The sequence below is a fragment of the Hypomesus nipponensis genome, chromosome 14 (genome assembly GCF_054491055.1).
Source record: "Hypomesus nipponensis isolate SF chromosome 14, ASM5449105v1, whole genome shotgun sequence".
Classification (NCBI taxonomy): Eukaryota; Metazoa; Chordata; class Actinopteri; order Osmeriformes; family Osmeridae; genus Hypomesus; species Hypomesus nipponensis.
The window spans coordinates 5,287,953-5,427,977 of NC_140374.1; the positions used below are offsets into that span (position 1 = coordinate 5,287,953).

Sequence of the window (140,025 nt, forward strand, 5' to 3'; positions counted from 1 at the left end):
AAGGTTCCACTTTGTGGAACAACAAAGATCATCTTGGTTCTGGATTCTTGAATCTAATACTGTATAATAGGAGAGATGGTTGTTAGACTGAATCTGGTCTTCATGTTCGGCTGCTCATCTGCAGTTGGGAGTTAGGGTTAGGGTTAACCCTCTAATCCCGGCTCGAACCCGGCTTGACCCAGTATGTTCGAGATGCTGCAGTAATCCTAGTCGCTTTTTAAGAGTGTTAAAGAAGATCTTAAAGACTGAATTAAACAACCGCAGTAAAAGCTAGGGACCGTCCAGACATCCTAACATCCTAAGAGTGCGCGGCGGAGAAGAGGATATTTTGAGAGCACGATGTAAAGGTAGTGCACGATCTGTTTGTGTGGGTGTTTATTGGCGCGTGTGTTTGTTGTGTGTGAGAGTGTGATCTCGAAACTTCCAGATGGAAAAACATTTCATGTTTACTGATGAGCCGTGCGGTCTCCCTGGAGACACACGCTAACACACCCACCTGCCCCGCGAGACGATTGGCTGCGGTTTACGGTGCATGTGTGGCCGCAGTCGTGGGGGTCTCTCATAATCTTCCTCGTCTGACAAGCTCGCCAAACGCCGATTGTCATGGTGGAATCGGCGTTGACGCGAGGCTCTGGAGCGTGGTCTTGCGGCAGAAACGTAAGACCCAGCTTCTAAATCGATTTTCTCCCAGATCAAGCTTCTTTGTTGTGGCTAAACGACTTTCTTCCTTTCAAAGCCGCAGTAATGATGCGAGGAGTCCTTTCGTAACCCCTCCCGGCCCGGCGTATAATCAACCCTGCCACTGGCCGCTCGCTCTCGGAACGCCCTGGAAATCATCTGACGTTGGGATAACGTCGAGGCAGGCTCAAGGGGTGAGGCAGCAGGGCCGAGGGGAGGGAGGAGGAGGAGGCGGGGGAGGAGGCGGGGGAGGGGAGGGAGGTCTAAGTAAAGGTCAGTCCACTTCTACCCTCGCTGAAATAGACTCTCCATCAAGGAAATATTTTTCTCTCTCTGTTTCCGCCTCCTCCTCCTCCTCCTTGCACTCTTCCTCCTCCTCCTTGCACTCTTCCTCCTCCTCCTCCTCCTCCGCCTCCTCCTCCTCCTTGCACTCTTCCTCTTCCTCCTCCTCCTCCTACTCCCCTCCTCCTCCTCCTCCTCCTCCTCGCACTCCTCCTCCTTCTACTCCCCCCTCCTCCTCCTCCTCCTCCTCCTCCTCCTCTTCCTTGCACTCTTCCTCCTCCTCCTCCTCATCCTCCTTCTACTCCCTCCCTCCTCCTCCCCCTCCTCCTCCTTGCACTCTTCTTCCTCCTCCTCCTCCTACTCCCCCCCTCCTCTTCTTCCTCCTCCTCCTCCTACTTGCACTCCTCCTCCTCCTCCCACCCTCCTCTTCCTCCTCCTCCTCCTCCTTGCACTCCTCCTCCTCCTTGCACTCTTCCTCCTCCTTGCACTCTTCCTCCTCCTCCTCCTCCCCCCCCTCCTCCTCCTCCTCCCCCTCCCACTCCCACTCCCTCTCTCTGTCGGTTCCCGGCGAAGAAGTTTCTCTTTGCCCTCCTTGTCCTTTCTCTTTCCCTCTTCTCTCTTTCCCCGTCTTCATCTCAGGGTTTAAGGTCGGGGGTCAGGGGTCAGAAGGGCAGAGGACTAGGGCTGCCTACTGGAGTGCTCTCACATCAGGGAGGAGAGATGGAGATTAGGGCCAAACGGCAGACAGAATGCAGAGAGAAAGAGAGAGGGAGGAAGAGGGACACAGAGAGATAAAGAGATCCTCTGTCTAACTTTCCCTCTGTAATTGCAGGGCCAAAACATAATAAGACTGCCATGACATGTCTATCACCATTAAATCCATGACGTCCTCATCCATTATCGTAAGTGCTGCAATCTGAACCCCAGAACTGCATTCCTTCCCCAGGACAGTCCTAGAGCACCTAGACCAGACTGAGACAAGCGCTTACCCTTAAAACCATCACCGGATGCTCTTAACTGTTATAGGCTTTTATAAATCGTTATAATCTTGTCATAATCCTCCAATCTCCTGATCGTTCCCACATGGCTGATGCATGTTAATCTATTATTCATGGGCAAGGCGCTCTGGGAGATGTAGTTAGTGGGAGCAGCATCTGTAACCTTCACGCCAGAAGCTGATCAAAACGTGCCTATACACACAGGGCTAGCATGCAGCAAGACCACGGCTAGACTAAGGCCAGTGCACAGCTAGAACATAGCTAGAACACATCTTAGACATGGCAAGAACACAGCTTGAGCTATGTGGCTAGAACGCGGCTAGACTAAGGCTAGTGCAAGGATAGAACATGACAAGAACACAGCTGGAACACAGCTGGAACATACATTACAGGCTTTTCAGCAGAGATTACAGTCTGGTGTGATTACTGACGAGCATGACGATTTTGGCGTCTGGGTTGGTCTTCGTGTGTGTCTGTGTGTGTGTGTGTGCGGGTGTGTGTGTGTGTGCCCTCCTGTTGAGGGTCATCAGAGGGGTTTAGAGCCGGGCAGATTAGGACCGTACCAAGATCAGTGTGAGGGCTTCCTGATAAACAGCACACAGCTGAGAGCACTGGGATGCTGTTCTCCCCTCACTCCTCCCTCCCTCCCTCCTCCCCCCCCTCCCTCCCTCCCTCCCTCCCTCCCTCCCTCCCTCCCTCCCTCCCTCCCTCCCTCACTCACTCCCCCCCTCCACCCCCCCCATCTCTCATTTACATCCTTCCACATTCTTCTCTGTCATTCCCTGATCCCCCTCCATCTCATTCTCCTCCACACTCGTCCTCCTTCCCCATCCCCCCTTCCTCCTTCCTCTCCCTGTCCTACACCACCCCCCCTCCCTCCCTCCCTGCCTCGCTCTCCGGTTGACCCTGTCACCAGCAATCCCTCGTCATCCTGCCAACCGCTTTGCAATTCAGATGATGATCAATCCAGCCGAATCGACTGGCCAACCGGCAGCTAGTGTCCACGCAGGTCCAACCCCCCCCCCCCCCTCTCCGGCGAGGCGGAGGCAGTAAGTCTCCTGCCGCCGAGATCGATGGGCGGCCATTAACGCTGCGACATCGCAGATCAGACGGCTGATTTAGAAGGGCTCGGCTGGGACAGTCTGACACAGGGGGAGAGCCCAGACCCATGCCTTCGCACACACACACACAAGCACACACACGAGACGTATCCAGACACGCACCCTCACACACACCTACACAGTACACACTCACACTGGGGGATATGGCCAGACGCACACCTTTACACACCCCTTCACGACGCCCACATATCAATTTCAAAATGGGTTCCACTACATCACCACAGGAAAGTTTGGACCAGGGTATTCAACCACGCGTTTCCCTGTTAGCTGACTCGAGCGGCTACTGTAGCACAGGGACGCCAGGAGAACCAAGGGCCATGAAGACAGCCTGCATACCTGGGATCTATCAGAGTAGTATTAATGATCCGGAGGATGGATTTCAGCCACTCCATCGCTGTAGCACACAGCAGCTAGATCATGTATGTTGGGTCGGGTGTGAATATCTACAGTGTATACATACAATATGTACGTGTATGTATCTATAGCGTACATGTGTTTATGTGAAACCCTGCAGAAAGACGAGCTGTCTCGCGAGGTGGCGGATAGAAAAAGTTGTGAAGGAAAGGAGAGGGCTGAAGAAGGGACAGGGGAGAAGGAGGTGTCAGAATGAAAGAGTTGGCAAGTAAGACAGGATGGGAGCGAGAAGGAAAAACAAGAGATGAGGGAGGGAGGTAGGGAGGGAGGGAGGGAGGGAGGGAGGGAGGGAGGGAGGGAGGGAGGGAGGGAGGGAGGGAGGGAGGGAGGGAGGGAGGGAGGGAGGGAGGGAGGGAGGGAGGGAGGGAGGGAGGGAGGGAGGGAGGGAGGGAGGGAGGGAGGGAGGGAGGGAGGGAGGGAGGGAGCAGTCACCAGAGACAGCCAAGAGAAGAAATAAGAACAACACAATCTTGGCTGCTGCTGTTCAGTCGCACACACACACACACACACACACACACACACGCATGCTGTACGCAGGCACACACACGCACACACACGGGCAGGCACGCACTGGCATTCACACAGAAACAGAGAGGCACAAACACACGCGCACCCAAGCACTCACTCGCGAGGCACGCGCACGCACTTGATACGAGGAGAACATTAGAGTACAGTACAGTGACATCGAGATTGATGGAAGAACAGCAAAAGGAATGCAGGGTTATCCTGTCCTAGCTCCATGACTCCCAATTATCATAGCTCACATAGCACTGACCCTCCCACACACACACACACAGCACATCAACATGCTTCTTCTTCGAGAACACACGTCGGCACTCCATCCAACACTCCATCTTCCTTCAGGACAAACTCCTCTCTTTATCTCCTTCTCTCTCGTCTCTCAGATACACACACACACACACACATGAACACACATACATACATACACACACACAAACACAAATGTCTTCACACATACACATAAATCTACATAGTCTCTAGGCAGAAGCGGCAGAATGAAAGAGCAGATTCTTGTGGGACCATTACAGTAGGAATGTTCTGGCATGCAGAGACAGCTCTCCTACTCTGTTTTCTGGGAGAGCGAGGACGAAGAGCGGTGCACATGAACACACACACACACACACACACACACACACACAGTTTAAATGCCCAAAATCCATAGAACCACATGATTGACAAAAAGCAATCAATACGTTGGAATAGCTGAAGATGGGAGGAGGAGGGTGCGACAGACTCAAACATCATATCAACAGCCTGTCTTTGGTAGGGATAGCTGTCAGTCTGTGTCGCTCACTGACTGACTGACTGATTTGTTGTCTGACTGGGACCTGATGGTATGTTTAGTCTACTGTATAAGGAATGAGACACCCTAAGGTATAAATATTAATGCCTACATTGATATTCATATTTCTACCTGCTGCTGTTTGTAGTGCAAATATTATCACTTTTGCTGAGCTGTCTGCTGCAAACAAATGGAGCTGTCATCCAACTGCTGGATTAAGATGCTGCCGTGTGTGTGTACGTGTGTGTGTTTGTGTGTGTGTGTATACAAGGTGTTACGCGTTAACTGTATGTGTGTACGAGGCGTGTGTGTGTGTTTGTGTCTGTGTGTGTGTGTGGCAGGTAGGTGCATTCCCTCAAAACACTGATAAAGAAAGCCTGAAATCTGCTGATAGCAGTCACAAGGGAGTATCGCGTGTGTGTGTGTGTGTATGCGTGCGTGTGTGTGTGTGTGTGTGTAAGGCCATTTGTGTGGCTGTGAGTGACTTGTGTGCCTGGTCAACAGACTGGAACACCGGCCTGATGGACAGGTGGATGGCCTCCTGTTGCCCAGGCAACCCTCCGGTGCAGCAGTGGTGTGAGAGTGGGATTCTGGGATGCAGGAGGGAGTGAGGGAGGGAGAAGGGAGAAGGGAGAAGGAGAGGAGTAAGGAGGGAGAGAGAGAGCGAGGTAGAAGGGAGGGAGGGAGGGAGGGAGGGAGGGAGGGAGGGAGGGAGGGAGGGAGGGAGGGAGGGAGGGAGGGAGGGAGGGAGGGAGGGAGGGAGGGAGGGAGGGAGGGAGGGAGGGAGGGAGGGAGGGAGGGAGGGAGGGAGGGAGGGAGGGAGGGAGGGAGGGAGGGAGGGAGGGATCACCGGTCTGCATGCATGTATGTATAAGGCTCATGTGCACTCATGGAATATTAGACGCTTGAGTTGCCGAATGTACATGGAAATTGTAGGCGTGCATGCGGGTAACTGCACGCCCTTGTGAACCACACATAACGACGCATGTATATTTAAATACATGCATGATCACAATTTAAATGCATGCATTATTTAAGAGCTCACCCTAGGCTGTGCACGTTCTAGTTTGTTCTTTTCAACTGTGTTTACTGTGCTCCCCAGCTGTGTGTTCTGGATTGAGAATGTAGCTGACCTTGAGTCCACCAGGGTGACTTCCACAGATCAAACTTGACGGATAAGCTGCATATCAGCAGGAACACCGCAAACTGTTGAACTGTGGGATTTGTGAACATTCCTCCTTTTTAAATTTGAATCCAATAACCACAACATTAACACCGTAGATGGACAACATGGCCTTAGAAAGGCTTTGGCCTTTGGTGTCCAATGCACTAAGGCCAGAGCAGAGTCCTAAATACACACACTCAACGTGACAGGAGAAAGAGATGGATCTGCATTGATCTGCGTACTACAGTACATCTCAGGACAATGTTAGATGGAGGACTGAGATTGACAGTTAGATGGGGGTAGGACCCTCCAGAGTAGATCAGGATGGGGTAGGACCCTCCAGAGTAGATCAGGATGGGGTAGGACCCATCAGAGTAGATCAGGATGAGGTAGGACCCTCCAGAGTAGATCAGGATGGGGTAGGACCCTCCAGAGTAGATCAGGATGGGGTAGGACCCTCCAGAGTAGATCAGGATGGGGTAGGACCCTCCAGAGTAGATCAGGATGGGGTAGGACCCTCCAGAGTAGATCAGGATGGGGTAGGACCCTCCAGAGTAGATCAGGATGGGGTAGGACCCTCCAGAGTAGATCAGGATGGGGTAGGACCCTCCAGAGTAGATCAGGATGAGGTAGGACCCTCCAGAGTAGATCAGGATGGGGTAGGACCCTCCAGAGTAGATCAGGATGAGGTAGGACCCATCAGAGTAGATCAGGATGGGGTAGGACCCTCCAGAGTAGATCAGGATGGGGTAGGACCCTCCAGAGTAGATCAGGATGGGGTAGGACCCTCCAGAGTAGATCAGGATGGGGTAGGACCCTCCAGAGTAGATCAGGATGGGGTAGGACCCTCCAGAGTAGATCAGGATGAGGTAGGACCCTCCAGAGTAGATCAGGATGGGGTAGGACCCTCCAGAGTAGATCAGGATGGGGTAGGACCCATCAGAGTAGATCAGGATGGGGTAGGACCCTCCAGAGTAGATCAGGATGGGGTAGGACCCATCAGAGTAGATCAGGATGGGGTAGGACCCATCAGAGTAGATCAGGATGGGGTAGGACCCATCAGAGTAGATCAGGATGGGGTAGGACCCTCCAGAGTAGATCAGGATGGGGTAGGACCCTCCAGAGTAGATCAGGATGGGGTAGGACCCTCCAGAGTAGATCAGGATGGGGTAGGACCCTCCAGAGTATTTCAGGAGGACAACAGCAGGTTTTTCATCCCAGGTCTGCTGCTCTCGCTGCTGTCAGAGGTCTACTGTGTCCACCAAACCTGTCCTCCTGAGAGACAGCTGCTGTCAGAGGTCTACTGTGTCCACCAAACCTGTCGTCCTGGGAGACAGCTGCTGTCAGAGGTCTACTGTGTCCACCAACCCTGTCCTCCTGAGAGACAGCTGCTGTCAGAGGTCTACTGTGTCCACCAACCCTGTCCTCCTGAGAGACAGCTGCTGTCAGAGGTCTACTGTGTCCACTAACCCTGTCCTCCTGGGAGACAGCTATTTGTGTCCACTGTAGTGGACCGGTCGGATTGGGGCTGGTAACTGTGCAACCATACCTCCCTTTGTATTAATCGATGTGTAATAAAAACAAATTAGAAATATACGTTGTGTTTGTTGCAACATCTATTTTCCATCTTGTGTTCTAGACAAATATCCAAACACGTCAGTCATGTGAAACATTAACATGTTTTCCTGGGTGTCAGGTGGCTAAACTGGTCCTGGTCTTGTTTGCAGGACGTTTCTTTGGAGACGACCCCCCCCCCTCCTTCCACTGGACGAACCACTTCCTGGACGTCTCAGTCTGACGTCCATCTGACGCCAGTGGCAACCAGGTGAGAGGTATCAGAGAGCGTCGCCATGGCGACAAGGGCCGGTGCGTGCCGACCGAAGCTGATGATGATGATGCTCGTCATCCAGAGGACAGCTGTCGCCATGGAGCATCATGGGAATGCCAGTCTGCCAGCAGTTTCTCTCTCTTTCTCCCTCTTTCTCTTTCTCCCTCTCTATCTCTCTCTCCGTCTCTATCTCCCTCTCTCCCTCACTATCTCTCTCTCTCCCTTTATCCCTCTCTTTTTGGTAAACTGCTCAGCTGGATATCTGGCGCTAGGAACAAACTGTACACACACCCACACACACACAAAGACACACACGCTATCTACACATTCAAACAGCCCAAGACAAACATAAAGGTGAAGCCACAGCCGACAGGCTGTGAGGGACTGATTAAACATTCACACCTGTTCATGGGGACAGGCAGTACAGCTGGCCAGCCACAACATACACACAGCACTACATCTCTACACACACACACACACACACACACATACATACAGCCCTAGAACTAGACTCACATCCAGCTATACTCACAGTCACAGCAGTAGACACACACCTCACTACAACTCGAGATAGCCACAACACACAGACAGAAACAGACAGACAAGCAGACAGGCAGGCAGACAGACAGACAGACAGACAGACAGACAGACAGACAGACAGACAGACAGACAGGCAGACAGACAGACAGACAGGCAGACCTGTAATTGACTATTGAATAATTGACTGACTGAAAGATGTTTTGTTCATATTGTAAAGGGAACAATTCTGCAATCTTAATTTCCATCTCTCTGCGTCTCTCCAGCTCCTTCACACACACACACACACACCATACATGTTCCAGCCTGTTTCTCCAGATAGCTTTGAGCAGGAGTCAGGATGGTGGAACATGCCAGCATTAACAAAACACAGCCTGTCCAAAGTCTCAGTCTGCTGGATCCTGCATCTCCACACACACACAACACACACTCCAACACACACAACCCACACACACTCCAACACATATAACCCTATACACACAACCCACACACACTCCAATACACACAATCCAACACATAAACCAAACACACAATCCGACGCGCACTGCTCAACACACTGCAACTAACACAAGCAGTGTATCACACAACACCCAGTACCAGAGCACTACAGAATTAGAGCAGGCTACTCAACTACAGCCCCATTAGCGTCACACGGCTCATCTGACACACCCTAACATTTTGATTGTTAACTATGTATGATATAAGTAACATTACAGACCATTTAAAGCTGTCTCTGTAATAAGCAGTACGCAGTTGTAACAACGTTGTGATACATCACTCAGCAGTATCTTAATTTAGTCATGGTTTTATAATTGTAGGGCCAAAAGAGGACTTTTCATTCAAATTATACTGTAGCCAACTATGCCTTTGGCTATGATTACTGGGTGTTCTATTTTGTGTGACTATTTCACAGACAAACAAAGTTGTTTTTCAACGCAAGTCTGTTTTTCACAAATCAAATAAACAAAGTTACATTCGGGACATAATAAGTTCAGCGTCCTGGTACAGCTGGCGGCTTCAGTGCTGCATGTCACAGTCTCGAGAGCCCTGCATGTGCGCGTCAGAGCGCGTTCACGGAGCGGGAACGATTTTTCTTTTTTTTAAGCACCATCGATTTAAATGTAGAATGTTAAATTGAGATCAATCGGAGTGTCACTGAAGCTAACGTTCCGAATCAGGGTTCACCGCCTTATATTTCCAATTTCACGGACACCGAAAGACAACGGTTGGGTGGCCGAGAGAATGGGTTATGCTGCATCCTCGACCACACACTGTTGTTCAATGACTCCAAAGTTTATATCTGAAAATCCCGCACACCTGGCGATATGGCTGCATTAACCTACAGTATGGAAGTAACGTAATCTTTAAATCACACTTACCGGGACTGACATCTTGTTCTATGACTGAGCAAGCGAGCTGTCCTATAGGCTACCCTTCCTGGTAATTTAGCTCCGAGTTACTGTAGCCGTTCTCTGGATCACAGGGCTACTTCTGTCACCAGGAAAAAAACAACGTTTCTCTTCTTTTTTTCTTCTGTGTCTTTACTCCATGCTGAAGCTTTCCCGATAGAATTCCTCTCCGTCCTTGTCCGTTGTCCGATCAGGGGGCGGTGGGCTGGTACTGCTGAATGTTGCGAATATGGTGGGGTTTTCCAAGCTAGGAGTAGCCCACCAAAAGCGACGCAGTCCACCTCATATGAGCGGCCACCGCTCCGAGTCTTCTATATTGCTGTCAACCTACCCTCCTCTCCTCTCTTTCTCTCCTCCACAGCAAATATAACAACACTCCCAGTAGCTTACTCTAACGTATGGGAAACCAGTTCGATGTGTATTTAATAATCTATCAACGACTCGGAAAGAGAATGTTTCGCATTGAGCGCCAGTAAGAATAAAAAATCTTTCCTCTCTAGTCTTGCGGCTGCGCGTGCGGTTGCTGCTAGACCTCTGGTCGCTCTGCCGTTCTAACGGAATCATCAAGTTTGGCTTAAAGGGATGGTCTCCGTTCCTTCGTCCTGAGATGACGAGTGTGTAACATACAGATGTTTTCTTTGACAATCAGTTTGTTTTTGGATCAAACTTGTCGACGGATGCGTTCCACTCACTTCAAAGGGATGAAGTGGTTTTGAAATCGTGATTTCATGACGGTTCCTAAAGATTGCAGTTTAAAGGGGATGTCAGGAATTGGTGTCGGATCGCCTTTATGACTGCCCTCTGCACATACTCCCACAGTCAACAGAATTGACGGAATAGAAAACGGTCAAGTTACTCAGAGCCGGGACTGTGTGGAGTTTGACAGGATGTGTGGGTCGTGATATTGTCCCTCAGGTGCGCAGTGGTAGAGGAGGTGAGAGGGGATTATGGAGGGAGTAGGGAAGTAGAGATTAAATGAGAAGGCGTTATATATATATATGCACCAGGCAGGGGAGAGGTATGAACGGTATTTGTTGCTTCTGAGGGGCTGTGTCAGATTGTTTATAATTATCCTGCCAACCGTTGGGGCTATATCCTACGCACACACACACACACACCCCATACACACGCATACACACACAGGCTCCAGCTTAGTGTGAAGGCTTCAGGACAGATGACAGACAGGTCCAAATGTCTAGGAGTGACACACCTCTGAAGGCAGGCAGGCAGACAGACAGACACACACACAGACAGACAAGCAGACAGTTCCATCAGGTCACTTACACAGAAGATGAAATACTAATATTAACGAGTGTCTGAATATGAAGCAGATCCTCTACAGGGCTCAAGTGTGTGTGTGTGAGGTTTTATGCTATATATAGAGACACAGAGGGGGAGAGAGAGGGAGAGAGAGAGGGAGAGAGACAGAGGGCAGGAGTGCAGAAGCAGTTGAATAAAGATGAGGATGACTAGTCCTCCGAGTCCTTCTGAGCACCCTGAGTGTGTGAATGAGTGAGACCAAGTGTCTGAGAGAGGCTGTGTGTGTCAGCGTGTGTGTGTGTGCGTGTATGTGTGTGTGTGAGATAAGAATAGCAGGTCAGCATCGACTGCTCCATAAATCAACAACAGCTTGTCTCCATTCTTGCACAGATGTGTGCAACAACACACCAAAAAACACAGTAAAGTACAAAAGAGTGAGTTTATTCTGCGTATTCCAGAATCTCCTGTCACTGAAACAGTCAGGGGCCAGCTTGACATCAACAAAATAACAGAAACTCTTTGCTGCAACGTTATAATAACTCACACAAGCAAGGAGGCCTTTCATTAGGAAACCACCACTAAAAATACAGCTCCACAAATCGCCTGCCCAGTCATGAATGAGTGTGTGTGTGTGTGTGTATGTGTGTGAAAGATTGAGTGTGTGAGTATGTGAAAGATTGAGTGAGAGTATAAGTGTGTGAGTGATGCTCCCATCTGTCGACTGGTCATCGTTTCATGTTGCCAAGTCGTACTTTCTTCTCCTGCTCAAACTGGCGTTGGTCCACTCTCTCCAGGAAATTCTTCCTCTCCACGTAGCTGAAGACACACACAGGAATCAGTATCAGTAACATCACACACACACTGAACATAAACACACAGTTACACAAACGGTTCCGCATTCGTTTCCTGTACTGTGGCTGGGTGAGAATATCCACGGCTGGTCCTAGTCTCTTTCTGGCGGGAAAAAAGTGTCTGTTTGTGGACCTGTTTAGTGTGTGTGTGTGTGGGGGGGGGGGGCGTTTGCTAGTTTACTGGCTATGTTTCAGTGACCCCCCCCCACCACCAGGTGTTACAGGCTGCAGCCATACTAGACAGCTATTTACCACCATGTTGCACAACCTTCTGCTTCAGTGTCCCAGTCAAGGTGCAGGTCTCCAGTTCAGGTTAAACACCACATCACCTCTCCCTCCTCCGACGCCACCATCAGTCCTCCCTCCCTCCCCCCTCCCCCCCCCCCTCCCTCCCTCCCTCCCTCCCTCCCTCCCTCCCTCCCTCCCTCCCTCCCTCCCTCCCTCCCTCCCTCCCTCCCTCCCTCCCTCCCTCCCTCCCTCCCTCCCTCCACCCCTCCCTCCCTCCCTCCCTCCCTCCCCCCTCCCCATCTCTCGCTCTACATCCTCCTCCCTCCCTTCCCATCTCCCTCTCTCCCCATTTCTCTGCCGCCTCCTCCCTTCTCCATCTCCCTCCCTCCCTCCTTACCCTTCCACCCTCCCTCAGCCCAGGCCCTCCTCCCCTGTGGGAGCCTACATCCTGGGTAGAGCCTCCGGGCGTGGTCCCTCTCTGGTCTGAGGGCTCTGCGGCTCCATGTGTGGCCCAGCCGACCTCAGCCAACCCCAGCCCGGCTCTCCTCCTCCTCCGACCCAGCCCAGCCCAGCCCAGCCCAGGCCTGGCTGCCTCCTCCAATCTTCCTCACAGTGAAGATGTAGTAGACTCTCCCAGGCCCCAGGGCTACTGCACCAACACTCTCCCATCCCATCCCTCCCTCCTTCCCTCCCACCCACCAATTAGTTAGCCGCATTTCTCCTCGTCTTGGGAAGATAGATACAGGCAGAGGGAGATAGTTAAAAAGAAAGAGGGAGAGAGAAAGAGAAAGAGTGAGTGAGAGAGGATAGAGAGAGGTTAGAGAGACAGAGAGAGAGCGATGTGATGGTAGCTGGGAGGTTCAGTGAGACAGTCCCCCAGATTTCCAGCAGATCCTTGATCTCCAGTCTGTAATCTGGTAGCTATATTCTACTGGGCCCTCACCACACATCCTTTATGTCGAAAAAACATGACCATGGTACACTGGTTCCTGTGTGTGTGTACGTGCGGGTGATATCGCTTTCTGTCAGGAGGCCCTCAGCACTCAGCAATGACGGGGTTAATTAATCAGTCGAACATTACCGGGGTTGCCCCTAGCGACGAGAGATGATGTCACACTAGATTAGAATCTTCTGGGGAGTGTGACCCCCCCCCCCCTTTTCCTCTCCCCCTTATCCTCCTCCTCCCTAAACCTACCAGTTTTTCCATTCCAATTTCTTCTCCATATAAATGGTGCTCCTCCATAGTCTTCCCTCTCCTTCCTCAGAAGCCTGGGTTTATGATCCACTTAAGAGCAATCCCCCATCCTTCATCTCCCCCCTCTCCTCCCTCCTCTACCCCTCTCCTCCTTTTACTCACCCCCACTCCCTCCTTCTCACCCCCCCAACAAATCGGAGTCACACACACACACAGATGAACACACACACACAGATGAACACACAGACACCCGGCCACCCATCCTCACCCCTCCTTTCCCCGGTTGTGTATGGCCAGCTCGTCTCCGATGCCTTCCTCGGTCTTGAACGAGTCCCAGTCCATCTTGGACTTCTCCAGGGTGGACATCTTCTGCTTCTTGGCCCCCAGGCGGTTCAGGATGCTGCCCATGCCCACGGGGCGCTTCGTACTGTGGGGGACAAATAGAGCTGTTACCCTTGGAGACAGATAGAGCTGTTACCCTGGGAGACAGATAGAACGGTTACTCTGGGAGACAGATAGAGCTGTTACCCTGGGAGACAGATAGAGCTGTTACCCTGGGAGACAGATAGAACGGTTACCCTGGGAGACAGATAGAGCTGTTACCCTGGGAGACAGATAGAGCTGTTACCCTGGGAGACAGATAGAGCTGTTACCCTGGGAGACAGATAGAGCTGTTGCCTAGAGGACAGATAGAGCTGTTACCTTGGGAGACAGATAGAGCTGTTACCCTTGGAGACAGATAGAGCTGTTACCCTTGGAGACAGATAGAGCTGTTACCCTTGGAGACAGATAGAGCTGTTACCCTTGGAGACAGATAGAGCTGTTACCCTGGGAGACAGATAGAGCTGTTACCCTTGGAGACAGATAGAGCTGTTACCCTGGGAGACAGATAGAGCTCTTACCCTGGGGGACAGATAGAACCGTTACCCTGGGAAACCGACAAAACCGTTACCCTGGGAAACAGATTGAGCTGTTGCCTAGAGGACAGACAGAGCTGTTGCCATGGAGGACACACAGAGCTGTTCCCTGAGGGACATCAACATAGCCAGGTTAGGTAGGAGTGGAGCGTCAAGCTGGGTAGAGGGTGCGTGTGTGTGTGTGAGTGTGTGTGTGGGTGGGGCCGTCCTGGGGTGGCGGGGTGTGTCGGGGGTCCAAGGACAGCACTTTCACGCTCAGGTGAGTCATGGTGCTGCTCCCCTCAAGAGGAACACTGCAAATGTGTTTCACAATCACCTCCCACTCTTCAGAATGTGTGTTTGGACATGCACACTTTTTTTCCAATTGGGGGAGGGATTGTGTGTGTGTGAAACAGAGGAAGGGTGTGTTTAACGAGGGCGTCTCCTATAACAAGGTTTCTGTGGATCTCCAGGAAAAGGAAGTGACACAGAAACCAAGGTCAGGAAAAGAAGACAAGGAACACACCCTTCTACAGACACACACACACACACATCCTTCTACACCCACACACACACACACATCCTTCTACACACATTTCTACACACGCATGCATGCACAGACACCCGCAAAGACACATGCAGACTTACACCCTTCTACACACACACACACACACACGGCATCTCCTGGAGCAGTCTCATAACGAGCCTGTTTATATTGAGTTCTAGACCATTGAGAATGTGTTACAACAAGCTGCTGCTAATCTAATGTTCCGTAACAAACTGACTATAAAACACACACACACACCAATCCTGCTGTAGCTACCAGACATGACTGACTACTGGGCTGTTTGGAAAGTGTGTGTTTAGATGCCCCTCGGAATAATTTCTGACAATTTTACAATTTTCTCTCTACACAAACACACCCGTTTGTCTCCTGTCCCATTAGCCACAGGCACATACAGTCACACACAGCACTGATAACTATTACACACTCACTCTTGTTCGCACACACACACACACACACATATATATATATATATATATATATAAATAGTGCCAGTACCAATTAAGAGGGCTGTTAAAGCACCAGACTGATGTGTAAAGCCTACCAGCGGGTCTTGGCAGGCAGGCTGCGAGGCGAACAACCTCTGCCCAGGTTAGAGCTCAGCCCTCTGGTCAGGAGATCACCCGCTGCCCAGGCTGCACGGCCTACCCTGGGAACTCCCAGGACTCTCTTCCTCACAGACGCCACCTGGTCCGTATGGACTGTGTGTGTATTGTTAATGCTGGATTGGTTTATTTGCTGGTTCACGTCTCCCATGACGACAGCCATGTATGGCTACACGCAAGCAGGCCGGCTGCTGACACACCATGGAACGGTACACACATACACCAGGGTTTCCCGCAGCACTTTTCAGTTAGGGCGGCCGCCGAAGCAACACACGCCTGCCGCCTTAACTACGTCTCCCCAAAAAATGTATAAAAAAATAGCAGAGAAAAAAAAATAGCTGAAAGACAAAAATAGCGATATCCGCTGTTGTCCTGTTTTCTCCCTTCCATTCCAAACCGTGACCAACGCCAGTCTCCCTTCTCTGCAGAACGCATTAGTCTATTGCACAAACTCCCCCCCCCCCCCCCCGTCTGACAGCAAACCCCACCCTACCGCCTTAAACACATTTTCTGCAGGAAACCCTGCACACACACACACAAAACAATCCAGTAGAGATTCTGTGTGTGGAAGTCGAGATGTAGTTCTACAGCACAGACACAAGCAGATTATGAAGACTCCCTCCTGTCCCATCTTTACTCCACCTCTCCTTTTCTCTCTCTGCATTCAACCCCGTCTCCCCCACCTTCTCTCCATCCAGTCCTGCCCCCCCCCCCCCCCGCCCTCTCCCTTCCTCCTGGCCGGCCGGCCGGCCTGCCTCCCCTCCTCCTCCTCCCTCTCTCTAGTCCAGAAGCAGGACAGTCTCAGGTGACTGAAGTGTTGCCAAGACGACCTCTGCCAAGCCTCCCTGGCTTGTAGGCCAGGATGTCTCTATCCATCAACACTCCTCCCTTTCTCTGCCCTGCATCTCCGTCCATCTCTCCATCTGTCCTCCCTCTGCCCTCATCTTCAAAGCCTGGCCCGGCCCAGCCAACCCAGCCAGGAATGTTCGGCCAGGGGGCGGGTACCCCAGCACCACGGCCACGCCCCCAACCGCCTGATTGACAGCAGGGTGGGAGGAGTATAGTGACGGCACCTGGAGAGAAGCTGAGCCAAACTGATAGGGGGCCTGGGTTTGAATCCCGCTCAGGCCATTTCTCAATTGCCCCCCTCCCCACTATTTGTTATCATGTCGCTATGGATAAAAGCATCTGTTAAATGGATTCAATGTATAGATGTAGGTAACTGGACTGGAGCAAGCCATGGGTCCCAGTGTGCAGCTGCACCAGGGGACCTGGTCTGGTTGTACCAGGCCAAACAACAACCCTTTAATCTGTCCATCTCTCCTCTCTTCCATCTCTCCTCTCTTCCATCTCTCCTCTCTTCCATCTCTCCTCTCTTCCATCTCTCCTCTCTTCCATCTCTCCTCTCTTCCATCTCTCCTCTCTTCCATCTCTCCTCTCTTCCATCTCTCCTTTCCTCCAATCCATCTCTTTTCATGGTCTGTGAAACCACACACAGTTACCACGGAGACGTCCAAACACACCAACTTAACATGAAGAGTAAAACAGTCTGCAAATCCCAGGTGTGTGTGCGTGTGTACTGTACATGTGTGTGTGTTAGAGAGACTATAACCCATCTAAGATGGCTGACCCAGCAAAGCAGCTGGTTGAGTGTTCCTGTGTTTGAGTGTGTAATGAATAGCAATGTGTAAATGAACCATTCTGCTCCATCCTGTATGTGTGAGAGTGTGTGTGTGTGTGTGTGTGTGTGTGTACATACTATGTCACACGTGTGTGTGAGCAGTGGGAAAGTTCTCAGTGTCCCTGGGGAGAGTGAAGGGGCTCCAGATGTCTATCGCTGGCAGGACGCACACGCACGCACGCACACACACACTCATACACAGCTGTTCCCATACAGTCATTGAGTATACGCTCTGTGCTAATGACCAATAGAAAACCATACTGCTCCTAACAGCTATGCCAACACATACACTCTGACACACACACACACACACTAACTTGACTGGATGCCCCAGATATTGAGAAAGACTGTAGGGAAATGTTCTGAATAGGGTGCAAAATGTTCCGGTCGAACTGTACCCCTCCATCTATCTATCTCTCTCTCTCACACACACACACACACACACACACACACACACACACACACACACACACACACACACACACACACACACACACACACACACACACACACACACACACACACACACACACACACACACACTGAATGAAATGAGATACGAGATGCACCTCCTCCATTCAAGATGCCCACAGAGGTTAACATGCATTGCCTACCAAAACCCTTTCACACCCTCTCATGCTCAGGCTTGCATCTGAGCGTAGGAATACACGCAGACCTGGAAGTTTGACCCGTGTGGGTGGGAATGTGTACGTGTGTGTACTTCTGTGTAATAACGCAGCACGGTTATTTTTAGGCTCAAGAGGAGGGCTGTATAATTAGAGCGGCAGAAACAGGCCTCCGGGTTACACACATATGGAAACTATTAGCCTCCACGGACACACTGCCCGAGCCCTCTCCACCTCTCACTCTCTCTCTTCATTCCGTCCTTCCGTCCCTTCCTCTCGTCCTCCTTCGCTGCTCTCTCCATCGGCCTCTCGGTCTGGCTCTTCTTCTCTAAACATCCTCCTCCCTCTCGCCCCCTCCGTCTCTCTCTTTACCTCCCAATCTCTTTGTCGCTCTCTCCCGCCCTCTCTCCCTCCCCCCCTCCCCCTTTGTCTCTCTCTCTCTCCCTTCCTCTCACCCCCCCCCCTCTTCCTTCCTCTTTTTGCTGGCCTCAGCCTCCGTCTCGGCTTCTCTCCATCCCTCCGATGCTGTGCCCTGTTCTCCTCCTCCTCAGAAAGGCGTACTGAGGTCCCATAAATAAAGGAGGAGACAAGCGGGAGAGTGCTGCCCCACATTTCCCCGCTACCCCCCCCCCCCGGGCCCCCCCCCCCCCCCCCCCCCCCCCGGTCCTCCTCAAACTGACACAGAGGAACATGTAAACACGCTCATCCTGCCTGCAGCACGCCACGGCAGAGAGCTGCTCTTTGTCTGGCGTCTACACGCTACACACTGCACACACTGCAAGTTCAAAGGGTTTATGAAGTCTTGGCGAGGAGGCTTACTCACAGGGGCCCTCTAGAGGCGACTGTCGGGTGGTGCACACTCAAAATGAAAAGACAAATATTTGATTGATTAAATGAGTGTCTTATCTCACCCTGTCGGTCTGTGTAAATGTGTGTGTGTGTGTGTACTCTTACTTAACATGTTGTGTTTTGTAGATATATGATATGTTGTGCGTGTTCTCTACGGGGCAGCGCGGTAACACCACGGAGACAGAGAGGAATCAATCCACCAATCAGCAGCAGCTGTGGCCCTCCCTGGTCTATTGATCAATAACACTTAGCCTGGACCAGTCCCCCCGCCACACACGAACCCACACAAGGTTGCTCCAAGTGTGGGTGACTGTCATTTACACCAGAGAGAGAGTGAAAGGGTGTGAAAGGAAAAGAGAGAAAGATAGACAGACAGGGTGAAGGAAAGTAGACAGACAGGTGAATAGAGATAGATAAATAAACAGACCCGTGAGGAGAGAAAGACAGACAGGGTGAAAGAGAGAGATAGACAGACCGGTGAGGAGAGATAGGACAGACAGGGTAAGGGAGGGAGGGGGATTGGAATGAGAGTCTAGCCTTTTCAGTCGGCAGTAATAACAGTCAGCAGGTCCACATTAGGCTACAGAACAAGGGACTCTACTTTAGCCTAGAAGAGCACAACGGATAGGTAGGTGTGTGTGTGTGTTTAAGAGTGGCTTCTGTTCTGTTACTGCCAAGTCAGCTACACTCAGCTGCACAGCAACCTTTGGAGGGGGGTGGGGGGGTAGAGGATGGAGGGGGACTAGACAAAAACAAAAAAGTAGGGACACCAACAAAACCATCGAATGAGAGAGATGGGGAGTGAATGAGGGAGGGGAAATAAAGGGGGGGGGGGGGGGATTTGCAGAAAGAGAACGGTGAACAGGCCAGATTGAGGCAGCGAGGGAGAGAGATGGAAAGAGAGAACAGTGAACAGGCCAGACTGAGGCAGCGAGGGAGAGAGATGGAAAAAGAGAACAGTGAACAGGCCACACTGAGGCAGCGAGGGAGAGAGATGGAAAGAGAGAACAGTGAACAGGCCAGACTGAGGCAGCGAGGGAGAGAGATGGAAAGAGAGAACAGTGAACAGGCCAGACTGAGGCAGCGAGGGAGAGAGATGGAAAGAGAGAACAGTGAACAGGCCACACTGAGGCAGCGAGGGAGAGAGATGGAAAGAGAGAACAGTGAACAGGCCAGACTGAGGCAGCGAGGGAGAGAGATGGAAAGAGAGAACAGTGAACAGGCCAGACTGAGGCAGCGAGGGAGAGAGATGGAAAGAGAGAACAGTGAACAGGCCAGACTGAGGCAGCGAGGGAGAGAGATGGAAAGAGAGAACAGTGAACAGGCCACACTGAGGCAGCGAGGGAGAGAGATGGAAAGAGAGAACAGTGAACAGGCCAGACTGAGGCAGCGAGGGAGAGAGATGGAAAGAGAGAACAGTGAACAGGCCAGACTGAGGCAGCGAGGGAGAGAGATGGAAAGAGAGAACAGTGAACAGGCCAGACTGAGGCAGCGAGGGAGAGAGATGGAAAGAGAGAACAGTGAACAGGCCAGACTGAGGCAGCGAGGGAGAGAGATGGAAAGAGAGAACAGTGAACAGGCCAGACTGAGGCAGCGAGGGAGAGAGATGGAAAGAGAGAACAGTGAACAGGCCAGACTGAGGCAGCGAGGGAGAGAGATGGAAAGAGAGAACAGTGAACAGGCCAGACTGAGGCAGCGAGGGAGAGAGATGGAAAGAGAGAACAGTGAGAGCACGACGGAGGGCCACTAGAGCGGTCTCTGTTTTTAGGCGGGAAATTCCCGACTGAAGATCTCCCCATAACTACCGTGGGCCTCTCTCAGCCTATCAGCACTCACACACACAAATAAACAACAGTATCAGTAGGCAGAGTCCCTCAAATCTGATGGAGGCAAGAAAGTTAATGACCATAATGACTCAGTGTGTATGTGTGTGTGTATGTGTGTGTGTGTGTGTGTGTGTGTGTGTGTAGGAAGATGAGGGAGCACTGCTGATGGCTCCTTCCTGTTGTTGTGGGATATCCCCTCCCCCCATTCTCTGTCTGCCCCTGAGGAAATGTCTCGGGATGCACAGTGCTTCCTGTGAGGGAAAGATGACTTCCTGTCCGGGAACAAGCTTCAGAGAAGGATGCGCTCGTCCTGTCGCCATTTAACACCACGGCAACAGAAGACAAGACAGAAAAGCACACAGAGCTGTCACACACGCACGCCAACACGGGCACACTCACGCCCGACAGCTACAGCACAACCAGGACTACTGAACACAGACACACGCCCGACAGCTACAGCACAACCAGGACTACTGAACACAGACACACGCCCGACAGCTACAGCACAACCAGGACTACTGAACACAGACACACGCCCAACAGCTACAGTACAACCAGGACACTACTGAACACAGACACACACGCCCAACAACTACAGTACAACCAGGACTACTGAACACAGACACACGCCCGACAGCTACAGCACAACCAGGACACTACTGAACACGGCTGAACAACACATGGAACCCTCACGCTGGCAAGCATGGCCCGCACATGACACCAGACCTGGATTCACACACACAAGCATCCCGTTGCGAGTGTGTGTGTGCGTGTTTGTGTGTAGAGGAGAGAGTGGAAAGACAGGATCAAAGTGTCTGTGATGTACGAGTCGTCAGAGAATCAATGAAGACAGACACCACAGGATTACCCTCGTGTCCTACACACAGCCTCTCTCTCTTTCCACACACACACTCTCTATACCCACATACACGCTCTCTACCCACATACACAGTCTATACCCACACACACACATTCTCTGAACACTCGTGTGTGTGTATGCAGGCATACACTACGCATATGAGTGAGTGAGTAAGTGTTTGTGTTTTTTTGAGAGTGTGTGTGTGTGCAGGCACCTAGGTCCAGGAGCTGGGGCTCCAGGCAGTAGTCTGCTGGGGGGGGTGTCTTCCTCTGGGGAGGTCTCACTCTCCTGGGCCTTCAGAAAGCTTCTGGCCTCCTTGGAGTCTGCTGACACCTCTTTAGTCACCCTGGGGAGGGGGGGGGGGAGAGAGAGAGAGAGAGAGAGAGAGAGAGAGAGAGAGAGAGAGAGAGACAGAGACAGAGAGAAAGAGGAGAGGCAGAGAGGAGAGGCAGAGAGGAGAGGCAGAGAGGAGAGGCAGAGAGGAGAGGCAGAGAGGAGAGGCAGAGAGGAGAGGCAGAGAGGAGAGGCAGAGAGGAGTAAGAGGGAACACTGTCAGCTAACGACCGTGTTAGGCCCACTTTTGTCGTTTCCAGTCTGATGCAGTGGAGACCAACACAATGTCAGTGGAGCACTGCTGCCCTCTGATGGCTAGAGACGGTATGTCTGGATGGAGCCGCTGTGTGTGTGTGTGTGTGTGTGTGTGTGTGTGTGTGTGTGTGCCTACCTGACTTCCTCTCCAGCAAAATCAAACACCTTGGTGATGGTGACCTTTGAAGCGACCTCTGGGGCTTTTAGCTCGGGTCGTTTCAGCCCTTCCGAGGTGGCAGGGGGCTGCTTCTCTTCGGAGGGAGAAGCCTTAGGAAAACATGGTGTCCTTTTAACATTACCATTATGAATCTGTACTACAGTATTCCCTGGGAAACCTGAGGTATTGTATTGCTTATCAACACACTTTTCAACATGGTTGGTAGTTTTGAACAACTACTGGCAGCTAGACAGAAGGGCAGGGGATTTCACCTGCTACCTTTAGTGTGTTGGAACTCTGGATTTCTGCAACTGGCGGTTTGGGTTTGGAACCCACGTCACTCAGGAAACTAGCCCAAAGGTCGTCAGCTTTCTTCTGCTGCTTATCCTCATCTGGTTCCTGATTGGCCCAGGCGGCTGGATGTCCCACCCCCTCCTCCTGTGATTTTCCCTCTTCCTCAGCTGGGCCATCCTCCTCTCCCTCCTCTAACTTGAGACCTCCTTTCTTCCTCTTCCTAGCAGGGAGAGGGGAAGAGGAGAAAGGTTGAGGGGAGGAGAGATCCTCATTGGTCACACACATCCGGTCCTTTGCATAAATGACAGATACTAAAGTTGGCTGGATTGTGGGGTTATCTGATGACCAAGCCTGGTCACATCGTCATCAACCATCACATACCTGTGTTGACGGAACAGGAAGTGGGTCTGTCCAGCTCTGGACTGTACTGCAGCACCACCTACCTCACACCCTCATATGTAAGAGCTACCACAGCTAAGGTACTAGGCTAGCCGGCTACTAGCTAGGACAGGGGGAATGCTAGAACAGCCACACGTCACTACCCACCTCACTCCCAGCTCCTTTCCCTTCTTCTTCTTCCCCTTCCTCTTCGTGATGTCATCCGACGCTTCGCCCCCCTCGAGCCCTTCCTCTTTAACGCACTCGTTCATGTCATCCTCGCTCAGGTTATCGTCTGTCAATTAAACATAATACACGCCAAGATGAGGTGGGGGGAGTCTGGGCAGCCAACTATTGACATCCCTGGACCCCCGTTTAATTAAATACCCCAAATAAATATACTGGTAAGGATGTTAGTGTGTTTGTACATAACTTAACAACAAAAAATGCATTGTTCAAGTACACTCTGTGAGGGTTACACAAAATAAAAGACAAATGTTCATACATCATTCAGTAAACCTGATCTGATGATGGGATATGGATAAGGAGGCATATCAGTTCCTGGCTCCACGTGAGTTCATGTACTGCATTAAATTCCCTCCCATCAGTGGGATCCTCTTTGAGAGCTGACTGTGTTGTCCAGGTGCATACTCTTACCTGACGGAACATAGTCCGCGTCTTCATTGGAAGAATAACCGTCAGAATCATAATCTGAATAGCTCATCTTGTTTCTCGAACAATGTAGCTAGCTGCACCTACTTACAAACTGAGAATGTATTTAAGTAGCTAGCTAGCTACCTAACTAGCATCACACAACACGCCGGGTGTTGTTGACGGTACAAGGTTTGTCTTGCTAGCAGTCGCGTGGCAATTATTTCTCAGCAAAGTAGGCACGTCATTTCTACTAAATGAAAATTATTACAATGATATTCTATTGATATGTCCAATGTTGTTAATTTAAGGATACACACACTCGATGTTAATGAAAATGCGTGTGGAATAGTCAGGCAACGAGATGTTTCGTTTGCCTGGTTTGTGACAAAGGGTAGTCCCAGTGGACGGGTTTCACTATTAAATCAATTGAATGGTGGCAGTGGACAAATCATCTCCGCGCATGTCAACGGATCTCTTAATATAAATCGAGCGTACCTAATCTAACCTATTGTATGCGTTCGCTTCCTCCTCCACTATTGGCTACGGCAAGCCCGCAAGTACATACTACAAAACTAGTATGTTAGTTGGTACGAAGAAAACGCATACAATGAAAATGTTATTTAACCCTATACAACAGTATATTTACAGTCATATAATAAAATATGATATGTTGACTTATCTACTAGTATGGTTAATATAAAGGTTTATTTTCACAAATTATTATGGCCCTCTTTGAAATCCTCCGTACGTCGTGACGTCAAACCAAGTTGTGTTGACAGTTAGCTTCAGGCTAGCTAGTTATTCTTGTAGCTAGCATTAGCCCCCCAACAGGCTTGAAAGATCTCACATCCGTGTTCTGATGCGTTCATACGAATATTCGCGGTCTCTCCGTCATGCTCTTGTTATTCCATGAACAAGACATGCAGAACGGATATAGCGAGATAGGTTTTGTTCAGCAAATTCTCAGTTTGAATTTGGTCCCGAGGAAAAATGGCACTAATCGTGGCAACGATACATCTCTCAGCGACTTCTCAGGTGAGCCAGCCAGCTAGCAACGTTAGCTAGCTATGCTTTAGCTAGCCTGTACATATTTGGACTAAGGCTGATGTCTCTAGTATAGTTGATAGCAGGAAACATAGTCCGTGAACTTGGAGCTAACTAACTTCTTCAATTGTCAATATAATAGTTAATGCTTTTCTAATGTGGTGTGTTATATACCTTAAGTTAGCCTGATAGCTAGTCAAGCTAACTGCTAATGCCGGCCAGGTAACGATACATAGGTACCTACTTAACCTTTTAGTAAGCTAACGTGATATAGGGTTAGGTTTGATACCGAAATACATTTTCGGTCTCTATTTAGACCTCGTAAGGTTCACTCTTATTCTTAGACCAACCCTTACTAGTACCAAGTGGTCTTTTAGAGCTAGTACTGGTGACGTGTCTTGTGCAAAAGATTATTTCCCAGATTAGTGTGGGTGTTTGTGTGAGGGAGCTTTGTTTATATAAAAATGTGCTAATCACTCGCAGGCCCGTTGGATTATAGTTGCGGGTTTATCTTTTACATAACACAGAGAAAGTAGTTCGAAACTCTAAGTCTCAGTACAGTGTTGACTGTTCTTCTTCCCCCAGAGATGTGGTATGGGGTGTTTCTGTGGGCGGCCGTGTCCTCCCTGATGTTTCACCTCCCTGCTGCCCTCCTTGCCCTGGCCACTCTCAGGCAGCACAAGATGGCGCGCTTCATACCCATCGCCATCCTCCTCATGGGCATAGTAGGGCCATTGTGTGGTGGCGTTCTTACCAGTGAGTTGACACACTCACACAGACACATGACAGGGTCGCTTTCTCTGCACCGTCCACGCTAACCCGTTTCCCTGCGTGTCTACCCTTTCTCTGTGTGTAGGTGCAGCCATCGCTGGGGTGTATAAGGTGGCAGGGAAGAGGATGATCTCGCTGGAGGCCCTGGTGTTTGGGGTGGGACAGTCCTTCTTGGTTCTCATCATCTCCTTCCTTAGGATACTGGCCACCCTCTAGCACTGGGCCCCCCTGGGATCGAGTCCCAGTCCCTGACCACACTCCAGCACAGGGGCGACATGTCTGTCCTGGCTACAGGCTACACTCCAAGCACTCGGACCCCAGGCCTTCCCTGGGCCAGTCCCTCTCTCCGGGGGGGACCAAGACACCCAGCTCTGGACCAGGACACCTCCACCCTATGAGGGATGACGACGGCACGGGTGGCGTTTGGTCTCACAACCAGAACCACCATCCAAGTCCTCTGTCCTCAGGTCCCCCCTACTGTAGGACATCGGGATTGGGGGTTGCCTGCTCTGTGTTCCCTGCTCCCTGGAGGATTAGGACTGAATATGCAAGATTCTTCCCTTCAAACAGAGGCCTTGTTTTCTACAGCTGGACCAGACCCCACTCGGCCCCCTCACTCTGTCCCCTCACACGGTTCCTCTCTGAAGGGGTGTATTTCAGGACAGGCCAGGGCTCTTCGTTCTAGCTGTCCTCTACCACAACCTCTCTGTTTCTCTTTGGCTCTGTGTTTACGCAGAGTAAACTGTTTTTTTTTGTTTTTTTTTTGCACCCTGGACTGGCCTTGTTTGTGTGCGTGCGAGAGATTGTCTTATATATGTAATCTGTGTGTATATATATATATATATATATATGTGTGTGTGTGTGTGTTTGTGAACATTCCAACCTATAGGTGAGCAGTAAGCTTGGTTCATAGCCTTCATGTGCGGTTAGAAAAAGTCCACTTTTAACAGCCAGCTAGTCTGAACATGCAAGCGTTCCCTGCATTCTGCAGCACCCTGGTCCAAGCGACGGGGTTTTGACTGTAGAGTGATCCAATCCCCCTGAGACACCCTGAAGTCACGCTCACACCGCACTCGACGATATCTACATGTATGATCATCCCTGCCAGGTTCTCCCACCCTGAAGCTTGTCTATGTCACATTCCTCCCCTGGGTGGGCGAAGGGAGAGAGGCTGTGCAGACATGAGCCCATTCCTGCTTCTCCGACGCGGGGGGGAGGAGAAACAGCCCTCTCGGTCTCCCTGCATACTACTGAACAAGCCCTCGACGACAGAGATCAGTCCTCAGACGGGATTGGATTAGTCAATTTCCCCGCTACATATTTTTCAGTCGTGTTATTTATGCTCTGAATGGTGGCGAACACTGTGAACGAGCGAGGTCTTTAGCTGTGGCGGTGTGTTGGCTCCACTCGGCCACGCCGTCTAACTGGTCTACAGACGTGGAGGGGCCGGTGATTTAGTATGACAGTGGGTTTTGTAGATCAGTCAGGCACAGCAGCTCACGCCTCCTGTGTTGTGGTGACTTGCAAACAAGGCCTTCGTCTCTGGGAGGGAACTCCAAACCATAAACGTTCCAGTCTGCTACTGGCTTGCTGGTAATCTGACAGAACCTTAACAGGATTCCTTAATGTTGATTTCAAGTCTCTTATGTTTTGTTGTTATTTAGTTTTTAATTCCTAAGATGTTTTCTTTTGCCTTTGTGGTGTCCTGGGTGTATAATAGGCATTGTAAAGGGGAATAGTGAATCATAGTATATATATATATATATAGAGAGAGAGAGAGAGAAAGATATACTGTTGTATTGATGACTCGACTGCAGCAGAGACAGGCAACCATGAATGTGATTTAGACTTTCTCTTGATCTTCTGAGGAATGTCTCTCCTGAACCAAAGAGAACCCCGCTAACATAATCCCTGTGGCCCAGCCCCCCTAGCTTATCCCCTAGTTCAGACACCTAGCCCAGGCCAACTCTCCGGTCCTAAACCCCAGTGCACCAGTCAGGCTGGCTGGGACATTGGGAGGGTGTTACAGCAGCAAGTGTAAGATCCAACCCCAATGCCTCACTTAGCTAAACAAACCATAGCAGAGATCAAGCTGAAAAAACCTTATTCCACTTAGATGTAGATCATCGCCACTGTACCTGCGTCTAGCCAGGACTACAGACATCACATATCTACCAGAAGATCTCGATTTATATTCCAGCATTGCTGTACACTGTCTTCAAGTGGGTGTCACTGGTATTGCTCACTCCGTCTCCATCCATTGTACACACAGGCAGATGGTAACCGACACTGTTGATGTAGTTGAACTCAATATTTATTGTCCGTTCTGTAGAAAGCCTTGCTCTTCACATTGGCCCTGTGTTCACTGGGCCCGCTGTATCCTGAACTAACCTGGGCCTTGGACCTGCTATATTCAGAGAATGTTTTATTTTTCTAAGCTTCCGTAACTCTTCTTATCGTAAGCATGACTGACTGCACACTACTGTTCTGTTTGTTAGGTGATTGTTCCTGGGTCTGATTGTTTGTGATGTTTCTTTACCATGGGACGTGATTGGATCCATAGAATCTGCTTTGGGTTTTACTACAGTCAATTTAAGTGCCAATTGTTAATATTTTAATGTAATAAAAACTGTTTTACAAGATGGGAACTCCCGAGTTGTGTTGATGGATCTTTTGTACACCTGTTGCGCCGTCTGTCCTTCTGTCCTCTCATTCTCAGAGAAAACCCAGGATCTGTTTCTAATATCTTTTCATTCTCATGGTCACTCACTCATTCGGGCACAAACACACACACCTGGCTTTCCCCTCTGACACACAGATGGTCCTCATGTGGCCATCCTGTCCTCCTCCTGCCAGCTCAGCTTCCTGGAGGCTTGGAGGGAGTCGTTACCACGGAGAGACGTTACCATGGAGACAGGACATGTCCAGTCCTGTGCAGAAGTTGTGTGTGTGTGTGTGTGTGTGTGTGTCAGACCCGTCACCATATTCCGTTTTATTATCTATGACGTCAAACAGAAACACGAGTTGTTGACTCTTCTCAATCAACGTTTTAATCATTATTAACAAGTATAGGTATGGATTTACACTCTTTTTTTAAAACATTGTGTTCATAATTGTTTGCTTTTGTTTTTGTACATCATGTGGCGTGCAAGGCAAAGGTAGACATGGTAGAAAATAGACTCTGGGCAGGTCAGTCCATGTGTGTGTCAGAAAGGTGGGGCTCAGTTCTTTGGTCTGATGGTTCTGACTTCACCGTGTGCTGTTGTGAGACCGTCGCCCCCTTTTCCTCTGTGCTCTTTCCAGGGTCCTCCTGGACCCCTGTTGCGCCTAGACCTGGGCCTGAGCCTAGGCCTGTGGCTGGAGATGGGCCAGTTTTGGGCCCTGGATCCAGGCCAGGGCCTGGGTCAACTTCTGGAACTGGCTTACAGTCCGTTGTCATTCCTCCTCCAGTTCTCTTCTCTGCCTTCCTCTCCTCCACCTTTTCTTCCTTTGCATCTTTCCTCTCTCCTGCTGTTTCAATGAGTGAAGCAGAAAGTGTGTTAGAATTTAAAGGGAGCAAGAGTAAGTAACATGTTATAAACTCTTTCATGTTACTCCCTGCTCTCTCCCTTAAACCCCGTCCCCGAACCCCCTCCTTCCCTCCCTCTGACTCACCCCCTCCTTCCCTCCCCTAACCCCCTCCTACTCACCCCCCGCCCCCACGGGGGCGTCTTCACTGCAGGGGGGCAACTCCCCCAGGGTGACATGCTTGCGCACAGGGGACCTCTGTAGGCGAGGCAGGACCGCCTTCAGTTCTGAGGAGAGAGAGAGAGCGAGCGAGTGAGAGAGGGAGTGAGAGGGAGTGAGAGGGAGTGAGAGGGAGTGAGAGGGAGTGAGAGGGAGTGAGAGGGGGAGGGAGGGAGGGAGGGAGGGAGGGAGGGAGGGAGGGAGGGAGGGAGGGAGGGAGGGAGGGAGGGAGGGAGGGAGGGAGGGAGGGAGGGAGGGAGGGAGGGAGGGAGGGAGGGAGGGAGGGAGGGATGTTCCATTACGGATGACGTCAAGACTCCACACCAGACTTCACTTCCCCCGAGATACAGCTAGGCTCCCAATCGCCGCGGTGATTCGATGGTTGTAAACAAAACAAACGTCACTGATATTGCCTCAGAGGTGGAGCCTCAGAGTGGCTCAGGAGATAAGAGGGCGAACGACATCAGACCAGAGGGGCACGAGGTAGAGGAGAGGGGGGAGAGCGGACGAGGCCAGGACCTCACCTTCAGCGAGCAGGGGGGCGTGGTCACGGAGGGCGTCCTCGTGCACGGACACAGCTCGCCGCTGGGGGAGGGGCTTCATGCGGGGGCGGGGCTTAGGAAGGCTCTCTGGGAGGATCAGACACACAGACACACACACAGACAGTCTTAGTGGTGTGAGAGAAAAACACAAAACACAACAAAGTGGAGGAGAGTTTAGACTCTAGACCCTTCTGCCTCAGTGTGTACGCTCATTAGAGTACAATCATTTGTATGTGTGCATGTCTATAAGCTGGGGCACATGTTTGTTATCAAATGTGGATGGGACGTGTAGATGTTTTTGCCTAACTCTTAAAGAACCAATATAAGGTTTGCAATAAAAAGTGTGGGGGGGGACGGTCAGATTAGCAGTTTTCAAAATGTGTCATGCATAAGGAAACCTACGCGCCTGTGTGTATGCGTGCCTGTGTGTGTTAGTGTACCATCCGTGACTGATTGTGCTCTCTCGGAGCGCTCCCTGCCCTCCAGGGTGCTGAGGCGGCGAGGTGAGGGAGCCGGGGGGGGCTCCCTCCTGGGGGAGGGGCAGGGGGAGTGGTCCGCGGACGTGGCCTGGTGGGGCGCGGGGGCCGGCCGGCTGTCCAAGACCGGGCTGGGCTGGCGGGGGCCGGCCGGTGGGGGGGTGCAGGGGGGTGCGGCGGAAGCTGGGAGGGGGCTCGTGGAGGGGCGCGGGGCAGGGAGCGGGGGCTTGGCTGCGATGGCGGGTTTGGGTGGGAGTGGGCCGGCCGGGCGGCCAGAGAGGGGCGGTCTGTCGGGTCGGAGGGGGTCCAGCGTGGCGACGGGCCTGCGGGAGTCTGGTGAGAGAGGGAGGATCCAGTCAGTCAAGCGGGCAGAGAAGCAGTCATCCAGCCGGGTGTGGAGGATCTGGAGGTACCTGATGATGTGGACATGGTCCGAGGCTTCAGAAAAGTGGGAGGCGGCTCGGGTTTTCGGTCCAGGATAGCACCTGGGGGACAGGGGCAGGTTAGGACTCACACACACACACACACACACACACACACATATACACACACACACACACACCAGGCACATTGATGTAAGTGATGCAGGCTGATGTGTAGGATTGAACCCAATACAGACATCTGCTGAGACAGTCACACACACACACATCATAAAATGACCTGGAGTGTGACCTCTGCTTGAGAGGAGTCCCATGATGCTCTCTGTTCTGCCCTCATCAGGGTCAACACCACAATGCTGAGTAGGCCAAATGGAACAAACACACAAACTAATACACACAAACACAGTAACATACACAGGAACACACACACACACAAAGTAACACACAATAACACACACACACACACACCAGTCTTACCCTCTGAGTTGGCTTTCCTAAGCTCCTCCTCTTTGTTCTAGAAAAAGACCAGATAGATGTTAACATTCATCTCTCTCTCTCTTGCGCACGTACACTCACACACGCTCATACCTGGACTGATAAGTAAGGCTTCTATGGTCTTGACAAGTTAAATCCCCTCTATTCTATTCTCAGGCACCGTAGATAGTGAACAGTAATATTCATTTAAACTGCAGGGGGGGGGGGGAGCTAATCCTGCATGAAACCTTCCAACTCTCAGAGCTCAGAACATGAGAGAGAGCAGGACAACACACACGCACAAACTCACACACTCACGCACACACACTCACTCCCAGCCCTACCTGGCAGGTCTTGGGGTCTGCAGGGGGGGTTTTGGCCACGCCCATGCGGTGCAGCATGACATGGAGCCTCTGTTCAAAACTAGAGGAGGTCTCTGAGGCGTGCTTCTGAAAAACAGCAGCAGCACCCACACTTTAGTGTCAGCGAGTGTGTGTGTGTGTGTGTGTGTGTGTGTGAGCTTGAGTGTGTGTGTGTAAGTGACTGTGTGTGTGTGTGTCTCACCCTCCCGTGGGTGCTGGCTGGGTCCTCCAGGCCGGTCAGCAGGATGAGGGACTGCGACTTCCCCTCCCTCAGCGACCTCCGTGCGACCTTCACCCTCCGACCCTCATCAGGCGTGCGGCTCTTCTCCCAACCTGAAGGCGGGGCCACGTCGGGGGCGGGGCCGGCGGGGGCGGAGCCCGGCTCGGCGGGGGCGGGAGCGGGAGAGACGGGGGTCGGCGGGGTGGTGGGGGGGGCAGAGGGGGCGGGGCCGTCAGGGGGAGGGGCGGCGGGGGCCATCTTGTCCTCGGAAGCTCCTCCTTCTGTGACGGTGGCATCAGAATGGTTAACACCGGCCTCCTCCGCCTTCCCTCTCTCCCTCTCTTTCTCCTTCTCCCTCTCTTTCTCGGCCCGGGCCGCATCCCTGAGGGGCCGAATCAGGTCGGCGATGGAGGTCTTCTTGGCTTTGACCTCCGACCCTCCATCGCCCTTTGCCCCCTCCCCGCCCGAACCTTCTTAAAGGCAAAGAAGTCGCCGAACTTCTTCTTGATGTTTTTGGAGGGGGCGGTGCTGAGAGGGGTGGAGCCTGGGAAGGCAGGAGGGGGGGTGGGGGTGGAGGAGACGAGGGAGGAGGGCGGGGCGGGCGTGGAAGGGAGGGCCGGTGTAGAGGTGGGAGGGGCTTCACATGTGGTAGAGGTGGGAGGGTCTGTAGAGGTGATGGGCAGGGCTGGGGAGGCGGAGCGTGGCTCTGTGGGCGGAGCTTGGTCGGGGAGCTCCTCCCCCTTGGCCTTTCTGCAGCAGAAACAGCAGAAACACTGCTCAGTGTCCGACCAATCAGATACTCTCATCTGTCGCTGGCAGGGAGTGTATCTGGAGCTGAGAGGAAGTGAGCAGGGTGTGTTTGTGGCCCATATCGGAATGCGTTCCTCCATCTCTGACCTAGCATGGTTGGTGTTGTGGAGGTGTTCCTGCACACTGACACCCTTCAACCATGCTAGGCGAGTGATCACTCTGAAGCCCCTTTTATACAGATACATCATTTCGCAAGGGTTCCTTAAAGAACACCCATCATTAGGAAGGTTTGTTCACACCAAACCAAACCATGGTGTCAAAGCGCTGCCCTGTGTGTGATTTTAGGTAGCATGCCGGCGTTCCAGAATCCGAGGCGCGACGTTAGCGTCGTAGCTAGTGCGTGCAATCCCACCCCGACGCCTCTCCTTATTACACAGACGGGATTCGACTCTGGGACTACCTCCACTGCCGGCTTAATGCCGCTACAACAATGACCCACTATTCCGTGTTCATCCCTTTTATACAGGAATGCGCGGGCGGCATAAAGGGCCCATATTCCTGCCCGGAGCAGGCTGTCTAAATGGGGCTGGAGAGAGGGAGGAAGGAGGGTGAGAATCCGTACAGGGCTGTGTGACTTCAATGGGAGCGTGTGAGCATGCGTGTGGGTAGGGTGTGGGTAGGCCGTGTGTGAGATTGTGTTGACGCACAGGGGGGGTGTTAAGGAGCGAGTGGGATGTGAGGGTGGCAGGTGCGTGGGTGAGGACAGATTTCCATGGCTCCATCCCTTGGGGGCTCTCGGTGTCTATGCGAGGTGTTCGCCCGTGTTTACTCACAGGGGGTCATCGGGAAGGATCTTCTTGGTGAAGAACTCTTCTACTCCCTCGTCCACCCTGCCCATCGTCTCGCTGGCCTCATTCTCGGTGTCTGCCCCCTCCTGCACACACACACACACACACACAGGATGGGCATGAGTCAGGAGGTCCTGTAACAGTTCACCCACAGTGATTAAACCTCACTGGTTCACCCTTCACCAGGACTGCCCTCTTTCTCTCCCTCTCTCTCCCTCTCTCTCCCTCTCCTCCAACCTGACAGATTTGTGACCTGTGACATTCAATCCATTTCTTCCAGCTTTGAACTGAGACTACAGTCAAGGACTTGGCATCTTTCATTTTTAATCTCTGACACACACACACAAATACATACACACCAACACACACACACACGCACGCGGGGCTCCAGGCAGTGTATTTTCAGTGTGTAGGAGAGCCGCTGCAGAGATACAGCTACCGTAGCAACCATATGCAAATGACCCACCATGCTGCATGGGAAATTGATTATAAATCATTTAGCACCTTCCACCCAATCACAGAGCTCCAACACATATCACTCCATTCCATCTTCAGGAAGCAACATAAAAACACACTTACTACTCTATGAGATGCTCTCTTCCTGGAATAGTGTGGTCTGTCGGGCTTGTCTCCATTTGCCATTGGACACGAGACACTGAAAGGCTGAGGTTAGGGCTGGGGTTAGGCCATGGGTTGGGGATTGGGCTGGGGCTATGGCTGGTGATGGGGGTAGAACTAGGGCTACAGCTGGTGATGGGGTTAGAACTAGGGCTATGTCTGGTGATGGGGGTAGAACTAGGGCTATGGTTGGTGATGGGGGTAGAACTAGGGCTACAGCTGGTGATGGGGTTAGAACTAGGGCTATGTCTGGTGATGGGGTTAGAACTAGGGCTATGTCTGGTGATGGGGGTAGAACTAGGGCTATGGTTGGTGATGGGGGTAGAACTAGGGCTACAGCTGGTGATGGGGTTAGAACTAGGGCTATGTCTGGTGATGGGGTTAGAACTAGGGCTATGTCTGGTGATGGGGGTAGAACTATGGCTATGTCTGGTGATGGGGGTAGAACTAGGGCTATGGTTGGTGATGGGGGTAGAACTAGGGCTATGTCTGGTGATGGGGTTAGAACTAGGGCTATGGCTGGTGATGGGGTTAGAACTATGGCTATGGTTGGTGATGGGGTTAGAACTAGGGCTATGGTTGGTGATGGGGGTAGAACTAGGGCTATGGCTGGTGATGGGGGTAGAACTAGGGCTATGTCTGGTGATGGGGGTAGAACTAGGGCTATGTCTGGTGATGGGGGTAGAACTAGGGCTATGGTTGGTGATGGGGGTAGAACTAGGGCTATGGCTGGTGATGGGGTTAGAACTATGGCTATGGTTGGTGATGGGGTTAGAACTAGGGCTATGGTTGGTGATGGGGGTAGAACTAGGGCTGTGGTTGGTGATGGGGTTGGGGCTGGTACTGATGCTAAGCTTGGTCTGAACACCTTCTGTCACACTACACAAATAAGGTCCAATAGGTCCAAATTGGAAACTACAACCAAAAAACAGGCAACTGAATCACCATCAGCTCGAGGGTTGCCGTGTGCAACGGTCCTTCTGTTGCCACGGTGGCAGCAGCACCACCAGCCACCACCTGTTCTCTTGGTCCGCCAGCCAAGACGTCATCTTACACACATGACAAACACACACACACATCCATACTCCCAATATGGCACATGGTCAACATGAAGGGCACAACATATTTGACATTCGTTAACACAGTGTGTGTGTGTGTGTTTGTGTGTATGTTGGCCCCTTATGTGCTAAAGCCTAATGCTAGCCAAATAAGCAGCTGAGCGTAGGATCCTAAAGAGAGACGCCTAGGTGTACAAGCAGATATTGCAGACACTGGAGACTGTCTGAGACAGAGACTGTCTGAGCAAAGACTGTCTGAGACAGAGACTGTCTGAGCAGAGACTGTCTGAGACAGAGACTGTCTGAGCAGAGACTGTCTGAGCAGAGACTGTCTGAGACAGAGACTGTCTGAGCAGAGACTGTCTGAGACAGAGACTGTCTGAGCAGAGACTGTCTGAGACAGAGACTGTCTGAGCAGAGACTGTCTGAGACAGAGACTGTCTGAGCAGAGACTGTCTGAGACAGAGACTGTCTGAGCAGAGACTGTCTGAGCAGAGACTGTCTGAGACAGAAACTGTCTGAGCAGAGACTGTCTGAGACAGAGACTGTCTGAGACAGAGACTGTATGAGCAGAGACTGTCTGAGACAGAGACTGTCTGAGACAGAGACTGTCTGAGCCGCAGACATCACGTGTCCTCTGTGTGTTCCGGGGGGGGGGGGGGGGGGGGGACAGTTGACGGTCTGTTCCTGGAGAGGCCGTCAGGTGTGCCCGTCCACCGGGATCCATGGTTACCACGTCCCTACCGCTCCAAACGTCACAGATCTGAGAAGAGTCCTGTCAGAAAGGCACACTGACCTCCCCACCACCACCACCCCCCCTCCCCCTTCACCACACACACACACACACGTTCTTGCGTTACGACATGTTCCAAATGACCACCTACACACAAGCCCAAACGTCTCCATGTAGCTGGCGAGTGTTTCAGAGCTGTGGGTTCTCTGTTTGAGCAGGGCTCGCCGTGCTACTGCAACCCAGAGAGAGATATCCCATCACGGAACACACCGGAACGTGCCCAGAAACCAGGAGACACAGCCCCCGAGCGTCCCTGCGCCACACAGCACACATTCATCTCACACACACCTACTGCAGAGCTGATGGAGATGTCACGCAGAGCTTCCATTCAGACAATCCATGTTAAAGAGGGATCCTCCTATCCCCAAGAGTTTGGATGAGAGGAAGAGAGAGAGATACAGAGAGAGAGACACACAGAGAGAGAGAGGGAGATACAGAGAGAGAGAGAGAGAGAGAGAGAGAGAGAGAGAGAGAGAGAGAGAGAGAGAGAGAGAGAGAGAGAGAGAGAGAGAGAGAGAGAGATACACAGAGAGAGAGAGGGAGATACAGAGAGAGAGAGAGAGAGAGAGAGAGAGAGAGAGAGAGAGAGAGAGGAGAGAGAGAGAGAGAGAGAGAGAGGGAGAGAGAGAGAGAGATACACAGAGAGAGAGGGAGATACAGAGAGAGAGGGAGAGCCCCTTCTTTATGTGAAAGATGAATTATTAAGGGGTTGAACCATCTAAATCTCGGTGGGCAGAGTAGAGCTATTTCACCACGGAGATGACAGAGAGATAGACCGAAGCTGGACCGACACACACACGCATGCATGCACACACACACGCATGCACGCACACACACACACACACTATCTAGCACACCCAAAGAATACACATCAACACAAGAGAAACCAGTTTGGGAAAAATAGACTCGAGGATAGAAGCTCGACCCTGCCCTGAGGACAGCTGCACACACACACACACACACACGCACACGCACACAACCAGCAGAACAGATGAGCTGCTATACTGCGACAGGAGAATAACACACACACAGCTGAAAGAACATCCTCCATCACAACAACAGTCATTCTGACATGATAAAAACAGAGATGAACAGGGAGCGACAGAACGAGGGTGCCAGAAAAAGGGAGTGGGGGGGGGGTGGAGGGAGACGAGAGAGGGAGAGGGGGGAGGGAGAAAGGAGGAGGGAGGGAAGAAGGAAGAGAGGAGAGAGCTGTTTGCTACAGACACCGTTCTCTCCACTACTGCAATAACCTGAGCAATAGACCGTCATCAGAGAACAGCTCCCTCCCCCATCCTTCCATCTCTCCATCTCTCCATCTCTCCGCCTCTCCCTCTCCGCGGTTCCCTCTGCTGTGATCAGCCGTTCCCCTGCTTCATTTTTCTCCATCCCTCTCCCCCATCCCTCGCTCGCACGGAACACATTTCTCTTCCAATAATTAGCTTCCCGCTGCACCCCCCTCCTCGCTCTCTCTCGCTCTCTCTCTCTCCCTCTCTCTCTCTCCGTGTCTTCCTTTCTTCCCTCCCCCCCATCCCTCCGTACTGCTGTCTTACCTGGGGCTGCGAGGCAGGCTTGCTGGGGGGCTGTGTGTGTGATCGCTGGGGGGGTCTCGGTCTGGACCGGGTGTAGTGCCTGAGCGTCTGGCCGGCCGTGGGCAGGTCCATAGGGGTTGCCGTGGCGGCAGACGACGGTTGCCGGGGCTTGGTGTTGCTAGGAGCCGCGGAGCGAGCAGGAGCCTGGGCTGCAGCACCCGCCTCCCTGCCTGGGTGGGCGGGGCCAGCAGCCCGACGCTGGCCTGACGCGCTGACTGACAGCAGCGTCGCCGACGACGACCGGGCCCGCCCACTCCCTCCCTCAGCCCCTGAGAGATCCCCTCCCCCTCCTTCCCCCCACCCCCATCCCCCGGCTCCTCCATGCTGATGGTGCATGCTCCACTCTCTCTCTTTCTCTCTCGCCGGCTGCTCCCAGTCCACATCCAACAGACCTGCAGACGGAGAGAGGGGGAGGCAGGGAGAGAGAGGGGAGCGGCAAGAGGAAGGGGGGGCAGAGAGAGAGAAGTGGGATAGGGAGAGAGAGGGAGGTGGGGGGGGGGGTGTTGGTACAACCCACACGGTTGAAAGATGTATGGTAGAATGTACAGTATGTGAAATACAGGAGAATACTATTATGACAACAGAGAGAGAGCGAGGAACTGAGAGAGAGAGAGAGAGAGAGAGTGTGAGAGAGAGAGAGAGAGAGAGAGAGAGAGAGAGAGAGAGAGAGAGAGAGAGAGAGAGAGAGAGAGAGAGAGAGAGAGAGAGAGAGAGAGAGAGAGAGAGAGAGAGAGAGAGAGAAAGAGGGGGAGGAGCTCAAAACTGAGCAGGGAAGAGAGAAAGAGAGGAGGAGAAGACCAGAGGACAAATACATTAGCAGAGAGAGAGAGGATATCTCTGGGCGAAGGGCCTACAGCAAGTCTTGCCGCTAGATATGTATCTCAATGTCACAACCTAAGGGACAGTAGGATTGTTCAAACCTTTCGGTATAACATGCATTTATCTGTTACTTTTCTACTGTCTCCGACTCACTATGCTACTGCCATTTTGTCATATTATCATTGTCAGACTCCTTGTTATATGTTAGGATATTTATGTTAAAATGTCCCTTCAATGTGGACTGCTTTGGCAATACTGCTCAACCCGCACATGCCAATAAAGCATTCTGAACAGAAAGAGAGAGAGAGACAGAGTGTGATAGAGAGAGAGGGGCTTTAGGCAGACAATAATTCAGATGAGATGGAAGATGGATGGATGGCATGATCAGAGGGGAAGGACAGATGGATGGTTGGATGCTGTAATTACAGACTCAGCTGCATACTGAATAATCTCTACCTGGAACCTAAACTATCCAGGGAGAGATAGAGAGAAGTGAGAGATAGAGAGAAGTGAGAGAGAGAGATAGAGAGAGGACGGTGAGATAGAGAGATAGAGAGAGGAGGGAGAGCTAGAGGGAGGGAGAGGGGGATGAGGGAGGGGGTAGGGAGCAGCTGTGAAATGGTTGTCTGTCTGTGACCCCAAAACTCAGCCCCTCCCACCACTGCCCCCCCTCAGCTCCATCCTCTACCTATCCCTCCTCACCCCCCCCCCTCCACCTCTTCCCCCTCATCCCCCTCTCCTCATCCCCCTCTCCTCCTCACCCCCACCCCCCCACCTCTCCCTCCTCATTCCCCCCTCCCTGGTTCAGTGGTCTGAAAGTAAGCGGGCCATGCTCCAGTTAGCCACAGCACTGTCTCCAGTCAGCAGGACACACACGCACGCACACAGCACTGTCTTCTATCAGCAGGGCACACGGGCATGCCCACACACGCGCACACACACACACACAGCACTGCCTCCTGTCAGCACACGCGCACACACACACACCCTGTGTCCTGACATCAGACCAGCAGCTCTGGTCAGTAGAGCAGTACCCCAGTGTAACCTCCTCCCCTCCCTGTTCACAACGACAGAGGCCCACCGGAGCTGCTGTGTTTAGCAGACAAAGGGTTAACCATACCAAGTCACTCTGACACATATTCACGTAAACACACATCGGCGCACACACACACACACGCACCCACACACGAACACACGCACGCCCGCATATATAGATCAGCAGAACAGTGGAACATTGACACACATCATCCTGGTTCTAAATGTGGTCTGTGCTGTACTTAAGCCTCTTCTCTCTTCCAGTGGGACTTCTAGGGACAGTTCAATATCATAGCGTGCTCTGGGTGATCTGTGTGTGTGTGTTTCATGAGGAGGAGGAGAAGTAAAAAGAAAGGAGGGGGAGGAGTCGTAGGATGAGGGGGAGGAGGAAGAGGAGGAACAGGAGGTGTTTGTTACTCTTCACTGAGGGGGCGGGCCGGATGCTCTTGGAGAGGAAGCTGTTCCTCCACGTCACTGGAACATACTGAGTTGGAGGAGGTGGAGTAGGTGGTGGAGGAGGAGGAGGAAGAGGTGGAGGAAGAGGTGGAGGAGGTGGAGGAGGAGGAGGAAAGACAGTTAGTTTGAATGTGAGCTGCAGTCCTGTAAAGGTGATTGGTCTGTGAGTATTCTAAGGCCTCTGACCTCATCAGTAGGGAACTGTTCCACCAATCGCAGCTGGGGAACATTGTTGGTTCGAGGGGTGGAGCCTGTATGCTCGCGCATATGCTGGTCCTGAGATCAGAGAAGGCGGGTCACTTTTACTACTACTACACACACACACACATACACACGCACACCACTAAACCACGCAGCACACACACAACACACACACACACACTCTCACCAGTGAGTTCTGGGACAGAGCTAGGTTCTTCAGAATGTGTTCTATGATGCTCTCCACCAGAGAGAGGATGACTGCCTGTTTCACCTCGCTGAAGGAGAGACAGAGGAAAGAGAGAGAAAGGGAGAGCAAGAGAAAGCAGACAAACACTCGTCATAGTTCAGTCGCTTGGTTATGATCCGTGAGTCTGTTTTGTCTTGTCAGAGCACTAATGGAGGTGGAGAGTCGGGGCCCATGATGATTAGCTTTTTAAAAATGTATATTAGGACAATGATTCATTTAGCTGCTCTCACTGAAATATGACTCTAGGTAATTGTCTTATTTTAAGTGTAACATATTTCGTCTAGATATGGGTCTCCTTGATGTGAGCAGGACTGAGCGGCGCACCTCAGCTTGCTGCTGATGGTGCATGTCGCGTGCTGCAGCAGCGCTTCCTGGATGAACATCTCAGTCTGCCTGCTCTTCCTCCTCACGCACGCCTCCAAAGCTTCCACGACCTCTGACCTCAGGGCCACGCCAGGACACTCCGTCTGGGCTGCAGAGAGCAGGGCCTCGGACAGCTCCTACACACACACACACACACACACACACACAAAATGACACACATACACAGGCAATTTCACCAAAGCAGAGCCCCAACAAACGTAGAAACGGCCACACACACAACGACAGCAATTGAACAAAACCAGAATCATAACACACACACACACACGCTGAGATCAACACACACAGGTCCAAGCTGTGTGTTTAGCACTGTTTACCTGGATCTCCTTGCTAGCCTCATGACTCAGAGCAGTGGTGGCATGGCTGAGGATGTGCTGCTGGGCCTCACCACCAGAGGGCGCCCTGCCCAGCTCCCACAGACAGGGCAGCAACTGCACACAACACAACACTCAGGGCCTCGTTTACTAACAGGATTGCGCCCATTTCAGGCGTAAAATAGCGATTTCTCCCGTCTTTTAACGGCGCGCTATTAAACACTAAAGGGCGGGGTAAGGCGCTGATTGCCCGACGAGGATCTGGTTTGATAAACACCACGCAAAATGCAGACACCGTGCACTATTTGCGGTTGGGCAAAGGCGCAGATTAAGCTGCGGTCGCAATGTTAGTAAATGAGGCCCTCAGTCTCTCACCATCATGGAAACACACACGTTAATCGTTTTTTATCAACCTTTTACTCTGGAAAAAAACAAAGCTTGTGACCAGATTCAGAGTATTTGATGCCAGTTCTGTCCGTCACGTGACCGCAGGGTGTGTGTCTCCTACCCTGATGGAGCTGCGGGCATCGCAGAGCACTTCCTGTGCAGACAGGATGTCTTCCTCCACTTCCTGTATGCTGCAAGGGGTCAGAGGTCTCAGGCTGTCCTGGAGGCGTTGACAGAGGCCGTAGACCATCTGAGGGAAGGATGCAGACAGAAACACACACCTGTCCTCACAATCATCTTCGAAAGAAGCCGCACTTGCTGCACTTTGTGATTGTCCCATGGAGGCTGACCTGTTCAGACTGGACGGTCTTCAGGCCCTGATAGAGAATCTGGTCTGGACATTCAGACCTGTTCTGGTTGTTCCTCAACAGACACGCCTGGATCTGTACACACACACACACACACACACAGACATACACACACAGAGACAGATGTAGCAGAACAGCTCTTCATACAAGGCAGATTTGACATAGTAGTGAGGCTCCTGGGAGATAGTGTTTTTCAGTCAGGCGTCTGGCTGGGCGGCCGGGCGGGCGGGGAGGGGGTCCTACCTGCTGCAAGGCCTGCTCCGTCCTGACGGGGGTGCTGCGGCAGCTCTGAGTCACGTCTGACAGCGGCAGGGACATGTGCTGGAGGGTGAAGTTCCTACACACATAACATGAAAATACACACATGCATGAAAATACACGCGTGTGTGCGCACGCATGTGTGTATGTATGTGTCTCTGTATGTGTGTGTGTGTGCGCGCGCGTCTAACCTCTCCATGGCATTGGCCACATCCTGGAAGCCCCTTGCTGTAATGTTATTTCTATCCCACACCAGAGACCTGAGGACAGACATACACACACACACACACACACACTGATGAGCAGGGCAGTGGAACAGGGTTGTGTCTGGGGTCGTGTCTGAGGTCGTGTCTGGGGTCGTGTCTGGGGTCGTGTCTGAGGTCGTGTCTGAGGTCGTGTCTTGGGTCGTGTCTGGGGTCGTGTCTGGGGTCGTGTCTGGGGTCGTGTCTGGGGTCGTGTCTGAGGTCTTGTCTGGGGTCGTGTCTGGGGTCGTGTCTGGGGTCGTGTCTGGGGTCGTGTCTGGGGTCGTGTCTGGAGTCGTGTCTGGGGTCGTGTCTGAGGTCGTGTCTGGGGTCGTGTCTGGGGTCGTGTCTGGGGTCGTGTCTGGGGTCGTGTCTGGGGTCGTGTCTGGGGTCGTGTCTGGGGTCGTGTCTGAGGTCGTGTCTGAGGTCGTGTCTGGGGTCGTTTCTGGGGTCGTGTCTGGGGTTGTGTCTGGGGTCGTGTCTGAGGTCGTGTCTGACGTCGTGTCTGGGGTCGTGTCTGGGGTCGTGTCTGGGGTCGTGTCTGGGGTCGTGTCTGGGGTCGTGTCTGGGGTCGTGTCTGGGGTCGTGTCTGAACCTCAGAGTGGTGTTGATGAGCAGGGCCTTGGCCACCATCTTGGCGCCGGTGTCCCCGATGGCGTTGCCGGTCAGATCGACACGGCGCAGGCACACATTGCTCGCCAGGGCGTTGATCAGGATGGTGGTGGCGGTCTTCAGTTTGGAGTCACACACTGACAGAGATTCCAGGGGCTGCACACACACACACACACACACACACATGCACTCACACACACACACACACACAAACAAACAAACAAATACACATACAAACACACACGTGCACATACAGACACACACACACACAGCTGTGTTCAGACTGTTTTAATCATCTCAGCTGCTCTGTGGGTAATTACAGAGGCAGGGCATGTCTCCCAGGAGAGGATTCTGGGTAATTGAGCCCTTGTGGATGTCCCTGTGGACTCGTCCCCGTCTCCAGCCTCCCTCTAAAGAGAGCCACGCCCCGGCCGGCCTCCTGCTCTTATCTGAGCTGTGGAGAGGTCAGCCAGAGGGCAGGGCTCTGGGCCTCCACACACACACACACACACAACAGCTCACACACATGTACACCAGCTCACACACACACCAGCTCACTCACACACACTCACTAACGACAATTCATTGCCTTTTCACACACACCCCCCACTCATGACAGTGCATGTGACACTGTGTGGTCTCCACTCACACAGTCTTCCTCCTGGATGAGCTGAACGATGCGCTGCAGGACGTCTGTCAGAGCTCTGGAGGACAGAGACAAGGCACGGGGACTGTGAGGCAGGACATAGCATGTGTGTGTGTGTGTGTGTGTAGGTGTGTAGGTGTGAGTGTGTGTGAGTGTCCAACCTGGACTTCATAGCGAAGTTACGTCCCAGAGCTAGGTGTCTGATGGAGGGACTACGACCCAGAGACAACACCAGTGTCACCATGTCACTCTCCAGACCTGAGAGAGAGAGAGAGAGAGAGAGAGAGAGAGAGAGAGAGAGAGAGAGAGAGAGAGAGAGAGAGAGAGAGAGAGAGAGAGAGAGAGAGAGAGAGAGAGAGAGGGAGAGGGAGAGGGGGAGAGGGGGAGGGGGAGGGGGAGGGGGAGGGGGAGGGGGAGGGGGAGGGGGAGGGGGAGGGGGAGGGGGAGGGGGAGGAGGAGGGGGAGGGGGAGGGGGAGGGGGAGGGGGAGGGAGAGGTTTTGATGTATCAGAGGATTATTTGAAGGACTTGTGTCCTTGTCTGTGTGAAGGAGGGATCCAGGAGGGAGGTGTAGGAGAAGGAGAGGTTTCTCTGTACCGTTGTCTGAAAGGTCCAGACTACTGATGGCCTTGGGTTCAAAGATGTGCTCCTGGATCACCTGGGCCCCACAGGACCTCAGCTGCACACACACACACACACACACACACACACATATACACACACACATACATACACACACACATATACACACACACATATATACACACACACCACAGTACTCAAAATACAGGATCGGTCTCTAATAGGTAGCAGATGTATATGTGTGTGTGTGTGTGTGTTTATGTGGCTGTACCTCACAGCTGCTAATGTCCAGCTCCAGCCCACTTAGGTCAGGGTTTGTAGCCAGACCCTGCAGCAACAACCTGACAGCAACAACAACCACAAACAGCTCACAACAGCACACCCTATCACAACACACCGACTATATATGACATCATGCTACAGTGTATCACATGATTGGAGTCTGGGTGCCCTTGGTATATCTCCCCTGTAGAGGCGGACTCACCTGAGAGCCTGGGCAGGCAGCCTGGTTTGGGACAGACCACAGTACTGCAGTCTCTCACATTGACTGAAGAACTCTCTCACACTCCTGGTCACTTCACGTACCTTCCTGTAGACAAAGAAGCATTCACACACAGTCAAACACACACACAGTCACACACATACACAGACACACTGTCACACACATAAGCACAAACACTTGTGTTTAATACACTTGTGTGATAGATGAGGGTGTGAATGAGGGTAGAGGGGTGTGTGGATGTGGCCTGGTGTGAACAGGGTTTCCCACCTGTAAGTGAAGGGGTTCCTGGCCAGGTTGATGTGAGCCAGTCTGGAGCAGCAGCCAGCAGATAGAGACACAAACAGCTGGGGGGCAGACAATAATGATGAGAAGAGAGGAGGAGAGGGAGAGGGAGAGGAGAAGAAGATGAAAGGACGAGAGGACAGGATGAGTGGAGAGGGTGAGAGGAGAGGGGTGTGGAACAAGCAAAGGAAAGAGGACGGGGTCCCGGGCGACTCACAGTGTCCAGGGGACAGTCAGTCCCACTCAGGTCCAGGTAGGACACACAGTTGGTCCGAGACAGGAACAGGAACAGACTCTGACGGAAGAAACACACAGCAGGTCAGGAGTATAGACTGACACACACACACACGGCAGGTCAGGAGTATAGACTGACACACACACACACACGGCAGGTCAGGAGTATAGACTGACACACACACACACGGCAGGTCAGGAGTATAGACTGACACACACACACACGGCAGGTCAGGAGTATAGACTGACACACACACACACAGCAGGTCAGGAGTATAGACTGACACACACGGCAGGTCAGGAGTATAGACTGACACACACACACACACACGGCCAGGAGTATAGACTGACACACACACACACACACGGCCAGGAGTATAGACTGACACACACACACGACAGGTCAGGAGTATAGACTGACACACTCACACACGGCAGGTCAGGAGTATAGACTGACACACACACACGGCAGGTCAGGAGTATAGACTGACACACACACACACACGACAGGTCAGGAGTATAGACTGACACACACACACACACACGACAGGTCAGGAGTATAGACTGACACACACACACGGCAGGTCAGGAGTATAGACTGACACACACACACACACACGACAGGTCAGGAGTATAGACTGACACACACACACGACAGGTCAGGAGTATAGACTGACACACACACACGACAGGTCAGGAGTATAGACTGACACACACACACACACACGACAGTTCAGGAGTATAGACTGACACACACACCATAGCATCATCAGTGGCCAGAATGCCTGGGTTGTCTGACAAGTCCAGGTGGGTGAGACAGGTGGCGAACACCTGGTTGGAGGAGAGGACCTGGGATAGAACACCTACACCTGGAACAGGTGAACGAACAAATGAATGAACAAATGAATGAAAGACTGAATGAATGAACAAATAAACTAATGAACAAATGAATGAATGACTGAATGAGCAGTGTGCAGTACCTTTGGGAGACACACTGGTCCTAGAAAGGGACAAGTGAGTGAGACCTCTGGACAGGCTGTCCAGCTCCAGACTCAGAGCCATCACACCTGGTGACAGGAAACAGACAGCACATCCTCAGAACCCTGGAGAACGCCCAGGAGAACCAGCCAACAACACAGCAGAACTCCTTTTAGGGTTCAAAAGGACTTAGGACTCTTTGGGGGTTCCCTCAGAATGTCCTCAGAAAAGTTCTGTCCAGAATTTCTTTAACTTTTTTTATTTTGAACAATAACTCAAAATAAGCCTGATCTGATATTCACTCCTGAAAATGATATCAAGCCCTACTGATGTGTTCCATGTGGTAGACGCCAATTATGAACCCTGAACCAATTCCTTCATCTTAGGAAGGTGGAAAGCCTGGTAAGGTGTACCTGACTGAGGAAGCAACAATATTTCCTCCTGTTGGCATTAGCACCAGAACAACCGATTGGCTCAGCTTACACAGTGCCTACCTTTATCTTCAATCTGATTGGCTGACAGGTTGATGGTGTGGAGATTCGAGGAGGTGTTGTCTCTCAAGGCAGCTGCCATCTTGACTGCAAAATCCCTAGAGAACGAGTCAGACCCAGGATGGAAGTCAGGTAGAGGGAGAACAGATGGTCAGGTAATAAAAGGATAAACAGAGACTGAAATGGTGCAGAGGGGGGCAAACATGAGGAGCAGGAGGAGGAGGAGGGGAAAGAAGGGGAGGAGAAGGAGGAGGAGGAGAAGAGGGAGGAGGAGGAGGATAGGAAGGAAGGGGAGGAAGCAGGGGCGGTTCTACACGGGGGCCTACAGGGGCCAGTGCCCCTGTAAAAATGTCCCTGGCCCCCCCTGTGGCCCCCTTGAGCTGGCTGAATAAACTGACTGAAATTACACATATCTTCTAGTAGTCATCATGAAATGAGGAAGGGACATTGCAGCCTTTTTTGCCCCAGTAAATAAAACAATTAGAGAAACATAGAGAGAGAGAGAGAGAGACACTCACTGCTTGAGCCCGCTGGCCTCCAGAGACAGCTCCTCCAGGCTGGGAGACCTGTGGATCATGAAGAGCACCTGCTGCTGCACGTCTGGAGTCTGGAGGGAGGAGCAGGGGGAGGGGGATGGGGAGGAAGAGCAGGGGGAGGGGGAGGACCAGGAGGAGGAGGACGAGAGGGATGGGGAGGAGGAGCAGGGGGAGGACCAGGAGGAGCAGGGGGAGGGGGATGTGGATGGGGAGGAGGAGCAGGACGAGAGGGAGGACCAGGAGGAGGAGGAGGAGGCAGAGGAGCAGGGGGAAAGCACATCACCTGTATAAGCTGAAGGTTTCTTCCATGGCTAACACGACAGAAAATAAAGTCAATCAGGAGACATGTAACAAGGACCAGCCGAGCTAGAGAAACAGTCACTTCATAGCTAGTCAGAAAGGTCCTGAACACATCCAGCTGTTCTCTAAGAGATGGTCCTGACAGAGTCCATCCCAGCCTCGGAGGAGAAGGCCGTACCAGTTTGAAGTGTCTGCTGGAGAACCGAGTGAACCACTGGTTGAAGGAGAGAGCGGCCACAACCAGGGCCAGGTCCTGGCTGTCCAGGTGACTGAAGTCCAACAGACTGAACTCCCGACATCTGCGGACATGGTAGATGTTGTTGACATCCTGGAGATGAACGACAAACAAACAAACCACCGACGTGTTTCATACATTTACATTTATGCATTTTGGAGATATACATATACATAGATGGAGGAAGAGACAGGATGTGATGTCTTGTTGCATGTTTTCCCTTCCTTTACTGTATATTCATTGTCATTTTATTTATGATGTCGTATAGCGCTATGAGATGCAACTTTTGAAGATGCTGTAAAGTAAATTCCATGATTTGGTTCTCAGTACATTATATACATGTGAAATTAGTTGGTGAAAGCATGTGAAAAGCGTGCATTGAAATGTGGAGTTTGATCGTTGAACAGTTTCAGGTTTTGTATAGACGGGGTCAAAGCCTAATTTAACATTCTTGTCTGTGTTTTGTTCGTATTTGGGTGGGTAGTTAACACATTCTTCTGTGGTGTGATGAACTTAAAACTCATTTTCAGTTCTGCTTTACAGCATCTTTAAAGGCGCTTTGGAAAATAACGTTTTATTATCATTATAGGATGTGATGTCATCGGCGTGCGTGCACCGACCCACTGGACTTCCTCCCTGCAGCGGAAGTCGTTGAAGTCACAGAGAGCAGCGTAGGTGTCAGAGAAGCCTCCTGTACCGGAAACACACACAGTGACTGCTCTATCCAGGCTTCAGGTCATTACATCATCGTTCCAGGATTCTGTGGTTTTACAGTTCAAAGATTCTGTGGTTCTACAGTTTTAAGCAATACTGACCACAGGGTCCCGGTGTTCCCTCCAGCTGTTGCTCCACATGAGAGGTCAGGTTCCTCAGGCGTTCCTGCAGATCCGGAGGAACATTTTTTAGGATCTTCCTAAGGACCAGCAAGGAGACAGACAAACGCACGCCTGTTATACACAAAATAATCTGTCGTTACGATCATTCTAAAGCAATGTGTCTAGGCTTAGAACTCTAGAACTCTGGTTTAGAACATGGGGCCAACCCTGGGGAGGAATCAGGAAAGATCTTCTTCAGAGACGCAGTCACGTGACTGATCATGGCTTCGAGGTCCTCCACAAACATTAGGCTGAGTAGGAACACCTCTGTGTCAGTCTCGATCACCACCTGGGAGGGCAAACACACACACACACACACTCAGGATCTCCTCACACACCTCAGACTTCCTGGAAACCTTCGTGTTGCCATGGGAGAGCAGACAGAGGCTCTGATAGGGTCCGAACATGCTCAGTCTGCCCCCCTGCCGGACTCTCAACCAATAGGTGTCATATTACAATATCTGTATTGAGCTAGGAGGAACCATGCAGTGCCCAGACACAGGCAAGCTGTTTGGTCTGATGTTGGGTATGGATGTCATGTTAGCCATGAAGGAGCCACTGTAAGCTGACTGTCTGGCTCCTGTCTGTGGGTGGGCAGGTCGGAGATGACTGGATGGAAACTAACAATCACCCTCTAATCTCTCTCAGAAAATATCACAGTCAACTGCTGAATAACCACGACTGTTTCCAGCAACACAATTTACCCTATCCCTGCTAACTGGATGAACCACACAGCTATACCCATGTCATACAGCGACAAACAATCCACACAACTACACAACACCTCATTACAGTCAAGCCATCAGAAATAACTACTGTTCAGTCCAGACATGGATATTACAACAGATTTGCAGGTTGACGGTGTTAAAGATGCTGTGAAGCAAATTCCGTGATTTGCTTCTAAGTATATTATATACGTGTGAAATGCGTTGCTGAAAGCATGTGCAAAGCGCGAAAACTTTGTTGCACTGAAATTGAACTGAATGAGACCGTCAGTGTTTTGTTTTTTCCCCATTCAAATTTGGATGGGCATTCTTCGGTGGTGTGATGAACTTCAAACTCATTTTCAGTTCTGCTTTACAGCATCTTGAAGCTATTGCATGACATCAGATGGTGTTTTCTGACACGGTACACGGCAGGACAACAGACAAGTCTGGATGGCCTGACATATACGGCTTCAAACGGAAAGAGGTTTCCACTCATCTGACAGAACAAGCTTCAAAGAAAATGACCTGACCCAAAACCACACATCCTGTCGCATGAACACAACAAAAGAAGATTAAGACGAGACACTGACGCGCAATGATGCAAAACAGGAAAATGTGTCAAAAGACGGATAAGAAGATTGTCACCTGATTGAGGCTGTGGATGGCGATGGAGCAGATCTCAAGGTAGTTGAAAGAACCCTCTACCTGTAGGTAGACCACACACACACACACTGGTCAGACTAACTACATAGTGCTAGCATACTGACTGAGAACAGAAACTGACTCACATCGGTTAATGAATGTGTGTGTGTGGTGGTTGGGGGGGGGGGGCTGAAGTCGAGAAAGGAGGGTGAGAGAGAGACAAAGGTAGTGTGACAAGTGGCAACTGATTCAACTTGACCACACCAAGATAGAGTTCCCAAGAAGACTGCTGTGTGTGTGTGTGCGAGTGTGTGTGTGTGTGTGTGTGCGTGTGCGTGTGTGTGGGTATGTATGTTCCGTTCATTGAGACGAAAACTTCCAGAGACGAGCCTTCATTGAAACTTCAAGCCTGGTGAGATGAGTTAAGAGATGACAAAAGCCTAATGACTCTTATGTGGATGTGTATTTAGATTACAGACCGTTTGCTACTTACCTGCACTTCATTTGTCCTCTGAGGTGAAGTTCACAACAGCAGCAGAAACCCATCTCTCTTTCATCTTTCTCCTTTCCTTTTCTATTACTCTGTCTGTTTCTTACCCCAAAACCATACTTTCCTTTCCTGCCCTCCCAATCTCTGTTTCTTTTTCGGAAGTTAATCAGTTACTCTCCCTGACCCTTGCAGAGGAAGATAGATATGTGGACCTAAACGGTGCTAATAGGTGCCTTTTCTACAGCATTTCCTGTTTCCTTCACTGGTTCTCTGCTACTAGCTTTGTGATGTAATGATGGCCGACCAGAATGCATACACTCACACACACACACTCTGAAGCTGTGTGTGTGTGGGTTAGTCCTTTACCGTGACAGGTTGTTTAGTGTTGACCAGGTAGGCTCTCCACAGACTCATAACCTGAAGTTCAGAACACACAACAAACAAACAACAATAACAGGCAACATCTTTTCAGCCAACATCAGAACCATCACAGCAAGACAGTGATGCCCAACATGTTTTTAGAACTGGCGCCATCTAGGGGGCGGAACACGGTAATTACAGTCATTCCAGGTCAACATTTCACAACAGAACCACAGTCTGATTCAAATACATTTCCTTCAAAGGAGAATCCTTTCCAGACCCGTGCATGGTTCACAGACAGGGTTATACCACAGAGGAACGACTCCAACTCACCAGTAGCCTTGGCTCTGCCCTGCTCCTGGCCTGGTGCTGTTTCACCTGCCTCATCAGACAAACCTTCTGGTGCTTCAGAAGCTCGCAGACCTGCTCTGCTGCCCAGAACCACACCCACACCCAGACCCAGAGGAGAAGGGACACCAACAGAACATGATCAGCCAGAACCACAGGAGAGAGAAGGGACTGCATGAAATAACCAGCCTGCTTCGTGACGAAGCCCTGACTGCGTCCACAGCTTGGATTCGCCTGGCCCCCCACACAGCCACGCCTCGGCTAAGAAGAACCAGAGAAGTTTCACGAGAAGTTCACATTCGTCGCGAGAGACGGGCGCCACACTGTACCTTGCAGGTTGTGGGAGATCCCTGGATAGGAGGCCATGATGCAGAGAAGCCAGGAGCAAGCGAGCTGCTATGAGCAAAACACCGGCTCCTGGGGTGTGGTGAGGAGGGAGGCAGGCAAGGAAATAAGAGGCGCACACACACACATCCTGCTTTGGCGTGCGAGTCAGAATGAAACTACAGGCAGGACCGAGATCAGACAGGAAGTCACAATCCTCCACGTCACCATGGCAACATCCGTCTCACCTACACCTATATTGTTCAGTCGCTGAATAACGGGTTTAACCCCCTCACTGCTGCGCTGACATGGTCCACTCACACTGGTTATACACTCGCTACCATGGAAACCTGAAACTCACTACATTTCTCACTGTACTTTAACGACTGTGCTGTTAGTGTTGTCACCAAGTGTCTAACGTGGATGTAAGACAACAAAAAACACTAAAACATGCTAATTCAGTAGGATTTGCAACATGCCAGTGGTAGTCGTAGTATCGGTGGTTTTCAGAAGGGTAAGAAACCAGGAGGAACACCAGATGTTAGGCCAGTATGTTTTATTACCTGTACAGTGACACATCCTCAGATCCAGCATGTCTACCAGCTCAGCCCTGACCCGACCCTCTCCAAACAGGCCACGCTCCTCCCTCCCCTCCTCGGGAACCCTCTGATCTCTGTCAGGATTGGCTAGATCTCTAGAGACGCTCACGGCCTGCACCTGAACGACCTGGCATGATCAGAGATGACCTCACGAAAGGAAGGAGAGAGCAGACCCATTTGTTGAGCAGTCAGTCAGTTTGACTCCGGCTGTGTGCTTGTCTCAGAATTCGAAAAAGTACAGTCAGGTACAAAAATGCATCAACCTAGTATTGTATCGTAAGAGCTTGACAAAAAGCAGTTTAATTGTAATCATTTCTTACAAGAGGGAACGTCATTCGGTCAGCATTTAATCTGTGAAAGGGCATAGTTCTCTTCAAACAAGTTTTAACAAACTTTATACAAAAACGTCGTTTTATACTCCTCTCGTTCCTCTCTCAACATATCCCCTGATCTTTCTAGTGTGGCAAAGAGAGATCGACAATGACATTATAGGAACATACTCTCATTCAGCAAGGACCGACCAACACCTTCGCAGCCTCACTGACTCCTCACTCTCTCCAGAGCTGCTGGGCGCATCGTGTTGCACATCCATGTGCGCTGCTCTGGAGCCCTGAACAAACATTGGGGGGGGAGGGGGGGATCTACATCATCTTCTCCCGGAGGTGGAGCAGACTGCTACGGTCTAGGGTGGGGTGGGACTGGGAGGACGAGAGAATCGGGTGATCCTGCCGTCGGCCGGGAGGCTTGCGGGGATGGAGGTGGCAGGAGAGGTCACGCAATGGAGGAGGGAGTCTGCCTGGAGGTCAGTCTTCTGACCGCCTGGAGGACCGGTGGTTCTCCGGCCCAGCCTGCTGCCTGTGGAGCAGGGGGTGGCTTCTCTGCTCCTCCCATAGCTTCTACCTTCACCTCTGGTCCTGGTCTCTACCAGGAATACGCCATGCCAGGCTAGCGCACACACGCACACGCACTCCTGTTCCACATATATAGCACACCCTGCCTCACAGCTCTTCACATTGCTAGAAAAAAAGATTAAAATGTTCGTAAAATAAAAAATAAAAATTATTTACAAGCAAAACAAGCCAAGATTACCTTTTATACAACAAAAACCTCTGTCTCTCAAACATAAATTCGAATGAATAGATTGATGGATGGATGGATGAATGGATGTTCCCCTAGGTAGTCCCTAGCCAAATAATCATTTGATTGTTAATCGGAAAACCTACATCAACTTCATAATCAGAGATTAGTAAAGAAGTCAGTACACAATGCAATAATCAATTAATCAAAACAGGAATTGGTTCTTTAGAACTGCCGAGAACATTCTAGCGCTCTAGATTTAAAAGCCTACAAAAAAAAAGAAAGAAAGAATGTTCTAGAATCTATAGACAAATTCTTGAGGTCCTAGAACACAAGGCGGAGACGGCCAGACGAGGGCAGCCCTGGAGATGACCCCTGTAGATGGGTTCATCACAGGTCGGCTGACAAGGGAACCGCTAGAATGAAGAAGCCAGCGCCCCATGCATCAAGCCCTGCTTGGGGAAAGACTGGACCACAGTCTGTCTGGTTTACAAAGCTACATCTCTCTCTACAGCCTGCACACACAGGAAGCAGGCTAGGATACAGGCAGGAAGTGGGTTTGGGTAGGTAGAAAAAAGAAAAAAAAACGACAACAAAAGAAACACAGTAAATGATGTAGTCAGAATACGACAGGCAGGCCTGAAGAGTGAGTGATAGAGCAGTCAGCAGAGAGGGGAGGATCAGTTCTCATGGGGGTGTGGAGTTACTGAGCCTATGGGCTTCAGAAAGGGATGTTACAATGGGCCGGGCGGAGCTGTAGGGGGGAGGTAAGGGGGGGTGAGGGGTGTGGGTTGATGTAAGGGGTGAGGGGGGGAGGCTGTGATTCCCTCCTCCCCTCACCGGTCCATCATGCTGAGGATCATCTCCGGGGTGAGGTCCCCGTTCGCCGCAGACTCCTCCCCCGCCACGGCCAGCTCCACCGTCTCCACGACGACCTCCTCCGGTCCCGCCTCCTGCTCTGGGGCTGCTGCGGCGACGGCGGGGGCGGCCGGCTCTGGCCCCGCCTCCTTCTTCACGATGATGTTCTCCACCGTGCCTGTGGTCTCATCCTCCACCTGGATGATGGCCGTGGCTGATGGAGGGGGGGGGGGGAAGAGAGTGTTTAGGTGCAGCTCTCTGGGCGTATGTGGAGCCCTCTGTGACACTGCTTTTAAAAAGGGCTATCCAGACACACTGCGATCTCCAGCACCCCCTACAGGTCAGGATACTTACTGCGGTTGGCTCTGGTGGACGCCCGGCCAGGCTTGGTGGGGGTGCTGGGTTTGGGGGGCGGGGCGGGCTTGGGGGCGTTCTTGGGGGGGCGTCCCCGTTTCCTCTTGACCGGGGGCTCCTCGGGGGCGGGGACGGGCACGGTGGGCGGGGCCTGGTCCACCTCCATCTCCTCCTCTTCCTCCTCCTCCTCCTGCAGCGCCGCAGCATCGTCCTCGTCAACGTCCTCCTCGTCGTCGTCGTCCAGCTCCACCTCAGCATGTTCGTCTGGGGGCAGGGTGGGTGTTAGGACAGGGAATAGGAAACATGGCCTCTCTAGTCCCAGCCTCAGCCTCGAATCCAGCCCTAGTCCCGCCTTTGTCCCAGCCCCAGCCAATCAGAGGGTCTCTTACCACTATCCTCCTCCTCGTCTCTCCTGGAACGCATCTTCCTCTTCCGGCCACGCCCCCGTCCTCTCCTGGGGGGTGGGGGCGAGCCGTTCTCCCCCTCCTCCCCGGGATCCCCGTTGCAGTTCTCTGAATGTTTCACCATGGTGTTCTGCAGGAGGAACACAGAACATCACACACACACACACACACACACACACACAAGCATGAGTAAGGAACCTTCTGTGTAACCACTTGACATGGGTGTAGGTTTCATGATATCCCACAACAATCTCTCTCTCCCCCCCCCCCACATGTGAACATGCGTGTGCGTACCCTGCGGGTGAAGGTCTTGCTGCACTTGGGGCACACAAAGGCGGTGGGGATGAAGTTGGGGTCGTGGTAGCGTTTGAAGTGCATGTCCAGCAGCTGCTTCTGCCTGAAGGTCTTGTCACACTGGCTGCAGGCGTACGGCTTCTCCCCGGTGTGGGTGCGCTTGTGCATCACCATGTGGCGCTCCTGGTCAACAACCACAACCGCCACAGGATCACAAACACAGCGGGCACGTTGGCACACACACACACACAACCTGTCTACACACACGCTACCTGTCTGCGCACACACCCTAAGTGTCTGCGCGCAGACACACACACACACTCTCTTCTACCTGTCTGCAGCAGTAGTCACACATGTCGCATTTGAAGCGTTTCTCGTTCTTGTGGGACTTCTGGTGCTGGATGAGGGCGTAGCGCTCGTGGAACGTGGCCTCGCAGTAGCGACACTTCCTGCCCTGCTCGATGAACGAGTGCTGCTTCCTCAGGTGGACACCTGAGGGAAGGAGAGACACGAGGGGCAGAGAGAGGAGTAGGAAGTGAGGAGCAGGAACATCAAGTCTGTCATCCCTGCTCGTGGTCGCGCGCGCTTCAGAGAGGGGGATGCCGGTGGGCTCCTTACCCAGGTCGCTCTTGCGGGCGATGACCGTGTCGCAGTGCGGGCAGTGGAACTTGGCCACGTTCTCCGTGTGCTTCTGCAGGATGTGCATCTTCATGGTGCCGCTCTGGGTGAAGCGGGCGTGGCAGATGTAGCACTCGTACGGCTTCTCGCCTGGGACACACAGAGCGGAGAGGAGGTGAGGGAGACACGCCCTGCTACCAGTCCACAGGTGTGTGTGGGGGTGTGTGTGGGGGGGGGACTGAGATACCAGATGGTTCAACTCTGGACACGTGTCACTGTGTCCGTTTGGTGTTATGGGAAGTCAAAGGAAGCACAAAGCAGAGGCCTGCTCGATAAAGGCCGCTCAAAAATGCTGGACTTCAAATCAGTCAGCTGGGGCTAAAGCGGTTCCATAAAGGCCCATTCTAGTTCACGCAATCCAAATAATTCAAGTCAGATTCAGGAAGTCAATATAAATTGCGTGCACCCTGTTCTTCAGCAGCCCGAGAGGTAGAACATGAATCATACTGATCCACCACGGCGAAAAGCAAAGCCAACACACGGCCACGTGACTTCTGCCAGAAAGAACGTTGTAAGCCGTGTACTACGACAGCTCCCTCATCCACCGCTTCATCAAAATAAAATGACACGCCATGATTGACGTGAACGATAGGCTACGTAGGTCGAGGTCCTTTTTTTATAGATCTTTACTTCATTGACAAAAAAAACAGACGCCCTCTAAAACACATCTAAATTGACTGACTGTTTTAAATAAATAGCCTACCATTAATCAAGACACATTTAACATGTTTCTTTTGTGTCGGGAAAATGGAGGATAGATGTATGGATATAGGTTTGTTTTGCAATTGTAGGCTACTGTTAACAATTATGTATCTATGATAGATATACTGGGATAATTTAGACTGAAATATAGGCCTATGCCTGATGCCTAAACATTTGAAATCACAAACTACCATATAGCCATACGTTTAACGTAGGCTATGGTTTTTATCATTCTGAAATCATTGTTCATCCTTGTTTAATGCATAAGGCTAAATGTTGTAGCCTTTTTATGTATTTAAGTGGATTTTCTATAAAATGTAACTAACTGACATAAGCCAGTCTTATTTGGTAAACTCACTTTATGGAACAGGCCTCAGGTTTATTCCACTTCAAAGCTATTACCAGGGATTTCGGTTTGTAGCTAATTTGGATGGGATTGGATGAGTTATGGTGGTGCTTAGAATGATCATTCTTCTGACACTGTACAAAACCACAACTTGCCGATAAAACTTTGGCAAATTTGGTTTTGATTCGACTCCACACAGAACAGACCGAGTCAGCTGGACTGGAGCTGGACAGTAGAGACGGTAGAGAGATGTTTACCAGAGTGGGTCCTCATGTGTCTCTTCAGCTTGTAGGTGTCTCTGCTGGCGTAGGAACACAGGCTGCACTGGAACGGACGCTCGCCGGTGTGAGACCGGATGTGGCGCTTCAGCTTGCTCACCTGACACACACACACACACACACACACACACACACGGGCAGACACACACACGGGTGCACACACAGACACACACACGGGCAGACACACACACACACATTTTTGAGTCAGATCAAGAGCACTACACCTGGTCCTAAACCACTAAACCCCCCAGATTAGCTCCACCCAGGGCTGCCACCCACCTCCACGCTGGCGTAGTCACACATGGAGCATTTGAAGGGCTTCTCGTGGGTGTGTTTGTAGCGGCGATGTCGCACCAGCTCCCCGCTGGTCACAAACGCCATGTCACAATCCTGACACTTGTGAGGCCTGGTTCCTATGGAGACCGTGGGGATTACAAGGCTGCCCACGGTGCCGTCTCCGTGGACGTGTTTAGGTGTGTGTAGACGTCTCTGTGTGCGCGCGACAGACTGTGTGTGTGTTTCTGTGTGTCTGTGTGTGTGTGTGTGTGTACCTGTGTGTGTGTTGAGGTGGTTCCTCAGCAGGGTCACCGTCCTGAAGGCGCGCCCACACAGGTGACACTTGTGTGGCCTCTCGTCCGTGTGGCTCTTCATGTGGCGGTCCAGGTTGGAGCGCCGGGGGCAAGTGTAGCTGCACAGCTCACACTGGAACGTCTTCTTCACGCCTGCACAACACACACACACAGTCAGACACACACACACACACAGTCAGACACACACACACACACAGTCAGACAGTGTCTTTAGGGAGGGAGATTACATTTCCAGGCAGAGTCTTCCCTTTGCATCTAATCATTATTTACAATGATAAATAATGATCATGTAAAACCCTTTATCTAGTTTGATTTCCCTTGACCCAAAGCACGAGCCACCTGGAGCAGCGGCAGGCTAAGGGAGCACTTGTTTCGTCTCTCACCTTTCTTCTTGATCTTGGTGGGCTTGGGGGGCTTCATGTTTCCCACCACCTTCTCAGCGTTGACCTCAGACAGCTGCCCCTCCTGCTGCTCCTCCTCAAAGTCGTACACGGACACGTCCATGTCCCTCTCCCCCTCGGTGTAGCGCAGCCGGCTCTTTTTGCCCTTCTTGCCCTTCTTGGCGGAGTGGGGCTGGTAGTCAGGGTCCTTGGCCCAAGACGGGTCCTCTCCCTGGGCCTCGGAGGGCTCCTCGTCCCCCTGGAGCACCTGGTCCTCCTGTTGGAGACCCTCCTCCTGCTCCACTGTCTCCACCATGCCGTTGGCTCCCACCTTCACCACCTGGACACACACACACACAAACACAGACAAGTTAGGCCCTTAGCTTCACCACCTGGACACACGTGCAGGCAGGGAGTGGGGCATTATGGGTAGTGTAGTTTTACTTGGCAGGGTCATTATGGGTAGTGTAGTTTTACCTGGCAGGGCCAGGGTTTGGGTCATTATGGGTAGTGTAGTTTTACCTGGCAGGGCCAGGGTTTGGGGGCATTATGGGTAGTGTAGTTTTACCTGGAAGCCATCAGGAAGGGGCAGGGTGTGGCAGATGACAGGATCTCCATCTTTGGGCATGGCGACCGCGTCGACGTAGCTTCCTTGAAGAGCCTCCACGGTCGCCTGGGAGACGGGCACCTGCACGGTGGAGACTGGTACCTGGACGAGCTGCAGCTCCCCAAGACCTAGCTGCTGTTCCTCCATGTTCACCACCTGGTAACACAGTTACTGCTAGTTACACAGCCTGTTCCTCCATGTTCACCTCCTGAGAACACAGTTACTGCTAGTCATACAAGCTAGTCAGTGTGTGTGTGTGTGTGTGTGTATGGAGCGAGAGGAATGGAGACGGATGGAGAGAGAAAGAGAAGATGCCGGGCACCTGCAGGGTGATGATCTGAGTCTGGTCCACCGTCGTCACGGTAGCCTGGTGGGCGGCGCCCGACACGGCCCCGCCCACGGCCGCCTCCATCCCCTCCGTTTTCATCTGCAGGAGCGACGGGTCCAGGGACTCCATCACCATCACCTCCACCCCCCCGCCGCCCACCATCCCCTCCACCCCGGCCCCCATCAACTGGGCCTGGGCTTCCTCCTGCGGGTCCCCGGGCCCCTCCACCACCCCTCCAGCCTCCGCCGCCTGCTGGAGCAGGTCAGCCACCACCATGGACTCCTCCTCCCCGGGGAAGGAGCTGAGGTCCTTGGCCTTGTAGGCCTCGCCAGCCCCTTCGTCCACCACCGAGTCTGTCGGTCCCCCGTCCATGGGTAACGCCTGGGGGGCGACAAGGAAAGAGAATAACAAGGCCAGAAATGGAGACCATCGCAAAAGGCACAGCGCTAGGCGATCTACCTGCATGTTGTATATTCATCAGTTTGGCTGAATATTTAAATGAACTTGCCAATTCCTTTTTTGGCCACTGTGATTTGATGGGGTGGTTACCTGAAACAGGTACATGAACTTCATCTCTCTACACCTGTGTCTTCCTCAGCGCCTGCCTCAGGTAGGTGTCACACACTTGCCTCAACTCTCCTGACTTTCCACCTGATTATCCTCCCTACACAACCTGGAAAAGGCCACTTTACAACTGTGACAAACACAACAGTACTGTACACACGAAAGCTGGGCTCACATTTGACAGTGTTTACAGACATATTTGGGGAGTAGTTGGCCCAGCCTAACCTGCAGGCTGATGTCTGGTGACAGATACTACCTTTAGCAGGCTGCCTATACGCGTCTGTCATCAGGACGAGGATAAGTTTTGACTGTTGACATGGAGCACTAGTAAACTCTGCTGTTTATGTACCGCTACCAACCGAGTTGTAGAGGGAGCTCTCCTCTTGTTCTCTGCCTTCTGCCGCTGGAACTCAAGGTGGGCTCAGAACGAGACAGCGGGCAATGGAAGCATACAGCAACACGACCGGCGGGGAGCGTGGATAACGTTAATAATAGAACTATTCGTGAGGATATGCTATTAACGCGAAATGGAGAGGAGAGTTCTTGGAGCACGCGGTGTTGTGTTAGCCCACTAGCTAACAACGTTGGGCGCCCGGGTCATTCTGGCTTCCTGACATCGACTCATTTTTGAGTGCGCAACACGGTAGCTAGCGTGGGCTACACTTCGGCTGTTTACAAATCCAGTAATTGCTAGAATAAGATGCCGAGGCAAATTTTGATAATCAGATCAAAACGAGTTTTACACAACTTGCAAGCGATACAAATGGTGCTTGGTTTGAGCGGATGTCAGCGAGCGCATTTTCACAGGCCAGGGCTAGCCCCGAAGCATGAAGGTGGGGCGAGGACCAAAGTTGTTGGTTAGCCAGATATATTTGAATGCTGACGTTGGCTAGGCTAACGTTGGCTAACCTACTAATACGGCTAATGCCATGCATGCCACGATTAACACATGATTGAGATCAAGAAATGTTAAAAACATGCTTCGCTGTAAAGCTGATTTTTAAGTATACATGCAGTTGTCTAGCTAGTTAGAGCATTTTTGATTTTATACGATGTTTTTTTGCCAGCAGAAAGGCTAAGTAATTAAGCTAGCTTGCTATCCCGCCTAGTTTCCATTTCGACGTTATCGCTTTCTAGCTTGCTAGCTAAAATGACAGGAAACAAAGAAGAAAGAAAATGGACGCCTGGCCTAAACAGTAGACCAAAACGATCAACTCTAGAATAACCCAACCTCGACGATATACTAGATAATATATGTTTTAGAGGCCCGTTATATGTGCATTTCGTTCAACTTCTGGGTTATAACAGTTTTTTGATGATTTTTTCAATAACGATAGAGGGAGACAAACACCCCCCGTAAGCAGCCTGGACCGGGAGCCCCATCGTGACACCTAGAGGCCGAATAAAGCTCCTGCAAAACTCCCCCTGCTCTGGAAAGTAGCGTTAGTTTACCTGTTCCACTCTGTTTATCTTCGGGTTGAACTCGACAGAAAGCCCAGAGTCTGTTCTTCAATTTGGCCGAGACAGTTTAGGAATGTAACCTTCTCCGTCCGTTTTAATCCTCTCCCGCTTTTGCAGAGTAGACTCCGCACAAAATGGTGGCCTTGTGGCGGCAGTGCGCCTGTGCAGCGCTGGGGGGTGGTGTTGAAGTGGGTGTAGGCACTGCGATTGGCCAGATGGGGCGCCCCGTTTGAAGGCATGGTTTGGAGACAACGCAGATAATTTCTCACTGAGATGAGATACACAACTGTTCGTGAACTGGGGCCTGTTCCATAAAGCAAGTTTACCGAAAAGTCAGAAGGACAATGACCTTACAGTATTCCCTAGTTATTTAAATAATGCGGGATACGGTAGCCTATATATGTAATAGATTTATTTACGCAATATAGTACCTAATGATTAACCAATGTTTTCAAAGGTTGCACTTAAATACAAGGTTTGTATTTGTTTATCAAAAATTACATCATACGCAAATTTGATAGAAGTTCAGTAAATAAACTGAGAACTATGCATCTAAGCTCCCTATACCACCTAAAATGAAAGAAACACATTTCAACATTTTGAACGACATGTATCGCTCCAAAGAAGTAGCCTTCGATTTAATATTAATGATATAACATCCGCTCTTTCTGTTAATGTGACGTGGAGACCACAGACCATATATTGTTTTTATGCAGGGTAATACAAAAATGTTGGCTCGACATCCACAAATGGATAAAACAAAATGTCTCACTTTTCCAAACTTCTATATAGACGATGTTACATTTGGTATTATACTGCAAACCAAAATGATGAATTGTTGCAATAGTATATATATGGTACAGTTTTTTATCCATAAAAATAGTCTTGAAATCATTCCCCAATTTTCCTTTTTTCTTAAATAAATTTAAATTAGGCTATACCTAAAGTACTTAAAATTGGTAAACGGAAGAAAAGCACAATAAATGTATGATATGCTAAAACACTTTCCCATGATGTCAACGAAACATAATTGAATTTGACTTCCCCTTATATGTTATATTATTTAATTGATTTTATAGATATTTTTTTCCTTTTCATTTCCTTTGTAATCCATTATTAATCCTGTATTATAAAATGTGTAATTTTGATTACAATGTTATTGTGCCATTTGGCAAATGTGCTGTACCTTTCAGGTACTAAAAGAGTATCAATGTTGCAATATATGGTTTGTACATAAAAAAATAAAATAAAAGGTTTGTATTTGTTTATTTACCCGCTTCGTAAAAACATCACAGGAAACGTCATTTGAAACATTTTATTAATAATTTGTTTACATTTGATGCCAGGCAACATAAATTACCAGACAATAAACTTTATAGAAAAAAAAAATCAAAGAAAATCAGTTGTTTTATTGCTAAACAATCAGTGAATCTTAAGGAAAATATACTTTGCAGCAGTGTTTATATGTGTATGCACTGCATTTATTCATTCTTAAATAAAGATATGTCCTCTGTCTTTACGTTTCATTAAATGGTTCTCCACCAGAGCTTGAGGCACTTAGACACTGAAGAAACCCATTCAGAGCTGTGCTGCGTTAACATTCAGGAAACAGCCACATCCAGCGCTCCCAGCTGAACTGGTCTGCCACTCTGAGCAGGTAGTGAGGAGGGGTGACTGGAGAAGTGGCTTTTATTTTGAAACGGTACAGTGTATCCAACGTGTAGGTGAGTGGAAGAAACCGAAAAGCAAGTTCATTCACATCCAACTCGTGAAACCAGTCAGTGTGCTGTGTTCTTCTCTGATAAACGACATCACTGCTGTGAAGTCCTGGAGACTACAGGTAAAGAAAGCAGCGGGTGGGAGATCTACAAGGGTACACGCCATGGACCCCCACGCACACACACCACCTCACTGATCAGTCACATCCACCTCTTCCCTCAGAGCACTTTAGTCTGTTCCTATAAAAGGAGAGAGCGATGGGAGCCTGGTGCTCTGTAACGTTCCATCAACCCCTGGTTCATCTCACTCGTTAGAGTAATCACAACAGGGAAATCCCCCCAGCCCCCAGCCTCACTATCTTCAGCAGGCTATATCATCACCACCAAAAATGGAGGTGTTGTCACTCAAAAACACAAGTACATTTACTCCGATTGTCCTGACAGTGCCAACTGAATTACTATACAATGATATAACATGTACACTTCCAGTGGAGTATATAAGAATATAGAGTGATGGTATAGAATTATGGCACTGATTGGTCTGGCCAGACCCTGTGTCATGGCAACATCAACCTCAAGAAAGCTTCTCCACCAATCACAGTCCACGGAGGAAAGTCCTCCAGCAGTGCTCCTCCAATCACAGTCTGTCTTCAGCTCTGTCACAGGTGACTGATTGGGAGTGCGACTGAAGGGGACCAATCACTCTCACTCAGACATCAGGCTCTTCACAAGCTGAGCAGATCAAAAGTGCGTTTGCCTGCTCAACATTTGTTCAATTCGTGTTATATAGAATATGACCTTCCAAAACGGATGTTGACCCCCTGTCCTCTCCCTCTGTCTATACCTCCATCCCTTCCTCTGTCACAACAATCCACTATTCTCTCCCCCTGCCTCTATTTATACCTCCCTTCTCTCTCTCCTTTCCTCTCCCTCCCTCCCTCTGTCTATATCTCCCTTCCTCCCTCTATCTCCCTCCCTCTGTCTGTCTATACCTCCCTTCCTCCTTCGCTGTCTCCCTCCCTCTGTCTGTCTATACCTCCCTTCCTCCTTCGCTGTCTCCCTCCCTCTGTCTGTCTATACCTCCCTTCCTCCCCCTCTCTCTCCCAGTCTGTCAGTTCATGGTGGGTTTAGAAAGTCTAGGTGTGATGTAAGGCAGATTGAGCTTCTTCAACTTCCTGTCTTCCAGTCCCACGGCTCAGCGAGAGACTTCCTCGTGCTGCAGGTCACAGTGTGTGAGACAACAGCGTGTTCAGCAGGTTTGTGTGTTCAGTAGGGTGGTCATACGTGTGTGTGTGTGTGTTGGGAGCGTACAGTAAGAGTGTGTGTGGTTCATGATCATGGTAGGGTAGCAGTGTGGAGACCAGGGGTGGTGTGTGTGTGCCTGGTTTGGCGAGGGGGTTAGAAGGCAGTGCTGGCCATACTGCCAGGGGTGAAGAGACGAGGAACGCCGCCCTGAGATGTCTCCACGTGGCGGTGGGCCATCTTCCCCTCCTCACCTGTGGGAAACACACACAAACACAAACACGTATTTACATTTTAGTCATTTAGCAGACGCTCTTATCCAGAGCAACTTACAGGAAGTAGAGGAAAATCCCCTCCGAGGCAAGTAAGGGAAGTGCCTTGCCCAAGGACACAACGTAATGTTTCCGGCCGGGAATCGAATTGAATCGAATTGGCAACCTTCAGATTACTAGCCTGATGCCCTCGCCACCTGACTCCCTATCGATATCGGTATACTGGAACACATATCACCTCCATACCTCACCCTCTCACTCACACACACAAATAGTAGTTTTAATTCCTCAAATAAAGCAATAAAACATAGAAGTCTCTTACCCAGCACCAGCAGAGCCTGTTTGGCTGCATCTCTCACATCCTCCTTGTCTGTCCGACACAGGTACACCAGCTGGTCTATACTTTCTTTGGCCTGGGGAACAGAAGAGGAGGGGAGCATGTTTACGTGTGTGGGGATGTTCCTGTACTGTGTGCTTCACTAGGGGAGGTGGTGTGTTCCTGTACTGTGTGCTTCACTAGGGGAGGTGGTGTGTTCCTGTACTGTGTGCTTCACTAGGGGAGGTGGTGTGTTCCTGTACTGTGTGCTTCACTAGGGGAGGTGGTGTGTTCCTGTACTGTGTGATTCACTAGTGAAGGTGGTGTGTTCCTGTACTGTGTGCTTCACTAGGGGAGGTGGTGTGTTCCTGTACTGTGTGATTCACTAGTGAAGGTGGTGTGTTCCTGTACTGTGTGCTTCACTAGGGGAGGTGGTGTGTTCCTGTACTGTGTGCTTCACTAGGGGAGGTGGTGTGTTCCTGTACTGTGTGCTTCACTAGGGGAGGTGGTGTGTTCCTGTACAGTGTGCTTCACTAAGGGAGGTAGTGTGTTCCTGTACTGTGTGCTTCACTAAGGGAGGTGGTGTGTTCCTGTACTGTGTGCTTCACTAGGGGAGGTGGTGTGTTCCTGTACTGTGTGCTTCACTAGGGGAGGTGGTGTGTTCCTGTACTGTGTGCTTCACTAAGGGAGGTGGTGTGTTCCTGTACTGTGTGCTTCACTAGGGGAGGTGGTGTGTTCCTGTACTGTGTGCTTCACTAGGGGAGGTGGTGTGTTCCTGTACTGTGTGCTTCACTAAGGGAGGTGGTGTGTTCCTGTACTGTGTGATTCACTAGGGGAGGTGGTGTGTTCCTGTACTGTGTGCTTCACTAAGGGAGGTGGTGTGTTCCTGTACTGTGTGATTCACTAGTGAAGGTGGTGTGTTCCTGTACTGTGTGATTCACTAGTGAAGGTGGTGTGTTCCTGTACTGTGTGCTTCACTAAGGGAGGTGGTGTGTTCCTGTACTGTGTGCTTCACTAGGGGAGGTGGTGTGTTCCTGTACAGTGTGCTTCACTAAGGGAGGTAGTGTGTTCCTGTACTGTGTGCTTCACTAGGGGAGGTGGTGTGTTCCTGTACTGTGTGCTTCACTAGGGGAGGTGGTGTGTTCCTGTACAGTGTGCTTCACTAAGGGAGGTAGTGTGTTCCTGTACTGTGTGCTTCACTAGGGGAGGTGGTGTGTTCCTGTACTGTGTGCTTCACTAGGGGAGGTGGTGTGTTCCTGTACTGTGTGCTTCACTAGGGGAGGTGGTGTGTTCCTGTACTGTGTGCTTCACTAGGGGAGGTGCTGTGTTCAGACCCACCTTGAGGCAGGCCAAGGCCTTGCAGCCACACACTCTGGTCTCCACACTCTCCTCCTCCAGGAGCTCCAGACAGCTGACCAGGGCCTGGGGGGCAGGGCGACACACATGCATGGAGACAGTTACATCTGAACACTCACACCCTCTGTCTCTCTCTGTCTCTCACACACACACACACACACACACACAGAAACACCTTTACCTCTCTCTGGTTCTGGGGGAGGACAGAGACGTATACACACTTTATTTCCTCACCCTCTCTCTGTGTCGGGGCTGGTCGGCCAGGCTGCGGAGCAGGGAGCTGGCCGAGGTGGAGACCTTGGCCCTGGGGTCCCTGAGCAGCCGGGCCACGGCGTGGATCCCCTCCCTCTTCAGACTGCTCTCTGGAGGCCTCCGCAGCGCCCGCACCAGGGCTTCCTGTTCACACGCCTGCAGGCTCTGGACCAGCCACACTGGGGGAGGGGGAGGAAGAGGAGGAGCTCATGGAACATGGAGTGACAGAGGCCACTTTTCTGTTTCTGTTTGAATGGGACGGACGCAGTGAAGAGAGACGCTGAAGAGACATGCGGGATGCAGGCGTGGATTTGAACCCGGGCGTCTGTGGTGAGGCTTTAGCCAACGTGGTACGCGCATTAAGCGGTGAGGCTCAAGTCTGTAGTTTCCGAGGGAACAACGTGCGCGTGCCACCCTCATCTTCCAGCTCACAGATGGTGTGTGTGTGTGCGTGTCAGCGTGTATGAGTGTCTCACCCTCCTCTGCCAGCTCACAGACGTGTGTGTCCATCTCGCTGACCCCCTCAGCCTCCAAGTAGCTCCAGAACTGGAACAACGTCAACATGTCCACGGAGGCTCCGCCCCCTCGCCGTGGCAACCGGCGCTCCAGGATCCTCTCCACCAACCGCAAAAACACTAGGCCCACACACGCACAAAGTAAGCACACACACACACACACACAAGAGCCCCCAAGAAGTCCCCATACAACATTCTTTCAACATAATATATCTTTACTACGATTGAACAAAGTCAGCAGAGTCAGCAAACGTGTTCACCTGTGTCGGCCATGCCTGAGGCTCTGTCCGGCAGTTTGCAGGCGTAGGTCTTGGCCAGGGCTGCCAGAAAGGTCTCCGTGGAAACGCTGTACACCCGGCCCTGCTCTGTGCACTGCTGCCATAGCAACGCCGCCCCTTGGCACTGCTCGAGCTGGGGAACCACTGCTCCACAGATACGGGGGGCAAAACACAGGGACGGATGTTTATGTTCGTTTAGGAGCCAGGGGTGTCGAGGTTTCAATATACATAAGTGAGAGATGACCCCCTCTCCAACGCACTTTTTTATGAATAAAGTTATATTTCACAGCCACATCCTCAGTGAGTAAAAAAAAAATCTGTCCCACCCACATTTGAAACAATGAAACATTTGAAAACACACCTATGCCCTTGACATGAGCGTTTTGTTATTTCACTTCATAATCACGTAATATCCTCGTGTCCATCATGTAAATGTGCCACATTTAACTATCCAGGCCAATTTCCCATTAGCTGTTCCAGGACTGTTCCAGCTAACTCTGAGAGGACCTCTTATCGGCCCTGAGCACTCAGAGGTCAGGTTGACTAGGCTGTCCTTGCATGCCTGTTTGGGTTTCAGATACAGTCAGTCCTTGGGGGTGGTTGAGGTCTGCCAGTCCACACAAGGTGATGCCAGCTAAACCAAGAGACGGTAGCAGGCATAAAATAGACACAAACCAGTCCACAATTTGCTGATGTGTCCTGACTGTTGTGTAACACCTCTAGACAGGTGTATGACATTGGGATCTCTCCTGAATTTCAAACTCAATCAATCCTCTAACCCTCTATGTGGAGTTCAGACCGGTCGATGACCTCACCTTCCTCTGATTGGGTGACGGCCCCAGGCGTTTCCTTGGCGACGCGTCGTATGAGCTCGAGGACGCGGGCCTCTCTCAGGAGACGGTCCAGAGCGTACATCTCACCGCAACGCAGAGGGCCGAACGTCCCCAGACGCTACACACATACACACACACACAGACACATCATCACACACCATCCCTCAGGATCATGACACACATGCAGCACCATAACACACAGGTCCACACAAGTGGAGTAAAGGGACAGCTATCTGAGTCGTGTTTCTGACCCGTCTCTAAACCTTACCTTGTATCTGTGCGTTCAATTCCGTGTTTGAACAGCTAAACCTCAATATGGGGAGGGAGGAGTGCGTGTGTGTGCGGTGTGTGAGTGTTGCGTACATCCGCGCGAGCGTAAGTGCGTGTGGTCTCACCAGCAGCTGTGCGCTGCAGTTCTTCAGGTGCACCACCAGGGTGCGGTCTAGAGCAGGGCAGCCTGTAGTCAGGGGGGAGGAGGGGGCGTCCCAGCCTCTCTCCTCACACCCCTCGTCTTCCCCCCCACTCTCCTCCCCAGGACCGCAGGGGGCGCTGTGGCCAGCACTGCACAGCAACAACAACAACCCCATCAGAGCCTTGAAAACATCCATATCACCTCCCAGCGAATGTTCTCTAAGCCTTGGTACCGTTTACAACTCTGGCATGGAGATGTGCTGCTGAAACTCTCCACCAGGTGGCGGTATAGCACAACGGTTGCATCGCTTTGCTCGTTGGCTTGCACAATGTTTTAGTGGACACCCGAGGCTGTTTGAGGGATCTGGGTGAGTGTATTAACAAGTGAGGCTGGAGACACTGACCTGTCAGTCCTGTTCCTCTTCCCTTCACCCTCTTCCTCCTCCTCCTCCTCCTCCTCCTCCAGGTCGGAGGTGTTGAGGAAGTCAAAGCTGCCCAGAGCCGTCTCCACAGTCAGACTGACACTCGAGGTACGGCTCTGACTACGACCCTGCTCTCACAAACACACACAAGCACGCATACATGCAATCTTGTTATGGAGTTGATTTATCTCACGGTTTGAGTATGTGTGTGTGTGTGCAGGCAGATGCCCAGGGATAGCACTGATCTCCCTCACATCTACCAGTGCATTGTGGGACTTAAACTTTAAATCTGAGGGACAGGAAGTCCCACCCTGTTCCCTCCTCCAACGCCTGGGGAGATGGTGTATTCTGGGAAGACTGAAAGCTAGCTAACCCCCCCGCCTCTCTCTCCCCTCTCTCCCTCTCTCCCCTCTCTCTCTCTCTCCTCCCTCTCTCCTCCCTCTCTCCCCCCTCTCTCCCCCCTCTCTCTCTCCCCCTCCCCCTCCCTCACTGACTCTCTCCCTCACTGACTCTCTCTCCCCTCTCTCTCCCCTCTCTCTCTCCCTCTCTCTCTCCCCTCTCTCTCTCCCTCTCTCTCTCCCTCTCTCTCTCCCCTCCCTCTCTCTCTCCCCTCCCCCTCTCTCCCCTCCGTCTCTCTCTCTCTCTCCTCCTTCTCCCTCTCTCTCTCCTCCCTCTCCCTCTCTCTCCTCCCTCTCTCTCTCCTCCCTCTCTCTCTCCCCCTCTCTCTCCCCCCTCTCCCTCCCCCCCCCCCTCCCTCTCGCTCCCTTCTTCTCTATCTTATCAACTGGAGCTTGCACTGGGTGGTGGTCATTGCACAAAACACCCTAGCAGCTGTTTAATGGAGGAAAGGAAAACAAATGAAAGGAAATCTCTTACAACATTAAAAGTAAACACACACACACAAACAGAAACAGGAGGACAGAACCGTAACTCACAGTCAGCATGTTCTCCAAAAGTCGTAGTTCTTGTTCCAGCAGCTGCAGTTCAGGGAACTGTCCTCTGTAATCATCCAGGGAGGAAACCACAGCCCCCAGGGCCTCTTCAACCCCACTGTCTACAGCCTGCTGACCCTCACCCTGACTAGACACAGTCTCTACTCCAGCCCCAGGCTTCTCCACGGCCTCCACCAACACCAGGTGGGCCCTGTACGTCTGGGCTCCCTCTTCTGGTTCATGGGCATGTTGGGGCGTCTGTGTGGGTGCGTGTGTGTCTGAGTGTGTGTGTGAGTCTAGCTTGGCCTCCACAGGCCCAGTCCTGCTGGGAGAGGGGCTTGGCTCTCTCTTCTCTCCCCTGGGCGGTATGTTTTTCCCCAGGCCCTCCATGCGCGGAGACCCTGAGCCCTGCGAACGAGTCTCTGCTGCCGGCGTCCCTCCCTCCCTGGGGGGAACGGCCATCTTAACCGGCATCAGCTCCGACCTGGCTGGCATCTCCATCTCAATGTCGTTGACGGAGATCCCGGAGAGCAGCGACGTCACCTCCGACGGCTCCACCGATTCGCCGGCCGCCCTGTCCGTCAAGGCCCCGTCCACGCTGCTCTCGCTGATGTGGCTGAGCGAGCGCGAGTAGCGGGCGTGGCCGTTTGGCACCGCCCCCTTCCCGGCGTCCTCCTCGCCGCCGCCCGCCACGGCGTCCGGCTCCCCCCCCTGGTCTTCCGATTGGACGGGGGCGGGGGTGGAGCAGGCGGAGTCTCGCGGGGAGAAGGAGATGTGGATGGAGGGGGCGGCGGCCTGCAGCTCGGGGGCCACCAGCGTCTTGTGGGCGTGTCTCGTGCCCAGCGACGGCTGCGGGGAGGAGGAGTCGTCCGAGGACTCGGAGGAGTTGGACCACGCCGTGCCGCCTTCCGCCTCCTCGTGGCGACGCAGCATGTTCTAGAGGGGGAGGAGGAGGGTGGGGAGGTGAGGGGGTAGGAGGGAGGGAGGTGAGGGGGAGGGAGGGAGGGTGGGGGATGTGAGGTGAGGGGGTGGGAGGGAGGGCGGAAGGGGAGGGGAGGGGGAGGGAGATGAGGTGAGGTGAGGGGGAGGGAGGAAGGGAGGGAGGGTGGAAAAGGAGGTGAGGGGGAAGGAGGGAGGGAGGGAGGGAGGGTGGGTGTGGAAGTGAGGTAAGGTGAGGTGAGGGGGTGGAAGGAGAAAGAGAGAGATCATGTCAACAGACTATAACATTGCACGCTATTAGAGAAGGTGAGAGGTTTGACAGATGTGGGATCACAATATGTGAGAACAGGAGACTGGGCAGACAGAAAGATCCTTTCCCCTTATCCTGGTCTGGATGGAAACAGATGCTTCTCATGTAACTGAGACACTGTTGAATTGAGATGTGATGTCCAGAGGAGGCCAGGCCAGGCAGAAGCCGGGAACTGTGTTCCAGAACAGACCGCCAGACTGGCCCGGGGCCAGGCCTGTCTCACACTCCTTAATCACAAGCAAACCTGTCTCACACACTCCCTAATCAGAATCCAAATCAAATCACATGTTTACTTGTACAGGTTTTTGCACATGCCCACAGAACCACGCCTAACCCAGCCTCCTCCTCTCCCCTGACCATGGCTGTTATGGAGCATTCAGGCCGACTGGTCCACAGCAGCAACACCACCTCCCAGAGGTAGGCTGGCCAGGGTCTAGCAGTCTGAATCACACCAACAAACACCAGGACACAACCGACAACAGGCCTTACTGTCCTGTGCACGCTAATCACTGCTTCAGCTACCGCTGCGTCACCAACACATCAAGAACAATCGTCTTCCTGGGAGGTTACCATGCTGTCGTCTTGTCAACCCTTATCCAGCGCACCTGGTGCTATTAATTAGCTGATTAACAAGCCGGATCATGTTTGATGCGACCGGGGTTGGAATGAAAACGTACAGGATGGTGTTCCTCCAGGAACAGGGTTGGGCTGCCCTGTTTGACACCAGATCTTCCATGGCAGGATTCCTGCTGTGTTCCAGAACTTCTACAGGGTGAGCTTCTATGTTCTCTGTGTTCTACTAGGTTCTATGTTCCCCGTATTCTACCCACAGGGTTCTACAGGAACTACAGGGACGTGGACCAGCTCTACAAACTCTACCTGGGGTTCTACCCAGGCCTAGAACCCCAGAGTTGGGACTTACGGAGTAGGTCATGTTCCCGGGCCGCGTGGACGAGACGTCGCTGCAGGAGCAGCTCTGAGACAGGCGCTCTGCCAGCGTGTCACGAAACACGTCTAGCAGGGACCAGCGCTGCTTGGACGACATGCTGCGCAGGGACGGCTGTTAGGGGGGTCACAGTCCCACGGGCGGCAGGGACAGAGACGGAGACACGTCACAACCAGGCGGAGCACATGACACCGCCTCAGACTGGACCACTCGCACTGTCTACAACTACACACACACACACTATACACACACACACTGTGTACAACTACACACACTATACACACACACAGTATACACACACACGCTGTCTACAACTACACACAAACACACACACACAGACACACACTGTCTACAACTACACACAAACACTGTCTACAACTACACACACACACACTATACACACACTGTCTCCAACTGCTATACGCACATACAAACTATCTAGAACTACACACCCACGTTGAAAACGACACCACAAACACTTCTAGACAACACCACATTCACTCCCCACACACTTATCTACAACTGCACACGCACACTCCCAGACAGCATCACACACTCCTAGACTAGACAGCGCCTGTATGAATCATCCTCCCGTCATCTCCATGACCTGGGGGGTCTGTTCCCACCTGTCCTGAAGACACTACAACAACACTGATCTACAGATTACAAGGAATGAGGCTGGTGAGAAGGGGGGGGATCTACACAGGATCCCTATGTCCATATATGGGTATGGATCGATCTATATATGGACACGCGTGTGTGGACATGTCCATTCATGTACGTCCATGTATGGGCATGGACGATCCGTCCGTATGTATGGCTGGTGGGTGTGAGACTCACATAGAAGGCCTGTTCCCGTAGCGACGGGGTGTCAGGCGGACTCTGGTTGTAGGTGGAGAAACGCTTGTTGACAGATGGAGGCTTGTTGACCGTGCTCGCTGCCGACACCAGGTCATCCTTCTCAAACGGACTGAGAGAGAGAGAGAGAGAGAGAGAGAGAGAGAGAGAGAGAGAGAGAGAGAGAGAGAGAGAGAGAGAGAGAGAGAGAGAGAGAGAGAGAGAGAGAGAGAGAGAGAGAGAGAGAGAGAGAGAGAGAGAGAGAGAGAGAGAGAGAGAGAGAGAGAGAGAGAGAGAGAGAGAGAGAGAGAGAGAGAGAGAGAGAGAGAGAGAGAGAGAGAGAGAGAGAGAGAGAGAGAGAGAGAGAGAGAGAGAGAGAGAGAGAGAGAGAGAGAGAGAGAGAGAGAGAGAGAGAGAGAGAGAGAGAGAGAGAGAGAGAGAGAGAGAGAGAGAAGAGCCGATACATTAATATTTTCTGCTGTGAGGGACCACTACATTCATCAGGAATCGAGGGCCTCACGCATTGACTGGCTGACTGGCTGACTGACTGGCTGACTGTTTGGCTGGCTGACTGACTCACTGACATGCTGGCTTGGCTGGCTGCTTGTGTGACTCACCTCCAGGTGACCTCCAGGCTCAGCTTGATGGTGCCCAGGTCGTTGATGTCCACAGCCACCGTCTGAGGCAGAGCAGCAAACAGATCCTTGGTCTCACAGGAAACGCTTCCTACCACCACGTGATTGGCTAGGCTCTTCAGCTCCGTCACCTAAGAGACCGGGGAAGCATCCGTTAGGAGTCAGCAGGATCGCTGCGGTGCTGTTCTGCGGTTGGTGTGAGTGTGTGTGCGCGTGTACACACACGTCTCCCTCCTCCCTACCTTGATGGAAAGGAAGTCCGTGATAAGCGGCAGGAAGACCATGTCCTCGCTGTCCCACACCTGCTTGGCGTTGATCTCGATCCTGCCCCGCAGCTTCCAGCGCTGCCGCCCGTACTTCATGAAGATCTGCAACACAGCACGAGTCAAAGCAGGCCTCACGACACAGGGCGCCCGGCGCCAACCTGTTCCCCTCAGTCTCCATCGGTTTCACCTGCATTCCATTGTTAGTCCATTTGTGACTGTACCCTGTGTTACTCCGTTGAAAGCCCTTTTTTGTATTTGTCTTGTATTTTTCATGTACATTTGACATTTATTTGTACTTTTTTAGAATCTTGTCTGCTGTAACGCAGGGATGTACACAGTACCTGCTACTGTCTGCTACTATTAACACTACATATTGGAAGTCCAGCTCAGCTGTGTGTTACCCTACATAAAGCTCTCTTTGTCATCGACTCAGCAACAGTAATTGAAAATACCCAAGGAGTTTCCCACGGGATAAGGCAGTGTAGGGCACAGGACAGGTGAGAGAATAATGGAGAGACAGAGGGAAGGGGGAGGGAGATGAAAGAAATAAAACAGCTCACCTCATACTGGTCTCCAGCACAAAGTCTTGCAAATCCTGCCAAGCCTGCAACACAGAGACACCTGTTACCCACACACAAACCCCACACACATACTCACACACCAAACAGGCCCCACAACAAACCTGTAGTCTTTTAGAGGACAGGTGAAGGGCAAAGGGAGGGGATGAGAAGGGGATGAGGAGTGGATGAGGAGGGTAAGGAGAGAGAATCTTCTCACCCTTCATCTTGACATGGAACTCCCCCAACTGGTTCTCAAGCTCACTCTCCAGCATGCACATGTTCTAGATGGAGGGAGGGAGGGAGGGACAGAGGGAGAGTTGTGAGACATACTCAACAAGCCAAACATAATGTTCTAAACACAGCTGTTATTGTAATTGTTATTGTTTATTACAGAGACGGTCAGAGAGAGGGAGAGAGAGAGGGGGGGGGGGGAAGAAGGGGGGCGAGATTTTTCACAGAGAACATGTCCTCCCCTCCTTTACTCTCCCCTCCTCCCCTCCTCCTCTCCTCCCCCCCTCACCTCGGTGTATTCCTTGTAGCCCTTGTTGGCCTCAGACAGGCTCTCCCTGGCCTCCTTGCTGCCAGGGGAGGAGGAGGTGTAGGCCTTCACCATCTTGTTGGCTCCATCCCTCAGACGCCGCTGGAGACAGTAGGCCTCATACAGCTCCTCGATCTGACCCCACACACACACACACACACACACACACACACACACACATTAGCCCAACAAGGGTTAGCCCAACAACACTAAATGGCTGTATGTCACTTCCTTCTTGTTAACCTCTCTCTCTCTTTCTTTCTCTGCCACCCTCTCCTTCCCCGTCTCCCTCTCCCCCCCCTTCCCCACTCTCTCTGTCATACACGCCAACTAAGCCGCTGACATGCAGACCACCTCCCCCTCCCCCAACACTCAAAGACAACACAGACACATGAGATCACTCTGTCTACATCCTCCTATTAAACTTTCATTCACCTCCTCCACAACATGCCTCTGTCTATCCAGGTCAGAGAGGTGTGTGTGTGTGTGTGTCTGTTGTCCCTTTTTTTCTGAATCAGCGCACAACCACATGGCTCTAAGTCGAGATTCATTCACAGAGAAAAAAAAAACTCTCCACCTCTCTCTCTCCTCCCCCTCCATCAGTTCCTCCATCCCCCCCTTAAGACACAACTCACACTATGGCCCACTTCTCACCACAACACTCTCTGCTCCTGCCCTCCAGTCCTCCACTGTACCCCCCCCCCCCCAGCCCTCCACTGTAACCCCCCCCCCCCTCAGCCCTCCACTGTAACCCCCCCCCCCCCCCAGCAGGTGCCCTAGGTCCAGTTTCCACACAAAGAAACCACACACACACACAAACACACCCAACGGCAATCCAGGATCAAGTCCCTCAAACGCCCTCGGCAGGGTACCAAGACTGAACGACTCAACAATTCCTCTTTAATGAACCAGCGACCCCTCTCCTCTCCTCCACTCCTCCAGGTAAGGAGGTAACCGAATTGAGGGATCAGCACTTACAAGTATTTAAGTCAGGGCAAGGTCAGAGGTCAAATTCTGACCAGGACGTTGAGCAGAGCTCAGCAGATCTCCAACTGAGCCTGTTATTCCCAGAATGCATTTCCACCGGGACACGCTGATTAAAGCAGAACTAACTAGACCCCTGTGGAGCAAGGGGGGGTGGGGGGGGAAGGAGGGGGGGGGCAGAGAGGGGGAGGGGGGCAGGGAAGGAAAGGACAGGGAGAGGGGGAGAGAACAGGGAGAGTATAGTAGGACAGGGAGAGGGGCAGAGGAGAAGGGAACGACTGAGAGGAAGGTACCAAATCCTCTGCAATGCAGAAGAGAGCAGCCTGAGGGGTTTTTACAGTCTCATTTCTAAAGCTCACACACACACACACACATTCATGTGCCAAGATACACATATATACACACTCACACACTGCATTCTATGACACTCGTATTGTATATGGCACATGTGAATGTAAACATAAACACATGTGGCTGTACCCCAAACATGCATATACACATAAATGCACGCACACACACACACACACACGTACACAAACATGTACAGACACACACAGAAAGACACACATGTACACACACACACTGGCCACAGAGACGCCGTTGCTCCCCAGGGGGTGAAAGAAACATAAACAAAATCCTGCCTTTTAAAGTTTTACTGCAGCAGGAGGAAAAGGGGGAGGAGGGGGGAAGGAGGAAGAGGGGGAGGAGGTGGAGAGAGTCAGAGAAGGAAGATTCCTGAATTTCCTTGATTTGTACAAATGTGCAGCCTCGTCCAGCAGATGTAATGTGAAGATAATATTCCTCCTATCTCCTCTCATGCACCAGGACTGTACTATAAGTACTAGGACTGTACTATAAGTACTAGGACAGTTCCGTTAGCAGGAAGGGGAGGGGCCGGGCAGTAAAGTTGCATTTATCATCACATTTTATACAAATGACCTGCAGCTGTTTACCTCAGAGAGAGATAGAGAGGTCAAGAGGGGGAGGAGGTGTGGGGGAGACAGACGGGGGAGACAGAGGGGGGAGGACAGAGGGGGAGAGACAGAGGGGGGGAGGACAGAGGGGGAGAGACAGAGGAGGGGAGACAGAGGAGGGGAGACAGAGGGGGGAGGACAGAGGGGGGGTCAGAGGGGGGAGGACAGAGGGGGGGGTCAGAGGGGGGGGTCAGAGGGGGGGGTCAGAGGGGGGAGGACAGAGGGGGGGGTCAGAGGGGGGGGGTCAGAGGGGGGGTCAGAGGGGGGGGTCAGAGGGGGGAGGACAGAGGGGGGGGTCAGAGGGGGGGGGTCAGAGGGGGGGTCAGAGGGGGGAGACAGAGGGGGGGGTCAGAGGGGGGGGGGTCAGAGGGGGGAGACAGGGGGGGGGGGGGGTAAATAAGAGAAGTGAAACCAGCAGAGTTAGGGCTAACTAAAGGCTCTGGAATGTCAAACTAGCCTGAGGCCATACCCCCGCCACTGAACCATGACAAAACACACTGTGCGTGTGTGTGTGTGTGTGTGTGTGTGTGTGTGTGTGCGTGAAAACAGGCCTCCACATGTCTTGTTTTGAGAACTCAGAGCTGTAATGTCAGTGGTCTCCCCCACTGCAGTGTGTATTTAGCTGCTGGACCCCAAACCAGTTTGTCCCTCTGTCTGGACACACACACACACACACACACGCATAAAGAAGACACACCTTGCTGAGATGAAACTCCAGTTTTCTCATGAACCTCTCGATCACCTTCACTTGCTGTAGAGGACACACGCACACACACACATCAGGTCAGAGGCTATATTTATCATATCTATTGATTGCGTTTGTTTTGAGCTATAACAGTCCTGAGGGTTCTACTGTGGTTCTGTTGTGGTTCTACTGTGGTTCTGTAGTGGGTTCTACAGATGAGTGGGTCTTACTCACCTTGTCCAGCTCATACAGAAAGCCCTGAGAGGACAAACAAGGACATGGTTATTATTTTAGTGACTTTTTAGGGCATTCTGCTTTATTTTGGACAGAGACAGTGTAGAGACAGGGAATGTAAACAAGAGAAAGAGAGGAGGGAAGGACACACAGGGAAAAGGCCCGGGCCGGTTTCGAACCCGGGTCCCTGCGGTGAGGCGTTGGCGTGGTGACCTACCAGCCTGGAGTTCCTCTTGGACTCCCTCATCTGTCTGCTCAGTCCTTCCAGCTCCAGCTGGTGCACCTGCAGGTATGACCTGGACACACGCGCACACACACACACACACCTATCATGTGTCTGCGTGTGTGGACTCACTGCAGGCCTCTCTTCAGAGTGTAAATATGTGTGTGTGTATTTCTATGTGTGTGTACATGTGTGTGTGTGGACTCACTGCAGGCCTCTCTTCAGAGCCTCGTAGACCTCGTCCAGCCTCTCAGGCTGGGGCACCTTAGGGGGCGGGGACTTGGTGGACAGGGTGAACATCCTGCTGGCTCTGGACGGCTTCCTGCTCAGGCCCGGGGTGCTGAACACTGATAGGTTCCTGAAACGGCATCATCAGATCAGATCGGTCTCTCTGTGGTCTGTGACTTTGGTTCTCCTGGTGGGTCCCTCACCGAGAACACTGCACCCACACACCCAGGGACGTACTGTGACGCGCGGCGCCCAGGGACGTACTGTGCATACACATATACACACACAGGGACAAATACAGACACACACACACACACATACACTGATATAGGGACACACATACACACGCAGGGACACAGAAACACACGCAGGGAAAAACACAATAACAGCATGTCTGTCTGTATGAGGCGTGGCCATGACAACCGTGTTTGAAGCACAGCTGAGACGTCAACAGTACCAGACACGGGAAGTTCACATCAGAGGACATCCTGTCAGGTGGAACCGCTGAGCACGCACTCGGTCTGAGTTTGGATCTGGGTGTCTGTGTGTGCGTGTGTGAGGCTGTGTGTGTCTGTCGTCCTGTAACGTGTGTATGTGTCTCTGCGTGTGCGTGTCTGTGTTCTTACCGGTAGGGCTTGTCGTAGGAGTTGACCCCAGCGAAGGACTGGCTCCTAGTGATGGAGCGCGCGATCACCCTGCGTGAGGGCCGCACGGACAGCGACATGGTGGACACCGCCCTCGAGGGACTCCCTGGGGAGACGGGAGGGGGAAGAAGCACACCGTTACACTCCTGGGAGCGCCAAGGTGGGGGGAAGGCTTTAGCGGTCGCACACACAGCCAGGGGCCGCGTCTAAGCCCCCAGAGCTCCTTCAGCTGGTGTAATCTGACCCCCGACACCCCCCCCCCCCCCCCGGCCCGGGAAACCACTCAGGAGACAGATCAGCGCCGTCAACCAAAGAGGACAGCTGATTTCTGGACTGTGTCTCACTGATGAAGGCGTTGCTACTCAAAGCCAGTCATTTACCAGCGATGACGTCGCCGTTGTGTTGTGGGTGAGCCATGTTGGCCCTTTCCACGGTGTTCCTCTCCTAACTGTGTCAGGGAGTCAGGGAGTCAAGGGAGTCAAGGGAGTCAGGGAGTCAGGGAGTCAAGTGGCTGAGCGGTGAGGGAGTCAGGCTAGTAATCAGCCTCGGGGGGAATGTCCCTGTACTTACTGTAAGTCGCTCTGGATAAGAGCGTCTGCTAAATGACTAAATGTAAATGTAACAGATCGTTAAAGCATTATCTCCTGGATCCGCATACATGGTTGCCAGCTAAGCAACTGTGTGTTGTGTATGAAGAGAGCTCTGAGTCAGCCCCGCTCCAGTTTCACGTCCCGGTCACAGCCCGTTGGTGGAGGGGGCGAGTGGTTCCAGGCTCCAGGTCTGACAGAAACCCCCCTGGACACATCCGGTTGAGCTAATCTAGCCTGCCCCATCGCCCTGTCTTCCTGTGCAGAGATCAGGACAGGGGAGGAAAGTGTGTGTCACGGCTTCCAAACGTGCCTGGAAAAACCCGGTGCAGAGACACACACAAACTCAACACAATAATACCAAGTTACTTTTGTCTCTCTATCTCGCCCTCCTACACTCTTCCTGTGGCTAGCATGACACTGCTGACCATGTCTCAGAGAGAGAGAGAGAGAGAGAGAGTGAGAGAGAGAGAGAGACACCAGGTCAGTGGGAGGGAGAGAGAGGGGAAAACACACTGAAAGAAAAGAAGAGAGGGAAAAAGAACGAGAAAGAGATGAAGAGAAAACTGGAAAGTGAAAGAGAGAGAGGCCCGAGGACGGACAGAGTGACCCAGTGTCTGAGTTGATTATCAGTAATCTGCATTGGCATGGAGAGCAGGGTGGTGACACAGGGTACTTTGTCCCGGCATTAGTGACATCTCTCTCTCTCCACTTCCTCTGCCTTCCCCTTCCCTCGCTCCCTCCTCTTTGATGAGGGGAGAACGACTAGATTAAACACACACCAGTCCCTGGGGATCAGGCCAGGCCCAGACACACACACACACACACGCCATACCCGGGGACCAGGCCAAACCACACACACACACACACAGGCCAGTGCAGAGACAGACAGTATCAGTAAATGTGGTGTCAGTTGTGGTCAGTGCAGTTGTAGATAAAGAGTAGGTCCGCAGTTCGAGAAAGAGGGTATTTCTGGTCGGTGGATTTCTAGTGAGAGTCTAGTTCCTCACAGGGGATTCTTAGGGCTTGAGTGTTAATTAAAGTAAACAGGTTATCTGCCTGCTCTGTGAGGATGACTGATGTCTACTTCCAGAGAAAGTAAACAGCTCCAGCATTAGAGGCTTGGCTCCTGTCCAGGCTACCACACTGCTCAGTGCCAGACCTGCTGGGGTGGCTGTACCAGACCTGCTGGGGTGAGCTGTACCAGACCCTGATAACAGCAGTCCTCTACAGACCCCAGCAGATCTCTACAGACCCCAGCAGTCCTCTACAGACCCCAGCAGATCTCTACAGACCCCAGCAGTCCTCTACAGACCCCAGCAGAACTCTACAGACCCCAGCAGAACTCTACAGACCCTAGCAGACCTCTACAGACCCCAGCAGATCTCTACAGACCCCAGCAGTCCTCTACAGACCCCAGCAGTCCTCTACAGACCCCAGCAGACCTCTACAGACCCCAGCAGACCTTTACAGACCCCAGCAGTCTTCTACAGACCCCAGCAGTCCTCTACAGACCCCAGCAGATCTCTACAGACCCCAGCAGTCCTCTACAGACCCCAGCAGACCTCTACAGACCCCAGCAGACCTCTACAGACCCCAGCAGATCTCTACAGACCCCAGCAGTCCTCTACAGACCCCCAGCACAGGAAGTTTTAGGATAATGGTTCTCCCAAAAGGAAGAAAGCTCATATTTCTTAGTCTGTGTTACGACCACACAGAAATACAGCCTTCTCTCCAACCCCTCCTCCACCCCTTCCTCCCTCCCTTCCCCCACTCCCTCTCTCCGCCATGTTGACACAACCCACTTTGACTAATAACAAACCGAGCCTGACAGAGTGTTGAAAAGAGGAAATAGAGTATCATGCAGTGAGAGAGAGAGAGAGAGAGAGAGAGAGAGAGAGAGAGAGAGAGAGAGAGAGAGAGAGAGAGAGAGAGAGAGCTGGCCAGGCTACACATCTTACTGAACCAGTCTGAAGCTGAGCTCGCAGTCTGTCTGCTGCTGTCAGCCTGCTACTGCTGGGACTGCCTCTATCTGGCCTGGACACACACACACACACACACACACACACAGGCATCACACTCTGGCAAACAGCAAGTCAACAGCAACAAAATACCTACAAAAAGTGTGTTTTCGGAGGACACACACTCATCTGCACTGCTACAGTCACCTCCACTGCTACACAAACCTGTACTGGTTGAATCCTTGACTTTGTGTGTGTCTAGAGGCAGACAGGACACAGGTAAGCGACACATCGTCCCGGCGTCTCTGTCGTCTCGCTGCCGAGGCACCAGGACCACACTCACAACCTCCAGTACAGGCTACAGGGAACCAGTGGCAGACACCAGTCCCAATCCTGTCAGCCAGCCCCTTACCCATCTCAGGACGGCCTCCCGGGCAACAACTTTCATTCGGTCCGCGCATGCGTGTGTGTGTGTGTGTGAGTGTCCTACCTGTCCCCAGAAGGCAGACCCACACCAGTCCAGAGATAATACAGTAGGATCAGGCCATACAGACAGCCAGTGGTGGGCTTCTCCAAACATAACACATCATCCGCCTGGCCCCCTCCCTGGTCCTGGCCCCCTCCCTGCCCACACACACACGCACACGCTCTGCCTTGACCTTCCACAACCTTCCATGATGACTGGGTAGCTACGGCCAAACACACGCACACACACACGCATCCTCACCATGTCTATTGTTCTTTTGACTGGCTTCCCTCCAGGACAATTCTAGAATACAAAGCTATGGGGCCACATGTCGCAACACACACAAACACATTTTCACTCCCTAACATGCCTCGCCCACCCTCAACATCAGGCCACACGCAACACGTTTAACATACAGTGCCTGCATGTGTGATCCACACACACACACACACACACCTCTCTTCTCCTCTCGCAGACAGACAGCCAAACAAGCCAATAGACAGAGCCCTACTCCGCCGTCCCCGCCCCCATCTGTCTCCCTGTGACATTCCAGACATGACACAGTCGCAGGGTCTCCCGCCCCCTAGGCCTGGAGCAGAGACCAGAATCACGGAGACAGCCAGGAAAGAGGAGGGGGACAGGAAGGAGGAGAAGATGAGGGAGGGAGGAGAAGATGAGGGAAGGAGGAGAAGATGAGGGAGGGAGGAGAAGATGAGGGAAGGAGGAGAAGATGAGGGAGGGAGGAGAAGATGAGGGAAGGAGGAAAAGATGAGGGAAGGAGGAGAAGATGAGGGAAGGAGGAGAAGATGAGGGAGGGAGGGAGGGAGGGAGGGAGGGAGGGAGGGAGGGAGGGAGGGAGGGAGGGAGGGAGGGAGGGAGGGAGGGAGGGAGGGAGGGAGGGAGGGAGGGAGGGAGGGAGGGAGGGAGGGAGGGAGGGAGGGAGGGAGGGATGTCCCTAACCAAACACAGAGACAGACATGGCTGCTTGCTAACCCAACACAGGGCCCAGACAAGTCAGGTTGCCTCCAGGAACAACACCAGAATGCAGACAGACTCTATGTAGCACAGAGGCTGTGAGACTAGAGCTCAGGAAACACACAGAGAGCCAAAAAGTGTCCAGCGCCCATATGTAGAGTACACTGGTCTTATCAGGACAGGTCCACACCTTCTGCAATCATGCAAAATAGGCTAGACTCTGTGACTGTCTGTCCAACGACTGTGACTTCTCATCAACAACTAAAATGTGTTAGCGTGTGTTAGTGTGTGTAGTGTGTTGGTGTGTGATGTGTTAGTGTGTGTAGGGTTTCATTAATGCGTGTTAGTGTGTTAGCGTGTTTTAGTGTTGAGGCAGCCTCTCCTCCTTCTACAGACCCATGACAGCTTACTGACGGCCTCAAGCCAACAACGGAGGAACAGATCGCCGAACAAAGAAATATAAATAAAAATGGGGTCAGGTGGTCATGTGACTTTCCGACCCTCACCGGACCCACGAGCATCCTCTTCCTTCCTGTTCATTCTCCTGCTAGGTTCTGAAAAAGCCCCCTGTCACCGCCTCCCCTCCTTCTCTCTTCCCCCCTACTCCTCCTCTCCCCCTTCCTCTTCACCTTCTCCCATTCCCCCCCCCCACTCCTTCCCTCCGCTCCTCCCATTCATCCCCCACTCCCCCCCCACCTCCCCCCTCCTCCCCTGGCTCTGAGAGCTGAGTCTCAACACACAGCGGACTAAAACACTGACACTGGCTTGTGGACTGTTATGGAGAAACTGAACACAACCAGGGTCTTTTAAACTGAGCCACAACAGTCAGGAACCAAATCACAACCAGACCGCAACCATTAGACTCTCACCGCTGAAACCACTAGGGTTGAAGTGACCACAAACTTAATACCATCTCCCCTCTCCCCTGTAACCCTGACCACAGGGTTGCCCCTGTAACCCCCCCCCCCCCCCCCACACACACACACACACACACACAACTCAATCTCTCTCTTTGCATTGCTCCTCTGTACCAGTGGCTTTTCGTTTCTCTCTCCTCTCCCCCTCCAGGAGCAGGAAGTGGAGGAGGGGTCCTTCCTGTTCTAAGAGAAGTGCCAGGAAGAGCCCACTTGCAGGCTTAAATAACAACCAGGCTGCAGCTTCCTCTGCCCTACAGCCCACCCTGTCCAATCAGGTACCTTCCTCTGGCCCTACAGCCTACCCTGTCCAATCAGGTAACTTTCTCTGGCCCTACAGTGTACCCTGTCCAATCCAGTACCTTCCTAGGACTTACAGCCTACCCTGTCCAATAAGGTACCTTCCTCTGCCCTACAGCCCACCCTGTCCAATCAGGCTGTGCCTTCTTCTGCCCTACGGCCTACCCTGTCCAATCAGGCTGTGCCTTCTTCTGCCCTACGGCCTACCCTGTCCAGTCAGGTAGCTTTTTCTGCCCTACAGCCTACCGTCTCCATGGTCACAGCCCCACAGCCCCGGCCCACTAGCTCTGCCATGAGAACACTGGAGCTGGACTGAACCAGCACTGAGCCCAGGAGGCTAAACCACTCTGATGCCGAGACTGCAGACACACAGCAGGACAAAATGAAAGAGAGATTAAGGCGGACAGAGAGAAAGAAAGAAAGGGAGAGAGTAAATGAGATCTGGAAGGAACCGATGGGCAGAGTATAAAAGCAGAAAACACCCAGGGTGATGAAATACTGGAGGACAACTAAACAGCCCACTAAACCCACATAGAGACGCACAAAGGCCTGAGAGCTAACGGGCGGTTGGAACCCCATACCAGATCAGATATGTGAAAAAACACACAGAGAAGCAACCGACAGTGACAACCCATCCAATTTCAATCCAGCCCAGCTTTAACACACTGTTCCAGCCACAGAACCAGAGAACTGTATCCGTTTCGGTGAACTTCAGAGATCTTCAGACAGAAACACAAGTACCGAATTGGTCAAACTTTGAAAACACGAGTGCCAGTTGGACGACAAGTTAGCGCCAAAGAGCTGTACCTCCATATCCGCTGTACATGGTCGCAGGTGGGGCGGATCCAAGCCAAGCTTTCCCCAGCGGACCAGACCCACAGTCCCACAGTCCTGTTTTCAACCTCCTCCTGGGAAGATAGACAGCTCTATCCTGGGAGAGTCCTGGTCAACTCTTTGGCCCTCTCTCCTTCACTCAGAGACAGGGAGGAGAGGAAGCGAGGGAGGAGAGGAGGGCGCAGGCAGGCGCTGCCAGGAAACGGGAAGGCAGTCCCCCTCCCAGGACCCCCCTCGCCCCCCCCCCCTCTTCCCTGTGTGACATCACAGCTTTCCTGTCACTCCCTCTCCCTGCTCCACCAGGCATTGTTCCCCTCCTCAGACTTCCAGGAGACTCCTCCCCTCACAGCAGTGACTTTGCTGCTGTGTGTTGGTGTGTGCGTGTGCGTGTTGGTGTGTGCGTGTTTGTGTGTGTTGGTGTGTGTGTGTGTTGGTGTGCATCATGTTGTAAGATAATTAGAGGGACCTTGAAGACTACATCACAGCTGGATGTGCTTCTCGTCTCCGGGGACCAGTCTCATTCAGTCTCAATTGCACACTGCGGTTGTCACATAATGCTGAGATTTGTGTTGACGATGTGTATATTTTTCTATAGTGTGAACAAGGAACAAAGCTAATATAGAGGTTGTAAGTCGCAAAGTAAAGATCTCTGATTACTGAAATTGAAAACGAGATTTGTTATGGTGGATCAACCAAGTACTTCTGGTACAAATCTGTGTTTTTGCAAGAACACCACCACAATATCCCAATATGTAGGTTTAGTGTAATACAATAATGATGTATTCATTTTCAAGAAACTTTCATCCAAAGTGGTTGACCAGCCGACCTAGCAACGTACAACATGGGGGATTTGAACCTGCAATTACTTGATCAGCGGTCAAGCGCTCTAACCACTGAGCGATACCCTCCCCTATGAGGGGCTTGCTGGCTGGTTGACTGGCCGATAAGTTTGTTTTTGCAGTTAGGGTTAGCTATGTGTACCTCTCCACTCTGTGGAGGGTTAGCTATGTGTACCTCTCCACTCTGTGGAGGGTTAGCTGTGTGTACCTCTACACTCTGTGGAGGGTTAGGGTTAGCTGTGTGTACCTCTCCACTCTGTGGAGGGTTAGGGTTAGCTGTGTGTACCTCTCCACTCTGTGGAGGGTTAGGGTTAGCTGTGTGTACCTCTCCACTCTGTGGAGGGTTAGGGTTAGCTGTGTGTACCTCTCCACTCTGTGGAGGGTTAGGGTTAGCTGTGTGTACTTCTACACTCTGTGGAGGGTTAGGGTTAGCTGTGTGTACTTCTACACTCTGTGGAGGGTTAGGGTTAGCTGTGTGTACTTCTACACTGTGGAATGGCAGCGATGCCACCTTGAAGAGCCGAGGGGCTGATGGTGACGTAACATCCAGGAACCTTCCTTCAGCACCCGGCCTGGTGCTCGGGTCCAGAGAAAACACAGTGACATGCGTGAGGCTGCTGGCTGGAGGCTGCGTCACTGACAGGAACAGCACACAGGAAATTAACTTGTCAGCTGGCTGACACACACAATGAAGATATAACTCATTGTGGTGGTTGTCTTTGAAGCATGAGGAGAGAGGATGGCCTGGTGGACAGGTTTAAACTAGCCCAGCCTCTGATTGGCTCTTTCACCATTACACACTAACCCATAACGGCCACACCCACACACAGTCCTGTGCTCAGTAAACCTGATGTCATGGTTTCAACATGATACACACGACACACACGGACCACACATTGACACATACATAAAGTATGTTTGTTTTTCTATCCTAGTGGGCACACACACACTCACACGCACACGCACACACTTCTCAGTCTCGGCTCTGTCTAGCTGGACACACTGTAACAGAAGAGAAGGGATCAGCCTTCGTTCTGTAGACAGACTAAAGTCCAGCACTTTACTCTCCAACACATACAATGGACCGACTGTAGCTCTTACCGTTCCGGTTCTCTGTTACAGTAGCTGCAGACAGACACACACACACACAACACCCCCCCCCCCCTACACACACACAGAAACAAAACACACACACACACACACACACACACTCAAATACATGGACACCCACACACTAACACACACTAAAGCGTCATTCACCAGACTCATTTGCCTTCATGCAAATCTTCCAGGCAGCTCGAAGGCCATTTGCCTCATCCCGGTGAGTCCCGCGGGGCACCCCGGGGAGAGAGTGGGGGGGGGGGGGGGAGATTAGGAGAGCAGTCGTCTCCCTCTGAGCTCATCTCTTATCTCTCCACAGACAGCTGCCTGGAGACATGAACCAGACAGGCCCGGCCTGACCTACAGTACACCTGGCAGAAGGAGGAGAGGGAGGAGAGGAACACACAGCCATCCGAACGCCCACGGGAGTGTGTGTGTGCGCACGTGTGGGCGCGTGCGTGCAGCTACAAGGCAGGAGGCGGTTGCTAGGCCACCCCGGGGCTGGAACGGAAACATCCGGGGACACGCTTGTCACCTGGGTCACACCCTGAGATAAGGGCCGCAGCCACCCAGCGATCAGACAGAGCTGGCACCCTACATCCTGAGCCGCGTGTCTGACGGCAGTTCCAACAGCCTCGTCCGAGGGGCATCCTTTCTAAAACACCCTCGCTCAGCACTGCCTTTGATACGCGTGTGTGTGTGCGTGTATAACTGAGTGCGTCTCCCCGACACCCCCAAACACACACCTTACCGCGTCCCCCCTCCGCCTCCCTCTCTCCTTCTACAGCCTTGTCAGCCAGAGGAAACATTCCTCCCATTCTCTCATTCCTCTGAGTGTCACACAACAGGTAGGCTTGTTTTCCGCTCCTTTCCTCCCCCCCCCTCTCTCCCTTTATTCTCTCTTTCTACCCATACCCCCTTCAGTCCTTCCTCGCCCTCGTCCCCCCATCCTCTCTCCCTCACTCCGTTTTTCTCTCTGCCTACTCCTTTGGCGTTCCCTCGCCCTCTCCCCCCTCCCCATCCTCTCTCCATCCTCAGCTCTCTTCCTGGTTTCTCCTCCTCACCCACCCTCCTCATAAAGCTCTTTATGAGCTCGGTACTGGTTCCTGTGAACATCCGCCAGGGAATGTCGTAAAGCCAGCTAGACCTTTACTCCTGTGTTCGTAGGGAGGCCTGGAAGTCTGCAGAGACACACACGCCTACAGACGCCGAACATACACACTGCAGCGTGCATCCCAGAGAGATGGTGAAATAGAGAGTGGGGGAGGGAGAGAGGAGGAGAGTGAAAGTGAAAAAGAGAGCAAAAGAAAGAGAAAGAGAGAGAGAGCAAAGGGAAAGAAAAAAAAGGCCCAAATAAATCCTGTTCCTAATTTACAGGCTCTTAAACCCCGTTGAGAGGTAAGGGCTCAGAGCTGTGGAGCGGTAATCATTCCCTGGTCTGACCTCACCACGCCTCCCCCTGCTCACACCCAACCTGCTGCATCACCAAGCGCCTGAAGATCTCACAAGAGATCCCATCACCAAGATGCTGGACCTGCTGGGGTTTGAGGGCAGAGAGAACTATCAACAGGTGCCTGTCTGTCTGTCAGCCTGTCTGTCTGTCGGCCTGTCTGTTTATCTATCTGTCCGTCCGCCTGCCTGCCAGCCTGTCTGTCTGTCTGTCAGCCTGTCAGCCTGTCAGCCTGTCTGCCTGCCTGCCTGCCTGTCTACACTGCATGAGGCTGGTAGTAAGTACGTCTATGACGCATGACATCTGGTGGGATCATAGCGGTGTTGTTACATTCAGAGTCAAATCTATCAGAGCCGTCACACTATAGAAGGTTATCTCTGTGTTGCCGTAGCGATGGCAGATCCCAGCTGACAAGCTCCTGAGTGCCTGTGAACCCAGCACTTCCTGGTAATCCCCAGCTGGCCAATAAGAGGCTTAACTGTCACTGAACGCCGCTAGCTAGCATATGCTACAGCTTAAAGCTAGCTAGTTACTGAGTTCTACAGTCACAGCCTACAGTCAACTAGCTAGTTTACATATGCTAGAAACCCAGAGCTAGTAAGTCTATCTAAACACAATGTAATCAGCTCATTACTACATCAATTACCTTACTGCTGCTACTTGTTGACCATACAGTGGACATGAAGACCAACCTCAGATCAGGGTATATATTACCAGTCATTATCTCTATGACCTTAGTTAAGACTCTATCAGGCTTAATATAGGGTTAGAAATGGTCTTTTCAACACAACTTTGAGATACGGTTGATGTGAGATTCTGTTTGAATTGTTGATTGGGAAATCACAGGTCTCCAGTTCCTGTGTCTGTGTACAGACCTGTCTTTATCTTCTCTCCTTTCTCCCCTGCATTCTAGTTGCGTTCATCTCTGTGTGGTCGAACAGGTTTAGACAGCCAGCTGGAGCACACAGTTGAATCACATCCCTAGTCCCCTGGTACACACACACACACACACACAGGTCCCCCCCCCCCTTCTCATACTCTCTCTTATCTCCTACTCTGTCATCCTCTCCTTAGTACTGTCAGAGGAAAAACTCCCTAATCTCCCAGATTATGAAAAGGTTGGACCTGCAAGGTAGGGGTACAGAGACATACTTCCTGTTTAGAGGAGAGAGGACACCAAGCTCTGTCCAGCAGATGACCATCATGGGTCACCATGATCTACAGTCCAGTCCTACTGAGGAAGGAGGACAAGAGAGGAGGAGGTGCTAGTTTTGCCTGCGAGGTATAAACAAATGCCTGTGACTCACTGTCAAACCGAAACTCTGTCAGCACGGCGGTGAAGTCACCAGAACAGCAGCACAACACCATTACAGCAGACACACTAGGATGACTGAGGGCTTGTGTCACTGAGGGTTATGACCTCAGACCGTGTCCAGTCTGCCTTTCCTACCTCCTCCGTCCGTCCGCTTTTACTCTGCCTGCCCTCACCTCTCAGGTGACTCACCTGAGGAGACGCTAAGCTGCTTATCTGCTGAAGCTGCTACTCAGCTCATCTCACTCCAGCCTGGGTCCAGCTACAGCCCCTGCCTACCCCCTACCTGCCCTCCTAGCTACAGCCCCTACCTGCCCCCCTAGCTATAGCCCCTACCTGCCCTCCTAGCTACAGCCCCTACCTGCCCTCCTAGCTACAGCCCCTACCTGCCCCCCTAGCTACAGCCCCTACCTGCCCTCCTAGCTACAGCCCCTACCTGCCCTCCTAGCTATAGCCCTTACCTGCCCTCCTAGCTACAGCCCCTACCTGCCCTCCTAGCTACAGCCCCTACCTGCCCTCCTAGCTATAGCCCCTACCTGCCCTCCTAGCTACAGCCCCTACCTGCCCTCCTAGCAACAGCCCCTACCTGCCCCCCTAGCTACAGCCCCTACCTGCCCTCCTAGCTACAGCCCCTACCTGCCCTCCTAGCTACAGCCCCTACCTGCCCTCCTAGCTATAGCCCCTACCTGCCCTCCTAGCTACAGCCCCTACCTGCCCTCCTAGCAACAGCCCCTACCTGCCCCCCTAGCTACAGCCCCTACCTGCCTCTGTAGCTTATTCCACTGAGACCCACAGAGCAGTGAGGAGAGCTGACAATGCTGATGCTATCCTCGTCAGTGTGCGTGCGTGCGTGCGTTTGCGGGTGTGCGGGTGTGTCCTAGCGATGTTCTGTCAGAGTGAGTCACCCAGAGCAGCTGCTCAGTAATAACCGACTTCTACAACGGCGTAATGATACAGTCAACTTCTGCTCTCCTGACACACAAAACATACACACACACACAAACAACCCCAGCTTGTACTGGTGAATCACAGGAGCACTCACTGGATCCGATCTGGCCTTCGCCTAAGGCTACTAAGGAGCCATCTGAGAGCTTCAGGAGGCCAGGCCCCGCAACAGCCGTGCCTCACCCATGCCACCGTGTTTATGAGCCCGTTTACCCAACCAGAGGTGCTCTGCAGAGCGAAGGATATAATTCCAGTTGCTGAGAAGACTGGAGTCAAAGGTGAAATTCAGACCAATTCAACAGGGCTAACGATAGGGTAAACGAAGGGTTCAGATTAGGATTGAGATGAGCTGTTGTGACCTACAGCAGCTGTTGTGTGTAAAACAGTCGTCAATTCTCATATACATGTCCCTGATGTCATACAGGTCCATGATTACTTGACCATAGAGTTGAAGTACAAGTTTAGAGTTCAAGATAGAAAGGAAATCAAATGAGCACAAAACTGATTATTATTTTGAAGTACTGACAATAAAAGACTTAACAGCACTCAACAACTCAGGAAAAAAACAGCACAAGAAAGCCAAATTCTTATCAACACTTTCAACTGAGTGTGTATGGGGGTGTGTGTGTATGTGTGTGGGGGAGTGTGTGTATGTGTGTGTCAGAGCGATGGCAGTTAATTGACTGTTTGTCCAGCTCCAGGAACTCCAGACATCCACAGGAAGTCGTTAAGCTGGGAGGCCCGTGGCAGTCAGGACCAGAGAGCATGCTGGGAGAAGAATGTCAGGCCAGTCGCCCCCTACAGAGCCTGGCAGGCCAGAGGTGCCTTTACAGTCAGGACAGAGTGTGTGTGTGTGTCTGTTTGTGTGTGTGTGTGTGTGTGTGTGTGTGTGTCTGTGAGCTTGTGTGTGTGAGCTTGTGTGTGTGTGTGTATCTGTGTCTGTGTGTGAGTACTCTTGGCATGGTTTCTCGTTACAGAGTCACAGTCAACAGAAAACAGGTGTGAAGCTCTGGACTGGGACCCCAGTCGTCTTCTCCCTGTGATCTGAGTATCTGCGGGGTGTCATGCTCCTGCTCGCTCTATGCTGAGGCCAGTGTGTGCTGTGTAGAGGAACAGGCCAACTCAATGACATGGCAAACCACCATGCTGTTCACAACACAAACACATGTCTGCATGCGTGTGTGCTTGAGAGAGACTGTAGACAAAATGTAGGAAAATGTAGACAGAAAGAGAAAGAGAAAGAGAGAGAGAGAGAGAGAGAGAGAGAGATGGAGAGAGAGAGAGAGAGAGAGAGAGAGAGAGAGAGAGAGAGAGAGAAGGGGAACTGCAATAGAAATATGAAGAGAGGGAGCGAGAGAAAGGGGGAACTGCATTTGATTACAAAGGGAGAGCCTACTTCTCCTCTATGCGTATCTCTTTCCTTATGATTGTAGCTGATGACTGGATCATTAGCTGAATCAGGTCGTCTGACATCGCCCTGCTCTCAGGACAAACAATGGGCAGATTGTGCCACCCTGGGCACTGGGGAAGGTTCCCACACTCTGCTGGGGGCAGCGTGGAGCCTTCCGATCCACCATCCGATCACCCAGCTGCCTAAACCACTGTGGTGCCCTGCGCTCCAGGGTGGCACCAAACCACCTCCACTACCAACTCTTGAGTGAGTATCGAGCTAGCTGAAGAGTCTAGGTTGAGGCTTGCCCAATGTTCTAGGGTATAGAACATAACACAACACACACTATCTTCGACCTTGAAATAACAGGACTTAAACAGGACACAGCAATATCATTTCCAAGCAATTCTCAATACTTTTTTTGTGGCTCATCAAGAGATATAAATAGAGAGAGGAGGGACCGAGAGAGATGGAAAAAGAGAGAGAAGGAGGTGTGTGTGTGGGGGGGGGGGGGGGGCAAGGGTTGCATTCCCCTGTAGAACGTAAAAAAGTCAACAGTGGGATTAGAATGTAGGGATTAACCCGCGAGGACACTGGCCAAAGGACCTGAGAGGCCGACACAGAGAAATGAGAAATGTTCAATCACGTTACTGAAAACGCTGGTCACTGTTTGGCTGTTGAAACGTTGAGAAACGCACTAGTAATCACAACATTATCAAATCCAATCTCTGGCGAACCCTCAGCAACACCACACGGAACAACTGAATCAGAGCGCGCTACACAGCTTGCCAGTTCAGAAACACACATTGCACATTCAAAAAACACTAGATTCTTTCCCGCGGCTTGTGTTATTAATACCCGTGGATGCCCGGTATTTCTCTCGCATTCATTTCACTATCAGACAAAGCCGTTCTTGCAGACAACGCTGTCTTTGTCACCATGAAGCGTAGAAATAGCCTATACGGAATCTTCTGCCGGTTTCTAGATCACCGTTAAGCACCGTTTTGTCAGGTGGTCACACTCATTTCCAATCCGCGAATATCGGTAACATCTAATAAAGCTTCATAAGTGAAGCACCATGGCAGAAACTAAGACTACAAACTGCAGGCAGTGATGGTGCACAGATAAAATGGTCCCTGGATCATTACAATCCATAAAAAATAAGATATTAGGTTTTAAATAATCGGGGATTACAATTTCACACATACATTTAACAAACACTACAGCATACTTGAAAAAGAGTTAACTAAAAGACGAACCGTCCTACGTACATGTCTGCTGTCGGAGTCTATCCCAGACGAGGTCAGTGAATCACTCCAAATATTCAAATCGCAGTTCCGGTTGTAACTGTCTCAAGAATGTGAACGCCGTTTAAATCCGTGTGCGCATCTTCTATAAGAAATTAAACCTATGCATCCGAAACGTATTTAATATCGCCCGGCTTCGTCTGTTCATTTGTCCTCTGGTTCTCCCGAGTGTCACTTTCTCCCTCTAGTGCATGCGCGCGGGGCTGAAGGCTCGGTCCCGTCCTTATCTCAGAAGGGGTGTGGACAAAACACCGAGGATGAAAAGAACGGCCATGCCGCGCGGGTCGGTCCAAGCTCTCCGCTGTGGTTCCAAAGCAACAGGAGAAACACGAGCAACCGAGAACAGACCACGCGCCTTAAATTTCTGACTTTCTGAACGACTCTGTCTCAAGTGCCTGCCACGACCGACTCGTTTAGAGCGCTTGAGTTTTCCTTCAGCAAACACACACAGTCTTGCACGCACACACACACTAGTAGCATGGAATGGCAGCTCGGCTGTTTGGAACATGCGTGTGTGTGTGTGTGTGTGTGTGTGTGTGTGTGTGTGTGTGTGTGTGTGTGTGTGTGTGTGTGTGTGTGTGTGAGGGATGGACAATAGGAGCTATATTCATCCATTTCTCAAACAAACTCAGGGTGCGGGTGCGCGTGTCTTTGTGTGTGTTCCTTAAACTTACAAACCGAGTTACAATCAAGTGCCTAAATCATAATCAAAATGATTTCTTCAAGGGTACTTCTTCCTGGCCCCATGTTTCTGCTGGCCTGGCTCTGCCAGTCAGGGGCAGGAAGGCAGGTGAAGCCTTCAGCTCATTTGCTCCAATGGGAGTTTGATTACAGGAACATGCAAGCTGCGCAGTCATCAATATGTTTAATTGAGTGTGAGTCAAGAGTGTGTGTGGGAGAAAGGAGCATGTGTGTGTGTGTGTGAGCATGTGTGTGTGTGTGTGTGAGCATGTGTGTGTGTGCTTTCTCTCACACACATTCTTTCTGACTCACTCTTTCTCTCCCTTCCCCACAGTATCTTTTTCACTCTCACACAAACTCTTTCTGCCACACACACACACACACTTTCTCTCTCTCTCACACACACACACACACACACACTTTCTCTCTCACACACACACACACACACACATTCATCAGAATAAGTGTGTGTGACAGTGACAAAGGCCCCTTGCCCCTCCCCGACCACGCCAAGACGAACGACCCCTCTCTCTCACCGGGTAGCCATCACCAAGGCAACAAGGGGTGATGTCATGCGTTGGGGAGAGAGTGCGTCTGTTCAACCTCCTGCCTGCCTGTGTGGGAGAGATAGGGCCAAGACTGGACACACACACACAGACACACACACACCAATAGAACTCTGCCTTTCACTTACAATACCCCTCCACACCCTCCTCCACCCCCCCCCCCTCCCCTGCACTCTCCATTGAGAACCACCAGGCCATTCTCCACCTCTCTGAATGCCCCCATCTTCTTGAATCACAGCCAATGGTACTCATACCCCCCCCCCCACACACACACACACCTCAGCAGCCCTGCCCCCCCCGTGTTAGCCCTCTTCCCAGCACCCTCCTTTCACCCCTCTTCCCCTCTCCCCCGTGTCTCCAAATCTGTTATTACTACTTATGCAGCATATTGTGTTTCAATCTGCTTCATTATTAATCAGGCCGATTGTTACATCATTATCAACCCCCCCATACCTTCCACAACACACACACACACCAGAATCAGAATTTGGTTTTATTCGCCATGTAGGTTTACACAAACACGGAATTGACTGCCGGAAGGTGCAAACAAGAAACATATACGGATCTTAAATCAAAAGTAGAAAAGTTATAAGCACCTCCCCCTCGCCAGGATCCCCTCCACCCCCAGCACTGCTGTCCCAGCAGGCCCAGCCCAGGATCTGGGGGTGACCCAGCATGTCGGAGCAGAGCCCTGCTGATGCTGGCAGTCCTCTAAACCTCCAGGCCATGTTCAGACACCCTGGTCCCAGCCGTAATCTGGCCTGAGCTGCTCCCCCCTGCCTGCTGCCCTGGAGATTACACTGCCATCACCCCTCCAGCTGGGAGGGCCACCTCTTCCAGCTCTACTGGGACTCTAGTGCTGCGCTCTACTGGGACTCTAGTGCTGCGCTCTACTGGGACTCTAGTGCTGCGCTCTACTGGGACTAGTGCTGCATTCAGCTGGGACTCTACTGCTGCTTTAGTCTCTACTGGGACTCTGGTGCTGAACTCTACTGGGACTCTACTGCTGCTTGAGTCTCTACTGGGACTGTAGTGCTGCACTCTGCTGGGACTCTACTGCTGCTTGAGTCTCTACTGGGACTGTAGTGCTGCTTGAGTCTCTGCTGGGACTCTAGGGCTGCGCTCTACTAGGACTGTAGTGCTGCGTTCTGCTGGGACTCTACTGCTGCTGCTTGAGTCTCTACTGGGACTGTAGTGCTGCGCTCTGCTGGGACTCTACTGCTGCTTGAGTCTCTGCTGGGACTCTAGTGCTGCGCTCTACTAGAACTGTAGTGCTGCGTTCTGCTGGGACTCTACTGCTGCTGCTCGAGTCTCTACTGGGACTCTACTGCTGCTGCTTGAGTCTCTACTGGGACTCTTGTGCTGCACTCTGCTGGGACTCTAGTGCTGCTTGAGTCTCTGCTGGGACTCTAGTGCTGCTTGAGTCTCTGCTGGGACTCTAGTGCTGCTTGAGTCTCTGCTGGGACTCTAGTGCTGCTTGAGTCTCTGCTGGGACTCTAGTGCTGCTTGAGTCTCTACTGGGACTCTAGTGCTGCTTGAGTCTCTAATGGGACTGTACTTCTGCTTGAGTCTCTACTGGGACTCTAGTGCTCTTCTCTCCTGGTGGTGCTACTCCTAACCCTTGACCCTCCAGCAGTATACCAGCACACTGCAGCCTTTCTATATGACGCTCTTTCTAATCCAAGACATCCTTCCGTCTACTCCACTGCAGGGCTGTATGCTGGAGGAACAATTACAGTTGAGACACTGACGCAATTAAAGAAAGATTTCAAAGTATGTGTGTGCATGTGTCGTTCCAGGAGCCAGGGTAAAGTAGGCCAAGAAGACTCTGGGGGGGGGGGGGGCTGTGGAGGGGGGGCGGGGGGGCAGGTCAATGAGATGTCTGACTGACTGGGAGGCACATGTTCATTCATAAATACTGAATCTCATCTTTTTGTCTCCCCTCCCCCTGTGTGTGTGTGTGTGTGTATGTATTTGTGCACATGCATGTGTGTGTGTTTGTTCCTCTCCAGGCAGCAGGCCCAGATATATGGGTCACTCTAGTAAACCCAGACTGTTCCAGAATACAATAACATCGTCGTCTTTACGACATCCGACACTCAAGTGTTACCCAGCCCTGTGTCCTGAGCATGGCTCTTTCTACCAGGCCACCTCCTGACCCCTGACCCCTGACCCCTGACCCTCAGAGTTTAGGACCCCGCCTGGGGGTCCCAAAGGAGCTGTAGGCCAATCTGGGCTGGGTAGAAGAGTTCTTTGATCTGAATTAAACAAACACACACTCTGCCCCCCTCTCTCTCTCTCTCTCTCTGGGGGTATCTAGCATGTGTAAGAGCTCAACCAGCCCTCCCTCATCGCAGAACCAGTGTCCCACAGGAACAGGGGCGGGACCCAGAAACCATGAATGTATTTATAAACACACTCTCTGTCTGCTCCTCCTTCCTCTTTGATTCATTTCCTGTCAGGAGAAGAGGAAAACATGGGAGTTGGCAAAGAGAGAGAGAGAGAGAGAGAGAGAGAGAGAGAGAGAGAGAGAGAGAGAGAGAGAAGGAGTGAGACGGTGAGAGAGAGAAGACTGAGAGGGAGAGTGTGTGTGTGTGTGTGTGTGTGTGTGTGTGTGTGTGTGTGTGTGTGTGTGTGTGTGTGTGTGTGTGAAAGACAGACACTGTGTTAGGAACACAGGGACAGGACTGGTGGCGGGGACAGAGACAGGGGACAGGGAGAGAGAAATGTTGTTTTCTTCCTCAGCAACAGACAGGTTCCCTTTATGTTACGTAAACTCATCTGAGAAGACGTGCTGGAACGTTCTCGAGGAGGGAGGGGGGAGGAGAAGAGGGGGAAAGATGGACAGAGAGAGGGAAGGAGGGACAGAGAAGAAAGAGAGAAAAGTGCAAAGACAAAAAAACAGCAGAAAGACAAAAACAGAGTTATGTAAGCTATCATTAGCTGTGCATTGACCTTGGACTTAACTGGCACCCCCACTAACAGAATGAACGGCCACTAGCGCAGGCTGATACCCATGAGTGAGCAGACAGTCACAAACACACACTTGACCGACACACTTGCACAGCACCACCTGTTAGCTCCTTCTGCTGTGCCCTCTACGCCTACAACAAAACCTCTCTCTGACCACACCGAAACCCACTCTATCCAACTGCTCCTCTCCTCGGGGGCCTGGTTGGTCCTTGTCTCCGGTCTCCCTCTCCACAGCCTCACCCTTGCTGATGCTGGGCCTGGAAGGGGGGAGGAGGAGGGGGTTCTGGAGGCCCCCTGGTATACAATAGTCCACCGTTTAGTTCCAGGAGACTGGATGTTTAGTAACAATCGGCGCCTGTACAGCAGACCCACCACAGGGGAGAAGGTGGGTATGAGGGAGAGGCCAAGGGGATGAGAGAGAGGCCAAGGGAGTGAGAGAGAGGCCAAGGGGATGAGAGAGAGGCCAAGGGGTTGAGAGAGAGGCCAAGGGGATGAGAGAGAGGCCAAGGGGGTGAGAGAGAGGCCAAGGGGATGAGAGAGAGGCCAAGGGAGTGAGAGAGAGGCCAAGGGGATGAGAGAGAGGCCAAGGGGTTGAGAGAGGCCAAGGGGGTGAGAGAGAGGCCAAGGGGATGAGAGAGAGGCCAAGGGGTTGAGAGAGAGGCCAAGGGGATGAGAGAGAGGCCAAGGGGTTGAGAGAGAGAGGCCAAGGGGATGAGAGAGAGAGGCCAAGGGGGTGAGAGAGAGGCCAATGGGGTGAGAGAGAGAGGCCAAGGGGTTGAGACTTAAGCTTCAGGCTCAGGTTTTTGTCCTCCGGTGTTTGACAGTTCCTGTGAGGACCATGACAGTCTGGCCTGGCGGTGGTCTGATCCTACCATGCCATTCACAGAAACTAGAAACTTCCTTCCACTCCTCCCCCCCTGCTAATCCTCCCTCCCCCTCCCCCTCCATCCTGCCCCCCCCCCCCCCCCCCGTCCTCTCCATGCAGCCATTAGACCAGGGTGGGACCGTATGGTTCGTGTACTGATCTCCCGATTAACACACAAACGCACATACTCACACACGCACATACACTTACACAAATGCATGCATGCACTTACACGACCACTACACTTGGTCATACATATATTTGTACTTCGTGAATCTCACAGGCACACGCGTAATGACCCTTAATAAAGCATAGAAGAGATCATGTTAGAGTACCTGGTGTTTTTCCACTGCATGGTAGCAGCTCAACTCGACTTGCTACGTTCGTTTTTCCACTGCAGGTGGCAGGCTACCACCTCTATGTAGCTAGTCCTCCTCTAGATTTGCCATTTACAAAAACTGCCATTTCATATATAATTGGACCTACACCCATGTCTCTGGCTCTCTGACCCTGGGGCCTGGTCTGCGGTTGTGGTGAGAACTTCAGGCCGTGTTAGTGTTTAGCATCAGGCCTGCTCAGTCCAGTCTGGCCTCGGGCCCTCCTGCCAGGCCACAGAACCAGCCATTAGCTCCCCTAACAATGGAGCTACTCCAGAACACCTACTCCCTTGCTGCGACAGGCCAGCCCAGGCCAGCCCAGCCCAGGCCAGCCCAGGCCAGCCCAGGCCAGCCCAGGCCAGCCCAGCCCAGCCCAGCCCAGCCCAGGCCAGCCCAGGCCAGCCGGCTGTCTGACCAGTAGTTCATACGAGGCTGGACTTTCTATTTCTGTTTGGAACTCTTCCCCAACCCAAACACACCCACACACATAGAGACACACACACGCAAACCGCCCCCCCCCCCCCCCACACACACACACACACAGCACATGACGGCATGGCAGAGCCAGCAATAGCAGCTGATGCAGCAGGCAGCAGTAAACAGAGAAGCAGCACAAAGACACGGCTTGCTGTCAGAATGCTAACTTCCTGCCTCTGCTGCAGCTTGCGGCGACGTGCTTCCTGTTTAAAAACTCAGACCGTAGTCACCATTTGGTCTGTCTGTGTTTCTCCTCCACCAGCCATGAGCCACATGGCTTCAGCACTGCAGATTACAGACATAGCATTGTCTCTGAAGGCCTAGAGTAGGGTTAAGCAGAATAATAAATAATAAAGTGTTATCATGCACAGTCGGCATGGGTGGGGTACAGCAGGGTGGAGTACAGAAGCGTAGTGTCAATGTGATATTTATAGTTACAGTACAAAATGCTGTACTGGTGTAAGTGCAACATTCCTTATATCTGAACTACAGTGCAACAATAACATCTACAACATGACACGTATCACACATCAAACAATTCAATGGGCACAGACATTTATCGATTATAAATTAGGTGAAGGGGGGGGGGGGCAGGGTTAGATGTGACCTAGACCTGAATGGAAACATCTACAATACTTAAATAATGAACAAACTCATTTTCATACTAGTTAAGACTAGATTAAGGACGGTGGCTTTCAAGAGTTTGAGGTTATCATGAACCTCATGACTAGTTAGAGGAAAGATTCCAGCCCAACACTGCCCTCTTCTGGATGTAGTGCAGTACTACAAGGAAGGTGACGTGTTTGATGAGAGACGACCAAAAAACACAGCAGAGAAACTGGGAGTTTTCCTTAGCCTTCCTTGAGAGTTTAGGTTGGTTTAGGTTGGTTTAGGTTGGTTTAGGTTGGTTTAGGTTGGTTTAGGTGCAGTTATATTGGCGTTTTGAAGCCCTCTGTGACATCGCTTGTAAAAAGGGCTATTTGGATTTAGATGATTTGAAACTAGGCGGTCTCTGTTTGGACGCACCACAAAGATTAAGATATGAATGAACACAAGCAAAAGGTTTACTTCAGTTGTGTTGGTTCCAAGCTATCTATGCACACAGGATGAGCTGGCACTTTTATACTCAAGGAGTACGGGGGGCAGTGATTGGTTCACGCGTGGACCTACAGCAGCCCTGTTACTGAGTGAAATCCAGCCAATCCCTCAAACAGTGTGGACCCTGGAGTGGGACAGCTGCCTGGTGAATTAATAAACAGATCTGGCTCTTCACCTCTGACTGTCTGACCTGATCACCAGACAACTGGATGTGAATCACACCCACCCAGGTCTGAGTGGGTGTCTAGGGGTGTCCAGGGTTAGCATGCAGTGGTTTGCTGTGTCGCAGTTTGACATGTGGATCTTTAATACCTGGACCAGTCAGTTATCTCTCTGTAGATGTCTGAGTCCACAGTCTGGAGTATTCTGCTTATTAAGAGGTTTTCCTTCAGACAGAAGTCTGCAGATGAGTTATTTATCTGACTGCATGATAGGTGTTTACAGGATGTAAGGACCAGACAGGACCCCAGGGACCCCTCAGTCATTAATACTTCATTACCCATAATACCCTCATCAATACTACATTACCCATGGCTACTCATTAATACTACAGCTGGGATCTATATTTACACACACATCTACCTCACACAGACACACACACTCAGTGCTGAGCATTCAGTAAGTGTGTGTGTGTGTGGTGTACTATTGCCACCTCTGTAGAACCAGGAAATAATTTCAAACCTGTATAGATACACAGGCAGGAAATACTGACAGTTCACTTCCTGCCATTGTCCTGTCATCAAAGTTCATCTCCATTCACACCATTCAGACTCACAGAAAATACATCATTATGCCATCGTACAACGACACGGTTTCACACCCCTCAACACAACACAGCATTACATATTGTACCACAACACAAGACTGGCTTCACACAAGTCTAAACCGCAGGCTTGTTAGCCAACAGAAGCCCCGAGGTGTCGCATTATCGTAAATCTGTCAAACACACAAACACATTCAAGTTGCTCTGCCTCATTCTTGCCGTGAGGTCATGTCTTTATCCATTACCCCAAAGCCCCGGCTCATCTGAACCAATAAACACATCCTGAATACCCTTGGACAGCCGCCTCTCCCACACAATAGACCAGCTCCTGCCAACTTTCCTCGAGACCGGCAGAGAAGAAGAGAGGCAGAGAGAGAGCGGTGGATGGGAAATGGGTGGGAAAAGAGGGCAGAGATGATTTGGATGGAGTCAACAGAGAAGGGTGAGCACTGAGAAAGAACGAGATCGATGGAGAGCGAGGGAGATTAGAGAATGATACATAAAAGGCTTCAGTCCAGGTCAGCCTGTTGTTATGGGTCAAGGGTCAACTAGTCACTCATTCAGACCAAGTCAACAATCATCCTTCGAATGGCCAGAAGGACACTGATTGACTCTGGTCACCATAACAACCAACACCAAACTCAAAGCCCAAGAAAACCACTACACCGGGGACATCTAATCTCGACCCCTAAACCACCACATTCACTCCACCTCCACAACCAACCACCACCACAGTGCCAGCTGCAGATTGACAGTTGGGCTTCTGTCTGTCAGCCTTATTTACCACGAACAAGGCAGCACGCTGTTACTGAAACACTGTCTGCTGTGTTTGCTGTACTATGGACTTGAGAGATCAGGCCAAACTTTCTCTGACACACATGTGTCATCAATACACAATATATCTTTTTTTCGAAACCAACGATCTACGTCCCAGTGTTTTTTTTCACCCGTCCGGTATCCACCTATCTGGCATTCCAGCACTGCCCCTTGGGTGCCCCTGGGAGAAGGGAGTGTGTTTGAGGAAGGAGGGTGGGCCTGGTTAGACAGGAGGTCTCAAACAGCATTTTATTACACTGTAAACCCTGGTTCAAATGTGGAGTAGTGTCACAAACAACTCCAGTTTGTCCGTGTCTTGGTCTTGATGTCAATGAGGGACTGAGAGTGGTTATGTGAGAGAAGGGAAGGGGCAAAAGGAGACCGACTGAGGAGAAGGATGGGAAAGTACAGAAGTACTGTGTGGAACGAGAAGGAGAGATGTGGGGGAGAGAGGAAGGGAGTTGAGGAAATGTATTAGTAATCTATTCCACTGTGAAACTCCCAAACTGTCTGTTGTCTGTACAACCAGAGCACACATAAGGGAGAGAGAGAAAGAGAGAGAGAGAGAGAGAGAGAGAGAGAGAGAGAGAGAGAGAGAGAGAGAGAGAGAGAGAGAGAGAGAGAGAGAGAGAGAGAGAGAGAGAGAGAGAGAGAGAGAGAGAGAGAGAGAGAGAGAGAGAGAGAGAGAGATAAGAAGGTGATGGATACCGAGAGTGAACCAAATTGATGATTAACACACCCGGCAGTGACTCCTCTGCCCCCTTCCCTTCCTACCCCGACACACACACCTACACACACACAAACTGTAAACACACACACAGCCACATTGATACCGATACATCACGCGCAAAACCTTAAGATATTTTCTGTGGATTTGGTTAGACCAAGTAAAACATCAGCTTTGTATGTGGAACTTTGAAACATTCGATTTTTTTGACGTCATCTACAGTGACAACATAATAGATGTTCTATCTTACCTTTATTGTAGTCCTACGAGCGAGAAAATGTTGTCTGGCAAAAAAAAGGGAGAACCAAAAGAATGTTTCAAGTTCAGTTTAGCCCTCCATCCAAGTTCCAACCTGCATGCAAGAGCGAGCACTCGGTTCTCCGAAACGTCAGCGCGCTTGTGGTCACACCTCTTTCCTCGAGCGCGTGGATGATCTCTCCAGCCTCACAACTGACACCGATCTGCTAGATCCCCGAAATCTCTACTCAAAAAAACACCTTCACTACTGTCTAGCTTAACTGTTCTACAGCAAGCGTACAAGTAAAGCCTCAGGTTAATTAAATCTCCCTTTCTTTACATTGCCGACTGCCCCTTGTGATTGATCCGCTCTAATCAGCCGCAGTGAAACTACCTCACTTGTTGTCGTCTGTGGGATATAAAACAACGCCTCCATAGACCAGTGAATAGTCAAGGTTTTTGCCTGTCAGTTTTCGATTAGGCTACTTGCTTAAAAAATTTAAAAAACGATGAACATGTCAAGAATATGGAAAAGATCGTCTGGTAAATGACTACATGTAAGAAGATGTACTAGCCTAAAGCTTTTCTACCGTTCAATCCAGTTCGTGTAACTTTCCATGTAAATCCCACCTCTCGAGCTATCTGTCCATATGCCCATTTGACCTATTGAGTGAACCACATCAAGCATCCACAGGAGACCAAAGCATCAATAATTGGATTCATAGATGTCAAATATGTAATCAATGACATAACTACACATCTTTGAATGAATAACTGGGACACGGATACAAGAACAAAAGACAAACGTATGATTATTTTCATGGTCTGAAATGATTAAGCCAAGTATTCTTTAAAGATAGAGGTGGTCTGGGCTGGAAAAGAGAACACTCTGTCTCATACTGCAGGATTAGAGTATGTTATTCAGTCTTTCATCCTCTCTCTTAATCAGCAGTTTTTCAAGACCTTTTCCTGCCAGCAGTCATCACTGCCAGTAGAGCTGTCTCTCCTGCCCTGACCCCTAAAACACACACACACACACACACACACACACACACACACACACACACACACACACACACACACACACACACACACACACACACACACACACACACACACACACACACACACACACACTACGGACAGTCAGAGAACAGGGATACAGGGTAACACAGCGGAAAACTGCCTCTGTTTCACGACCCCTCTCTCACCCCTCCATCTCCACATCATCCTCTCCATCCTGCTTCCGTTGGTGCTTGTCCCCTCTCTGTTTTCCTTCTCTCCGGTCTGTTTGAGCGGGACAGTCATCATCCTCCTCCACAAGCAGCAGACGGCAGAGAACACACACTCCTTGAACTCACGCACACACACACAGCCTCCTGAACGGACACCGTTTCAAGGGACACGACAAAAGGACTACATGTATTGAGGCTGGTTTTTATTCAGGGAAGACAAGCTCTGTCATGCCAGCAGAAAGCCTGGATGAGATCACGACTGGAGCTTGACATGGGGGAACAGACAGTGTTCGTCAGGCCTCTGTGTTTCTGGGTGGGTCCCTCTGCTACCAGGGGATGCTGTTACCCTCCCAGTCCAACAGAGTCCCACGGTGCTGCTCCGTGAGCGATGACATCACTCCCAGCATGCCTCGGACGCTGTCCTTCGTTGGCAGGGGAGCCTGTCAGCAACCGAGCGGATGTGATCGTTAGCGTGCTGAAGCCATGCCGCTTTCATACATATCAACCTTGAGTTTCTCTTTCTCTTTCTTTCTCTACCTTTCTCTGTCTTTCTCTTTCTTTTTGTCTTTCAATTGAATTGAATTAGAAGCATTCCATTCACATCTCTGTCTCTCTCTGTCTCTCTCTGTCTCTCTCTGTCTCTCTCTGTCTCTCTATGTCTCTCTCTGTCTGTCTCTCTCTGTCTCTCTCTCTCTGGACCAATCAGGTAAGACTGAGATGACCCAACGGCTGTGATTAGCTGAGGTCAGTCTTATCACTGTAGTGCACCAGTCTGACGTCTCCATCAGCTGGTAGCTGACAGCAGGGGGGCTGGAGGCCCTTGTCGCTACATTTAATTTACGATCCTATATTGGCTTATGGACAGCCGACAATACAAGACACGATTTAACACGCACTCTCTCTCTCTCTCTCTCTCTCTCTCTCTCTCTCTCTCTCTCTCTCTCTCTCTCTCTCTCTCTCTCTCTCGCTCTCTCTCTCTCTCTCTCTCTCTCTCTCTCTCTCTCTCTCTCTCTCTCTCTCTCTCTCTCTCTCTCTCTCTCTCTCTCTCTCTCTCTCTCTCTCTCTCTCTCTCTCTCTCTCTCTCTCTCTCTCTCTCTCTCTCTCTCTCTCTCTCTCTCTCTCTCTCTCTCTCTCTCTCTCTCTCTCTCTCTCTCTCTCTCTCTCTCTCTCTCTCTCTCTCTCTCTCTCTCTCTCTCTCTCTCTCTCTCTCTCTCTCTCTCTCTCTCTCTCTCTCTTTCATTGAGCCCCCTCCGCTAACCTGTGACCCGCCCATATCCGTCTGGACCCAGCCGGGGTGGATAGCCGTCACCAGGATGCCGTCCTTCCTCAGGTCCTCTGCCAGGCAGCGGGTCAGCATGTTCAGCGCCACCTGGTGGACAGGAGGACCAACAGCACTGAGGACCATCAACATGCAGGAAACACAGGGCAGTGACTTGCTTTAGTACCACCCTGCCCACCCCACGCCCATCCCCTTCTCCCATCCCACTTGCTCTGTGCGGTAGTGCAGAAGGCGCAGTACCTTGCTTGTCCTGTAGGGGTACATGGGCGCCATAACAAAGCTCTCATAGCACTTCTCAATGGAGGAGATCAACGTGGAGATGTTGATGATGGCTGCCTTTCGACAGGACAACCCTGACTCTGAACCTTGAGCTGCTGCCCTCTGCAGCAGAGGCATCAACTCCTGTAGGAGAGACAGTCAAGACATGTAGTTTACAGAGATGAGGAGGCATGTTTCTGATTCCATAACCGACCGAAGAATACTGATGAGTCGGCTAGTACTTGTGACATTGGGCCGGGTATAGCTCAGTGCAATTCAAGAGGTTGCAGGTTCAAATCCCTCCCCTGTAAATCCCTTTTACACATACTTGCTCATAACGTGCAAAAGTATAATCTATTATTGGTGGTTAACTCTGGTGCTCGTCCTGTCTATGACGGCAGCACAACCCACGAGTTAGTAGGCGATATCCCGCCTCTCATGGTTGACAGCTTTAATGTATGGATGTGTGACTGCAGTGCGGAGGGGCGGAGGGGCGGGCACCGACCTTGGTGAGCAGCATGGGCCCCACCACGTTGGTCCGGTAGACTTCCATCATGTCGTCGGCGCCCGTCTGCGCCAGGCTGCCGGGAATGGGACGGTTAACGGCAGCGTTGTTCACCAGTAGGTTCAGGCCTGCGTCCCCCAGCCTGGTGGACACCAGCTGGCAGGCCTCCGACACGCTGGCCGCATCCGACACGTCTGGGACACAGGATGTGACACACTGGTGAGTTTGCCAACAACAGCATTCCATCAAACGCAATTGCAGGAGAATCGTTTTCCTGTCAAAACACGTCATTTGCGGAATTACGCAACATACGGTATGTTAGTAGCCTAGCTGCCAGCCCAATTTAGCGGGGAAGTTGGGTCTGGGATCGCAAGTTTTGGGAAAAAGTATGTCCGAACAGGGGCTGTTCGAACCAATCAAATTGTCAGGGTGGGCTTTATACGATAATGGACAGATGATCAACAGTAACGTAATCAACCACGTCACCAAAGAGCACTTGAATTTGTTTTCAACAAACAACATATTACGTTGCTTTGATTGGTTGTAGGTCTATCCAATTGAGTGAAGAGGCATTTTTTTTCTGGGTTCGGTTGAAACGCACCCCATACTCACACCCCAACGGAACGGTTTCAGACTCATATTCTGACTAGAATTATAAGTATGACAACATCAGGCTAGGATTTTAGGCTAATCTAAGGAAAAACAATGGCGCTTAAAAGCATAGCAGGATTACGGTATGTTATAGTAGAATATCTATATATAGATATTCCCAATTAGTCAGTTAAAACTATTGGGATGAACACAAGACATGAGCCCAGATTCACACACTGAGCCAGAACAGGAACATGTTTAAATTCAGGCACATCTGTTGTAGACAGCTGTGATAATTCAGTGACCAGCAGAGGGCTGACTTTACATTGACATTTTGTTCCTTTAGCAGATGTTTTTCTCCAAAGCAATATGCAAATAGTGCTCATAGAAACAACATGAAATCAAGGATCAAAAGTGCATTGTTGAACGGTGTACATGTACCAGACCCAAAAGAACCACATTCCAGCCAGCAGGCACAAAGAACAATAACATTATCTCAGCTACAGTGCTACAGTGAGATCTCAGCTATCGTGTTACATAGTACAGTGCAGAAAAACCAACGTCCTATCTTAAGTGCAGCATCAAACACATGTATGGGTGGAGTCTCCTCTGTATGACTGGTCTGGATTATAAATAACATTAAGTTAAAGTAATTTGAAGCCTCCCTCCCAACTCCCCCCCCCCTCCCTCCCTCCCTCCCCTCCTACTTTACCCTTCTGCTCCTCCTCCTCCATCACATCACCCACATCCCTTACCCAGTGTTACTATGATGACCATCTGCGGGTGCCTCTGGGACAGCTCTTGCAGATCCTGCAGACAGGAAGAAATAAAGGTCCGAGGGTCAAACAAACCATAATACTACAGCACCACGGCAACCATAGCTACTGTACATCACAGGCTCTACTACCTATAGTTGGACAGAGATGCATCCTGTAAATGTTGGACTAAATGAACCTTAGCGCAAGTTCAGTCAGGCAAGACCGATCCCAGCACTCGGGCATAGTGGATAATGTTTCACAACTTACTCCCCCCGCCAACGCTCTCTTTTCCCTCTTCCCTATGTCGGGCTGTCGTCTGGGTTTCAGTATCGATTAGCGCTCTCGTCGATCAATTAACACTGTCAAATCTTTCTCGTAGCCGTCAGCCTATCACAATGATGCCGTGCTTTTAAATATGATTCTCTGTGTAGTTTGCCCAGGCTATCAAGTGCGCGACCCTCCACCTCCCCGTTGCCACCCGGTGCCTTTGTCGTTGTTCTTTGTCTCCTCTGGCTGGGTCACCAGGGTCTGGACTCCGTGGGGGATTCTTCTTCGGATCCTGGGCAGGTGCCCTTTGATTAAGCAACAAGCCCCAAGAGGCCGTGGTTTACGCTGATTTTAGAACAGGTAAGGGGAGTTGTTAGGCACGACGCGAAGCGAAGTGCCGAAAACCCCCTTACCTGTTCTACAATCAGCGTAAACCACGGACTCGCGGGGCTTGCTTTTCTAAAACTGTTACTACAAATATTTGATATGGTTTCATCAATAAAAACAATTAGAAACAAAATAGTTTTATAATAAACCGTCATTCTTCCGCTACTACAAAGTATAGTTCCTACATAAATTGTTGCCACGCAACAGCCAGATGGACATCTTTGCCGTCTTTTTCAATTTGAAATATTCGATGCGCAGTAATATGGAATGTTAAAGAATGTTATGAGGACAACCTGTGAGGTTATGCTGGATTTTACAACGGCATGGAACGCGATGTAGCCAATCACAATCAAGGATGGGAACAACCAGTTTTAGAATCAATAATTCCCCATGGGGTCTAAGCTCCAAACACTTGGAGTACATTTACCATTCTGTAAATAAACGTCACTTTACTCACCCCAGGTCTCTCCTGATTGAATTAATTACCTGTACTCAAGTCAGGCCTGGTCAGTCAGCAGCAGCACTGCTAGGTCCCACCAAGAGGGGGTTTTGCTCAACATGTCATGGAGTCCACATCAGAGACCTATGTACATGCATGGGTACCTTAGCTCTTTCTGGTTCTCGACAGCCAGCGAAGATCAGCTGAGGCGGTTTGGTGGATTCTGCCAGCTGCCTGACAAGCTCCAGACCGATGCCCCTGTTGGCCCCCGTCACCAGAACACTGCTCCCCACACCAGATGCCATGGGGCTGCTTCTGTCACCCAGGAAATAGACCCGTCCCAACAGACCTGTTGACCTAGGAAATAGACCCGTCCCACCAGACCAGTTCCCCCAGGAAATAGACCGATCCCACCAGATGTCGCCCAGAACACGTGCCACTAGTCCTGCCACAGACAGTACCCTCACCCCACTGAGACACCTCGGAGACACTATATATGGGAAGAATGTTCTGGCTATAGGTGTGTGCCGGAATGAGGAAGTACCAGATTGATGGGGGAGTGTTCGAGCGTCACCTGGAGTCCAAAGTTCAACTCATGCACTTTGACACCTGTGGCTGAAGTGTTGTTTGACCTCCTCATCAAATAAACATATAGATTTCCCTGTTCTGTCAGCCTAACCCACACCGGTCCCAAGAAGCCTACTGGACCATGTTCACAGGTCTGACGAGTTGAGACAGGCTGGTACTGTATGCTAGTATTGCACACAAATCAAATCGCTCTGCCATCGCTCTGACTATGCACACCGCTCTCTCCCACCTGGACAAGGGGAATACATATGTGAGGATACTGTTCATTGACTACAGCTGTGCATTCAACACCATCATCCCCTCCAGACTGGTCTCCAAGCTTGTGGACCTGGGACTAAGCACCTCCCTCTGCAAGTGGATCTTCCACTTCCTGAAATTCCTGATGGGTAGGCCACAGGTGGTGAGAATTGGTAACCGCACCTCATCTGTACTGATCACCAACACAGGTACCCCCCAGGGCTGTATGCTCAGCCCTCTCCTGTTCTCCTTGTTCACTCACGACTGTGCGGCAACGCACAGCTCCAACCTCCTTGTTAAGATTGCTGACGACACAACCATCGTGGGCCTCATCTCTAACAGTGACGAGTCAGCCTACAGAGAGGAGGTTGACACCCTGACATCATGGTGTCAGGACAATAACCTCTCTCTCAACATCAGCAAGACCAAGGAGATGATTGTGGACTATAGGAGGCGGCAGGAGGAGGAACATGCACCCCTACTCATCAATGGATCTGAAGTGGAGAAGGTCAGCTGCTTCAAGTTCCTCGGGGTGAACATCAGCAACGACCTCACCTGGTCTGTTTGGACAAGGTGGTCAAATCGGCCCATAAGCGCCTCTTCTTCCTGAGGAGACTGAAGAAGTTTGGTAACTTTTACAGATGCACTATAGAGAGCATTCTGACTGGTTGTATTACTGTGTGGTATGGGAGCTGCACAGACAGGGACCGCAAGGCCCTACGAAGTGTGGTCCGTTCTGCTGAGTTCATGATCGGCAGGAAGCTCCCAGCCCTACAGGACACCTACCACACACGTTGCCTCAGGAAAGCCGGCAGGATTCTTAGAGACTGTTCCCACCCATCCTTCAGTCTCTTTACCCCGTTGCCTTCTGGCAGCTGTAACCGCAGCATCCGGTCGCGCACACGCAGACTTGACAACAGTTTCTACCCAAGGGCCATCAGGCTTCTGACTGGACACTGATATGGACATTGATTTACTGCAAACTAATCACTTATACCATGTCACTTTCAGCTACTGGTTGCACTATCAGTAACATTGCACTACTGTACCACACTGTACCTCGCCACCAGGCTCCTGTATGGTCATTGACATAGTCACTGATCTGCGTTTTTGCACTATTGTACAGTACTCCACTTAGGTTAGAATAGGTTATAGGGTTAAAATAGGTTTTATGTGCATTTAGGGTTAGAATAGTATATTATGTATTGTGATCTGTAATTTAGGAAGTTTTAGTATTAGGGTTAGTATTGTCGATTATTTATTGCTATATGTATATTTTGGAAGTTTCACCTATTTAAAATCAGCATAGATGTAAATTATGTTCTGTGTACTTATATGTTATGTTATGCCAGGTGCTTGCGTTGTCTTGTCTTAAGAATTTCAGTGCCCAGTCTGACCTTGTGTTGTTCTGTGTACCTGACAAATAAAAGACTTGAACTTGAAATGTTAAATGTTACTTTGAGTAGTTTTACAGAAAAGACAAGGAAAAACGTGTCAGAGAAAAGCTAAATAGCCACTGTATTGACATGCCAGAGATCCAACCATAGTTCTCAATATGCTCCAGGAGAATTTGATGAACAACAGGGTAAAAAGGCTACGCCAGAAGAACCAGGAGAACCAGGAGAACCAGGAGAACCAGGAGAACCATGGTGGATGGAGCCTGAGAGAGAGAGAGAGAGAGAGAGGGGGAGAGAGAGAGAGAGAGAGAGAGAGAGAGAGAGAGAGAGAGAGAGAGAGAGAGAGAGAGAAGAGGGGAACACATGCAGATTTGTAATGTGAGTCGGAATCCAACCCGGGCCTTTGTGTTAGGGGCGTCACCTGATTCAGACCCGTGACCTCTTGACCTTACTACCACTGAGCCAACCCCAGTCCATGACATCCTCGAACATGAGCATACTGGTGCTAACTCATGTCATTGGGGTCTGAGGTGAATGTTTGGATGTTTAGGAAACACTACACAGAATGATACACAGAACATCTGGTTCTGAATCTGTCGTTTTTCACTTATTGTCCAGCATTCTCTGCAGAGCTGCAGTGATGATGGTGCAGTGCCACATGATGTCCACTAGGAGGAGCAGCTGACATGGAGAGGAGGTGGAAACTGATGACTCGATGTGGAGAGGGCATGCAAAGTTGCTACATGTCACAGATCAAGCACATACCACGTTTGTTTGAAGACAGTAAGACGTTTGAGGATCAGAGAGTTCGAATACGACTTGGCGGTGTTAGATGTGTAGATAAATCCAACGTTGGGTGTGTAGAGAGAACCAGCCGTCACGGGAACCGAGTCATGATTTAATTCTTCTATTAGGAACAGAGTTGTTGTAAATAGATATATTTCATTCTATCCCAATTCCTTCTCCCTCCTCTCGTCTCTCACCCCCCTCCAAACCTCAACCCCCCTCACCCCCCTCTCGGGTACTGTAGGTGACGCGTGTTGATTCATAGCGAGACAAATCTTGTTGACATTTCTCACCAACTCACCCCTTTAGGACTTACTCAATGTCATGCATTTACATACAGGAATTTGCACGTGTACACACACGCACGCACACACACACACAAACACACACATACAAACTCACACGCACACACTCGGAGGGAGAACAAAGAGCAGCTGTTGCAAACAGGTTTCCATGGTGACCAGGTGACGTTTTACATTCCGGCGGCAGAACTCAGATTTCAGGCTATTTGTTTTCTCTCAGGACTCGTAGGTAACTCTCAACTTCACCTGGAGCTTCTCACCACCTGTTCCTGCCCCCCCCCCCACACCCCCCCCCCCACACACACACACACTCCACCTCCAGCTTCTGTAACAAACACAACTTAGTATTATTGTTACCAGTACACCCTGCTATTTTGCTAATGCATACATACAGTATATGAGTTGACTACAGATATCATAGATATCTGTTCACTCTGCGCCTGGTCAACAGAAGAGCAGGAAACAGGAGACATACAGTCATTCCTTAGGGTCTTTTAGCTGCATTGGTAACACTCAAGTCCTCGTCCATGTGATCTCAGTCAGGAGGAAGCACAGTAACACTCACCAAGTAGATATGAAAATGAGGGAGAAAAACAGCCATCACATGAGACGGTGACTTCCTGCAGTCAGCCAATCACCTTCCCTTGTTGTCCGGCTGCCACTTGATCCTGTCATGCCGGAAGAGACAGAACAACAGAGGACAGGAATGTGTTCAAGCCTGTCAGTCTCCCGGGAGGCCAGGGGATACACCACACACACCGACGCCTCACACACACACGCCTCACACACACACACACACATTGTACACCTGCCCTAGCTAAATTACCAGCCAGTCCAACTGGCTCCGACCACTTGCAGAAACACAGTGCTGGGTTTGTGTCTGACCGGTATAGATCCACATCTCCATATCTCTGGGTCATGGTCATACAATACATAGCCAAGCCCAGGGAGACTATCACATTCTCTGTTGAAGTCCCTCCATAACAGTCACACAGTCATTAATCAACTGCAGATTGAGTTGTTAACAGCCTGTCTCCTTGTTTTGTCTGTCCAACACAAAAGACAGCAGGCTGGCCCAGTCGGCCAGCCCTCCGCGTGACACGGAAAAGGAACATGCCCAAAGTGTGTGTGTTACCGTGTCACAGCGTTTGACTCTGGCCCTGTGGAATGCTGGGTAGGCAGACTAGAACTGGAGGAATGCTGGTAGGTATCAGCAGGGTGCTGTATAATGGGCAGGGAGGTGCATGTGGGAGGGGGGGGGGTGAGATGGGACTGGGAATGCAGGTGCCAGGGCAGACAGGCTGGTCTGACAGCATACTCAACCCCCACCCTTGCAATCCTCCAGCACATTCCACATAACTTTTTCACGAGTCAGAGCCCTGCGCTGGTTTCCCTCACCTGTGTGTGTGTGTGTGTGTGTGTGTGTGTGTGTGGATGGAATGTGTGCGTGTGGATCTTTTGCCTGTGTGTGTGTGTGTATGTGTGTGTGTGTACTGACATGTAACTATGCTGTACAGTATTCATGGAAGCATCTCCCCTCAGCTCAAACGGAGCAGCACTTCAGTCTCTCATGAATCATTGACGCCTGTCCTGGTGTAAGCCTCGCTGTGCTTTGTCACTGCTTCAATCTCCGGCTCTCTGAAGCTTCACTGATTCAATCTCTGGTTCTCTGAAGCTTCATCGAGGCTGCCAAGACTGCTGCTGCACATGCCCGTCACATGACGTGGCTGCGTGTGTTTGGACGTGTGAGCAAGCAGTGGATCTTTACTTGACAACAACAATTTTCCTCACGACGATTACAACGAATGAATTTGAATGTTCTAAGAAAGGAGAAACTGAAATGGTTAGGTGAGCAAACACTGAACTGAAGTACTTGAGAAGATTGTGGGTCAGATACTAGAGTTGGAGGAGCAGGTCCAGCAGTGGAAACAGGCCTGTGTGTGTGTGTGTGTGTGTGTGGGGGGGGGGGGGGTAGGGTCCACCCTCTCTTATGTCTGATGGCAGGATGTGAAGAGAGACACCAGAGGAAACACTGCCTGGCTGTCATCACCTGTCACACCCAGACTTACACCGTATACAGAACATAACCTACAAACCAGCACACAGGAATACATTTACATGTATTCATTTAGCAGACGCTTTTATCCAAATTCTTATTCTAGAACCCAATAGGTATCTAGCAGGTTGTAGGAGAGGCTGGTTTCCATAACAATGAGAGGAGTTTTGTTGAATGTTTATCTATGGGTATTCTGGAGAAGAGAGGAGGAGAGGAGGCGAGAGGAGAAGAGAGCAGAAGGAGAAGAAAGAAGAGGTGAGAGTTTAAGCTATCTTATCAGCAGCTCCACACAGCTTGCTTACATGACTGACTCGCATAGCTGACATTCCTGGGCTGCTGCAGATGGAAACTGGAATGGAAGCAGTCGTGGAAATTAATTAAGATGGGGTTAGTCTCTCCAGGGTGTGGCTGCAGGGATGTGGAGGTGAAACAGACCCTGTTACACAGTCTCTCCTCCACACAGACCCTCTCTCTGTCCTGGCTGGGGGAGAGGTGCTGAGGATGGGGGGAGAGCAAGGAGGGACAACATAGTTTACCTCTCGTAAATATGGGCGTGTGTTCAACGGGGAATCTTGTTTTGTCAAAAGCTATTTTGGTCAGCTCGTTGGTTGAGCGTCTGCAGCATCTCCAGAACTTGTGTCTTCAGTAGTCAGATGATGAAAGGCTTTCTGTCTCCAGGTGTTTGTACCTGCATGCTGACATGGCGTTGGCAGGAAGCTCTCTCCGAGGGGAGCTCAGGATATTGCCTTCGCCCCCCCCCCTCCATCTCTCTCTCTCTTTCTGTTTCTCTCTCTGTCTGTCTTTCTTGCACACACACACACACACACACACACACACACACACAGGTAGGAGAGTTGTGAAGATCAAAGACCTGGTGTGCGAAATTCACAGGCAGCGAGATTCATTTTCTCTGTCTGTCTCTCTCTCTCTCTCTCTCTCTCTCTCTCTCTCTCTCTCTCTCTTTCTCTCAATTCAATTCAATTTAGCTTTATTAGCATGACAGTCATTACGACCGTATTGCCAAAGCAAGATGCACAACAACAGACAACCATACATTAACAACACAATTTAAAAACAACATAAGGAAACGACACTCAGTATTGTCCGGAACATGTGGTGGCAACAGTGTCAAGAACAGAAAACAACGAATCAAAACAAAAACAACCTAAGTAAATAGCTACATTGAGATGGACAACACATATTACAAATAGGATTTCAAGGCTGGTCACATTACATTCAGTTTTTCCCTGATTTCATGGCACTCTTTTAGAAATCCTCCAGATAGGGGGGCTGTGTGTGTGTCTCTCTCTCGCTCTCTCTCTCCCTCTGTCTCTCTCTCTCTCTCTCTCTATCTCTCTCTCTCTATCTATCTCTCTGTCTCTCTCTCACTCTGCATTCCTGAATTCCTAATCTCCCCATTGTCACAGACAGTTACATAGGAGACCCAGGAACAGAGGAGGAGAGAGGTGAGGAAAGTAGGAATGTTTGGCCAAGGTCTCCTCTTTTCTCTCTCCAGAGCGCTGGTCTTCTTTTCAGAGATGTGAGTCTCTTACGTAAGCCCGAGGCCCACCTCTCTCACTCCATGTTCTCTTCAGAGAGAGAGACTGACACAGTGTGGTACTGGACCGATTGCAACACACCAGCTTACTGAGCCCAGGCCACGGTTGGCTGAGGTATTCAAATTGGAGAAGGGAGGGAGACTAGGGGGGCTGGGCTGGGCTGGGCCTGGGGGCAGAGGGCAGGGTGGGTAGACATAGAACATAACTCTGAAGTCGGATCAAGGACTGTTTCCAAGGTAAGTTATTTCTCCCTGGGAAGTATCGAAAGTAAACATGACCCCTGCTGAAGTTTTTATTACAGTCCATGAGTCACTTTTGTCGGAAATAATCTTAATCATCGGACGACTGGAGTTGAAGTGTACCGTCACTGACTCACAGTAACATCGGTACGCCTACCCCTTTCTTTTGTTATGATTAAAATCTCTTTATTTTTAGGAATTGGTCCCACCTGTCTAGGGTATCAACAGAAACGAGAACATCTAAAGGACACAGCAAGTGACCCCACCCCCGCCTCCAAGCGGCATGCCCATCTGACGTCATTGTTATTGAGGCAACGGTAGCGGCAGCGAAGCTCTGAAGGAACGTTTTCCCACATAGACCGATAGGCTACTGTACCGGACGGACCCTTCGCTGGCTGTAGTCTACCTGCCGTGAAAACCTGCCACAGGCCCCATGTTGCTGCGAGCCTACGCGCTGACGAAGGAGTGACAAACGTACCGTTCTATCCTGTTTCTAGGAAAGCCCGTGGATGGTTCTATCCGCGGGAACACATCGCGCAAACATGTCAAGAAACCATAGGACTCCGCTGAAACACACGGACAATTTGGTGGAGGTCAAGAGCAAGGTAAGACAGCACACGACAAGCAAATTATGTTAATAGCTTGTTATTGGCAATGCGTACCGAGGAACCGGACAGCGGGGGTATTGACTCGGAGCTTACTACATCAGGCGCGTGCATGGATGACACCCTCGATCTATCCAGGGCTATCTATCAAACCTTCCTGTCGTAGCTTCTAAATGGGATTTGTCTGCAGAGCTCTGCTTCTCATCTCGACTCGCTCGCTTGGATTATATATGGGGTACAAATCCCTTCCGACCAGGGGACATTAACTGGTATACATCCATAACATTATAGTCAGTACGTCTCTCCGGTTTGGGCGCGAGCTCAGAGCGTGTCTGTCTTATCTTCCACTGTGTTTTTAGCGGATGACAGCTTACTCGGTCTGTTCTATGCTCGGGTTTGCTGGGAGCGCTGTGTCCGCGGCTGTTGTTATCCTCTGTGAGGTGTTCTAGCGCAAGCCTCCGGTGCAGCAACGGAGCAAAGTCGGGATGAAAACAGCTAATTAGCCTATCTGGCCTTGCTGATTAGTCATGGAGGAGACACGGTCGTGAGGGAGGGCAGGGAGGAGTACTGTACTGGACACCAACTGACTCATTAGTGATCACTCATATGCATGTGGTCAGGAACAGCCCCTGGACAAACTTCCTTGAATTGATTCATTGTTAAAATACAACTCTGTCTGTCACCTTTTCTAATAATTATACTCAAAATAATTAGGGCTGTTATTTCTTTCTATTCATGTCATTGTATGATGAATACGGACAGGTCAGGGTGTACACAGTCATCAGACCCCTCTGTAAAACCATCAGGACGTTTGAAAACAAACCTTGTGTTTCCTGCTCCCTGTTTCTCATACTTCTTTCAAGGGCAGTTCACATTCAGATACTGCTAGATAAAAAGCTTGTTTTCAGAGAAGGGCTGAAAAGGTATTCTAGTAATGGATGCTGATAGAGAAGAACCGGTTCCTCTCTTGTGGTCTCCTTGTCTTTAATGTGTGTTGTGGTGGGTCCATCTCCAATCAGGGTATGGTCATCCTCGATCATCCTGTTTTGTCCTTGATCTTAGCTATGTAGGCTAGATTCTGTCCAGTCCCCCATCTGAGCCATGGAAACTCTATTCTGTTCCGGTCCGACCTTATCCCATATACCTCTCTTCCCTCTATGTTTCTATCCCCGTCTCCCCCTCCCCTGTGTATTTCCTGACCTGTTTGTTTCGTTACCATTCACTCATTTGTTTTTTTCTACTCTCTCTCTCTCTCTCTCTCTCTCCCTCTCTCTCTCTCTCTCTCTCTCTCTCTCTCTCTCTCTCTCTCTCTCTCTCTCTCTCTCTCTCTCTGTCTCTCTCTGTCTCTCTCTCTCTCTCTCTGTCTCTCACTCTCTCTTTCTCCTGTCTCTGCTGCTTATCTTTCCTGCCTCGCTCTCTCCTCTCCTGCCTCTCTCCAGCCTTTCTCTCCCCTGTACGTCCTCTCATGTCTGCACCAGTCTGTTCCACAGTGGGTGAGGTTTAAGTGTGTGGGTAAGATGTACCAATAGGGTGGGTGAGAATAACTGCATCAGTGATTAAATGAAATCCTGCCGTCTCACTGTCTGATTCTACCCTTTCCTGACTGGTCACACAGGGCCTGGGATTGGTTGGGCAGGCTCCTATAGAACTCCTGGTAGCCTCTTTCTGAGCCACCTACTTCCTCTCCCTCATAACCACCAATTACCAAATACTTATGTTACATAGGTCAGTTCCACCCAGGAGTTCATATCTCACGTTCACACTCATTTTTTTCAGTTTCTGCTGCTGTAGAAATGTCAGCTTTCCAGAACGGTAGCATTCTTAACCAGTCATATGTGTCAGGTCAGAAATGGTGGTGGGAAAGTGCTAAGTAAGACAATGTGTACCTCTCTCTTTCTCTCTCTCTATCTCTCTCACCCTCTCTTCCCCCTCACCCTCTCACTCTCTCTCCCCCCCCCCACCCTCTATCTATTTATGTCTCTTCTCCTGCCTGGTGCTGCTATCTGCACGATGTCTGTCTGCCTGGTTGAGGAAGCCAGTGTGTGCTGGAGGAAGTTTGAACATTTGTGGTTGAAAACAGAGAAACTGAAAAGAGCATTTGGGGAAGTGCAGAGAGAGAAGTCAAGTTTTCATTCAGCAGACCCGTGTATCCAAAGCAACGGTCATGGGGCGATTTGAACCTCCAGTGCTCTAACCACTGAGCTATAACCGACCCCACAGAAAGAGTGAAGTGGTGGTTTAGCTGGGTTACATGGCCGACCACTGCATTGACTCTCTAGTGTCAACTCTGCTGTATCGTGTCACTAGCTTCCATTGATTAACCATTTCTACTCTAGGTACCTACTCTAGGTACTCTAGCTTACTATGTAAGCCCAATTATAACTCCCGTGTTGTGTTCCTGTATCCTCGTGTGTGGCAGTTCGAGGCGGAGTACAGGCGTTTTGCCCTGAAGAGGACCGGTTCCGGAGGGTTCCAGGAGTTCTACCGGCTGCTGCAGACGGTACACCGCATCCCCGGTGTGGAGGTGCTGCTGGGATACGCCGACGTGCAAGGAGACCTCCTGCCCATCAACAACGACGACAACTTCCTGAAGGCCCTATCCTCAGCCAATCCGCTGCTCCGAATCATCATCCAGAAGAGAGGTGAGAGAAAGAGGGAAGATGGAGGGAGGGGGAGATGGAAGAGAAGGGGGAGAAAAGGTGGAGAGGGGAGAGGGGGAAGAAGGGTAGAGGGAGGGGGGGGGAGGGAGGACAGGGAAACTGGGGATGGGGATGAAAGGAGGGAGGGAAGAAAAGGGAATGGAGAAGGTGTTCTCTAACCGGACAGCTTGGACTCCTAAAATCTCCATGTTTGTGTCTGTAGTTCTGCTGTGTGTCTGTAGTTAACTGGGGTTCAGCACCTGTGTGAGGACAGGCTGGATTAGCTCTCTCTCTCTCTGCAGGATCACACCTGGCTGGCCCTCGGGTCCTGGCAGGGAACACAATGTCTCAACAATCCCTTTTGTGAAGTTGTTGACATGCCGCATGACTGGCTGTTATTTAGTGTTCCACGTGTGTGTGAGCCAACAGTGGAGTGACTGGAGAGCTGGTGATGAAGGAGTTGTATTGTGATTATGTGTATATGTGTGTGTGTGTGTGTGTGTGTGTGTTTCCTTGTATGCCTGGGTGCTGTTCATTGTTACAAGCCTGGCCAGCTTGGGTGGGTACAGTCATCTGGCACCAAGCCAACCTGAGGAATGCAGAGAGATGTATTGAGAGAGATGGAGAGAGAGAGGGGAGATGGAGGGAGAGAGAGACAGAGAGAGAAAGAGGGAGATGGAGAGAGAGAGGGAGATGGAGAGAGAGATGGAGAGGGAGATGGAGAGAGAGATGGAGAGACAGGGGGAAATGGAGGGAGGGAGAGACAGAGAGAGAGAGGGAAATGGGTAGAGCGAGAGAATGAAAGGATCAGGGCTCCTCTTCTTGGACTTATCAATAACTCTGTCTATCAATAACCCTCCTCTTGGCACCGTCTGTACCTTTCGGTCACCCTCGGCCCTGCTCAAAATCAGTCGCTTTATCTTTCTCCCAACCACTCAATGTTTTCAGCATGGGTCTGATCCACAACAGTTCTGCTGCAGGGTTGCATTCCAATCCCATGGCTGAAGCATCCAGCCTCCCCTTCCCTGTCCGGCTGCGCTACTCTCCTGGCTCGCTGGGCCGTTGTTGTGCTGGGTTGTTGTTTTGTGTTCCGGTCGAGTTGCGTAGCGTTGTTGGTTTGCGTAATAATGCCAATGAGAAGAATGGTGGCTGTTGTTTTGGGTCAGCCCAGACTGAGTGGGCATCAGTGTTCAGAAACGCTCCTGACACCGTCATCTTATTAGTGTTATTAGCTAAATACTGCTTTCCTCTTTCAGGGACAAAATAAGAACTCAGATTAGCTCTGGTTCAGGGTTTTAGCTCAGCTCTTTTCAGTCACCCTGGAAGTGTGTGTGTGTGTGTGTGTCCCTTACTTGGGGAGCTGAACCTCTCATCTCTACTCGGGTCTTATCGTCATGACAGCCGTAACTGTGCAGAGTGTGGTGCTGGATGATTACAGCTTTAATTCTTCATAGAAATGACCCTGGAACTTAATAGAGTGTTCTACATGCTCTTATTTTCATTCAATCTCAGATTAGTGGGTGGAGAGGAGGTGAGAGGAGAGAATAGGAGATGAGGAAAAGGATCTGGTTTTTATCTCAGTAAGAATATCTTTCTGCAGCCTGACTGTCTCTCTCTCTCTCTCTCTCTCTCTCTCTCTCTCTCTCTCTCTCTCTCTCTCTCTCTCTCTATTTCTCAGAGAGTGTGGTTCTCTCACCTGCTGTGAGTATGCGTGAGTGCAGTGGTAGCAAGTCACTTCACAACATGTCACTGACAAAATAAGATATCTCAGTAGTGATGTGTGTGTGTGTGTGTGACTGATTACCTGCGACAATGTGGACCGGCGTGCCCAGAGCTGGGCTCGACTGGAGGAGGACCCCGCTCTGTGCTGGTTGGACTGGCGGCGTCTGGATAGTGAACACACACACACACACCTTTGGGCCTTGATTTTGCAGGCATACGAAAACACACACACACACCCTGGTGGGCTCTAATAATGCTGCCATATGAACACACACACACACACACACACACACACACACCCTAGTGGGCCCTAATACTGAAGGCATACACACACACACACACACACACCCTAGTGGGCACGAGTAATGCCAGTGAGTGCTGTGGATCAAATGGATGAGGCTTTTAGCATGAGCTCATGTCTCATAGAGGCCATTCACTTTCCCACTGGTGACTAATGAGGCACACCACACATGAGATACTTCACACACACACACACTGCTAGACACACACACACACACACACACTCTCCACCAGCCACTCCATGTGAGCCCCATAAGCTCCACCCTGGATCCAGCCCCCCGGTGCAACGAGTGCCACCGGCCCCCAGCGACCCCCCCCCCCCCCCCCCCCAACCCCCTCTAGTGCCACCAGCGCCCCCACAGCTCCGTCAACCCCCAGCCCAGCCTGAGGTGAGATGCTGCCCGGGAGGGAGGTCTGTGTGGGGCTGAGACATCAGGGAGGGAGCTGGAGAGAACCTGTTGTTTCTAAATCTGTCTCAATCAGGAGGAGTTATTTCACCATGGGGCTGGTGTGCTGTTCATGCTGGAGCATGACACGCTAACTCACATTACACTGGCTGAGGAGGGGGAGGAGGGGCAGGGGAGTGGGGGGGGGGAGGGGCAGAGGAGAGGGGGGGGAGGTATAGATACATAAGGATAGGAAGGGCGGAGGAGATCCGGAGGAGAGAAAGAGGGAAGGAAGGGTTTTCATTTTGCTTAACCTCTCGAGAGGGCCTATAGACAGCTCCCCGAAACATGTCCTCCAGCGAGCCGTCCTCCTTAAACACACACGCACATGCTATGGGCCATGCGTCGGTTGTTTTTAGCCGATATTCCCTCCTGGTCCCCCTGCAGCGTGCACTCAACTGAGCCTGACACAGCTGCTCCTGCTCTACACACACCCCAGGGACACACTCTGCCCCTGTGTGTGTGTGTGTGTGGGTACATGCCATTGTTTGTGTTCACATGTCTTTGTGTATGGTGTATTTGTATTTATGCAGTCATGTGTCAAGCACAGTGTGTGTTACATGAGCAGAGAGTCTACGTTTAAGACGTGCTATCTCTGTCTTTGTCCCTGCGAGTTTTGATTGGCTGACGGGAGCTTTACCGATTGGTTGCCAACATCACTGCTCTACAGGGGATAAATTATTCACAAGCAGGAGGGATAAAGAGAGGGGAGACGAAGTTTGGAGAAGAAAGGGACGCGGAGAGACAGATTTTTGTTGGTAGCAAAGGAGAGAGGAAAGGGGAATAGTCAGGAGGAAAGAGGATGAAGAGAGAGAGAAAGAGAGAGAGACATGGAGATAATGTGAGAGAGAGACAGAGACAGAGAGACCGAGGGGGAGATGGGGAGAGGGAGAGAGAACATGTGTTGAGCAGGTGGATGTGTTTGGGCAGCACCAGACTCTTTGTCACTGCCTGTGAGGGAATGTGACTCTACATCCAGATCCCTCCAGGTGGGCCTAATCTATCCCGCTCCTAAACATAGAAGAGATGCCAGAGGTGTGGAGGAGAGGGGGGAGGGAGGAGGGGTGAGAGAGATTGTGTGTGTGTGTGTGTGTGTGTGAGAGAGTGAGAGAGTGAGAGAGTGAGAGAGTGAGAGAGTGAGAGAGTGAGAGAGAGAGAGAGAGAGAGAGAGAGAGAGAGAGAGAGAGAGAGAGAGAGAGAGAGAGAGAGAGAGAGAGAGAGAGAGAGAGAGAGAGAGAGAGAGAGAGAGAGAGAGAGAGAGAGAGAGAGAGAGAGAGAGAGAGAGAGAGAGAGAGAGAGAGAGAGAGAGAGAGAGAGAGAGAATGCGTGTTAAATCGTGTCTTGTATTGTCGGCTGTCCATAAGCCAATATAGGATCGTAAATTAAATGTAGCGACAAGGGCCTCCAGCCCCCCTGCTGTCAGCTACCAGCTGATGGAGACGTCAGACTGGTGCACTACAGTGATAAGACTGACCTCAGCTAATCACAGCCGTTGGGTCATCTCAGTCTTACCTGATTGGTCCACACAACCTCCAGTACACACCCAGGCTTGGTGTTGACAGGACAGAGACAGAACAATCATTGACAAAGGAAAAAAAGAAAAGAGAAAAAAGATGTGTTAGAAAGACGTTTGACCCCCCTCCCCCACCCCCCAGATGGGCAAGCTAATAAGGGATGAGAGGAAGTTCACATGCTCCATGTTGACTGTAAGAGAGGGTTAGGATGTCATGCAGACAGACACAGATGTGATGAAGAGCTTCATAGAAAACAGAGCACTAATAACAACAGTCTATTGTATTCCAGTCATTAGTGTGTGTGTGTGTGTGCGCCTGAAGCAATCCTGAGATGAGATTAGAGGGGGGGGGATTAAAGATGGACACAGTCCGCTAGCTAATCCCACACACATCCCGTTAGACACAACCGGTGTCTGTGTGTGTGTGTGAGACATGACCTACTAGTCAGTGTACCTGTTCAGCCTCCACTGGCCTGCCTTGCACCTGCTGTGTGCTCATTGGGTGACTGTCTCTGTGGGCTCATGCTAATGCTGCCTTCCAGCTTGTTTGGTGGGAGGCGCTACAGGATGTGGTGCCCGGGACGTTCGAGGTAAGGGTGTAGGTGTAGCTTGTGTTCGTCTGCAGGAGTGGTTAGGCGGTGTGGAGTCTGTTTACATGGGATGAAACCGCGGGGCGTGGGGGTTGCCATGGTGACCATATGGCACGGCCTCAGCCTCCAGATGGAACCCAGGGTGAGGCCACTCCTCCTGAGTGTGTGTGTGTGTGTGTGGAGGTAGTTCTGAGTGTGTGACCACTCAACCAGTCAGTCATTGTCAGTCAATTGTCCAGCCAATCAGCCTTCCAGCCAACCAGCCAGACAACCAGCCAGCAAAGCATTTACTGCTGCTCTACAGCAATAACCACTGGGATGAATGGTTTCATTCAGTAATGAGTTCCTGGCTGCAATAATATAGCAAGATGAAGAGTAAACTCACGGTTATAGGTGTGTGTGTTTAGAAAGTGTGTGTGTCTAGAGTAACCCAAACCATCTCGTACTGTAATAACATCCATGTGGAGCCCAGTTTTCCTATCAACAAGCTCTCCTGTTCTGCAATAACACCATCTCCTCCAACACTAGGCCCTGTCGCTGGGGGAGAGGTGCTGGGGGGGGCAGCTAAATGCCCTTTTCACCTTTTCATTGGCTTGATACAAGCATGTAGTTATGTGTGTGTGAGAGAGACACAGAGACACAGAGATAGAGAGACACAGAGATAGAGCATGAAAGAGAGAGGGAGAGATGGGATGTGGAGAGGGGAGGAGAGAGAGAGAGGAAGAGGGAGAGAGGAAGAGGGAGAGAGAGCAGGTCAGAGCGAGGAGGGGAGAGAGAGAGCAAGAAAGAGAGAGGGGGAAGAGGGAGCGAAAGTCTATAGCATACTAGCACAGGAGGCAGACTTATGGTTGGTTAGAATTCACTAACAGTAACATCTCTCTAAATAGTTGACTTTGTTAGTGAAAGGTCTGATGCAAAAGTCAGCCTGTGTGTGTGTGTGCACGTGTATGTCTCTGTGTGTGTATGCACATTTGCGCTAGTACGTCTGTGTGTGTGTGTGTGTGTGTGTTTGTGCATGCGGGATCAGAGAGGGAGGTTTGAGGGGATCAGCAGTGTCTATGCCTGCAGGCTGCAGACAACCAGCTCTTATTGTTGTTCCTCTGTCAGCTGAGTCAGCCTACCTCTCCACACACACACACACACTCTTTCTCTCACACACACACACACATGCACTCACACACACTCTCACACACACACACTCTCTCTCACACATACACCCTTTTTTTCTACTCTCTCTCTCTCTCTCTCTCTCTCTCTCTCTCACACACATACATCCTCTCTCTCTCTCACACACACACACACACACGTTTTCTCTCTTACTCTCTGTCTCTCTCTCTGCACACACCAACACAGTGCTCCTTAGGGAGGTGGCCAGCCGGCCTGTGCATTAGTGTTTGATGTCTCACCATCAAAGCTGATCTCAGACCTGTTGGTCGATATAGCTCAGAGCATCTGCTGAGAAAGAAAGTGAAATGGTTGATAGAGAAAAATAAAGAGATTGGGAGTTTGAACACTATATTATCCTCCTAAAGGCTGTGCAAAGATCACATGACATGCTGACCGAACAATTATGCAGTGCCGTACCAGAATATTGTAGGACAGCGTCGACTGTATATGTGAGGAGAATGATGGGGTAGGTGGAGGTCTACCCAGACATGGTGTCAGAAGCTCCATCATGGCTACAGTATGTGTCTAGTAGCAGTGCAGCCCCAGTCTGCAGCCCCTGCCCTCCTTACAGTCCTTCTCCTCTTCCCTCTGGAGTCTACCAGACCAGACTAGCTTTTCTCCTCCTCCTCCTTCTCTTCCTCCTCCTCTTCCTGGAGTCTGCCAGACCAGACACGCTCCTCCTCCTCCTCCTCCTTCTTCTTCACTGCTTAATAACACAGAGCTCCTCTCTCTGTGGGGGACTACACTAATGGGAGGACAGGGGGAAAACAGACGAGAGCTCTTGTCTGTACACACACACACACACATATACTCACGCACAGGCTGAAACTCACATGTATACTATACTCGCATAAAACACATTCACATCCCGGAATATTCAGCTTGAGTGTATTTCCCTTTAGAGACAGAAGTGGAAACGGTAAACAAGCTATCTTGGGAGGAATCTGTCCTCATCTTTCTTAGGTGTTGATTTCATTTTCCCAGCATGCAGTTCTCTCCATAACGACATCCAGCCCTTTACTAACCTCTCCTACCGCCCTGTTCCATTCCTCTCCGCAAGTTTGGTACTGTACAGGAGATCTGGATTCTGCACTTTTGCACTCTGCCTGTTTTTGTTATCACATTATATGTTTATTGTCGCGCGCCTTCAGACCAAAGCAGTTTCCTGGGTCTTTCAAAACCTACTTGGCAATAAACCTGTTTCTGATTCTGACTTCCGATTCGGAGCTTTCCCTAAAAGTGGGTGGCTGAATTAGGGGTTATGTATGGGTCTCTAAAGCAGTCAGAAATGCTCTGACGAGATGGTCTCAGTTCCCTTCAAACAAGGAACTGTGCCTTTAACCTGATTTATGGAAAGGTTGATTCATTTGTCTTGGATTAAAACCCAATAATCTCTCTTGATCTTTGACCGTCAGTCTGCCAAAGCTAGATCTAGTCGCCAACCGGAAACCTCCAACCGGAAAGTCTCCATGACGGGTGACAGCGGGTTTTCCAGTCCCCTCCCTCCTTCACCCCCCCCCCCCCCTCCTCATCACAGTCCCCAGCCCTGTCGCTACCACTGTTTTATACTGGCGTCTACCAACTGACCCAAGTTGAACAATGGATTTTGGTGTTTCAACACCCATTGACACTTCCCTGCTGTATGACTATGTTAAGCCTGTGTTCAGCTCCTCTCTTTCACCAACCGTCTCTGGAGGAGGGGATCTCTCACTGAATTGCTCCTCCCAAGGTTTCTTCCATTTTTTTCTCCGTTAGTGAATTTTTCTGGGAGTTTTTCCTTCCTTGAGGGTTTAGGTCGGTTGAGGGGCAGTCCTATGGGCATATGTGAAGCCCTCTGTGACATCCTTGCGTATAAAAGGGCTATACAAATAAGTTTTGATTTGATTTTCGACCGGGAGACTGTGGGAGGTGGAATCCCCATTATGTCAGCTGTCCTCCATCTCTGGTACCCAGTCTACAACATGATGTTCCTCTCTCTATCCCTCCATTTGACCTCCCTGTCTGACTGTCTCTGCTCCAGGGCCCTGTTATCTCTGCTCTCAGGCTGGCCTGAGTGTGTGTGGGCTGGAGGGAGGGGAGGGCTTGAGGGCGGAAGACTGAAGAATCAAGTCTGACAGCATTGTAGAAAGACAGACAAACGAACAGCGATGTTGATACAGTATAGATATAATAAACAGTAGAACCCACACTGAATTGTACATTGTCTGTTATTTGGGGGATTTTTCCCCAGACTGAGTGAACTCATTATATACAACAACAACGCAGTGTGGGTAATACATACACATTTAAAACGAAATAAGCTCAACTGTGTTCTCTCTGTTTTTTCTGTGTGTGTGTGTGTGTGTGTGTGCGTGCGTGCGTAGATGTGGATGAGCCAGTGGTCTTTGCCACCAACTCTCTCCAACGGAGGAGAAAGGGCCTGGCGGGGCTCCGCCCAGCTCAGCAGAAAGCCAAACCGGGACTCCTGATTGGTCTTCCCCAGGACTTCCGGCAGATTTCCTCCATCATCGACGTGGACATCCTGCCGGAGACCCACCGCCGTGTGCGTCTGCACAAGCACGGCTCCCACAAGCCCCTGGGCTTCTACATCCGAGATGGGGTGAGCGTGCGCGTGACGCAGCAGGGCGTGGAGAAGGTTCCGGGCGTGTTCATCTCCCGGCTGGTGAGGGGCGGGCTGGCGGAGAGCACGGGGCTGCTGGGGGTCAACGACGAGATCCTGGAAGTCAACGGCATTGACGTCAGCGGGAAATCCCTGGACCAGGTGACGGACATGATGGTGGCTAACAGCCACAACCTCATTGTCACCGTCAAACCGGCCAATCAGAGGAACAACGTGGTGCTTCGTGGGAGCAAGGCATCGGCGGCCAACAGCTCCACCGGCTCCGCGGGCTCCTTTGTCTCCCGTGACTCCGCCCCCAGCCCCTCCTCCCAGAGCGTCAGCCACAGTCACTATAGCAACAGCAACAGCGTCGCCGAGGGCGACAGCGACGAGGACGGCGACCTCATCATTGAGAGCGACGGCCTGCCTTCCTACGTGCCACACCCCGTGTCCAATGGCAATGGTAGCCACGGCGACTTCCCGTCGGCCTCGTCCCCAGGGCACGGGCCCCTCCCCCAGAGCGTGTCGCTGCCCAGTAGTGTGTCGCTGTCGGACAGCAAGGCCTCGCTCAGCTCGCTGACCACGCCCACCCAGAACGGAAGCCCCGCCCCCAGCCCGGCGAGAACCAGTAGCAGTCAAGAGAGCATGAGAGAGGACGGCAACATTATCACCTTGTAACACACACACTTTGGAATGCCCTGAAACCCACAAACGCCCTGGTAGGAACTAAGACACGCTTGAACACTCTGGTTCCCCCCCCCCCCCCAAGGCTGGACACAGGCGATGCTCTGGTGACCTGGTTGGTAGTACGACGTCTCTCTCTCCTTGTGGAGCAGAGAAACAGTTATGATGTCATCCTCAGTGATGCCTGGCACCAGTACAGTTAACCAACCAACCAACCCAGCAGCAGCTGTCTGACACACCAGCAGGCATCATGACCTGACTGACGTACACATCACACACTGGAACATCAACAACAACACACAGGGCATTCTTGATTCCAGGAAGTGGCTGTCACCACACAGGAAGTGCCTTGGGTCTTCCTATGCACTCAACTTGTCCATGCCTAGATCACGTGACCTGAATCACCTGACTCCATCTAATCCTCGACCTAGATTGCCTGAGTCACATGACCTGGGTCTCTCCAGTCACCTGATCTGGGAGCTTCTGCTGTTTATTTTTACGTGTCTTTTAACTTTCAAGAATATCTTAGAAGACAGGTTGATTTACTGCACACTATGATGTCACTGACTGACTGACCACTATGCGTGCCCATTGGTCCATGAGTTGGCCTTTGACCTCCTGATATTTATGTAATATTTTCTTTGGGGTGTGACACCTACTATGGCCCAGAGAACAATAAGAGATCGCAGCATTATCAGACTGGTTGCTTCACAGAGCTTTCACATTCTGTGGTGTTGGGGGCTGTTGTCCCAGTCTTGTCCCCTGACACCCCACACTGTCCTCACTAGCAGTCTGGTCTTGTCGACCGATAACTCACAGTCCCTCCTCCCCTCCTACTCTTCTCAAACCCTCTTTCCTTTCCTCCAGTTCTCGTCCCCTGCTCCTTCCTTCTCCACCAAGTCTCCCGCCAACCTAATCTCTGCTGAGTGGAAATATACAAACACACAATAGAGGACAGACCTACAGCTCCAGCTCAGGGGTCGTGACCTCTGCCAGACTCAGCTGTTTACATGCACACTTATTACTGCTGGGGATTCTGGGTAAAAATAAGGAAATTCCTCTCATGTTTGGAGAGCCTAAAGCAATGCACACTGGGACCTTGTTCACACAGACCACTCCTGTCTATAAATGTAAACCTGAGGCTGTGTGTGTGTGTGTGTGTGTGTGTGTGTGTGTGTGTGTGTGTGTGTGTGTGTGTGTGTGTGTGTGTGTGTGTGTGTGGTTGAAACTGTAAAACTACCAAGGGGATTTTTGTTAGTTCTCCCGGTGTTGATGTCTGTCTTTCTGTAGATTCTGTGTGTGTGTGCGTGTGTGCGTGAGAGAGGAAAAGAGTGAGTTGGTCTTTTGGTATGTGTGTCTATGTGTAGAAACAGAGAATCACGCCCCTACTGGATCAAATAACCCACCACACCAGAGCTATATAATATGGGGTTTTCATGGTTGTTGCAGGTCAGGATGTATTCTTGTCTGAATCCAGCTGCAATAACAGCTGTCGTAACTCACCTCTCCCTGCCAGGGGAGGTAGCTAGCCTGAGAGAAGTATCCCCTCCCGCTGGTCAGAGAAACAGACAGCAGAGGATCCCTTGGTCATCTGTAGCACAGCAGAGTCAATCATTCTTTGTGTTATGACTCTTTTGGGATGGTGGTCAGATCTGGGTCCCAATTAGGGAAGAGCTGAGGTTCCAGTATCTTCTGAGAGGAGAGAAGTAGCAGGTGGTTCTCTGAGCTGAGAGCTGATCAACTTTTTCCATGGGAGAGAGAAACCATCATTAGAGGATAAATGCGATGTTCATGTATGTTTAACACTCTGCACATGGACAAAAAGTGGAGTTGCCCCTCGAATCACCTGAGTTCCCAAAAGCCAATGATGTATCATCTGCTTATAGACCACTGTCTGTGCGCGCGCACGCACACACACACACACACACACACACACACACACACACACACACACACACACACACACACACACACACACACACACACCACCACCACCACCACCACCACTGAAGACTGCTGTGTCTGGTCTAGTGTGTAACTATGTGTATATATAAGTGATTGAAGAATATAAACAAGGGATTTTTAATCAAAGGGGAGAGCTTTTGTAAAAGAACATTTTATAAATGTGTAAAATATGGAGAATATTTTCTTATTCTTGTACTTTTATTTGTTAATGAGAGCTTCCTGTTTGACAGGGAATGTGTAGGAATCTTGATGGGCCCGGCTGTACTATACTGTGAATGTCATATAGAGATATACTGATTATATAAGAAGACATATTATTAGAATAAAATATTATGGAAAAGGTAATTGTTGTCATTTAATCACCCTGAGAGAGCAGTTTTCTTGTCCAGTGATTATCTCTCATTTCATTGCACAGTTGTAGTCGCTGCAATGCTGCCATCTCCTGGTCAAGTACGAGCGAAATATTTAATTATGAACGAACATGCAGAAAAAGATATTTTGTTAGAAAAGTATATAGACCAATTATCACCCTACGTCACAACTGTCAATCAGGCTCAACTGCGCATGTCGGTTGCAAAAGGCGAATTTCTCCCTATGATTTCTCCCCGATCTATTACACTTGGAGTGTCGCATCAGGTCATCATCTCTGGCCACTGGATTGCAGGGCTTGATATTAACTTTTTGAGGCTCTTGGCCTTTGGAAAAATACATTGACGTCTCACTTGTCAATGCACAAAAGTCACTTGACCCCAATACCCTTAAATAGCCTGACAAAGTGATCGGGCAAAATTGACGGCAATTGACGAATGAAAGGGGCTCGGTTAAAGAAATCCGAGAAGCTGGCTATCTTCATCAGGCTCGTATGTAGCCTACATTAGGCAGTCCTCCAGACGTTTCTGGTGTAGGCTAGAATGGAATGAAATAGGCTACAACATTGTGCACACTGCCAGTAAGCCAGTCTGACTGAGGCTAACGTCAAAACAGTGTAACGGGGACGCAGTCTCACTCAGATTGCCAGTTAAAACAAATCGGAAAAATAATCGGACCAGCTGGCTAAAAGCAGAACTCCCATATCTTTTGAAAGCTGCCCTGCTCGACTTTTTTGATGTAGAATTGACTGTAAAACTGTAAAATTAGGAACTTTCCCATACACAAAAGAAATATATATATATATATATATTTCAAATGTTGTCTATTGTGACATGACGTGAAGACATGGTTGCCGCTCGATGCGGTCTGTAGCCTACCGGGCGACATTCTCACTCAAATTTCAAGACTTTCGTGACCCAAATCAAAATTCTGATGCGACAGATCAATGGGTAATCGCTTTCTCTCTTAAAAGGCTGTCCTCCTCGACGAAAATGCAGAAAAATATGTTTGACGGGCCTGATACAATTTGGATATGTTGCACGCCCCTATATTTCCATGGCAACCTATTAAAATGGAATTGAATAGCCAATTTAACCTATAACTGGCCACTGCTGAACAATCAATCAGGATACCCAGTCATTCTCCTAATTAAACTCCCTCCATGTCATCTGAAAGTCAGATAACGGAATCTGCTCTTCCAGAGTTTTTTGAAAGTTTTGCGAAGATCTTGGACAAGCCTGATATCAAAACGTTTGAGGTGAAAGGAAGCAGAATAAGACATACTAAAATCTCACATCTCTGTGAGTGTGAGTAGGCCTAGTAGCCTACAGTACGGCTACAGTACCTAGGCTAGCAAGTGTTAACGGTTAAGTTGGCGTTGCCTGGTGTCGATGGGACATCTAGGCTAAAGCTACGTGTCATTGAACCGCTGTCCTGGTCAACTTCACAGGTTTTGGCCGACAATCAATATTCAAATTACATTCACACGGAACAAGGACCGCTAGTAGGCTACCTGGGGCCTCAAACGACGGAAAATGCTAAACGCCACCGTCTCAGCAAGCAGGGGTGCCTGCAGCTGCCTGAAGGGGGCGCCAATATGCCAATTCCCCACAAAGTGAAATTATAGATAGGAGGAAACCGCGCAGACTTTTTTTTATTTAGTTAATGCTTGTGCGCCCCCCACGTGACATTAAAAAATGCCGCCCGTGCCTAAAACCGCACTTGCCAAGGACAACTGTTGTAGGCTTTTAAATCCGGATAAATTCAATTAATCGGAAAGCCATAGGCCTACGTCAGCCTATAGCCCTTGGGGTCAGCCCCAGCTGTCAGTGAGCCATAAAGATCATTTCTTCCTGTTCTGTCTTTCCTAGTGGAGTGGAAATGGAAAATATGTGGCGGTGCACCTGCAGCTGTATCAGGAGGCGTTAACGTCCCAGCGGGAGGAGTTGTCCGTCTTTGGTGAGCAGAAGGAACTGCTCTCACTCTCCACATTCCTGTACTCAAAGGGTTTCAAGAAAATCTCCAGGTGACAACATAAAATCGTTATTTTACCATTTTCAAGTGGTCAACCGCATCAAATCCATCCATCCATGTAGCCTATTCATATAATATGAACTGATCGTTCTCCGTTATTCGGCTTTACCTGTGCTTGCGTTCAGTCACCTGTACGTGTGTTTTAAAGGTACTGTGTTGTTGTTTGTTGTTGAGAAGGAGGTCCAGGAAGGACACACTAGTGCTGCTACACCCACAGTTCCACCGCCAGCCAGCCAATCAGAGTGGAGACCAACCACATGCCAATCAGAGTGGAGACCAAACACAAGCCAATCAGATTAGGATCAGGAAGAAGAGGAGGTGTTCTGATTTGTCCATCTCTCCCTCTAACAGAGGTGAGCTTGTGAAGAGACAGAAGACAGGCCATTCACACCCACAGGCTCCTGAAGACATCCCATGTAAGCACCAGAGATACAATACCAACACACACACACACACCTTTGTGTCTGTCTCAGGTAACGTCATCCCCAGTCTGCATGGCCTGATGGTAACTGTAGTTCAGTAGGACTGTATTGACCGCTTTTGTGTCTTTCCTGCTCTAGACGTCCCAGAGCTGAGGAGGACTGTCAGAGATCTGTACCAGTATATCAACCTCGACCTCCATGAGCCAGCCCACCTCTCCCCCCGTCCTCTCCACATTCTCCCTTCATGAACCTCTCTCTCCCTTCATGAACCTCTCTCTCCCTTCATAAACCTCTCTCTCCCTTCATGAACCTCTCTCTCCCTTCATGAACCTCTCTCTCCCTTCATAAACCTCTCTCTCCCTTCATGAACCTCTCTCTCCCTTCATAAACCTCTCTCTCCCTTCATGAACCTCTCTCCCTTCATGAACCTCTCTCTCCCTTCATAAATCTCTCTCTCCCTTCATAAACCTCTCTCCCTTCATGGACCTCTCTCTCCCTTCATAAACCTCTCTCTCCCTTCATGAACCTCTCTCTCCCTTCATGAACCTCTCTCTCCCTTCATAAACCTCTCTCTCCCTTCATAAACCTCTCTCTCCCTTCATGAACCTCTCTCCCTTTATCGGTCGTTCTTCCCTCTTTCTTTATGAACTTCTCCTCCCGGTCCCATGGGGATTCTGCATCATATACTCCTCAGGATGGTGAACCTCCCTCCCTCCCCCTTTCCCTCCCTCCTTCCCTCCCTCCCCCTTTTCCTCCCTCCCTCCCTCCCCCCTTCCCTTCCCTCTCCCGGCTGAAACACTCCGGCTACTTCCTGATTGCAAAAAAAAGAAAAGGTTTAGTACATTTCACAAAAAATAACAAGAGACAAAACATATGCTTATGGATGTGTATTTTAATAAAAATAATTCTGTCAAAATTAAACAGAATACAATATCTTTTTAGCATGTTTCCAGTACATAGGTATGTTTTTATTATATATATTTTTTTTACATTGTTTTAAAGGTTTTTAAAGTTTCATGCTAAGTAGAGGGTAACTCATTTCACAAATGCTAAACTCAAAAACTCAAAATAAGAACTTAAAACCGTATATAAGAAGTCAATTGTGCACAGCTTGTTGTCTATTAGTACTAAATCCTTCAGCGGAGGCTTCAGCGCTGGTGCTGACCCGGACCCTGAGGAAACACAGTCAACACGCCTCCGACCTCCCATCCGACCCCTGTCTGACGAAAGGCTGCAGACCAGGAAAGCTATCTGGCGTTCCTCAGCCCAGAGCACTGGCTACTAGATTGGAGGGGAGCAGGGTTGACAGTCTTCAGACAGTCCAAGACAGAGGAGAGCTGAGACAGACGGTGTACTCGTACGAAGGACTGTCTGTCTGTGTGTGTGTGTGTGTGTATGTATGTTACTACAGGTATGCATGGGTGCCAGTGTTTCTAAAGGTGTGTTTCCGTGTCTCCCCACAATTGTGTGTAACAGAAGTTGCCTAAAGGAGCAGCTGCAAAGGTGTACGTGTTGCAGCAGATTCCCAGAAGAAGCTTTGCAGATCTCTACGGTCCGACACACACACACACACACACACACACAAACACTTAGAATAGAATTGTTAATAAAACTTTACTATAGCAGAAATTCTCTTAAAATGGAAATATACATTTCAGGGTGACTACACCAGGGTTTCTTCCGGTGGCCTTGACAACCAGAGGAGGAAATCTAAAACTTTCTGATCCTGTCTTGCTTTTAACACAGAGCTGTACAGGACAGCCAGAAAGCAGGGTGGACCCCCCAACCACCTCCACAACCCCCACAACCACAACCCCAATCTCCGCTCTTCAGCCTCAACAGGGCCCACGGTAGTCTTCAGGTGTCCTATTCTACCTGCATGGCTGTCAGGCTCAATCTCTAGGCAGTCAGCAGCAAGCCTGAAGCATCATCGTCACAACAAGGTCATCTAAACTAACATTCACCGCAGTGTAGCGCCCCCTACTGCTGGGAGGAATACTGGGGTCAGAAACACTCCCCCCGCATCTAGACGACACTGACCATAGAGCTCACGAGAGCGGTGGGGAGCTATGATACATACAGAATCAAATGTACGGAGTGCACGCGAGTGTGTGTGTGAGATGGAGGGTTAAAAATGTTAAAAACGCAGTAAAAAAACCATCTGACAGCAGTTATAACACCAGGAGGTATGACACTGAACACAAGTGAGGGGAGCAGAGGCAGCATGTGCTGATGATATGAGGTCTGGTTTGGTACTGCTTCAACGGCGGAGGTGACTGATCGACTGCAAAAAAACGAGGTTTACTGAACGGTTGTACAGAAGTTGTGTTTTTTTTTGTTTTTTTTTGGCAAAAGGAGTTCACTTCTTTATTCAGTAGACCGACACGGGATGAGAGGAGGTATTTTGCGATCAAACTGGCAACTCAGCCCCAGGAGGGTCTGACTTCTGTGTTTACTTGATACTTCCGCCCCAGCTCAGTGTGGGCTGCCACATGTTAGTATTCTAGGATAACATGATGTCACTGTTCTATCTACCTCGACCCCGAGCCACATTAGGCTGGACTTCTACCCCAGCTCTCTCTCCCTGTGTGTGTGTGTGTGTTCCTAAATTGATGCATGACCAGTGGTCACTGAGGTCAGCCTGCTGCTGGCTCCGCCCCCTCTGAGATGGCCTCTGACCTCGGTGGCTCCTGAGCTCTGAGAGGGCGGGACCAGAGTGCGTTGCTATGGTGATGCGTGTGATATGATGTCACGGTGCAGAACACTGAGTCGGGATTCTAGGTCCATAAAGAACTGGAAACGGAAACAGATCTTTCTTCGGTCCAAGATGAGCACAACAAACTACTTACTCGAGGAGAAAAAAGAATAAAAAAAAGACAAATAAAATAAAATCTAGAAAAAACGACTAGATAAACATAATAATAATTAATTATCTTTAAATAGTGTCACACATTGTTTTGATAATACTAAATTAAAAAGAAGCTTTCTTCTCCTGTTTTACACGCTGCTCTGCCCTCTCCGGGTCAGACGCACCAATCACGCGCATGCTCTCTTCCGTTGCCATGGTCACTACCAATAAGTCCTCTTCTCGGCAATCTGCAACATCAACCTGCATAGAGAGGGAAAAACCATGATATGCTAGAACTGGCAAAGTGTGTGTGTCCAAGTGTATATAGGTGTGTGTGTGTGTGTACCCACCTGGACCAGGGCTAGTGCAAAAAGTTGTCTACTCTGGCGAAGGAGCAGGATCCAGAGCGGACACGGGCCATGAGCTGGACACACTCTGTGGCCTGGCCCAGAGCCAGCATCAAGGGGGGCTGCCTGGGCAGGTTCTGGGACTCTGTCAGGACCGGATCAGACCCACCCACACACACACACACACACACACAGAGAAATTGGTTCGGAGCATCCCAAAAATGTGTGACATGAAGGGATGTTTAATCATCTGTCGGTGTTACTGTTCAAGTCAGTACTGGGTTTAATGCTTGTGTTTCAGTACCAGGCGGGTGTCGTGCTAAGGAGGTTTACAATGTGTGTGCTGGCGGGGCCATACCCAGGATGGCGCTGTTGAGCGCAGAGCAGATGGCTTCTCTCTGCATGGGGTCCAGCTGCTGGCCCACTGGACAGCTCCAGGGGTCTGAGTACGCCAGGAGACTGAACGCGTCCTGGGAGAGGGAAACGGCCGTGTTCAGTCTCCCTCACATGAGCCAAGTCGCAAATCAACTGGGAGTCAGAGAGACCCTCCCCTCCCACCTGTAACATCTTCTTGTGTGCGGCGTTCTTGCCGTACTCCCTGCAGAGCTGCTCGTTGAGACCCTGCAGCTCGCGGCCAAACTGGATCATCCTCTCAGTGGCAGCCTGGTTTCCCCCACACAGCTGTCTGCTGCCACAGCCCTCCTCTGGAGACGCGCGCGCACACACACACACGCGCGCGCGCGTTAGAGAAGGACACCTTTTCAAAACTAAATGCTTATATAGAATCCACACAACGTGAGACAGTGAGTGAGTAAGTGAGTGTGAGAGTGTGTGTGTGTGTGTGTGTGTGTGAAGAGTGTATGTGAGAGTGTGCGTGTATGTGCGAAGGGCCTGTGCGTGTGTGTGTGCATGTGTGTGAGTCTATATGCGTGTGTGTGTACCTGCCAGCCCGTTGCCCAGGCTGTCTTCAGGCTGCAGCAGCTCCTGGTGTTTGTAGGTTCCGTTCATCACCCTGGACGAGCTGTCAGTCACGCCGTTAGTGTAGGGCTCCGCCTCCATCTCCATCTCACTGTCACTTCACAGGACGCACACACACACACACACACACACACACACACACACAAGTCACAACACAGACACAGCTCATAAGTACACACATACTTTCATGTTTTAACACACAGTCACACAATCATATGGGCGGTCACACACACACACACACACACACACACACACACACACCTGGTCTCCTGGTTGCTGTTGGTGCTGTGAGGCTGAGACTTGGTCGAGTCAGAGGAGTTGGATTCAGAGTAGTTGACGGAGGAAGGGGAGGAGCTTGAGGAGGAAGAGGCGGAGCTTACTCCGGGGTACTTGCTGTGACTCTTGTTCTTGTTGGGCGGGGTCACTCCGTTACTGCAGGTGGGGCTGTCTGTTCCTGGGGGAGGCCAGTGTGTGTGTGTGTGTGTGTGTGTGGGGGGGGGTTAGAGAGGACTCACTCTGCATACATACCCTCCTGTAGCTGATGACTGAGTGTGTAGATGGCTGGTAAATGACATCCGAGTTCCTGTATGTATTAATGCACGTGCTTCCTTGTGTTTGCGTGTGTGTGTGTGTGTATAGGTGTGAGTGCGTGTGTGAGTGTGTGCGTACCTCCAGTGTGCAGGTGGGGGTTGGTGGCCCCGTGGCGGGGGCTGAGGCTGGGGGAGACGGGGTAGCTGTCCTGGGACTTGGGCGAGCGCAGGCTGAAACAGCGCACCTCGCTGTCCGTACCGTTCACCATCTCCACAAACTGACGACACCTGGGAGGAACAGGAAGTGGTCAGGGCAAACTAACGACACCTGGGAGGAACAGGAAGTGGTCAGGGCAAACTAACGACACCTAGGAGGAACAGGAAGTGGTGAGCACAGACACGGGAGAGTTGTGGATGGTCAGAGAAACAGGCCTGTCAACAGAGAAACAGGCTGTCAACAGACACTGGCCCTGTGACAGAGAAACAGGCTGTTAACAGAGAAACAGGCTGTCAACAGACACTGGGCCCATAACAGAGAAACAGGCTGTTAACAGAGAAACAGGCTGTCAACAGACACTGGGCCCATAACAGAGAAACAGGCCGTCAAAGTCCTGACATACTTGAAACACAACAGCTGAGTCAGTCAATCAGTAGCTACAGGCACGTCATCAGCAGTCACCACTGGAATAACAGGACTACAACTCGATCTTCCAGGGCAGGAAACAAAGGCCAGTGGTTGTTTTTAAGTGTAACAAAACTTGTGTCAGAACATCGAAACTTAAAAAGGCCCAGACCTCAGGGACTGATCAGACAGGTTCTGGAGAGTGTGAGATTGTGTGTTTTGAAGGACTGTCAGACATGAACAGCAGCTCACTAATCTGCTCTCTTAACAGCTGCACACAGCCCAAGGCAGGACGAGCTGCACACAGCCCCAGGCAGAACTAATCCATCCCAGAGCTCCACCTCAGCAGCTAGGGGGAGTGACCCTGTGAGTGTCAGATCTGTCAGGGTCTGCTTCATTCTGCAACCGACTCCTCCATCACCTCCTCTATAGTCCTCTCAGCAGAACACAGTCACTACTGAAGACTAGGAGGAGGGCAAAACAAAAACAGCAAAACAAACCAGGTTTCTCCAGTGATTTTTTATGTGTATTTAAAGGCTGGTTAAGCACTGTATGGAGGAGAAGTTGGCAGAGCTGCCAACTCTCATGGTTTCGCCGTGTGACACGCATTTCAACCATTTCTCACACTCTCACGCCACACCTTGTATATCTCACGCTGAAAAGGCAACGGCAAACAAGTAGCCAATCTAACGTTAACAGTAACGGACGACGCGCAGGTTAACGGAGTGAAGCAACATTGACGCGCAAACAGCCGTGTAAACTCGCCTTGTCTCTCCCCCCACTCCATGACCAGAGTTACATTGAGGGGGGGGGGGGGTACTCGTCCTTAGTGCAGCTAGCCATCTCTGACTCACGGCGCCGCCAATCAGAGCTTCAGAGCTAAAGTGGGGCAACAGATTAGGTGTCCCTAAAGAACACAAGTATCTAACAGTAGTTCCGCATTACATTAATTATTTTGCACACAAGTTTTATACATTTTTGTACTGTGTATTCTCCGTGTCATTTCATGCACCGGACCGTGACGCCCGTACCGTTTCAATACGAATACAAGTACCGTTCCACCCCTAGTGCTCACACACAATCAGGTGTTAAACCTGCTCTGCACTTAGCTGTTTCAGCTTAGCTGTTAGCTTAGCTGTTTCTCGACAACACACCCGAGTGCCTGCGCCACTCTCCACGCCCCGAACTCTCTGCGAGCGAGCGAGGGGTGGGTTTCTTATCATCCGAGGGCAGCCTCTAATCTCCTGGTGTGTACAGCCAGCGGCAGGCAGGCAGAGGGGCCGAGCGGGGTGAGCGTGGCGTTGGGGGGATGTGTTTGCGTCAGGCTGGCGTCAGACTTACTTCAACATGAAGAGTAGGTTTGGGTTGTGTTCGAGCAGGCCAGGGTACAGCTGCTGGGTGGCCTCTATGGCCTCTCCTACTCTTCCAGCCAACACCAGCTTCTGTATTCCTGTTGGACACACGCACCGAACACTTAGACACACTCAAACAGGAGCTGAGGCGGCTAACTGTTTCTTCAGATTTCCCCTGACAGTGTGGCAGTGTGTAGTGTATAGTCTGCAGCATGTAGTGTGCACATCCGTAGTGGTTTCTTACTCTGCCTGTTCTTTATGGAGGTTTGATCCTCTTGAATCAACGTCTCTGTTGCCCTGGCGAAGGCTGTTGCCGTGGCACAGTACCCATGATGCACCAGGTAACTGGACACCATGCTGGGGAAGAGTTACAGGGTACAGGTTGGTATGCCAGCAACACGTGTGTGTGTGTGTGTGTGTGTGCGTGCGTGTATCAGAGTGTTTGTGTGTCTCTACTTCTGCAGCACGGCCTGCCACTCCCCCAGCCTCTCTCCGATGGGGAAGCGGGCGATCATGCCGTGGATCTTGGCCCGCCACTCAGACATGTAGTCCTCGATGTCAAAGACAAACGGCTGCTGGCCGAAGTTGGCGTCCACAATCTCCCCCGGGGTCTGCAGGCCCACAGTCGGGTACAGGTTGGGCTAGGGGCGGGGGAGGGTTACACAGGTCATGAGGTTACTAGGTCGCTACAAGTATATTATTAAATATGGGTTACTAAATATATAATCCTCTGTGTATATATTATTCTTAAAATGACTTTCTAATGGCCTTCATCTCTGCACGTTCCAACAAAAGGCCCCGCGTTCTTTTGAACGTTTGATCCTCAAACCAGGGGTGGACATTCACATCAATGCACGTGTTCAAATTCAATGTATTCCCAGGGCTTGAAACAACACACCATACACAATACTCACTGGGAGGTCTGTGAAGGCAACACCTGCAGGACACACACACACACACACACACACACACACACACACACACACACACACACACACACACAGACAGATGAGATCCAGATTCCAGAGGAGTGAAACAGCCATCAGAATGTTATTGATACTATTCTGGATCGTTGATGCTACTCTAGATCGTTGATGCTATTCTAGATCATTGATGCTATTCTAGATTGTGTGTCTGTTCCCACTGCGGTGCTACCGGCCTATGTGTGGCAGCGGAACTGACCCAGGCTGATGCCGTTCTTGGTGTAGAAGCAGGTGTTGTTGATCAGGTTCACGCAGCAGCCAATCACGTCGCCCGTGGTGAAGGTGGGCCCGTACGGTTGGCCCGTCCCTGAGGAGCAGAAGGAGTGCCCGTCGTCGCCGTGGTAACCGTACGAGTGTTTGTCCCAACCTTGGAAGCGCACACGCACACACACAGAAAAGATTGTTATTTAGGGGAGAGAGAACACATAGATACATTCTGTGGGCTAAAGTTGAATAATCTACTGTCTCTGCTATCCCCCTGCTGTTATTTCCACTGTGTAGTACTCTAGGTGACCAGCAGGGGGAGCTGAACTTGACTAGATGACCCTGGTGAGTCATAGTCAACCAGTGCAGCATAAATACTCATGGGTTATTGCGTGTTTGTGTGCGTGTGTGGTTAAGATAGACTGATGGTAGGGACAGGA

At 51.0% G+C, this 140,025-nt stretch overlaps 9 protein-coding genes across 18 annotated transcripts in view; 3 read left to right on the plus strand and 6 right to left on the minus strand.

Annotated features, from left to right (window-relative positions):
* Positions 1-11,415: 11,415 nt before the first annotated feature.
* On the minus strand, positions 11,416-23,774 carry cfdp1 (chromatin remodeling protein CFDP1). Of its 2 annotated transcripts, none has more exons than XM_084672392.1 (7): positions 23,251-23,774; positions 22,762-22,888; positions 22,201-22,435; positions 21,901-22,031; positions 21,391-21,522; positions 13,538-13,696; positions 11,416-11,811 (listed from the first exon to the last, which is right to left on the minus strand). In XM_084672392.1, the coding sequence occupies exons 1-7, from the start codon at positions 23,315-23,317 to the stop codon at positions 11,721-11,723; spliced, it is 942 nt and encodes a 313-aa protein (XP_084528518.1). In that variant the 5' UTR covers positions 23,318-23,774; the 3' UTR covers positions 11,416-11,720. The 2 variants fall into 2 exon arrangements, with proteins under 2 accessions (XP_084528518.1, XP_084528519.1); XM_084672393.1 differs by lacking the exon at positions 23,251-23,774 and adding an exon at positions 23,099-23,232.
* On the plus strand, positions 23,747-27,710 carry tmem170a (transmembrane protein 170A). The gene is made up of 3 exons (XM_084672394.1): positions 23,747-24,282; positions 24,877-25,047; positions 25,148-27,710. Exons 1-3 carry the CDS (start codon positions 24,141-24,143, stop codon positions 25,276-25,278), a joined length of 444 nt encoding a protein of 147 aa, XP_084528520.1. The 5' UTR covers positions 23,747-24,140; the 3' UTR covers positions 25,279-27,710.
* A 384-nt stretch (positions 27,711-28,094) lies between these two features.
* carmil2 (capping protein regulator and myosin 1 linker 2) lies at positions 28,095-50,794 on the minus strand. Its single transcript, XM_084671736.1, is given in 41 exon segments — positions 28,095-28,572; positions 28,752-28,856; positions 29,313-29,417; positions 29,771-30,139; positions 30,220-30,291; positions 30,664-30,700; positions 31,005-31,109; positions 31,225-31,404; positions 31,468-31,700; positions 31,703-31,992; positions 32,826-32,926; positions 36,863-37,293; positions 39,173-39,239; positions 39,398-39,487; positions 39,600-39,687; positions 39,984-40,159; positions 40,358-40,471; positions 40,863-40,991; positions 41,092-41,184; positions 41,353-41,446; positions 41,559-41,627; positions 42,205-42,377; positions 42,871-42,925; positions 43,029-43,125; positions 43,464-43,545; positions 43,720-43,789; positions 43,933-44,037; positions 44,218-44,294; positions 44,450-44,527; positions 45,226-45,335; positions 45,447-45,533; positions 45,939-46,033; positions 46,454-46,542; positions 46,950-47,099; positions 47,627-47,697; positions 47,822-47,919; positions 48,049-48,170; positions 49,234-49,293; positions 50,087-50,137; positions 50,414-50,689; positions 50,753-50,794. Coding segments are annotated over 41 exon segments (5,256 nt in total). The 3' UTR covers positions 28,095-28,252.
* A 497-nt stretch (positions 50,795-51,291) lies between these two features.
* Positions 51,292-60,443, minus strand: ctcf (CCCTC-binding factor (zinc finger protein)). 4 transcript variants are annotated; one of them, XM_084673102.1, is made up of 14 exons: positions 60,264-60,442; positions 58,797-58,920; positions 58,242-58,628; positions 57,881-58,075; positions 57,316-57,652; positions 56,894-57,064; positions 56,622-56,755; positions 56,322-56,442; positions 54,957-55,106; positions 54,670-54,830; positions 54,339-54,521; positions 54,030-54,174; positions 53,641-53,904; positions 51,292-53,500 (listed from the first exon to the last, which is right to left on the minus strand). In XM_084673102.1, exons 2-14 carry the CDS (start codon positions 58,818-58,820, stop codon positions 53,265-53,267), a joined length of 2,508 nt encoding a protein of 835 aa, XP_084529228.1. In that variant the 5' UTR covers positions 58,821-58,920; positions 60,264-60,442; the 3' UTR covers positions 51,292-53,264. The 4 variants fall into 4 exon arrangements, with proteins under 4 accessions (XP_084529228.1, XP_084529230.1, XP_084529232.1 ...); XM_084673104.1 differs by lacking the exon at positions 58,797-58,920 and having other exon boundaries at positions 60,264-60,443; XM_084673106.1 differs by lacking the exons at positions 58,797-58,920; positions 60,264-60,442 and adding an exon at positions 59,171-60,223.
* A 1,130-nt stretch (positions 60,444-61,573) lies between these two features.
* Positions 61,574-92,395, minus strand: ripor1 (RHO family interacting cell polarization regulator 1). Of its 2 annotated transcripts, none has more exons than XM_084673101.1 (22): positions 92,168-92,395; positions 77,805-77,928; positions 77,159-77,308; positions 76,945-77,023; positions 76,728-76,751; positions 76,506-76,559; positions 73,833-73,985; positions 73,530-73,593; positions 73,313-73,356; positions 72,729-72,854; positions 72,469-72,617; positions 71,855-71,984; positions 68,823-69,755; positions 67,870-68,015; positions 67,450-67,615; positions 67,037-67,172; positions 66,204-66,365; positions 65,905-66,063; positions 65,411-65,607; positions 65,159-65,242; positions 63,827-63,917; positions 61,574-63,486 (listed from the first exon to the last, which is right to left on the minus strand). In XM_084673101.1, the coding sequence occupies exons 2-22, from the start codon at positions 77,900-77,902 to the stop codon at positions 63,389-63,391; spliced, it is 3,243 nt and encodes a 1,080-aa protein (XP_084529227.1). In that variant the 5' UTR covers positions 77,903-77,928; positions 92,168-92,395; the 3' UTR covers positions 61,574-63,388. The 2 variants fall into 2 exon arrangements, with proteins under 2 accessions (XP_084529227.1, XP_084529226.1); XM_084673100.1 differs by lacking the exon at positions 92,168-92,395 and adding an exon at positions 83,833-83,980.
* A 10,811-nt stretch (positions 92,396-103,206) lies between these two features.
* LOC146258360 (uncharacterized) lies at positions 103,207-107,982 on the minus strand. The gene is made up of 6 exons (XM_084672518.1): positions 107,667-107,982; positions 106,407-106,461; positions 105,061-105,254; positions 104,538-104,699; positions 104,277-104,387; positions 103,207-103,458 (listed from the first exon to the last, which is right to left on the minus strand). Exons 1-6 carry the CDS (start codon positions 107,805-107,807, stop codon positions 103,345-103,347), a joined length of 777 nt encoding a protein of 258 aa, XP_084528644.1. The 5' UTR covers positions 107,808-107,982; the 3' UTR covers positions 103,207-103,344.
* A 7,003-nt stretch (positions 107,983-114,985) lies between these two features.
* On the plus strand, positions 114,986-129,241 carry pard6a (par-6 family cell polarity regulator alpha). The gene is made up of 3 exons (XM_084673135.1): positions 114,986-115,271; positions 117,691-117,913; positions 126,012-129,241. The coding sequence occupies exons 1-3, from the start codon at positions 115,176-115,178 to the stop codon at positions 126,923-126,925; spliced, it is 1,233 nt and encodes a 410-aa protein (XP_084529261.1). The 5' UTR covers positions 114,986-115,175; the 3' UTR covers positions 126,926-129,241.
* Positions 129,242-130,347: 1,106 nt separating this feature from the next.
* On the plus strand, positions 130,348-132,436 carry LOC146258362 (uncharacterized). 3 transcript variants are annotated; one of them, XR_014729772.1, is made up of 4 exons: positions 130,348-130,523; positions 131,137-131,224; positions 131,477-131,715; positions 131,860-132,436. XR_014729772.1 is itself a non-coding variant. In XM_084672774.1 (4 exons), the coding sequence occupies exons 1-4, from the start codon at positions 130,428-130,430 to the stop codon at positions 131,967-131,969; spliced, it is 600 nt and encodes a 199-aa protein (XP_084528900.1). In that variant the 5' UTR covers positions 130,348-130,427; the 3' UTR covers positions 131,970-132,436. The 3 variants fall into 3 exon arrangements, 2 of the variants coding, with proteins under 2 accessions (XP_084528900.1, XP_084528901.1); XM_084672774.1 differs by having other exon boundaries at positions 131,137-131,291; XM_084672775.1 differs by having other exon boundaries at positions 131,137-131,291; positions 131,477-131,652.
* An 880-nt stretch (positions 132,437-133,316) lies between these two features.
* The window catches only part of ranbp10 (RAN binding protein 10), an 11,922-nt gene continuing 5,213 nt past the window's right edge, over positions 133,317-140,025 (minus strand). The window contains exons 4-15 of one of the 3 annotated variants that reach the window (XM_084672671.1): positions 139,581-139,748; positions 139,313-139,335; positions 138,855-139,039; positions 138,643-138,755; positions 138,388-138,496; positions 136,564-136,712; positions 136,156-136,348; positions 135,858-135,985; positions 135,475-135,620; positions 135,275-135,386; positions 134,920-135,061; positions 133,317-134,830 (exon numbers count right to left, since the gene is read on the minus strand). In XM_084672671.1, coding sequence (XP_084528797.1) covers positions 134,931-135,061; positions 135,275-135,386; positions 135,475-135,620; positions 135,858-135,985; positions 136,156-136,348; positions 136,564-136,712; positions 138,388-138,496; positions 138,643-138,755; positions 138,855-139,039; positions 139,313-139,335; positions 139,581-139,748 — 1,457 coding nt within the window. In that variant the 3' untranslated portion in view covers positions 133,317-134,830; positions 134,920-134,930. Of the gene's footprint in view, positions 135,062-135,274; positions 135,387-135,474; positions 135,621-135,857; positions 135,992-136,155; positions 136,349-136,563; positions 136,713-138,387; positions 138,497-138,642; positions 138,756-138,854; positions 139,040-139,312; positions 139,336-139,580; positions 139,749-140,025 lie in introns of all 3 variants that reach the window. The other 2 variants (XM_084672669.1, XM_084672670.1) reach the window with 2 other exon arrangements.

Excerpts from the sequence above, each read along its gene's own strand:
- cfdp1 (XM_084672392.1), bottom strand. The coding sequence starts at position 23,317 with ATGAGCTATTCAGATTATGATTCTGACGGTTATTCTTCCAATGAAGAC. Across the intron at positions 21,523-21,900 it reads TTTGCTGGAGAGGAAGTCAG|GGTGACTAAAGAGGTGTCAG; the intron begins GTAGGCACACAC and ends CCCCCTCCCCAG. Across the intron at positions 13,697-21,390 it reads GCCCCAGCTCCTGGACCTAG|TACGAAGCGCCCCGTGGGCA; the intron begins GTGCCTGCACAC and ends TGTCCCCCACAG.
- tmem170a (XM_084672394.1), top strand. The coding sequence starts at position 24,141 with ATGCTCTTGTTATTCCATGAACAAGACATGCAGAACGGATATAGCGAG. Across the intron at positions 24,283-24,876 it reads ATCTCTCAGCGACTTCTCAG|AGATGTGGTATGGGGTGTTT; the intron begins GTGAGCCAGCCA and ends TTCTTCCCCCAG. Across the intron at positions 25,048-25,147 it reads GTGTGGTGGCGTTCTTACCA|GTGCAGCCATCGCTGGGGTG; the intron begins GTGAGTTGACAC and ends CTCTGTGTGTAG.
- ctcf (XM_084673102.1), bottom strand. The coding sequence starts at position 58,820 with ATGAAGTTCATGTACCTGTTTCAG. Across the intron at positions 56,756-56,893 it reads CCACCTCAACACACACACAG|GAACCAGGCCTCACAAGTGT; the intron begins GTACACACACAC and ends CGGTCTCCATAG. Across the intron at positions 54,522-54,669 it reads GTGACTACTGCTGCAGACAG|GAGCGCCACATGGTGATGCA; the intron begins GTAGAAGAGAGT and ends GTTGTTGACCAG.
- ripor1 (XM_084673100.1), bottom strand. Across the intron at positions 77,024-77,158 it reads GCTCTGAAGAGAGGCCTGCA|GTCATACCTGCAGGTGCACC; the intron begins GTGAGTCCACAC and ends GCGTGTGTCCAG. Across the intron at positions 73,986-76,505 it reads TGGAGTTTCATCTCAGCAAG|ATCGAGGAGCTGTATGAGGC; the intron begins GTGTGTCTTCTT and ends GTGTGGGGTCAG.
- LOC146258360 (XM_084672518.1), bottom strand. The coding sequence starts at position 107,807 with ATGGCATCTGGTGTGGGGAGCAGTGTTCTGGTGACGGGGGCCAACAGG. Across the intron at positions 106,462-107,666 it reads GAGAACCAGAAAGAGCTAAG|GATCTGCAAGAGCTGTCCCA; the intron begins GTACCCATGCAT and ends TCCTGTCTGCAG. Across the intron at positions 105,255-106,406 it reads GGTCATCATAGTAACACTGG|ACGTGTCGGATGCGGCCAGC; the intron begins GTAAGGGATGTG and ends CCTGTGTCCCAG.
- pard6a (XM_084673135.1), top strand. The coding sequence starts at position 115,176 with ATGGTTCTATCCGCGGGAACACATCGCGCAAACATGTCAAGAAACCAT. Across the intron at positions 115,272-117,690 it reads TGGTGGAGGTCAAGAGCAAG|TTCGAGGCGGAGTACAGGCG; the intron begins GTAAGACAGCAC and ends CGTGTGTGGCAG. Across the intron at positions 117,914-126,011 it reads AATCATCATCCAGAAGAGAG|ATGTGGATGAGCCAGTGGTC; the intron begins GTGAGAGAAAGA and ends GTGCGTGCGTAG.
- LOC146258362 (XM_084672774.1), top strand. The coding sequence starts at position 130,428 with ATGTCATCTGAAAGTCAGATAACGGAATCTGCTCTTCCAGAGTTTTTT. Across the intron at positions 130,524-131,136 it reads CTGATATCAAAACGTTTGAG|TGGAGTGGAAATGGAAAATA; the intron begins GTGAAAGGAAGC and ends TGTCTTTCCTAG. Across the intron at positions 131,292-131,476 it reads GGTTTCAAGAAAATCTCCAG|GAGGTCCAGGAAGGACACAC; the intron begins GTGACAACATAA and ends GTTGTTGAGAAG.